Raw genomic sequence first — 142,540 nt, 5'->3', positions numbered from 1 at the left:
GATATTAAACCAATTATAAAATTGCGGACATATTGGGAGGCCCTTTCATAAAGTATTAACCACCTCTCCGATTGAATTAGAAGGGAACATTATGATTGGTTGGACAAACAAGGAAACCCCGAGGATTTTAAATAGATAAGTCCTGGGGTGTTTGAAGGAGTGTAGGCTCCAGAGCAATTAATCAAGGAGACCCTTAAAGGGAGGGAGGAGGGACTTTATCTCCCCTCCTCAAATTGTCCACAACATCTAACCAAACTTGTTCTGAGGGAGAAATTCCACCTAATAGTTCCAGAGTTTACCAGTTTTAGAGTTCAGAGGAACAACTGAAATAACAGATAAGTACTCCAGGCAAACAAGGACACAGGATGACAGTCACTCCAAGAAGACAGCTTTTAGTGGTGGGACCTCTGGCAACAAAGAAAAGAGCCAGCTATGAACTCAAGAGGGAGGCAACTCTAGCCATTGAGAACTGGGCTAACAAAGAGGCTAACAAAGGGCTCCCATGTAAGTGGAGACAGCCCCCATACCAGTGAAATCACAGATCTTTGGATGTGTTGAAGAATGTTTGCCCAGTTCTTCATACTTTGCAATGCATTTTCATATCCATTATGTCATGTCATCCTTACAACAATTCTGTGAAGTTGGCAGCATGGGAATATTGATCCCTGTTTTGCAGGGGAAGAAATAGGAACTTTGAAAATGGAAGTGATTTCCCCCCAAATCACACAGCTAGTAAAGTAACAGGGGATGAGACTCAAACTCGGGTTGTCTGGCTTCAAGTCCACATTGCCTCTCAGCAACAGTGACAGCCTTTGTCGGGCAGACAATCTTGTTAGGAAAGAGACCATTTCTAAGAATTGAGATATGTTTCTTCTGATTTGGTATAATCCAACGCCTTACATCGTCTTCAAATATGTAAAGGTTTGGCACGATGCATTGAGAGCAGACCTGGAAATCAAGGTAGGTTTGAGGCTGCCTCTGATGCAGATTTAAAAGCTGTGTGATCCCAGGCAAGTCGCTCCAACTTTCAGTGCCCCCAGACAACACTCCCCACAAAACAGAAGAGTAGATATGTATTAGTAGATGGAATTTCTGCACTTGGAATTGCCACCACCAGTGAAACCACAGGTCTGTACCAAAAAACACAAACACGTGCAAGAGGGATTGTACCAATCCAGTTTGGCCTCAGAGGGAAGAACCAGGGGCAGAAGATGGAAGTTACAGGGAGTCAGATTTTGGCTTAAGGTAAAGAAAAACTTCTTAACAATTAGAACTTCTCTCAAAGTAGAATGGACTGACTCAGTAGGTGGTATAAGTTCCCTATCACTGGAAGTATTCAAAGCGGAGGTAGAATGGACACTGGCCATTAAGATATTACAAGGAGAATTCCTGCTTGTAAGTAGTTTGGACCAGAATTCAGAGGTGTCAAACACAGCCTACTGGGCCACATTGTACCCCAAACATTAAAACGTAATTGGGAAATATTTAACCAAACAAATAAAAATATAATAGAGCATAGATAACGTTAATATGTGGTTTCCAGAGTCAATACATCGCCACAGGAATCCTTCTGTTCAGATTAGTGGCCCCTCTTTCTCTTTGAGCTTAATACCACTGGACTAGATAACTTCAAGTATTTCCAGGTTCATAATTTTTACTTCCTTTTCTCTCAGAAAAGATTTCTGCTGAGAATTCCATATCCACGTTATTAATGAGAAAACTATATGAAATGCGGGATGGTTTATTTTCATGTTTCATTTGGAGAAATGAATTAGGAGCAAGGCAATTTTCTTATACTAATCTCCCTTAGTTCTGCTCCTTACCCCTGACAGACCAGCTAGAAAACAAAACAGGGTCCCAATTATAGGATCCAGAGAAGTTAAGTGTTTGTCCAAGGTTATACAGGTGGGGTGGTAAGTGACAGAGTCAAGATAGAACCCAAGTGAGGGATTCGTTAAGGTCAGAAAGCATTGCCTTTTTTTCTTTCTCCTTCTCCTCAGTTTCTCCTCCCCCTGTAACTTTCAGAATGCGCGCGTGCGCACGCGCGCGCGCACACACACACACACACACACACACACACACACACACACACACACACACACACACACACACCTCAAGGCTCTTCTCATAGTTCATGGTCAAATACCTGGAGAGGATGTGTGTGTGTGTGTGTGTGTGTGTGTTTGGGTTCCAGGTATGAAGAATAAGGGTGGATGGTTGGAAAAGCCCAGAGAGATTCTGGCTGTAATTGCCTCTTCCTTGCATTGCCGGGGTTGCCTGGACAAGCTTAGGCAGACTGTCTCAATCTGACATCTTGTTTAGCTTTGATAATGCTACAGAGGGTCCAATTAAAGTGTTCCGTGCAGCCGCCCCAACACAAGCAAACATTGATTGCCTACTAATGTGTATTGAATTTTTGCTAAATAAGGCCCCAGGTACCTGGAGAGAGCTCAAGCGATTCACTGTCAAAGGCTCTTAATTCTTTTTGTATTGATTCTGCAGCTAATGACATAACCTTCTCCTCTAATTAACTGACTTCTGCATTAGGCTATTCCCACCCTCCCCCACTCCTGAGAAAGCTCCATTCATTCCCCAGCTGCAGGGCTGGGCTGGACTCTGACACCAAGAGACACATACAAGTGTTTCCAGCAGCACTCTTCCCTGAAACCGTGTCATCCCTAAGGAGAAGCCCAGTCCCTTAGGAACTTCCTCCCCCTCACTCTCTCCTTCTCCCCACCCCAACTCCCTACTTCCCTCATTCCCTGAGGTTGGGCCTCTTAGATCCAAACATTCTTGCCTCCCATCTATCCCTCCCAGGAGCAAAAGGGGGCCTTCCAGCGTCTGGGCAACTCATCATTGGAAGAGCTTTTAAATAGTGTCTAATTCGTGTGCTGCGAAGGGCTGTATGCTGTACGAGGAGGGTTACAGAGTTGGTCCCCAGAGCTAGAATTAGGAGCAACCAAAGTAGACGACCATGGTGGTCACTTAGGACACTCCCTACAAGTAGGAAAAAGTTGGGAGGAGAGGGGAGGAAGTGCTTTTTAAATGACTTTTTAAATAAATGCACATATTTTTAATGCCAGAAAATTCTGCTCTTCCTGGAAGGCAGGGATTTTTACTGATATAATAGCATCTATGTTTCCACAAAGGCTCAAAGCTTCTGGTGGGTGCACTTTTTCAAACCAGGAGGCACATTCTAGCTTTGTCCTACCTTTGCTGGTCCTGAGCTTGGGAAATTTATTAAAATACTCATGTGAGGCTCAGAGCCAATTATTCATTCATTAATTCATTTAAGGAATATGTTTTGAGCCCTCTTGTTCATTCATTCTTTCAATATCCATACTGAGTACCTACTATGTATTAGGCGCTGTCCCTGGTACTACAAGGAAAAGATGAACAAAACTTAGTCCCCGACAATAGTGGGACTATAGTGTGTCCAACTCTTCATGACCCCTATGAGCCATAGTACACCAGGCCCTTCTATGCCCCTGTATCTCTTGAAGTCTGTTCAAGTTCATGTTCATCGTTTGCATGACACTACCACCTCATCCTTTGCCATCCCCTTTTCCTTTTGCCTTCAATCTTTCCCCAAATCAGGGTCTTTTCCACTAAGTCCTGTCTTCTCATTATTTGGCCAATATATTTAACTCCAGCTTCAGTATTTGACCTTCCAGTAAATAATCTGAATTAATTTCTTTAAGCGTTGACTGATTTGATCTCCTTGCTATCTAAGGGACTCTCAAAAGTCTTCTCTAGCATCACAATTCAAAAGCGTCAATTCAGCAGTGCCCAGCTTTCCTTATAGACCAATTTTCACAGCCATACATCGCTACTGGAAAAACCATAACTTATATGCACCTTTGTTGGCAAGGTGATGTCTCTGCTTTTTAATATGTTCTTCAGACTTGTCATAGCTTTCCTTCCAAGGAACAAGCATCTTTTCATTTCGTGGTTGCAGTCACCATCTACACTGATCTTTGTTAACTTAGCATAAGTACCTCCATTTTGTGACTGTTATTCTGTAATAAGTTAAGGACTGGAGTGGTATAGTTTGGCAATGACATGTATGTTCCCCAAATTTGGTAAACAACCACTAATTATTTCTTTTTACATTCCAAATCTATAAATAACTTATAAACCACTCATTTAGGAAACTGAAGCATTGACTGATAGTTTCCTTTCATCATAAGCTTAGGTAATTGATCACTAATCAGAACTCACATGTAATGTGTAAATACCCTTAGCCAGAACCATAAAAATCCACCTGAGTCTTTGCAGCCATCAATTTGCTTTTGGTGGCCACCAGAACTGATTCCTACATTACCCAAATTCAGAGACTCAAGCATTGTGTTCACCCAAGAAGAGTACCAATTGACAAACACTTGTCAAAACACCACCTTGGTGAGACACACATCCTCCAGTTAGGAAGAGAGAGATCCTAGTCATGAGCACCTGCATGAGAGAATTTCTGGGACTCTTAGGAATCACGTTGGTGGTTTATTCCTAGAGGGGCTGATGTATGTATTGCTTGCATGCATTGATTAATAAAGTTTGATATTCATTGAGAAGTATAAGTCTAATTTGGTGTTTCCATTGCACTAGTTAGCATATGTAACATTAAATCAGTTTTACATATACCACACATAACATTTGATGACAAGAATGGGATGCTGTTAAAAGCATCCCATGTAGATAGAAAGGAGCTAGTGAAGACAGACTGAGGGTTCACTTCCAGTATTTCCTTTAAGATCCATGAGTCACTGATGAAGGCTGGGACCAGTTTTATCTACAACCATATTTCTGCGGATGAGGTAAGGTAAAGGTCAGCTTTGCTGATACCCCCACCTTCTCTGGAGAGAACAAGGGGTAAAATACCAAACCCTGTGCCTTAATGGCAGGAAACTCCTTCCTCTTTAGATTCATATGGTGCTGGTCAGAACTGGGACTAAGTCTCATGGCAGCTGTATCTCTGCTGATACCATCTGTCTCCCCTGGATAGAACAAAGGCTACTTTACTGGACCCCTTGTCTTAGCAAAAGGGAATCTGTCTCTCTCAGTGTCTTTGTCTCTGTGTCTCTGCGTGTGTGTGTCTATCTTTCTGTCTCTGTCTCTCTCTTTTTCTCTCCCCCTATCAAATCAATACAATTCCTTCATCTCTCTCCTTGAGATGGGATTCTGTTAAGATGCCCATAGAGGAAAGTAACTCTTATAATGCACTCAGGTGTAATATTACCAAGTATTAAGAGAAAATCTTTAAAAAGAGAATGTCATACTGGACCCATATGTCTTGGTGGCATACAGAAAAGGTGGGACTTTATAAGCAGCTACAACAAATTTACTGTGTACACTTGAACCCAATTTACTTTCTAGAAGATCTAGGAAGTACTTTGAGAGGCATGACTAGCCAAGTCAAGAATACTTAGTCCAGCAGTCAGAGGGCTCATGACTTTGATAAAATCAAAACCACTGGAACAAAAATTTTTAATTTACCCTTGCAGGATCTTGGGAATTTCCTACTTAAGAATTTAGGAGAAAATAATAGATTTGATTTTGTGGAGAAAAGTGTATCTTTTCCTTTAGAACTAGAAAACAAGCTAAGAAATTGTAAAAACAATGACCAGATGTTTTGAGTTTGATTAGAGGCATTATGCCAAGGGACTTTCAAACATAAGGAAGCCAGAACAGCAAGTAGAAGGCAAAGAAAGAATAGCAACCCATTTGATGGTGGCTGAAACAATTCACTGCCGGGGGATAGCAGGATATGAATGGCCCCTGGTGAGTCTTGTGTCCTTTAAAAAAACAAAATTTTAGATAGAGAGGAAATAACCACCAGCTCAGACACCAGAGTTTATACTGGGACAGAGCTGAGCCAAATTTAATAAGACTGTTCAAAAACCAGAAGACTTGAATGCCACTTGATTGTGAAGAGTCTATCAATCATAGAGAGGTTAAATGTTTGGGAATGATTAGTAAGGATAAAAGACTGACCCAAACTATCAAAACTATGGCAGCAAAAGGTAGAGGATTAGTGGAAGTCTAGTGGCCATGACATGGGTGAAGAACCAGCAAGAGATACCGAGTAGAAGTGGTCAGACAAATAGAAGGAGAACTAGAAGAAAGTAGTGTAATAAGAAACCAGGGAAGAGAGCATTCAGGAGGGCGTGATAATCACCAGTGTCAAATGTTTCGGAGAAGTAAAGAAGGATGAGCACTGAGAAAGGGCGTTAGATGCAGAAAAGGCTTTTGACGAAATCCAGCATTCATGTCTATTAAAAACTCTATAAATCACAGGAACAAATACATCTTTCCTTAATATAGTAAATAGCATTAATCTAAATCCAAGAGCAAATATATGCGACGGAGAAATTAGAGGCCTTTACATCAGGGAAAAACAAAGGCCCTTTATCTATTTAACATAGTGATAGAAATGCTAGTTATAACAGTAAGACAAAAAAGAGGGAAAAGCATAAACAAAGAGGAAATGAAATGGTTAATTTTTACAAATTTTTACAAGGCGCTTAGAGACTCCTAGAGGGTTGACTCAAAATTAATCGAACAATGACGTTAGCAAAGTTGTAGGATGTAAGATAAATCCATATAAATCATCAGCATTCCTATATGCAACCAACAAAATCTAGCAAGATCTAGTAAGACAAATTGCATCCAAAATAACTACAGAAGCTGTATTTTGTAATCTTTAATATTTTATTGATCTCCCTTTCTCTTTCTCTTTTTTGCATCTATGCACTAACTTGCCCTTCCTTGTAGTAAGTAAGTATAATTGTGCGAAACAAATCAACGCCTTGACTTTGCCCAAAAAATATTTGTCTCATTCTGCCTCTCTAAGCCGTCACCTCTCCGCCAAGGGGCAGGAAGCATGCTCAAGGACTTATTTGAACAAACAAGCGAACAATTTCCATAGCATGACAATAGGTAAGTTGCTATTGATTATTCACAATCACCGTACATTTGTCCACTGCCCTTTTGGGTGATCAGAAACTTTCATTCTTCTGAGACAACGGTATTCTATGATTCATGGTCACATAGCATTGCTGGAAGAATTTACTGGTGGTAAAAATGATCACATACTGATGCAAACTAATGTCTACGTATATGTATGCATGCTTAATATTAGAATATTACTGAGCCATAAGGAGGAGCAGATACAAAGAATTCATGAGCATACGCTTGGAGAAATACAAAATGAAGAAAGAAAGAATAATCCAAAGACCAAGGTACACAATGTCTAAAGCTTATTATGCACAAGGCACTGTGCTAGGGGTACAAAGAAAGGCAAAAACAACCCGTGCCCCCACAGAGTTCACAGGCTAATGGAGGAGACGCCTCCAACATGCAAACAAATAGAGCTGTATGACTTCCAGGGGCAGAGCCAAGATGGCGGCTGGAAAGCAGTGAGCTCCCCGCCGAGTCCCTCCAAAAACCTATAAAAAATGGCTCTGAACCAATTCTAGAACTGCAGAACCCACAACACAGCAGAGGGAAGCAGGGCTCCAGCCCAGGACAGCCTGAATGGTCTCTGGGTGAGGTCTATCCTGCATGGACCTGGGAGCAGAGCAGAGCCCAGCGCGAGCTGCTCGGACCAAACAGACCAGGAGCTAGGCGGAGCAGGCTCTAGCGCCCTGGAATCAGTGAGCTGCAGCAGTTACCAGACTTCTCAACCCACAAACACCAAAGACAGTGGAGAAGGTTAGTGGGAATAGCTCCAGGAGTGGAAGGAGTTCACAGCTGCCCGGGGGCAGAGGAGGTGGGGCAGCTACAGCTGCTGTTGCTTCTGGCCCCAGGCCCACCTGGTGGGAGGAATTAAGTGGCGGATCAGAGCAGGAGTGCACAGCCTGCTGAAGATCTAAGCCCAGTCCAGTTGGGGGTTCTTGGGGAAGGAGGAGTGCTGGTGTGGCAGAGCTAGCACACCGCCCCCCCAAACGTGGAACATAGAACTCTTTAGTCTACAAGCAGTCATACCCTGCTGAAAAACTCAAGGGTCAAGTTAGCTGGTTGGGAATATGGCCAGGCAGTGAAAACACACCCAGATTCAGTCTCAGACTTTGGATTCTTTCTTTGGTGACAAAGAAGACCAAAACATAAAGCCTAAAGAAGTCAACAAAGTGCAAGAGCCTACACAAAAAGCCTCCAAGAAAAACATGAACTGGTCTCAGGCCATAGAAGAGCTCAAAAAGGAGTTGGAAAAGCAAGTTAGAGAAGTAGAGGAAAAATTGGGAAGAGAAATGAGAAGGATGTGAGAAAACCATGAAAAACAAGTCAATGACTTGCTAAAGGAGACCCCAAAAAATACTGAAAAATACACTGAAGAAAGCAACACCTTAAAAAATAGACTAACTCAAATGGCAAAAGAGCTCCAAAAAGCCAATGAGGAGAAGAATGCCTTGAAAGGCAGAATTAGCCAAATGGAAAAGGAGGTCCAACGGACCACTGAAGAAAATACTACCTTAAAAATTAGATTGGAGCAAGTGGAAGCTAGTGACTTTATGAGAAATCAAGATATTATAAAACAGAACCAAAGGAATAAAAAAATGGAAGACTATGTGAAATATCTCATTGGAAAAACCACTGACCTGGAAAATAGATCCAGGAGAGATAATTTAAAAATTATTGGACTACCTGAAAGCCATGATCAAAAAAAGAGCCTAGATACCATCTTTCAAGAAATTATCAAGGAGAACTGCCCTGATATTCTAGAGCCACAGGGCAAAATAGAAATTGAAAGAATCCATCGATCGCCTCCTCAAATAGATCCCAAAAAGAAATCTCCTAGGAATATTGTTGCCAAATTCCAGAGCTCCCAGATCAAGGGGAAAATACTACAAGCAGCCAGAAAGAAACAATTTGAGTATTGTGGAAACCCAATCAGAATAACCCAAGATCTGGCAGCCTCTACATTAAGAGATCGAAGGGCTTGGAATACGATATTCCGGAGGTCAATGGAGCTAGGATTAAAACCTCGAATCACCTACCCAGCAAAACTGAGTATCATGCTCCAAGGCAAAATATGGATTTTCAATAAAATAGAGGACTTTCAAGCTTTCTCAGTGAAAAGACCAGAACTGAATAGAAAATTTGACTTTCGAACACAAGAATCAAGAGAAGCATGAAAAGGTAATCAAGAAACGGAAATTGCAAGGGACTTACTAAAGTTGAACTGTTTTGTTTACATTCCTCCATGGAAAGATGATGTGTATGATTCATGAGACCTCAGTATTAGGGTAGCTGAAGGGAATATGCATATATATATATATATGTATGTTTATGTATGTATATGTACATGTGTGTGTATGTATATATGTATATGTGTGTATATATATATATATATATAGAGAGAGAGAGAGAGAGAGAGAGAGAGAGAGAGAGAGAGGGCACAGGGTGAGGTGAAGATGAAGGGAAGATATCTAAAAGAAATAAAATCAAATTAAGGGATGAGTGTAACCAGAATGGCCTTTGTTTTCTTTGAATGACTCAGCTTACCTCATTGAGCCTCTGGACGCTGTGGCTTGCTCTTCCCAGGCAGGAAGCCCAGAGAGCATTCCAGGAAGCAGACAACTTCCTGTGTCATGGGGCTGGCTGAGGGGAGGTGTTAATGTCTACGCTAGGGGGAGGGGCCAAGTCAAGAACCAATCGGCACTGGTCATTCAGGCGGTGTTTGATGATGTCAAACACCCTATAAGAGGGGAGAGGACAGCTTGAAGAGCTCTCTTTCCTTTTCCGGTTGGTGTGGGAAGCAGCAGCAAGCAAGCGTGACTCTGGGCCAGCCCTTGTTCTCGGGCTGAGCCCAGATGTTGGTAACTATGAATTGTATTGGGTCTGTCTGTTGGTATTTGTAATTTGTTTGTATTTTGGTTTTGAGGTTCGGGGTGCTGGTTTGTTTTTCCCCCGAACTAAATGAATGTTTTGAACCTCAGGGTGCTGGTTTTTTCCCCTGAAGTAAGTCAATGAATCTGTATTTGGTATATCTCTTGATGCTTGTCCGTATGCTCCCCTGAACTAACTGAATGCTAACTGAATGCTGGTGTTTTTTCGCCTGAACTAAATGAACGTTGTCTGTATGCTAACTGAATGCTGGATTAAAGTAAGCTGGTCAACCCCTTCACCATGCTTTCCTTGTTTAAGCACATAAAAAGAACCTGTGCTTTCCCGGCAGCCTCCTGGGTGCCGACTGCGGGGGAGGGATCTTACGCCCCCATTGAAGCTGCTAGCTGGGTTGTTAAAACAATGAGAGAGGAATATATTGACAGAGGGAGATAGGGAGAGATAGAATGGGGTGGATTATCTCACATAAAGGTGGCAAGAGGAAGCAGTTCTGTGGGAGGAGGGGAGAGGGCAGGTGAGGGGGGAATGAGTGAACCTTGCTCTCATCAAATTTGGCCTGAGGGGGAATACCATACATACTCAATTGGGTGTCTTACCCCACAGGAAAGAAGAGGGAAGAAGATAAAAAAAAAAGGAGGGGATGGTGGAGGGGAGGGCAGATGGGGGTGGAGGTAATCCAAAACAAACACTTTGGAAAGGGGACAGGGTCAAGGGAGAAAATTCAATAAAGGGGGATGGGTTGGGAAGGAGCAAAATATAGTTAGTCTTTCACAACATGAGTATTGTGGAAGAGTTATACATAATGATACACATGTGGCCTATGTAGACTTGCTTGACTTCATAGGGAGGGTGGGTGGGAAGGGAAGAGGGGAGAGAATTTGGAACTCAAAGTTTTAAAAACAGATGTTCAAAAACCAAAAAAAAATAGTTTTTGCATGCAACTAGAAAATAAGATACACAGGCAATGGGGCATAGAAATTTATCTTGCCCTACAAGAAAGGAATGGAAAAGGGGATGGGAGGGGAGTGGGGTGACAGAAGGGAGGGCTGAATGGGGAACAGGGCAACCAGAATATGTGTCATCTTGGAGTGGGGGGGGAGGGTGAAAATGGGGAGAAAATTTGTAATTCAAACTCTTGTGAAAATCAATGCTGAAAACTAAATACGTTAAATAAATAAATTTAAAAAAATAAAAAAAATAAAAAAACAAATAGAGTTGTATTTGGAGTAAATTGGAGGTGATCTTACTTAGCAGAAAGGCAATGGGAGTAGGGAGCAAGGGGCAGTGGGAAGCAGGGAAGTCCTCTTGCAGAAGGAAGGATTTGAGCTGAGTTTTAAAGGAAGGCAGGAGGCAGAGGTGAAGAGGGAGAACATTCTAGGCATGGGAGACAGCAAGTGAAAAGGCAGAGTTGGGTGGTAGAGTGGCATGTGCAAAGATTATCCAGGAATCGAGTGTCACTGGAGGGAGTAAAGCCTAATGTATCCCAATCCCCAAAGCCCTTTGGTATGGGATTCTTTCCTTCTTGGTAGAGATCCACACAGATAGGAGGGGCAGGGTGGAGCAGAAAGATCTAATCTCAGACTCTTCCCACTCTTGAGTCTTTTTAGGTTCATCTTCTGGCATCCAACTTCAAGAGAGAAGATGGAAGATGCCAGCTCCTCTTCGGATTGCTGATGGGAGGGAAAGACTATAAGAAGAAGCCAGGTGGAGAGGAGCTGGCAGTTTCTATCATGTTCTTATCCACAACTTGCTCCACTAGGTACTCCAGGGAACTTCCCCTTGGATGAGATCAAAGACTGTCTCTCTTGCTTGAGCTAAGTCACCTGACTCCCAATGACAGAGCCCATTTGCTCTGTGTATTGTCTGGTATGTATTATCATATGTACACTCTCTCTGATTTCTGTTTTGCTACCAATTTAGATAAATGGGTTTCTATATCTGCTCTGTGTGATCATTGTGAAGCTGTCATCTGCTGGGAAGGAAATCAAGCCTTGGATATAAAGCTTGAAGTCTCCCTTTCCTCTTTTAGAAGTAACAGCCAAGAATTTATCTTGAGCTTAACTATCACATCCTCCAAACTAATAATATTTAAAGGAGAAGATCAATATAATTCTAGCCTGGTACCCTCCCCTCACTCTGAGGAGAGAAGAGTGGCTCCTCCCAGCAAGAATTAAAGTCTTTCTTGAAGAAGTGGGGGGGGGGGAGGAGGCTCTAGACAGGGATCTATTCTTGCCTCCCTGAGAACTACATAAAGACATACCATGTTACGTGTGGGGGATAGCTTCACTATGTGTCACAAAGGCTGGAAAGATAGGAAGGAAGCAACCTGTAATGGAATTTACTAGCCAGAGGATTTTCTATTTGATCCTGGAGGTAACAGTTTCTTGAATAGGAGGGTGATTTGGTCAGACCTACACTGTAAGAAGATAACTGTGATAGCCAAGCAGAAGATGGACTGGGATGGAGACAGATTTGTGGCAGGGAGTCCAGCCCACAGGCTACTGGAATAGTTTAGGCATGAGATGATGAACGTCTGCATCAGGGTGGTGGCTGTGTCAGAGGAGAGAAGGAGTGAATAGAAGAGATGTTTGGAAGGCAGAAACAACACATCTTGGCAACAGATTGGCTATGGGATGAAAGAATGAGCAGAGGATGACACCAGGTTGCAAGCATGAGTGACTGGAAGGATAGTGGTGACTTTGACAATGACAGGGAAGTGGGGGGAGGGTAGGACCTGGGAAAGGGGGGAAGATAATGAGTTCTGTTTTGGACATGCTGAGTTTCAGATATCTATGGGACATCCAAAACACATTTGGAGATGGGAGACTAGAAGTCAGCAGAAAGGTTAGGGCTAGATAAGTAGATCTGAGAATCATCTGCATAGAGATGATAATTGGCCCCATGGGAGCTAATGAGCTCACCGACTGAGAGGACATAGATGAAGAATAGAAGAGAGCCAAAGACAGAATCTTAGGGTGTGACCTGGATGAAGATCCAGAAAAGGAAACTGAGAACAAGCAGTCAAATAGGTAGGAGGAGAATCAGGAAGAAGGGAATTGTGAAAAAACTAGGGAGGAGAAGAGGCTCAGCAACAGTGTCAGACTGCAGAGAGGCCAAGAAGGATGGAGATCGCGATGAAGGGATCATTCATAAATGTGGTAGGAGCAGTCTTAGTTAAATGATAATGTCTGCATCCAGACTGCAGAGGGTTTAGGGGAGAATGAGAGAAGAGCAAATGGAGGCACCAATTGTGGCTGCTTCCTCAAAGAGTTTAACCATTAATCGGAAGGCCCTTGGGGGTGAGGACTATCTTTTGACTCTTTGGGTATCCCTAGTGCTTAGCACAGTGCCCGGCACACAGTAGGCACTTAATAAATGTCCACTGGTTATGGATAGATTAAAATATAGGATGACCCTAGTGGTGACGGATGGATCGAGGGAAGGCCCTTTGAATGCGGGGCAGACGTAGGTGTAGGCCAGAGGGAAGCAGACAGCGGACAAGGAGCTACTGAAGAGTAATGAGATGGTGGGGGTGATAGCAGAGTCGATCTGCTGGAGAAGATAGGGTAGGATGGGATGATTTGGGCATGAAGAAGGATTTGCCTTGGCAAGGAGAAGGCCATCTTTTCATGTGAGATAGCAATGAAGGAAGACACAGTCAGAGAAGGCATCTGAGGGATGCAAAACAAAGAAGAGTGAAGACGAGAAAGCTCTCATCGAAGAACTTCAATTTTTTCAGTCAAGTCTGAGGCGAGATTCTCAGCTGAGGGGATAAGGGAGAGAGTGCCATGGGGGATAAAATTGTTTGAACAATCACTGGGGTGAGTGGAATTGTGAAGGTTAATTAGGGAAGTGTAAAGGTTGCCTCGGCTGGTGAGGGCCTAGTTGACAACACTGAGAGACAATAAAATTGTGGTCAAATTTAATGGACAATATTATCAAAGTTAGAGCACACATCTTTCCTTTCTGTTAACAATCAGTAACACGGAAAGTGACTCACTCTATTTGTTGCAATCATACCATTCCAATTTTGCTTAGCAGCTTTCCAGGAAGATACTTTGGAGGTGGGAGGGACTAGGAGGGGAAAGAGGAGTTGTTTGTGTATTTGTTAATGTCCTGTCAGAACAAAATATGTTGATTATTTTTAAGTGAAAAAAAGGGGGCTTTTTTTCCACTCACAGAGAAACTTGAGGTTATTAAAAGAACTGCAAAATTCCCTGAATACTATCTAACCCACTCTCTTCCTTTGATTCTTTTATAGCCCAATTATTGTCCCACTGAAGTGTTGGTCCAAGACACCAATGTGATAGAAAAGCTCAGTGGACCGTCCATCCAGCAGCAAATCATAATGTGGACAATAGGCCTTCTTCTTTCACTTTTTTTTCCTTCATGGAAAGACAGGCCAAACTGAGGCAATTTTTGGATCTAATTTAGGAGGTTCTTACGAGGCTCAGCAGTGTCCCAGGCCTTGATTTAATTCATCACAATGTCATCTGCAGACTGTGGGGGAGTCTCCCTTCCACTTGGATTTTATGCTGATTTTCCTTCAAGACAGTGGCTAGGACATGTGGCGAGCATACATCTCTGTTTTATGCCTTGCTCAACATTAAAAAGCAGAGGGTCATTGAAAAGAGTATTTCTGTCGTATTGCTCAAGGACTTCTGTGTGATTTTAACATATGCACTAGAGATGGTTTTTGCTCCATGGAACAAAATGCTTTTTTGAAAATATCAGCAAACCGTAAGCACCGTGGGATCTTTCTTGGCTTTGTTGTATCTCTCAGTCAAGTTGGATGATAAAGATGTGCTCTGTGGCAGAATACTATTTGTGAAGGCCCAAAGTACCCTCTTGGTGAAGATTTGAGCCACAAAAGCAGCACAAAAGAGCTGATTAATGAGATGTCTGCGTAGAAGAGGAAATGGGCTGGTCAAGTAACAAGATAGACAGCCCATGTGCTTCACTGGCATCCACTCAACATCATGAAACCTAGTGGAAAGCTTCTCCCCCACGTCATAGATCCAGAGCTGGAAGGGATGTCAGAGGCTATCTACTCCAAATCCCCTCCTTTTACGATGAGGAACTTGGCCAAGGAGGCCAAGTGATTTATTCAATGTCATACAAACAGTAGACATCAAATGTAGAATTTGAACCCAGGTCCTTTTACCCAAGAGCCAATGATATATCCGCTGCACCACACCACGTCTAATACATTTGGGAAGATTTTCAGCAACCTAGATTCACCCAGAAAGGAATTAGGTAAAGCCCGGACTTAATCAGAAGATTCAATTAAGACAAACACCCCATTCTCCAAACATTTCTGTTAATGGAGTTTTTACTGTATTATTCATAACCCCTGACACACCCATTCAGTAAATTAACATTCCAGTGTGCAGAAGAGGATTGAGTGGAGTAATTTAGAAGAATTTTCTGCAGAATTAAGTCCAAATTCAAGGCCATCTATATTTCAGCCTCATCCCCCCACCCAAAAATATTTGTCTCCACTCCAGGCAGCTAACAATTATAATGACAACTGCCATTTGTATACCAGTTTAAGGCTTGCAAGGCATTTCCCACATGTTTTATCTCATCTAACCCACACAACAACCCTGTGAGTTGAGTTCCCTTGACTGAGAATACCTTCCCCACCTTTCTGTTGTCAAAATTCTGTCCATCCTTCAAAACGATCACGATAGCACATTTTGTCCCAAGCTGGAATTTGTTCCACTCCCCGAAATCTGCTGCTTAGAGTCTGGCTTGGAACACTGAGAGTGTGTGGCTTGGCCAAGATCCCAGGGCCAGTATGTGTCAGAGGCAGGATTTGAACCCGAGTCGTGCAGACTCATCAGTGGGCCTGCCATCCACTAAACCCATACTGCCTCTCAATATTAGCCTGCAAGTGTAGTAATCCTAAGCCCTTCACTGCGACCTCACAGGGTGGCTGGGAGGATGAAATGAAACGATTGCTGGTAGGGGGCTTTGTAAATTGTAAGGGCATTGCTTTATCTCCCTTCCCTCCTGGCCCCCATCCCACTCCTTGGAGCTCTTCCTAAGGCCAAGACTTCAGACAGCTCGTGGGCCCAAAGGAAATGAAGGAAGAATCTACTTCAAACAGTCATCTGAAAGAGACCGGGAAACCATACTCCACAGAGGATCTGGCATGGGCCAGATTCTTCTCTTGGCCTTGCTCAGTGTTGGCACAGCCTGGGTCCTCCTCCCTTCTCTCCCCATTCTTTTCATTCTCCCCCCAACGCACAGACACTACAGCCCACCCCCCGCCCTTCCCTAGGGAGACAATTCTCTTCTCCTCGCTTGGCTGAGTTCCTGACCGCTGTCTTCCTGGAAATCAGTCCCCTTAGGCATGTATCAACCCCCATCTTCTTGCCCACCAAATCCACAGATTGCCCCAGGCTCCCTCCCTCATGCATCCCCACCACCATCTGAGTCAGGCCTAGGAAGGAGCCCTACCCTGAGAGGGGGGAGCCCTACCCTGAGAGGGGGGAGCCCTGCCCTGAGAGGGGGGAACCATTGTGAATCGGAGGGTCTGTCCTGAAAGATTGGGAGACACAAGGAGGCTTTGTCGGGGAAAGTGGTTGGAAAGGTCCAGCAAAGACCCGCTCGAGGCAAAACTGAGGAACAGGGTAAAGTTTGTTTTCAGTGCTATTCACCAACTGACTTCTCTCTCCTATTTATTCTTTGTGCTTTGGAAGTTTACAACTTCATAACCAGAGGCTGTGAAATGTAATGACTATGGAGTGGGGGACAGCTCTGGCCTGAAGCCCCTGGAAACCCAGCCCATGCACTGGCCTCTTGGGGATAGGGGTCAGCCTGCTCTGGCATAGAGGGGAGGCATCTTCATAAAGAAGCCAGTGAAGACAGGGTCAGTGGAAGGAATGCCTTGGACTTCAGCAGACTGAAGAGACAGAGAGGGGTCAAGGCAGGATGGAACTGAGAGGGCTTGTTTGTCACTGTCTCCCCAGTAGGGGAACGATCCAGTTTTTTTGTTCCCCCATCATTAGGAACTCAGACACAGCTCCTGCTTCATCTTCTCCCTCACATACAATGACCTCGGCTCTTCTCTCCACTTTTGGATGCAGAGAAAACAGATGGAACCCTGGGCTAGGGGATGCCAAATATAATTCAGATGTTCAGCTACTGAAGGCTCTAGTCCCTGTCCTATTTCCCTAGGGGAGCCCTAGGGCCAGACAGCCTGAACAGCCAGGAACTTTTATGAGGTATTCTGGGTGGTCTGTCACACTCAAATGATCCCTAGGGAGGTGAGTGGATGCAGGGACAACCCAGCCCAATCTCTCCCCAAGACATCAAGAGGGTCTATCAGAAAACAAAGTCTTGTTTCCTTCCCCTTGTAGCTTGACTTGGTGGCTATTTGGCTAAAGAAAAAGAGGAGGCCCTGGGAGGACCATAGGATGCTAGGCCCAGACCTGGAAGGGACTTTAGAGGTCATCTAGTCCATCCCCCCTTTAACAGAATGAGGAACCTGAGGCCCAGGGTCATCAAAAATGACTTGCTGAAGGTCACAAAGCTAGTAATTGTCAGAGGCAAGATTTGAACCGTGTCTTGTGAGGCCAGAGCCCACGGATGGGAGAATCGGGTAGGAGACACACTTGATAGAGAAATACTGCCAGTCTTTAGTGTAAGGTCAGGAAGTGTAAAAGAGAAGGTGGAGTCAGGCTGCAAAAAAGACCTACAGAAGAGACTCCAAGTCAGTAGGGACTGATTTCTCTCCAAGGAAATTTGATTCAGCTCAACAAACACTAAGGAGCTACGTGCAAGACACTTCATAAGCCTGCAGACAAAAAAGCAAAACTTCTCACCTTCAAAGCGTTGGCAGAATATGATATGTAAGTGCAGCCCTTCCTACAAGCTGCCAGGGATCAAATACACAAAGTAATTTCAAGGGAAGAAGGCTAAGGATTAGGTCATTCCGAAATATTAGGAAAGGTCCCAGGTAGAAGCTGGTATCTGAATTGTGCTTTAAAAGAAACTAACAAATCTACAAGGTAGGGGCAGCTACCGGCCCTGAAGTCAGGAGGACCTGAGTTCAGATCCGGCCTCAGACGCACTTACTAGCTGTGTGACCTTGGGCAAGTCACTTAACCCCAATTGCCCTGCCTTCCCCGATCCAAAAAGACAAAGAGTCTACAAGGTGAAGGGAGGAATGTGGAAGATCATGATGTGGGAAAAAGGAACACATCTGTCCTGCTCCTGAACCCTGCCTGTGCATACATGCTCCCTAGAAGAGCCTCATTGAAAAACAGATCTCACGACCTTCCTATTAAAATCTCTCTTATCCACTTCCTGCTGAATTCTCAAGCTCTTCTCCTGTTCCCGGTGAGGCTCCCTAATTTTATCCCTAGGAGGATAAAAAAAAAAGACACGCTTGACATCACGGCACAGACCGGACTCCACCTCCTCCTATCCTCTGTTGCTGAAAGAAGCTCAGAAGAGATTCCTTCAAACCTAAGGAGGAGGGAAGCTAGGAGACAGAAAGGATGGAGCATTTCAGCTCTACCACTTTTCCTCCTACCAGTCCCTGTTGCTCCAGGCCTAGAAGGGCTATTTTAACCAATAGAAATTCTAAAGGAGCACAAACCCTCAACTTCTGACACTTCTGATACCTGGGTCCCAGTCTACGCAGTCTCAGAGCGCATCATCCCTTAGAAAAGCTTAATTTGTAGAGCAAAAATGGAGCTTTGAGAATCCTTAGATCCGAAGACTAGTGCTAATTGTCTCTTGGGCTGATCTGTTCATTCGCCTCTGCCTGGGGCCTGGGGCAGCCGCTCAGCCATACACAGGCCATTTGAGACTGGCTGCCTAATAGGGTGACATTTTTTTCTTAACACACACGCATTTTGTTCATTAAAAAAATCTTTCCTATGATTCCCTGAACTCTGCCTTAAAACGAAGAAAACCAATACGCTGGCCTATTTGCAGCATTCCATGGTCCTTTATGAAAAGGAGGAAAGGAAAGCTTCATCACCTGTTCTCTAGCATCGAGTTAGTTATTAAAGACCTACTAGAAGGTCCCTGAGGGCATTTTTCATCTTTGTATTCGAAGTGCCTAGAACAGTGCTTGCCCCCGCCCCTTCATAAATGCTTGTTGAATGAATTATGTTCATTCGAATTGTCTTTTCAGCTTGGTTTTCCTTCTTATTACTAGTCAGCGAGGATATTTTCTTATATAATTTCCAAATATTCCTACATTTGGCTATGCTTCTTCACTCTTTGTCTTTTTACTTGTCTTTCCAATCTTCTCTGAATCCTGCCCTTTGGTCATTTTCATAGGGCAACCCTATTCCATTACACTCACATTCCAGATTTGTTCTGCCATTCCCTCATTGATGGGCATCCTCTATGTTTCTAAGCTTCTTCTCTTTTTTTCAGCTTTTGCAAAGAAAGAAAGCGCTACTACGAACATTTGGATATATACGAGCTCTTCCCTTATGTTTTTGTCCTCCCTGGGTATATGCCCACTGCTGGTGAAAGGCCTGATCTCTGTTCTTTCCCCAGCATGCTGATCAATGACCTCTACCTCCCTGCTCCTTCTCCTCCCCCTCTGTTTTCTTCTTCATTCTTCCTTATTTATTAGCCAGCCTAATGGCCATAACTATGTGGGTGTGACTCGGTGGGCCCTCAAAGATGAAGTCCTGACTCTTCATTTCCCCACCACAGCTCTTGGCTCCTGGCCCGGGAAGTGGGAGCTGCTGGTTTGTTTACCAGGAATTTGGTACCACATAAGAGCAGAAATGAACAGCCGTCTATTAGTCTAATTTGAGCACTTAGCTGTGACTGTTCTGATCCCCTGGCCCAGGGCTAATGGAGAGAGACAGAGCAAATGGAGACTGGGTACAGGGAGTGAGGGAGACATAGGTGGAGGGGTTGGGAGGAGATGGGAGCTATCAGGGTTGAGCAGGTGATCCCTGGAGCCTATGGAGAAAGCAGTCACAAAGTGGGGGGGGGGGCAGTTCAGTGGGGACAGTGTGATGGTAAGAAAACTAGAGCCAAGAACCAGGTTTCTGGTCGTAGGTCTGCCATAATTAGCTAGGAGGCTTTAGGCAGTTTGTTTACCCTCCCATAATCTCCGTTTCCTTATCCTGAAAATGAGGCAGTTGGACTCCATGGTCCCTAAAGTCCCCTGCAGCTCTCCAATTCTCTGGGCTCTGATTTTCTGTGAAGGTAGGAGTGCTAGGGAGAGGCAGGAGAGCTTTCCTGGTCTTGCCTCTCTGGGCTTCTTCGTTGGATGGATATCCTTCCCAAGTGAACATCCTCCCAGCTCCTCTCTGCCAGACTGTCCTCCAGTCCCTTTTAGTATTCTGCTCCAAGTTCCCTTCTTAAAGGAAATCTTCCAGGATTTTTTTCTTTTCCTCACCAACTTCTCTACTCTGTACTTATCTGGTCCTCCTCGACATATTATTCCAGAAACATCCTCTTTCGTCTGGATGGGTGTTTTTTCTCCCCATCTGGACTCTGAAAGGGGAAGAAGCCAGATCTGTGTGAGGGCTGAGGTGAACGGCTAGAAGTGTGGACAGGGATTGGGAGCTGGGTAACAGATTCCAAGGTGAGCGAGAGGATGCCCAGGATTGGCTACAATGCTCAGAAGGCTGGAGATGGCTGAACCTTCCTCCTACGGGCATGGCAGGTTCACTGTAAAAAACCAAGGCAAAGAGGTGGAGAGGCAACCTAGGCAGGCATGGGGAGCAGTGAAAGAGGGGGGCCAGTTTTTCCAAGGAATTATGGAAATTGTGTTCTATTTAAATGTAAAGTGGACCATAAAATATGAAAAGAACCAGGTTTTAAACTGAAATATTTAATGAGTATATAATTGAGGGCGCAGGAATTAGGGTAGAGTAACATATCAGAGCAGGGTACTGGAGGACCCATTCAGGAACCTATAAATCATCTCTAAGAATCTGGGTGCCTGCTACAGGACAGTCCAGGCTGCCTCTTCTCCTTTCATTCTGATTAGGGGCCAAAGGTTAGACACAATGTGGGAATCTCATTTTGATTTTTTCTACCAGAGGCGATGAGAGGGAGTCTCCCACTGTGCCTGGCTAGAAATACAAAACTGACAAATTAGTACCCTAGGTTGCAAACTTTTTGAGGGCAGGACCAATGTTGTACATAGTAGGCATTTAATAAATGTTTGTTTTATGAATGAATGAAAAAATATTTTAAGTAGGGGGAGGGAGAGGGAGAATAGCCCTTGAGGGAAAGGGCCACAGACTAGGGAAAAGGAGAGAGAAACAGGGAGAGAATGTGGCTTAGTCAGTCAGGGGCTAATTCCCATTGCCAGGTAATCAGGGAAATACAGTCATCTAGCCCCCAGCCCCCTAAAGACATGACTTAGGGTAGAAGAGACAGAGGGTCCAAGGGAGCCCCTGTCAATGGAGGCCAACCTATCCGCTCAATATTTCCCCTTCTCTCCCATCCCTGAGGCTGTTGCCTCATCTGGAACCCAGGACCTCTGGCAGGGTGTGTCTTGGAGGAATGATCATAGAACCCCCTATCTGCTGTGGAAAGGACAGCCTCAGAGGGCTGCCCCAGTTCAGCCACCTTTGTCCCAAGAGGGCACTGGGAACAGCCCCTGCTAGTTGACAGATTTTTTTTTCCCTGTCAGGGCTCTTCTAGTGATTACTGACCATGGAAGGTTTGGGGCAGGGCACAGTCTTTTTTTTCACCCCTCCAGCTTCTCCCCTCTGCATTCTTAAAACAGCTCTGGCTGGGACTCTCAAGGAGGTGATATGCAAGGGGGAAGAGGGACCACAAGCAAAGTACCATTACAAGTGGCCAAGGACAGGGAGCAGGAGCAGAACCAAAGTCAGGGAGCTCAAGGAGATGGTGGGGACCCAGGGTTGCAGTCTTCCAGCCAGACCGTTACTCTGAGAAGAAAACATAATGGAGAGGCTGTGGTCAATGAGGAAGACCCTGTCTCATCACACTTTGACCTCATTACCAAGCTCCTCCCCTCTCCCATCTACCTCAGGAGGCCCTGCTCCCTCCCATCAAGCATCCCTTGGCCCCTACAAGAGGTTCCTCAGACACAGAGTTCTCTCCTTCCTGAGTATCAGAAAGCCCAGAAGGATCATACCCGCTCCCCAGGGAGGGGGCCCCGCCAAGTGATCTGGGGAAGATTCTACAATAAGAAGAAGAGGTCTGTACCTGGGATATAGCCACAGAATAAGAGGAACCCTTCAGGCCTTGAAAGTTGTCCTGAGAGGTGGTAGTGGGGAAGCTTTTGGAAAGCAGCGGGTGGTGAACTTGCATCTGAACTTCAATAGCCTTGGCTAGGGCATAGGAAAGAAGACAGAGAGACCTGAGAGGCGGAGAGGGGGATTATATCATAGGGTCATAAATCTAGACCTGGAAGTGAGCTTAGAGGCAATCGAGTCCAACAATTTCGTTTTATGGTTCAGGAAACCGAGTGCCAAGGTGGTAAGGGGTTTGCCCAAGATCCCCTAGGTATTAGAGATCAAAATCAGGATTTGGACCCAGGACCTCTGACTAGAGCACCAGTGTAAAAGGTGGGTCTGTGTTTGGGGGAGGGGGCTCCTTCAGCCCCCAGACATAAAGGTGAAGCCCTTAAGGGGCATCTGAATGTGGGGCAAGGAATGATATCACAAAAAATCACTGGATTTGGAGCCCTAAGATCTGAGTTTGAATCTCAGCTATGCTACTTACTCCTGGACAACCTTGGCCATGTTACTTCCCCTCAAGAATGAAAACTCCTTGAGGTCTGGACTATTTCATTCTTGTCCTGGTAATCACAGTGCTTTGCACATAGTAGGAACTTAATAAGTGTTTGTTGAAATGCTAATAAACATAATAAAATTAAACTGAATATTATGTAATTACAAGCACCAAGGTTGGTTCCCCTGGAAGAGTTGAGAAAAATGGCCATCATCTCCTCATTACAGAGGTGGGAGACCATGGGTATAGAACCTTGTCTCTATTACCAAACTCAGCTGATATGGTGGTTAGTTTTGCTGAACTTTTTGTCTTCGTTTTTGTCTCTTTATTCTTTGTTCCAAGGGATGGCTCACAGGGGAAGGAAGGAGGGAGGGATATAACTAGAAATGACATTGATATAAAAACAAAAGATAGTGATGAAAATTTTAGATTAAAAAAGATTCCACATGTTCTATTTTCCCTCTCTGGACCCTAGTTTCTTCCTTTGCAAAATGAGAGGTTCTATATATACATTGACCTATGGTTCCTTCTAGTTCTAATATTCTGACTCTCAAGTAACTTAGGATCAAACATTGAGTAAGAAAAAGGAAGTGGGAATCTATGGGAGGATTGGTAGTAGAGAGGGAAAATATATTCTTACAACATTCCAGATTTCAGGATCAAGAGAAACACTACAGAAGCCATCTTGCTCCTCCTCTTGTGTTTAGGCCAGATGTTTCATCTGTGTGGAGCCATCATCTACTTCACCACCACCTCTACCCTCCCCTCCCACCATTCCCACCCCTAGCCTCATTCACACTCCCCCAACACACACACATACATACATACACACACACACACACACACACACACACACACATGCACAAAACTCACTGAGGCAGGGATTTCTGGAGAAGGATTCCTGTATATGAATGCATTCTTCTAGTTGGTTCCCACTTCCCCGGCAGGAACAGCTCAAAGAAACATTAGCACTAAGGTTGCTGACGTAATTGGGGGTCATAACAGTACCTGTGCAGAAAGTTGGAGGCACAGGAAAATGATAAATGTTGGAGAAGATGTGGGAAACGCTAATGCATTGTTGGAGGAATTGTAAACCAATCTAACCATTCTGGAGAGCTATTTGGAACTATGCCTAAAGGGCTATAAAACTACATACCCTTTGATCCAGCAATACTGCTACTAGGTCTGTATCCCAAAGAGATCATAAAAAACAGAAAAGGACCCACATGTACATGTACAAAATATTTAAAGCAGAAAGGTGGTAGCCACCATCAGGGCACTTCTACCAACACCAGGCCTCCCCTGCCTGACCTGATGCCACCTTATCCTTGGTCTCATATGTTTCAACTTGTGAAGATCCTGAGCACCCACCACTCCCCAACCGCCTCCCCTCTAGGTACCCACTCTTGGTCTTACCAATCAAGCCCATATATGCCTTCAGGCACCGTTGGGGCTGTATTCCCACACAGGGCCCCAGAAGGTCTGTGTGACGGCAGTGCATCTGAAAATCAGCCAGGCGGGATCTGGAAAATGGGAGAGTTTGGGAGTTGAGAAGACCCAGGGAAAGTGGAGGGTGAGGGCTGAAAAAAGAAAGAGATCTCTCCCATCCCTAGTCTGAGTGAGAACTGAATTTGTAGAATCAAGCATCACCTTGAGGAGGAAAGCAGCAATGTTGAGGACAAGGAGAAGGGCTAAGAACAGGAACCTAGGGAAAAGGTAGAGGGTACCTCTATTCTTCAAGTTCTCATAGTGAATTCTTGGAATTTAGGGATCCAGGCCAAATTTATGCGTTACTCTCCTCCACAATCCCTGAAAATGCCAGAATGGTTTTTGGGAAAACCCCCTTAGGATGTAATACTGGTGTGGTTAGGGAGAATACCACCAGTGTCACCCCAAAAAATAGTAAAGAAAGGACATCTCTCCATCATTCAAGGCAATAGAGAGGCTGCAACAGGCACAGCCAACAGAAATCATTTTGTCTTTGGAGAGAGTGTATTCTAAGTGGTTTGCTTACATAGTTCCCTTTCTAATAACCTCTTGGTTGGTTCTGTTCCCTGAGTGAAGAGATACAGGAAAGCCAGACCAAGACCAAAGGTTTGCCACCACAGATAATCTATCAAAACTATATAAGCCACCATTAACCACAGGGACATGGGGGATCCATCTGCTAATATACTTCCCCTCTGGGCAAGTATCACTGATAAATGAAAACCACTTCCACTTCTTGGGAGGGAGAAGGAGAGGTTCTCCTCCTGCCCCATAAGGCCAGACCCACCTGCAGAGCAAGTCTTGAAGGCAGGTATTCCAAAGCACCAGACAGTTGAGGGGATCTCTGGTTGGAGAGGCACAGCTGGGGGCAATGGTGTTGCGCCGTCGTGCCCCACAGGCATCATCCCCATCATCACAAGGGCAGAATAGAAGTGCTTGGGCATATTTGTCTGCTACCTGCTCAAAGAAGACACGGAGCTCCTGCTGACACCTTAGGGGCTGACATCGAGCCACCGAGCAGACCTCCCCATAGGCCAGGCGCAACTTGTTACATCTGTCATTCAGGGTGCACAGAGTGGTGGACTTCAGGCAGAGATCAGGGCTGCTTTGGGACATGGAGCCTAGGAGAGAAGGGTGGCAACCCCCTACTATTCTTCTCCTGTAACAGGAAGCTGGACATGGGGTTGCAAACCACCCAGCATCCTCCTCCTCTCCTAAATATAGCCCTTAGCTCTCCCTACAGCCCACCCAGGGTCTAGAGCTTTGATAGGACCTGGAAGCTAGACTCTCTCTCAATCTACCTAGAACTCTGATCCCAAAAGAGCCTCTAGCTTTCCCTACAAGCCACCCAAAGTCTGGAACTCAAAACTACCCATAACCTTTGCTACAGTTCTCTTTGAGATATGAACACAAATGCAGCACCTAGCCCTTCCCACACTCTTCTGAGGCCTGAAGTTGGCCAGAATGTGACAAGAGACGTAATAAGAAATGGAAGCACCTGGAACCCAGGCCTCAGGTAGAGGCTCAGCCCAAACCATAGCCCTGTTCGGCTGTTTAGGCTATGTCTGAGCATCTCCAATTCTGTTCCCAACTCTAGCACACCTTTGCCCTAGTTGAAAGATCCAAATGCCATCAACATCCATTTCTGGAAAGCGCACCTCCTAGTCCTAGATTTAGTGATGGAAGTGACCTCAGAGGTCATCTAGTTCAGGACTTTCAGTCTATGGATGAGGAAAGTGAGGCTGAGAGAGCTAGGTGACTTAGCAAGGAGGAGCAGAGCTAAGATTCCTGCCAGGGTTTCCTGATCTCAAATCTAACTTTCTTTCTGTCTGCACCTGACTACTCCTAATTATTCTTCAATATTAGAAGGCAAGGGGGTTTAATGTGAATGTAACTAGATCTTGAATCAGAGAACCTGGATAGAAATTCATGCCTCTGATGCCTACTACCTGTGTGACCCTGGGCAGGTCACCTAATTTCCATGGACCTCAATTTCTCCATCAGTAAAAGATGAGGGGGTTGGACTAGATGTTCTCTAAGATCTCTTCCAGCTCCAGACTTATGAGTCATACAGGCATGGAGTCATATCTTTTTTACTAGCTTCTCCCCCCACCCCATTTTTAGAATATCCAAAAACATTTTCAAGTGTTTGGGAATATAGACCATTTCCAGGATGCCCAGGATGAGGATTAATTATCTCATTAATTTGAGAGCTGATGTCACACCTGCCATTTCCTTGGCTTCCCTGAACTATGTGGACCTGAGGGACAAATGGTTTAGTCTGCCTTCCTTGACAATTGTCGTTCTGTAATAACTGCACTGTGACCAAGACACACAGAATAACTCCATTTGCTATCCTGACAAATGCAAACAGCCCTTTGCTCTCCCTTGGCTGTAGAATTCTTTACGCTATAACCCAAGAATAAGGATTCTCCACCCTCCCCTGACATCCAGCTCAAACTCCCACCTCCCCAGCCTGGCCTGGCCCACAAACCTGACTCAAACGAGTCCAGATGATTAAATTTCCTGAATCTGCTGATCACAGTTTCCTTATATGGTGAGCCCCTCAAGTCATAGTAACCTAGAAAAAAAGAGATGAAAACATCAGAGACCCGTAGAGTAAACTACAGCAAGGAGGGAAATTAGATGAGGGACAGTGATGACAGCACATGCCGCAGATCCTCAAAAGAGAAAGCATAGAGCCCTACCCAGCCAGAGGGAGACTACAGGCACAGAATGACAACGAAGGGGCAGGCTGGGTTCTCTGGCCACGACATATTTATTTGATCTGCCCAGTGCCAGGAAACACTGTGTTTTTCCATGGAGAAAGCAATAGGAGAAAAGACATTATTTTTTTCTATGGAGGAAGAAATAGTCTGTCCTTCAGCCTCAGCTTCTAGAAGGAATCTAACTGGCTCTGAGGAAGGTATCCCATGATGAGGAAGAAGAAATGGTGTCTGACTTGGAGGAGGGAGAGGTGATGGAGATACGAGGTACTAGGATCTAAAAACAGACTGCTCTTATGCCCAAAGAGCTATAAAACTGTGCATACCCTTTGACCTAGCAATAGGGTTGTATCTCAAAGAGATCATAAAAATGGGAAAAGGACCCACATGTACAAAAATATTTATAGCAACTCTTTTTGTGGTGGCCAAGAACTGGAAATCGAGGGGATGCCCATCCATTGGGGAATGGTTGAATAAGTTGTGGTATGTGAATGTAATGGAATACTGTTGTGCTATAAGAAATGATGAGCAGGTGGACTTCAGAAAAACCTGGAAAGACTTATAAGAACTGATGCTGAGTGAAGTGAGCAGAACCAGGAGAAAGCATTGTATACAGTAACAGTCACAGTGTGAAATGACTGACTTTGATAGACTAACTCTTCTCAGCAACGTGAAGACAAAAGCCTCAAGACGGAAAATCCCATCTACATTCAGAAAAAGAAATACAGAGTCTGAATGCAGATCAAAGCAGACTATTTACTTTTTTGTTTTGTTTTTTTTTTATATTTTTCTTTCTCATGGTCACTCCCATTTGTTCTAATTCTTTCATACAACTTGAGTAATGTACAACTATGTTTAATAGAAATGTGTATGTAAAGCCTATATCAGATCGCATGCCATCTTGGAGATGGAGAGGAGAGGGAGGGGGAGAAAATTTTAAACTTACAGAAGTGAACGTTGAAAACTAAAAATAAATTAATAAAACAATTTTAAATTTAAAAAATAAAAACAGACTACTTTGTCTTGCAATTATATATCTATGCGCCCAAGTTGGGACAAGATGACCTATAAGCTACCTTTCAGCTCTAAATCTATGACCCTATGACATATGAGATGAATGAGAGGAAAGTTGGGCATGACCCAGCAGGGCACTGTGAGTGTCATTTCAGTATCTTTCAAAGAAGGGCCAGGTCCAGAGAGAAAGTAGCGGGTACCAGGAGAGAAAGTTGGGACACCCTGCCCCACCCCCATAAGCAAATGGGAAGGAGAGAGGGAAAGAAAGGATCTAATTCCAAAAGACATCTTTGGGGGTATATCCCTACCAAGAAACAGGGTGATTGTGATGGGGAAAGGGATCAGGGGAGGAGGGTCCCCCAAAGAACAAGAAGGAGAGGCTCCATTTTGCTTTTCTCCTGAATAGCTTTCCCCTTTGTGCGATCTTTGTCCTTCCACCTCCTGGTTAATGAGTGCCCAGCTCCCTGGGGCCTCTGCCGGGATGATGCCCGGGTACTCAGTCTGTCCCGCATCCTACTCTACTCGCTGATACTGACTTCTAAGTCAGTCTGTGACAGTGTATACTCTCTGCCTAAGAGCTTGGGGAAGAACCACTTCAGTAACCATCGGGTCAACCATAGTACACAGTAGGCATTCAGTTCACCGGAGTGATTCTCTAGGATCAGGAGAAACAGGAAAAGAGGGTAGTATATCAGGGATCCCATAAGAATAATTAAAGGCCTCCACGCAGTGCAGGCCCCTTTGGTCAACACAGTCTATCGTACCCTCGTTATCCTGCAGGATCGGGGAAAAGGCTCTGAATAGTCCCTGTCTCCGTCCTCACAGGAGACTCACCAAGGCCATAAGCAGTGTGGATGGTCCAGTAGATAGCCAGACAGGCGTTCTGATTCTTCATGCGCCAATCACACGTACAGCTGCCCAGAGAGCTATTCTGAAGCTGCTGCGCTGTCTCCAAGCAGCTCTCCCAGTTTTCAGGCTTCCGAGTTGCTGAGGCTAGAAAGCAGTTTTCCAAGTCAAGGAAGGAGGTACTGCAAGTGGAGTCAGTCAGGCACAGTTTTTTGGCATCGATGCAGTTGCTGGAAGACATGACATCCGTGGTCGGGAGGTCTCCTGCTTGGGGAGAGATGCCAGGTGAGGGCCGATAAGAGGTAGAGAAAAGAGCTGAGAGAACCAAACAGGCAGGGATGTGGGGAACACACTGGGTCATATAAAAATGACAGTTACAAGGAAAGAGAGCAGGTACCACAAGCTAAGCGGAGGAGGACCTGAATCAAGCACAGAGCCAGCATTATGAGAGATCCCCTGTCATAAAGGAAACACAGAGAGAACATTCCAAAGGGAATCAAGTCTAGGAACACTGCCATTCATCATGCCATTCATCATGGAGAATGTAAGCCTTAACAGGGCCATGCTTGGATCATGGTTAGCAACATCACAAACATGACGGGCAGAAAGAAAACCCTAGGTCTTTGGAGGGCTAAGTAGGTATACAGATTGGTGTCTCCAGCCCCCAAAACAGAAGGCTAGGTACCAGAGATGGGGTACCAAGTGCTGGTACAATTCTGATACTCCATAAGGTATACTTAAGATTGGAGGGGTAAACTCCACATCAACTCCCCCTCCCCACTCCCCTGCTATCCTCATTCCCATAGCTGGAGGGAAGGGGAGGAACCCAAATGTCATTTCCCCCTTACCCTTCCTGGGTCTTCTCAACATAAGGCAACAAAGGCTCTATTTGCTGAGACCCTCATACTACCTCAATAACCTCCTCACTTCAGGGTTCTTTCCACTATTCCAGGCCGCCTTTCTACAATTTAGTGGACACCCTCAAGCCTGTGACGTTGAGAGATCCCTGAAATTATATATACATATGTATATGTATACCTATACATACTAATTATCGGTGGAGCTGAGAATCGGTTCAACTATTCTGAAAAACAATTTGGAATTTTACCCAAAAAGTCACTCAACTGTACATATCCTTTTATCCAGTGATATCGGTATTAGATACATGCCCTAAGGATATCAAAGACAGAGGGTGAGTTCCCATTCATAGAAAAATATTTATAGCTCCACTTTTTTTTTTTTACCAGTAAAGAACAGAAAACAAAATCAGGGTCCATCAGTTAGGGAATAGCCGAACAAACCGTGGCGTATGAATGTAATAAAACATCATTTTCCTGTAAGAAATGAAGAGTATGAAGAGTTCAGAGAAATTTGAGAAGGCCTGAATGAACTGATATAGAATGAAAAAGGCAGAACCAGGAGAGCAATCTACATGATGACTACAATATGTAAAAGAAAATAATACTGAAAGACTTCAGAATGCTGATCACTGTAGACTAATCATTTTTTTCCACAGGAATGATGGTGAATTATACCTCCCACCTCTTAGCAGAGAAGAGGTGAAGCAAAGGCATAGAATGAGGCATACATTTTCAGATATGGCTAATGTGTATATTTGTTTTACTTGACTGTACTTATTTGTTACAAGGAAAGGCTCTACAAGGAGAAGGGAGAGTCAGTGGGAAGTGACAATGATGAAAGAGAGACAGAGACAGACAGACAGAGATACAGAGAGAGAGAATCAAGAAAAAAATCTTTTAAAAATAAAAATGTCTTGACTTGGGAGGAAAAAAAAAGTGAATCTATTCTCCAACTCTTCCTTGATTTACTGGTGATAAAGAAGCGGCTTCACTTTTGCTCTCAATCCTAACGTAGACCTTCATACCATTTGGGGCACAGGAGAATTGTCTGGGAAGGCAAATTAATGCGACAGTTGCCATTCCCTGGCACTGGTAATGGTGTCAAACAGTTTGGCTTGGTGGCCAGTATTTCCTGAATTTCTTCTGTTTCTGCCTTCATCAAAGCCAATGTCTTGTGGGCTAATGCTTCAGCGCAATTCTGGGAGACCTTGTTGGCAATCTTTCTTAGTCAAAAATCTCTGACCAGGTTCTAGAGAGCAAGGGGATTTGGGGATAGGAAGAGGCTTACCAGGAGCACAATGGACTCTAGTATCTCTTGGGGCCACCTGTTCTGTCTGTCTTTTCCCAGGGGGGAAGGTAATATCAATGGTCAGACTTGCAAAATGCTCATTCACTCACCAAAGAATGTTTAAACACTTATGGTGTGTGAGGCACTGTACTAGGCACAGTCAGGCATCACTGAGTTCTTCAAAGTTCGCAATGGGTAAGCAATGTCCCATTACCAAAGTTGGGTCAGCCATGCTGTCACCGGGAAAGCACCGGACTTAGCTGGGTTTGAATGCCAGCTCTGAGAGTCTCTAGGTGCCCTGCCATAGGTGACCTCCCCAGCCTGTTTGCATATCTATAAGATGAGGACTACAATATTTTCACTAACCGCCTCACAGGGTTGTTGTGAGAAAAGCGCTGTGTAAACCTGAAAGTGCTATACCATGGAAATGTGAGTTATTCCATTCCCAAATGCCATTTAGGATTTCTGTTCCTTAGTTGAGACTGCGGGTGCGGGTGGTTATGTCCTCCTTCCATGTGCTTAAACAAACAAACAAACAAACAAATCCCAGCAGGTTCCAGACTTGGAACACCCTTGACCTCTGACAAACTTGCTCACATCTAACCTCAATTCCTTTCGGTTAAGCTCCTTTTTGCTTTCCCATTCCTTACAGGGATGAAAGAATCGAGCCTCAAAGTGAGAGCGTGCCTCTGAACAAGCCCCCTCAGTGCTCAGCGATGTTGGTGTGCCTGGGCATAGGGAGGGCTTCAGACTGAGGGAGCCTGGGGTAAAGAGTGAATGCCACTGCCTAGCCTCTCAGATCTCTGCGTCTCAACAAAGGAAGAGAAACAGCGGTAAGCAACACTGGCCCCAGTTACGAAGTCATCCTTGGCATTCAGGCCGAGTATCCAGCCAGTCTCCCCAGGCTTCCTCTGCCTCCCACCACCTGCTGTCCAACGTCTTGGGCAAAGTTTCTCAGATCAACTTGGGCAGACCCTTCAAAACTGTCTGAGGCAGACGTTTACCCCAGGCTCTCAACTCCTACAGATGTCTGGGACAGAGAAACTGGCCAGTATCTTGGAGGACACTTGTGCCGGTAAGGAAGAGAGAGATCTTCCGATCCAGGAGCCTCCGCCGCACGGTCCACTCAGTACTCGCTACATAAGCACACACAAGACCCCATACATGCACACATGCATGCACACATACATGCACACATATACCAGGACATTTACCCTCCCACCTATACTCACCGGCTTGGAGTAGGGGAAGCAAACGCAGCAGCAACAAAGCGAAGGGAACGCGTAGGACGCCCCGCGGCATGGTGCTGCAGCCTGGTGTGTCTGGCCCCCGGACACTCCCCTCTCAGCCCCGGTGCGCCCGCCCAGCCCGGCCCAGCCCTGTCCAGTCCCGCCAGTGCGCTCCTTTCCGCTCCGAGTGGCTCTGAGGCGCCGCCTTAGCCTCCGCCCCATCCCCACCCTAAGCAGCGCCTACATACTAAGCCCCCGCACCTCCAACACGCATCCAAGAACTCCCATGTAGGAAGAAAAAAAAAAAAGACTAATACAAACCTTGCTCAGGAAATGGGTAGGACCTTGAGACTAGACGGCAAGGGGATGGGGAAGAGAAGTTTCTTGGGGGTGGGGTGTGCAGGGTGAAGAGGTTTAGGACCCGTCTTCTAAGGAAGGGAGTGAGGTGGGGAGGCAGGGGGATGGAGGACAAACTCCTTTGGTTCCAGGTCTATACCTTAGGGTTAGCGTTCACATGGTGGTTAAAAGAAGACAATCTCAAAGTCTCTGAAGAACTTTGGAATTGATTGTGACATGGGAGACATCGGACAGGACCACAGGCATGGCGTGCCCACATCAGAGGAGGTGCTGTGCCCTATGAGCAAAGCAGCATTGAAACAGCTCAAAGGATGCTCAGGTTTGGAGTATCCACTCCAACAGTTCACGTGGACTATTTGTGGCCGACCTGTGGTAGAGCATTGCGAGCTCCTGTTGGCCTGATCAGCCACAGTGGGACACATTAAATCTTGACTCAAGCATAGTGATGTCATTTTGGTCTTCTTGGAGAATGAAGGACAACACCATACCTTAGGCCCTAACTTAGGAAACTTTTTGTGGGGCTGGGGAGTTGGGGTAAGAGGTGGGGCAAAGAAGGAAGCTACCTGCTTGCTCCTAGAGAAGGGCTGTGACACTCAGATATCTGGGTGCCCCCTCCTGGAACCTACAGGCGAGCAGAGTTCAGAAATTATCCAAAGACCCAAGGGAAACACTTTCTTACTCTGCCGTATCAACCCAATCACCCAGAGAATACCCAAGATGAGCACTAGACAGGAAACAAAACAAAAAAATTGAAATACCAGCACCAAAACCAAAATAAAACCAACAAGCCACCATAAAAGCTCTTCTTGTTCGCAGCATACTCACAGCTATCATCCAATTTCATCTTTACAACCCTAAGAGATGGTATAGGATTAGTACCATTAATCTCATTTTGCAGCTGGAGAAACTGAGGCCTCCCAGAGGTGAAGTTACTTAGCTCATGCTACTTGATGGCTGGAGAGCTGGACTTAAAACCTAGTTCTCCTGACTTCCAGCCCAAAGCTCTTTCTTCCCCCACTAGTTTATAAGTGTATGCACCTGTACAAGCCCAGCTCCCTCTGCCCTATCAGACAGAATTTGGCATCTGGCCTATTATTCATTTGTGTGACCTAGAGAGGTCATCTGTTACCAAAGACCCCAACTGGAGGAAGCAGGGAGGCCAAGGTTACTGATGACGGCCTGGAAAGTTCTTCCTTATCTCTAACTTTCCTCTTTCACGATGCAATTTCAGCATTTCCTCTTGTTTAGTCCATAGTGAAGAGGGACTGAATGGCAGCCCTTGGACAACTTAATCATATGGTGTTTCTTGGCTCCATGGGGTTGGATGATGTGTCTTGGAGTAAAATCACTGGGTTATCAAGTTGCATTTTCCCCTTAAAGAATGCCATGAGAGATTGTGGAAAAATAAGCAGGGCTGCAGACAAGGAGAGAAGACTTTCCTTTTACCGGTGATAGAAGAGGGATTTTTTCCTAACCCCTATCTACTCCCCTTTTCCCCTCAGCCTCCTCTCCTTCACTACAGCAGCTGACTTGGCAGAGGGCCCAGGAGGGAGGGCATTGAGAGGCACTATATAAACCCTTGAGATTTATCAGCTGCTGTGGCTGAATCCTCCCATTTTGCAGTGGCCTCTGGGGGCATTTGCTGATGTAATCAGCCCGGAGAGAGAGAGAGCTATTCCAGGTGGGGGTGTAAATCACCCTTCATGAAGCCGAAAAGGAGACATGTGGCCCCAGATAAGGAGAAAGACTGACAGTGGCCTCCGTGTCCTTCCACCCCTCATTAGCCACTAGTTTCTAAGCTTTAATGCACTTTAAATGGAGTTTGTGCTTCATTTTATCTGTCTGCACTGCCAGCATTAAAGGGGACCTAATAAACATCTAGACTTCTCTCCTTTCATTCAAGAAGCGAGTGTCTATGGGTATAGAATGTTGCACAAGCTATCAAAGGTGGTTGTGTTAAAGTCTAAAAACAAAATAAAACAAAAAAAAACCACTTTGGTATAAGGCAAGATAAAGAGAGATATATTTTAAAATGAATTACATGAAAAGTTATCAATAAAGAAAAAAAGAAAAAACCCAGATGGCTTCCCAACCATTTGTCTTAATGCTGGCCCTAGGGTCTCTTACCTTTTTTTTTTGGCCAGTTCCCTTAGTTCACTCTAACCCTTTTCTACGTCCTCTCATCATTGAGACTTAGGGAAAGTCTCATAGGATGCCACCAACTCCTCTCTTGTGCGGCTAGAAACTCAGGAAAAAATTTCATTATAAAGAAAAAAAATGCCTGAGAGGTATAGGATGAGGACTAAGACTCGGAAAAGGTAGGGGTTAACTATGACTCCAATCTCTTACCCCTCCTTCACAAGTAAATCCAGGGGATAGAAGAATGAAGTGGAGAGAGACTTTTGTTCGATATGTCCCTAAAGTTTTAGCATCAGTGCTATTGACCTAGTCTAGAAATAAGTGTTGGGGGAAATGTTAGTCTGACCAGCTCAATGTCAAAGCTCTGCCTAACAAAGTTGAGGCTGGTCTTTCTGAGGCCCTTAGAATGCATGGGAAAATCTTTAGGGCCCTAGCAGTCATGAAATTTTGTGAGAAGTAACCAGGGCTATGGGCCGAAAGGGTAGATTATAGTAATAAACACTGCATCCGGCTAAGGCTACTATTCGCAGAACCCTCCCTTACTAGAAATCCTTTGTGACGTTGCCAGCAGTTATTCCCGCCCACCAAAGAAGGGGCCACATCCTTTGGATGCCCAACAGATAACATGTCATCCCTTCTATAGAAAGATGATGCTCTTAACCTATCATCAAAGGGGATAAGTTTGCGTTTGGGTCCCTTTTGTAAGCAGTACATATATTTATAAGATAACAGGTTGGGGATAAATTCGTGGCCAGGGAATACTGTTCACTGTGCAAAGCTAACTGATCCAGTGGGGAGACTTAGTACCACATGTAATCAACTGAGCTAATGAGTCATTGAGAGCTTAGCAGAAGCTTTGTAGCTCCAAATGGCTACGTGTTTCAAAGTCAAAAGGCTGTTCCGTGACTCTGTAGGTGGAAGATGCGGACCAGCAGCCACACTGTCACTCATGCCCATGCACCAAGGGGTGCTATCATTCCCACAGCTCCTTGATATCAACATACAGAATTCATTGTGCAGTATACTCACTGGGGGAGGGTTCAATCCAGGGCCTCAAATCAAATGCCAGACCTTCCAATCCTACTTCCTTGAAATGATTTGATTTTCTCATTTTCTTGTTAAACTACTCTAATTGTGCCCCAGGACCCCAAGAGGTAGAGCCAGCTGAGACTGCCGTGCCTTGCTGTTTGTCCGTCATTCTCGAAGAGGACCAGCGATGTCAGGAGGACGATGTCTTGACTTGCAAGGGAATCCTTTAACTGGAATGCAGAGATACGACAGACTCCTAGTCATGTGACTTTGGGCATACCCACAGAACCTCTCATTATTTGTAAAATGAGGGGAGCCCAAGGACAATGGGGTAAATTGGGAAGAGCACTGGACTGAGAGTTGGGGGACTTTAGTTCCGGTTCTTGGCTTGGGCAAGTTATAAACTTCGACTTATTTATTTCTAAGATTATAATAAGATCAAAAATACATGAAAGGGTGCTACATAAATATTATTATTGAGCGAGCTCCCTATTTGGTTATGTTTCTGTGATGATAGTATTGGCATCCACTTGAATGGGCTAATAAAACACTTTAAATACATTATCTCACTTGGTTCTCAGGGAAAGCCCGGGAAGCACGTATCACAGCCACTGCTGCCCTGTTACATAGGCGAGGAAATTGAGGCTCTGCGAAATTAAATGATTTGCGCAAGGGACACAGACAATAAACTGCAGAATTGAAATTCAAACCCAGAGTTTTCCTGACTTCAAGTTCACAACTCTAGCTTAATAAACTAGTTTTCATTTTTCAAGTCTGTTTAACTCAAAGAAAGCTGTTGGTCAACTGCCTCAATCTCTACAGATGTAGTTTCTATTGTGGCAAGAGACTTAGATTAGATTTATGGGAGAACTTTGAGACTATGAGATTAGTTGCGCTAGATGGAACAGATTATTAAAGAGGTGGTTGCGGTAATTACTTACATGGAAATTACTGGAAGAAATACAAAGATCTTTTTAGAATGGGCCGTCCGGTAGACACAGTTGTGTATAGTGACAGAAAAATGGAATAGATGGTTCTTTCCATTCCAGTAATTCACATTAGAGAACAGACTTTCAGCACCTCTTCTGACTACATTATTTCTGAGAGAGAAATAACGTAGGGAAGGTGGAATGAATGCTCCATTGTCCATTGTATTGAAGAGAAACCGTGATGACAATATTCCAAAATAAATTAGGTAATCTCATTTAAATGGTGCTAATAGGATGTGGTATTTGTTCATAATAAAGCCATCTGTTGTTAGCTTTGCTATATTTAAGTTTACTTTGCAGCTTGGGGGAAATGGTGGATTCATCAGTAACACACGTTTAGGTGGGCATAGGTCATGCCGTGTCATTTCTTCTTTTGTACGCATGATTTCCCTTACCTTGACTTTTAAGTGGGAGATAGTATGGTGTAGTGGAAAGAACGCTTAACTTGAGTTAAAATCCTGGCTTGTGACCTTGGACAAGTCTTTCTGGACCCAAGTTTCCACATCTGTAAAATAAAATATTGGACCAGACAACCTCTAAGATGCCACCTCAAAATCTATGACTCTGTGAACGTTAAAAAAATTTTTATCATGTCATCAACCAAAGGCCACTTTTCTTCTCTTTCTGGTATACACTGAGGCAGATCTCCCTGGTACCTGGGGGACTGTAGAGATTTATGAGCTTCACTTCACAAAGACAGGGGAGAGCTCAAGTATTGAGTTCTCTCTCTCTCTGTACACATACCCACACATATATATACACACATATACATATATATACACACGTATGTATGTATATTCAAGTATTTCAAGGGATTTAGTTTCCTTTAATCACATTTAAGCCAGAATTTGAGGCATCATGGCACAGTAGAAAAAGCACTGGTTCAGAAGTCAGAGGATCTGGGTTCAAATCTCCCTTTGGATTCCTTCTTCCTGATATGATCTTGGACAAGTCACATAACTTTCTTGGAATTCGATTTTTGCAAAATGAGAGGGATACCCTAAATGGCTTTTGAGGTCCCTTCCAGTTCCAGATCTATGATTCTATGGTCTGGGTTTGACAGGTTCTTTCTCTGTCTAACCAAAAGGAAACACTGTCCTAGGCTGAGGGCAGGGAGAAGCAGTTCTTCATACCCATATTCCCTTCTCTTGAACTCAAACTAACAAATCCAAAGTTAGTGCAGTGTTTGGCACCACAGCAACTCTATTCCTTCTACAGTAGCACCCCCAGTTTGTACCCAGCTGTACTGTAGCACATTTTATTAATTATGAGCCTACCATTACCGGGGTAATGTGGGCTTGGAGGGCTACTGGACCTTAGAGTCCATCTGAAATCTTCCCCCATTCCTACAGACTAGTTCCATTCAGGGCAGCGCCTTCACAAAGGCTTCCATGCCCCACCCCCAACTGAGGCCAGTCAGTTGATCCCCAGTGGTAATAATCACATCTGGAAAACCTACTTTGCTTGGTGCTAACATAGCACAAACTATAGGGATGTGTACTATTTCATAATGACATAGTTTAGGTGGAACTCACTTTACCCAATAAGAGTACTCCCACAAAATTATGTGTAAATCAAATTACAATTTATTTATACCAGAAAAAGTTTATTTAGAATTTTTCCGAGAGAATAACCCCCCACAACATTTGCTTTATGAATCTGAATTCTCATATAACAGGTTGACTTAAAAAGCATGCCACACTTGTATTGATGCTACCTTCCTGGGAAAGATGCCCACCATTTTGCCGAGAGGTAGCATCTTCATCCAAGGAGGTTTTAGGAGAGTGTCTACTGAGCCATTGGGTCAGGAATTGTTACGTAAAAGTGGAGTGCTTCCACTCTACATTTTAAGGACATGGTACTCTTTAGCCACTGAAGATCTTGCCAGGGCTATGAGGGGGCACACAAACATGAGGTGGTCGTTGTTTTCAACTGACACAGCTAGTGGGCAAGAGTTCACTTTCAAGACTTTTGGAGAGGGATTGGGAGGAGCCACTGACACAAAGTGTACCCCCTCTCCCTTTTTTTTTTTTTGGCAGCTAGGTAACACGGAGGTAGAAACCAGCTAACTTAGAATAGTGTAGTGGTGCCCTCTGCTGTAAGAAGTCCTTGTCACACTCCCTGTCTGAAAATGTGCTACAGTTCTGCAGCCAGTACACTACTCCCTTATCATCTGACTCCTTTTGATCAGCATCCTCACAAACCCCTCAAAAAAGAGGAGGAAAAACTGCTAATAAAAGCGTTAACATCCAAAATAGGAATTCCAGAGTTTAAGGAGAACAGGCAATTTTAACTCTAGACTCACCTCAATAATGCTTTCCTAATCTCTCGGTTCTTTTCCACATCCAATCAGTCGGTTGCTGGTATCCTTCAGACTTGTTCCCTAGCTCAGATTTTTTACCATCTCTCATCTGTACTATGGTAATCACCTGGATCCCTGCCTCACTTCCTTCCTTTCCAATTCCTCCTCCACTTTCCAAAGCAGTATTTAACCAAATGACTTTGCATGTGTTTTGTATTTACTTATTTGTATATACCTTGTGGTTCCCACCTACTGCCCACTCCTAAGAGAGTAGTTTCCTTAAGCAGAGACATTCATTTTTATCCATCTCTCTGGTTTCCAGCATACAGTTGGCATTTAATAAATCCTTGTCAAATTAGATTGAATCTCCAGTCCTGAGTCACCAGTGTTTTCTCCACAATCCCACAAGTAAATGTCATAAAGTCACAAAGTTTGATGGAATCTCAAAGTGCTGTCAATTCCCCCAATACAAGTAGGGCTTTGTTTGGAACACCCAAATGCGATACCCATTTTAAGATCTCTGGGGGGAAATGGCCTAAGTCACCTGAGCAAGGGATGGAAAATACCACCAGGAAGTGTTTTGTCTGCTTTCTAAAATTAATCAGCAAGATTCATGGTAAATACAATGGATGACACTGGTGCTACCTAAGATAAGAATAAATGAAATTCATATTAATCAGTAACACCAGAAGGGTCTTTATATATTTCAAGCCACTTTTTTGCATATTGTTCAATTGTTTTCAGGGATGTTTTTGTTCTTTGGTTTTGTTTTGCTGGGGCTTTTCGATGAAGATTGTTCTTGTGCTTCCTTTGGTTCTCCCTCATACATATGAACACTTTGGGCTTGACTGATGTCACCAGAATAGTAGCTCTGTTAAGCATGTTACAAAGTAGTTTATTTAGGTATGGCTTGGCCTATAGGGTATGTGAAGTCCTTTCTAACAGTTTGTGATTAACAAAAATTATCAAGAAATTTTTAAAACTTTTGATAAATTTCATTCCATTTTCTTTTGTTCTCTCTATAGTGATGTTCCAAATACACTGAACCCCATTGAAAAATATTATGAACTAGTCAACACAAACATTTCAATATACAAAGAACAGAAAAAAATTGTATAGAAAACTATGAACTTCTATTATGTAGTTTTAAGTATACATTAAATTTAACTAAATAGAACTCAAACTATCCTGCTTGTATTTACTTGACTTCTGCTGTTATTTTTTAAATGGTGGTAGTTTCATTAACACAACCTAATTCTCTTTTTAAAATATTTTATTTTACCCAAGTTACATGTAAAGACAATTTTTAACATTCGTTTAAAAAAATTGAATTCCAAGTTATCTCCCTCCCTTCCCTCCTCCCTGAGACAGTAAGCAATTTGATAAAGGTTATACATGGTCAATCATGCAAAACATATTACTACATCAGTCATGTTGTGAAAGAAGACAGACATCCAAAGGGAAAAAAATTCACAAAAAAAAATACAGAAGGTGAAAAATAGTATGGCTTTAATCTGCATTCAGACTCCATCAGTTCTTTCTCTGGAGGGGAATAGCAGTTTTTATCATGAGTCCTTTCACATTGTCTTGGATCATTGCGCTGCAGAGAATAGCCAAGGAATTTGCACTTGATCAGCATACAGTATTGCTGTTACTGTGTATAACGTTCACCTGGTTCTGTTCACTTCACTTTGCATCTGTTCATGTAATTCCAGGTTTTTCTGAAATCCATCTGCTCATTTCTTTTTTTTAATAGTATTTTATTTTTTCCAATTACATGTAAAGATAATTTTTAAAATAAAATTGTGAGTTCTAAATTTTCTCCCTCCCTCCCCTCCCCTAAGAGAGTAAGCAATTTGATACAGGTTATATATGTGCAATCATGTAAAATATGTTTCCATATTAGTCGTGTTGTGAAAGAAGAAAATTTGTAAAACAATTAGTTTGCAAAAGGAAAAAATCATGAAAAAAAGTAAGTGACAATAGTATGCTTCGATCTGCATACAGACTATCAGTTCTTTCTCTGGATGTGGAGAGCATTTTCCATCACGAGCCTTTTGGAATTGTCTTGGATCATTGTACTGCTGAGAAGAGCTAAGTCTATCAGAGTTGGTCACTTCTGTGTTGCTGTTACTATACACAATGTTCTCCTAGTTCTGTTCACTTCACTCCGCATCAGTTCATATAAATCTTCCCAGGTTTTTCTGAAATCCACTTGCTCATCATTTCTTCTAGAACAATAGTATTCCATTACATTCATATACTACAACTTGTTCAGTTATTCCCCAGTTGATGGGCATCCCCTCAATTTCCAATTCTTTGTCACCACAAAAAGAACCGCTATAAACATTTTTGTACAATTAGGTTTCCCCGCCCCCCTGCCTTTTTAATCTCTTTGGGATAGAGAGACCTAGTAGTGGTATTGCTGGATTAAAGGATGTGCACAATTTGATTGGCCCTTTGAGTATAGTCCCAAATTGCTCCCAACAATGGTAGTCAACCTAATTCTTGAAGCTCATTCTGCTGGGCCGTGACAAGAATTGGGAGGAGAGTTGTTTGGGAAGCTGAAATGACTCTCTGGGTATAGTCTAAGAAGAATGTGTCCAGTTAGGGGCATATCTGACTGTGAATTGTCAAGAACCCAAATCACAATGTTCTGAGGCTGCGTGGCAGGTGGAGAAGCACCTGGAGCACTCTGAATGAAGGTGGTCACACCGTGGTGGTTTCAAGTTCTTGCTGGGACGTCACAAGTCACAGGGTAGTTCTTAATTCACGTGGACTAACATGAAATAATCTGAGCCATTGTCATCCTGAAATGTTCGTTATCTCATTTTTAAAATGGGGAGAGCAGAAAAGAAAGAGAGGAAAATTCAGAAAGAAAGAATTTACTACCTCAAGCCTGACAAGAAATTCAAGCAGAGGAGATAAGCTGGCTGAAGGAGGTGAAGACATACAGTAGAGGAAAGAAAGGAAGGAGTCTCCCTGGTTACTGCAAACTTTGTAGCTCAAACAAGGAAGAATAGCCTTCAGGACACAGCCCGTAGAGAAGGCTCCTATTCTCACTGGAACACAAGTTGACTTGACTTTTGCAGTCAAGTCTTGGCTTGTTGAGTACTTTTTTGTAAACCATTAGTCTGGTTTTCCACAGAAGTCACTGCTTCCTCTCTGGGGGTCCACAGTGTGAGCCAGTGACTGCCACAAGAACAGCTCTTTCCTCAGCTTGAATTCCCATCCTTCATGAGACAAGCAATCTGTTCCCGGAGCTGCCGCTCCTCAGTCCATGCTTTGCTCTGGCTGCGGCACTTCAACAGCTCAGCTTTATGGTCCTGGTGATGCATTGGGCAATAGCTCTGGGGTTCACACAGTTCCTGGGGAAAAGTGGGAGAAAAAGAACAGGACTAAGTGACGATCCAGACTCCAGGGAAGAAGTCAGCTCCATGCTCCCAACTTTGGCCTCTAAGAGTTCTCCTACTTTTCAGTGCCAAACTCCAAGAAACAGTAGTCTAGGCTCACTTCTTCCATTTCTTTGTTGTTGTTCAGTCGTTCAAGTGGGTCTGACTCTTTGTGACCTCATGGACCATATTATCCATAGAGTTTTCTTGGCAAAGAGTGATTTGCCATTTCCTTCTCCAGGGGAGTAAGGCAAACAGAGGTTAAGTGATTTGTCCAGGGTCACATAGCTAGTGAGTGTCTGGAGCCAGATTTGAACTCAAGTCTTCCTTACTCTAGGCCCAGCCCTTTATCCACTGAGCCACCTAGCTTCCTCCTAGTTAGACAAAGGTTAAGTGACTTGCCCAAGCTCACACAGCTAGTAAGTGTCTGAGGCCAGATTTGAACCCAGGTCCTGACTCTAGGCCCAGTGCTCTATCCACTGAGCCACCTAGCTGCCCCATCTAGCTCCATTTCCTTACCACCCACTTATTTCTCAGACCCTTGCAATCTGGCTTCCAGTGAGTCTACAGTCACCAAGCTTATTAAGGATCTCTTGACCAAGAAATCTAATGGCTTTTTCCTCAATCCACATCCTTCTTGACCTTTCAGTTTTTCAACACCACCTCCTCTGTGCTGTGGCTTCTATGAAAATGCTTTCTCCCAGTCTTCTTCTTACCCATCTGAATGCTCCTTCTAAGTCTGCTTTGCTGTATTCCCCTTCCTATCAACACCAGCAAACCCCAAGGCTATCCTGGGCCCTCTTGTTTCCCTACACTCTCCCTGTGATGATCTCATCTACTACTATGAGTTCAATTATCATATCTATGCAGATAACTCTCAAATCTATACATCTAGAAAGTAAGAAAACCATTTGAACCAACAAATAAAACTAAGACCTGGTTTTATGAAAAAAAAAATCAGTGGTTAATTTGATTTAAAAAAAGAAAGAAGAAAACCAAATTACCAGCATCAAAAATGAAAAGGGTGAATTCACCACCAATGAAGAGGAAATTGAAGCAATAATTAGGAGTTATTTTGCCCAACTGCCTGCCAATAAATCTCACAATCTAAGCTAAGTGAAATGGATGAATATTTACAAAAATGTAAATTCTCCAGATTAACAGCAGAGGAAATAGTAAACAATCACATTTTAGAAAAAAAAAATTGAACAAGCCATCAATGAATTCCTTAAGAAAAAAAATTCTCAGGGCCAGATGGATTCATAAGTAAACTCTACCAAACATTTAAAGAACAATTAATTCCAATACCACATAAATTATTTGGGAAAATGGGTAAAGAAGGAGTCCTACTAAATTCCTTTTATGACACAAACATGATACTGATACCTAAACCAGGAAGAGCCAAAACAGAGAAAGAAAAATATAGACCAATTTCCCTAATGAATATTGATGCAAAAATTTTAAATAAGATACTTGCAAGGAGATTATAGCAATGTACCAGGATCATACACTATGATCAGGTGGAAATTATACCAGAAATGCAGGGCTGATTCAATATTAGGAAAACTATCAGCATAATTGACCATATCAATAACAAAACTAACAAATCATACGATTACCTTGATACATGCAGAAAAAAGCTTTTGACAAAATACAGCACCCATTCCTCTTAAAAACACTAGAGAGCATAGGAATAAATGGAGCTTTCCTTAAAATGAGTACCCACCTAAAACCATCAGCAAGCATTATCTGTAATGGGGATAAGCCAAACACATTTCCAATATGATCAGGGGTGAAACAAGGATGCCTATTATCACCACTATTATATCACTAGTGTACTAAAAATGTTAGCTATAGCAATAAGAGATGGAAAAGAAATTGAAAGAATCAGAATAGGCAATGAGGAAACAGTACCATCACTCTTTGCAGATGATATGACGGTATACTTAGAGAATCCTAGAGAATCAACTAAAGCAACTACTTGAAATAATGAACAACCTTACAAAAGTTGCAGAATATAAAATAAACCCACACAAATCATCAGCATTTCTATATATTACTAACAGAGCCCAGCAGTAAGAGACAGAAAAAGAAATTCCATTTAAGATAACTGTAGACAATATAAAATACTTGGGAGCCTACCTGTCAAGACAAACCCACAATTGAACACAACTACAAAATACTTTTCACACAAATAGAGTCAGATCTAAACATAGGGAGGTCAAGCCAATATAATAAAAATGACAATTCTACCTAAATTAATTTACTTATTCAGTGCCATACCAATTAAACTACTAAAAAGCTATTTTATAGAGGTAGAAGAAACAATAACAAAATTCATCTGGATGAACAAAAGATCAAGAATACCAAGGAAATTAATTTTTTAAAATGCAAAGGAACGCGCCCTAGCCATACCAGATCTCAAACTATATTATAAATTAGCAATCATCAAAACTATCTGGTACTGGCTAGCAAATAGAGTGGTGGATCAGTGGAATGGATTAAGTACAAAAGACAGAGTAGTAAGCAACCATAGTAATCTAGTGTTTGATAACCTAAAGACCCCAGCTTCTGGGACAAAAACTAATGGAAAATCTGAAGAACAGTATGGCAGAAACTAGGTATAGGCTAATTATACCAATTACCAAGATAAGGTCAAAATGCGTACATGCTTTAGACATAAAGGGTGATACCATAAGCAAATTAAGAGAGCAAGGAATAGTTTATCTGTCAGGTCCACGGAGAAGGGAAGAATTTTTGACCAAAGAAGAGATAGAGAGAATAACAAGATATAAAATGGATAATATTGATTATATTAAATTAAAATGGTTTTGCATAAACAAAACCAATGCAACCAAGATTAGAAGGAAAGTAAAAAGCTTGGAAATAATTTTTTATGGCAAGTGTCTCTGATAAAAAAGGCCTCATTTCTCAAATAAATAGAGAACTGGGTCAAATTTATTTGAATACAAGTCATTCCCTAATTGATAAATGGTCAAAGGATATGAACAGGCAGTTTTCAGATAAAGAAATCAAAGCTATCTATAGTCATATGAAAAAATGCTCTAAATCACTCTTGATTAGAGAAATGCAAATTAAAACAACTGTGAGGTACCAACTCACACCTATCCGATTGGCTGATGTGACAAAAAAGAATAGCTGTTGGAGAGGATGTAGGAAAATCAGGCCACTAATGCGCTCTTGGCAGAGTTGTGAACTGATCCAACCATTCTAGAGAGCAATTTGGAACTATGCCCAAAGAGCTACAAAACTGTAGTACCACTACTAGGTCTGTATCCCAAAGAGATTTTTTAAAAAGGGGAAGGGAGGACCTATATGTACAAAAATATGTGTAGCAGCTCTTTTTGTGGTGGCAAAAAATTGGAAATTGAGAGGATGCCCATCCATTGGGGAATGGCCGAACACGTTGTGGTATATGAATGCAACGGAATACTATTTTACTATAAGAAGTGATGAGCAGGCAGATTTCAGAAAAACCTGGAAAGACTTACATGAACTGATGCTGAGTGAGGGGAGCAGAGCCGGGAGAACGTTGCATATTGAAAAAGCAACATTGTGTTGGGCGATGATCAACTATGAATGACTCAGCCGTTCTCAGCAATATAATGATTCAAGACAATTCCAAAGGACTCATGATGGAAATGCCATCCACATCTAGAGAAAGAACTGTTGGAGCTGGAACGCAGATTGAAGCAGACTATTTCCACTTTATTTTATTCATGCTTTTTTCCTTTTGGTCATTTCTTCTTTCACGACATGACTCATATGGAAATGTTTTACATAATTGCACATATATAACATATCAAATTGCTTACCAACTTAGGGAGGGGGGAAGAAAGGGAGGGAGAAGAATTTGGAAGTCAAGTTTTTTTAAATAAACATTAAAAATTATCTTTACATGTAATTGGAAAAAATAAAATACTATTATAAAAAAATTCCTACATCTAGCCCTAATCTCTCTCCTCAACTAGCCTTGTTGTCAAAACATCAACTAAGCATCTACACCTGGAGATTCCATTAAAATTTCAAAATCTACGTGTCCAAAATATAATTCATAATCTTTACCCCTAAACCATTCCTCCAAACCTCCTTATTTCTGTTAGGGGCACCAGCATCTTCCCAGTCGCCCAAGTTCATAAGCTATATGCCAAGGCACTTTGCTAAGTGCTGGTGTTCAAGGCTTTCCAAAGTCCGGTTCCAGCCTCCTTCTCCACTCCTTTCTCACTCTGCTTCTCTTTACATATGCGCTCTTCATTCCTGCCAAACAGCGCCATCAGCTGTTTACTGAATGCCTCTATGAATTTGTCTAAGGCATTCCTTTGCTCCGAAGGTAGTCCCTCCTCTTCTCTGCCTCTGAACCTTTATCTCCAAGGCTTGGCATAGGTACTACCTTTTCCATGACATTCCTTCATCCCATTCACTAGTGTTCTCTTCCTTTTCAACCTACCAAGAATTTTTGGTATTTACATACCAAAAGGTAACTGTTTATCTTTTGGCCAGGAACCCTGAGGGTCTTCCCCTCCCAGTTTGATTTTTTCTTTTGAGTTTTGATTAGAGGGGCCATCCCTTGACTCACTTCTTAAAGAGGGCTATTCACCGAATTACCCCACTCAAAGTGAGAACCTGAAAAGACCTTAGCCTAAAAGGGCCAGGGTCTCCCAATGAATCCTGGGCTGTCTCCAGTCATCCTGGTGAATATCAGGCCGCTGGACCCAGATGGCTCTGGAGGAGAAAGTGAGGCTGGTGACCTTGCACTGCCCTCCCTCACTCAAATCAAAGTCAACTGCAAGTCATGTCATCATTTCCTCTTTGAGAAGGAAGGACAAACACAACAACCATGTATTATACTTACCTATGCAAATACTGTCCCTTGAGCTCCTGATTACAGGAACTATCTTTGTATTTCCAGTGCCTACCACATAGTCATTCGACAAATGTTTGCTGAACTGAACTGCTGACTAAGCTTAAGAGAAAGAGCAGACATACTTTAAGGACTGAGTATAGAGGCCCAAAGCTGGCACTCAATGAGGGACAGGAACTGGTTCCTTCTGTACCTAGGACCTTGCTTTGCTCCCATATGCTTTGTTCTCTTACCACATATTCCAGGAAGAAGTCTCTGTAGCCTCCCTTGAGGATGTAGAGCTCAGGGTAGTATAGTGCAGGATACTTGTTCAGAGCTCTGTCTTCTTCTCTTAGATAGCGGCACCTTCAAATGGAACCCCAGAGTCAGGATTGGGGGTTGTGTATCAAAGGGACTGAGGGGCAGCGATAGGCCAAGCTAGCTCTGAGCCAAGGTGGAGAGGGATTCAAAAATTTTCAGAACTTCCTTTCTCTGCTTCCCCACCCACTATGTGTCAGGGCTATAACCCCAGTTTTTTTACTCCTTGTTAAAACCCCCTCCTACCACTCAAGCAATAAAATCACCTTCTGTATTACTTTTCCTTATACTACTCACATGACAATGGAGTGAAAGCAATGGATTGATTGACTTCCAGGTAACTATTTGACATTTTTGGGTACCAGACCCTAAAGTCATGCTCTGTCTCACCCAGGGCCCCATTCTCACATTCGGGGACCCCTTTCTGAGGAGAATTCACAATGAAACACGACGACTCTTCTTCTCTGGGCACTGAAAGGGACAAGAGGCTTCTTCAGGAAGAAATGATGTAGTTCTTCCTGACTGTGCAGATTCAGAGCTCCCTGTAAAAGAGAAGAATCTAAGCAGCAGATTTCCTAAGACTCTACAGATAGTACAGACACTTAGAAACCCCAAGCCACCATTCTTGGGGTAATTAGGCCCACCTCACGTTACTGGGGCCATTGAATCAGCAAGTCTAATAACAGGAAGGGAAATCAAGGACAGGAATTGTATTAACCTCCCATGTAACAGAGAACAAAACTGGTCTCTAAATATTAAAGCAGCTGTTTAAAACTACAGTCTACCATGGCACCAAGACAGCATGAGGACTCAATTCTGAATACCCAGGACCCTGCGACATTTCTAAATATACGATCTCTGCCCTTCTCAACCTCACTGCTTCCTGCTGTGGAGCCTTCCCGCAGTACATGAGGTGGTCCTTCTTCCACATGTGCCCACTCAGTGCCCATCTCCTCCTCTGTGGATGCGTCCCCAAAGCCCTTACCTGGATATGACCTCCTTGATACTCATACGGATAGCGGCAATCAATAATATAAAACTTCTCAATCAGATCTTGCAGCTGCCCCCGCAGCAGAGCAGCTACCTGCAAAGGAGGGATAATGAATGAAGTGTTGGGCACTGGAGCTACTTTGAAGAAGGTACTCAGGCAGTGGCCTTTTAAGTGTGTGGTCCTGCCTTCTTACCGAGCGGTCCTGCCTTCTTACTGTGTATTCCAGAAGAAGTGCCAGTGGCCTCCTGAGAGGACAGTGACTTGTGCAGTTCAACAAGCAACAGTCCAGAGAGTGCAAGATCCCAAAACTGCCTGTCCTGAGGCAGGAAGCCAAGGAAGGGAAGAACAGGCCAGACTAGAGGCAACAACCCTCAGATACCTCAAAAAGTAAAATGGTTGGGGGAAAACCAGGCCAGTGATTTAGGGTGACAGTGACTCAGAACCTATACTTGTCTTTGAAAGGAAACAGAAAGGGGGGAGACAGCTTCCTTAGCCTCTGAAAGAGAGCATTTGAATTAGAGAATAGAACCCTCCAATTAGAGAATAACCTTCCAATCCAGTTTACTTGGCTAAAAAGACTGTTAGGAAGAACAAAGAAAGGCAAATGGGAAGTGAAGAACAGGATGAAGGCCTGTATAAACACTGGCCATCTCCAAAAACAAATTTACCGTCTCTGGGTTGATGTACTTCAGATCCTGATGCTTTCCTGTCACCGTTGGTAGCATGTAGACCTAGGAAAACCAAAAATGGAAGGGAAAACAAGTTTACCATGCTTCTCAAATGTGTGAAAAAAACAAACCTGTAGAATAAAAAATCCACTGACCTTTATACTTTTCCTTTCAAATTTCCCTCATGCCTCAATGGCTTCTGAAAACAATAGCTACCGGCCTTCCGTCTTTTCCCCAATTGTTCCATAGGGCATGCTTTCTCATAAGAAAAGCCCAGTGAGCCTGGCCTTTTCCTGGCACCTCAGGCTGCTCACTACCACAGGACCCTCACGCTATCAGCAGGGGACAAGTGAAGGACAAGGCATGTAGCACAGTCCCTCATACATAAGCCTGAAAGCTCTTCTCTCAGGGCAGAGAAGAAAATGTCCCATCTCGAAGTGGCTGAATGAAGACCAGGATGGGGATAGCCATACTCACCTTGGTGAAATCACCTATCAGTTGCCTCTGGTCAGAATTCTCCCCTAAGATCTGAATGGCATTAACATCACAGAGTGAAACTGTCTTCTTTAGTTCTGATTCCTGAAGATGGGAAAAAAAAAAGGCCCCTATTTCTAACCTCAGCAGACTTAGAACTTAGGTACATGACTTCTCGCAATCACTCTCCACTAAACCATTTAAGAGTGTGATGCTGGTTCCTCCTGGCTCCATGGACACAATCTAGTATGTCTTTCTCCAGCGGTACCTTACCAGTCGAAGATCTCTAACTGACTAGTAGACTTAGAAGGTAAGACTAGCGGGACTATAGTATTTCTAAGAATGCCATGCAAAAACTTATACTTAACACTGACATTTCCTACACTAGGATGTGATGAGAGAAACAGCAGGACAAACACAGGGAAAAGGAGATTATTATCCAAGTGTTACTGAACAGGAAGGGATGGAGTAAATGGATCAAGGCAATCCTTAGCCTATAAAGGCTGAGAGAATAATTAAATACAAGTTCTGGCTTTCTCAGATTCTCTGACACCAGACCAACACTTTTTGTTCCACGGCGTCTGTTTTCTGCCAGCTGTTTCAGTTGTCCAGTTTCCCTGGGGAATGGTATAGACAGCTTCTATTCATGGATACGTGCTCAGAAATGCCAAGTCCCCTGGGCGAGCACCATTCCAGCTCTCTCTGTAATGTGTCTTCCCCCAGCCTGCCCGGGATGCCATGAGTTTCCATCTCCACCTCAATCCATAGCCAACTCCTCCAGCACACTGCTTCTTAAAAGCCCATCCTTAAAGGAGAAAGAAAGGTCCAGACCAATTCCTTCATGTAACGCTGGGGTACTGACAATTAGAGGAGAAAGCATCGAACAGAGCTCAGGAAGACGATAAAAAGGAAAAAGGCAAGGCGACAAAACAGCAACGGAGGTGAGCAACGGAAGCCGGCTGCCACTTTCTGCTGAGTGACTTCTTTTGAGACACTTTCTCATGGTGATTTTTTTCGAGGGAGTGAGAAAGGAGGTCATTTTGCCTTCCCTTTCCTCTTCTAACTACATATCCAAACTAACTGTGGTGGGAAGAGGTGAGAAAAGGGAGGGAGATCACAAAAGTGAAAAACAAGCATATAAAGAACTTCGTAGACAAAGCAAAACAAAAAACCTTTGCATAACTTGGATATAAAGTTAAAGTCATCAAGGGGGCAGACACAAGGACTGCAATGTAACTGGAAAGAACAAAAACAAAGGAGAAACTCAACATTGTGTCATTAGAATGACCAAGCTCGCGTTCAAAAAAGAGATGAGAAATCATGTACCTGTGTACCTTTTGGGGGGGGCAACGGTGGGGACGAAGGGTGTGGATACTGCCTATAAAGTCAAATTCTGTCGATGAGCTGATGAGTTCTGTTGGGTAATGCTCACCTGCTCCCCTCCCCACCCCACCCGACTCCATCCCACCCCCTCTTTTTTTCTTTTAGGAGGAAATATATTTAGAAATGAAGATGCTATAAAAACAAAAGATAAAAACAGTTTAAAAAACTTAGAAATCATCAGAGAACGATTCTTTCACGAACATGGGAGCACTTGAACCAAATACTAGGATATCCGTGGTAGAAGGCAATTCTAAAAAGCATGTAGAACTCTTTATCAGGGAAACAGAACAAGAAGAAATGGTCACATTTCAGCATGTGAGCAAGAACTATGTTAGATACCACCGTGAACTGTCTATAAAAGTTTCTATCACTGTATTGGTCTGAGATCTAAGAATCACATACATAGACACTTATTTGGTGAGCATGTTTTTGGTACCATTCAATAAGCACTTGCTAAAAGCATCTACTACGTAAACAAGAAACCTTGCTAGATGTTAAGGATACAAAGAGATAAAGTTGGGGGGAAAATCAGTCCCTCCCCTCCCCTCCATTTTACTGGAGGTACTCAACATTTAAACAAATATATAAAAACAGTCTGAGGAAGAAACTGACCATATGACCTCTGGAGGTGTCTTTCAGTAGATTTAAAAGGGTTTCCATACCTAAATTCTACATTTTGCTGGCGCCTCTCTAAATAATTCCAGCTCTGCTTTAGAGAAGGTTAGAGTCCTGCTCCTTTCCCATGCACTCACCTAGCTAATTGTGATGTCCTGATCTAGGAGAGGACTAGACAACAGGACAGTTGCGCTGGAAGACAGGTAGATAGCCCCTGATTTCTGGGGAGGGGGAAGGAGTAGAGAATCATTAATAGAGGTTCAATTACTGTAAACAAAGGAATCATCTTACCAAGAATTTAGAATCACTTCAGTTACTAGTGAGATAATTCAAACAGTCGGCACATCTGTATCTAACACAAATTTGGTGTTTCATCGAAACTTCCCAGAGGTAAGGACCATATCGTCTGTGTGTTTGATTCAGCTGATTGGTGCATACTGTGAATGTTTCAAAATATTAACTGTTGGTGTCAGGGAAGTTAATGATTATCGTGCTGAGTTTTCATACTCTAAGAACAAGAAGCCAAGAATAAATGGACATCAGCAGACCGGCCACTTCCATAAACACACTGAAGCACTACCGCTGTAGTAGTTTTCTAATTTGTTTAAAAGGAAAGAAGCTATTTACCAGGACCTGGCAACTTGCTGCACCCAAAGTGAATGTGAGGTAATTTAAGAACGGCATTGTGGCCCTTTCGAGCCAACGAATAACTTGCCATTTCCCAGAAGCTGATGAGGAAAACTCTAAGAACCAGATGCTTCAGGCCGTACCACACGCCAATTTAACATCGGAAAAATAAATAATGGTTTTCATTTTTAAAGGAAAAACTGGATCTTTTCCAAACGTCTGATGGATCTTTTAAATACTAGAAAACCCAAAAGGTTTCAGGCCTTGGTAAGCCTGAATCCTACCTGGAGCTTTTAAAAGACCGTTTACTTGAATACTCTTATTTATATTGCAATGAGCTAAGCCCTGAGGTGTGGGGCCCATCATCCAGAAATGAGGCTCATATATTTTTGCACTAAAGACATTTTCTAATTCTTACAAGATCAGCACAGCCATTAGGTTGAGACAGCTGGTCTATCTACCCTGGACATTCCAGCTTCCCTCTTGGTGGGCGGTTCAAGAAAACTTTAAGAGTATTTAGACGTTGTTAACTTTACTGCTCAGCAGTGATCCAGTGATAAACAGGTGAGAGAGGTTATTGTCCTTTGGTCCACTTAACCAGAGATTTGATGTAACCTCACCTACCACCCTAATATAGGAACTCCACCCTCCCAACCATCAGCAGTAATTTCCAAGAAGTTTATAATTTATTAGACATGAGCTTGTTTCTTCTCTGCATCAAAAGGAGAAAATGGAGAATGAAAGACTTCTCACACTCTCTCTCACTTTAAACCACACTTTAGCATCTATAGCTGTTCATCTGTCACCTCAACTATGAATCTCTCCCTTTCATAACCAAACTCTTGGAAAAAGCCATATAAAAATAACTACAATAACGTAAATGAAAAGGATCCTAAGACAAAGTTAAATGCTGTATAACTGCAATGCAAGAAATATGAATATAAATGCAAGAAAATGAACCTCCTTCCTTTCCTTGAAAAGGTGAGCGACTACGGGTGTGGAATATTGCATATCCTGCGAGACATAGTCACAGTGTCAGTTTTGATGATTCTTTTTTTTCTTTGTTACAAGGTAAAATAAAAGGGAGTGAGAATGGCATATCTGAAAATGACTGTGATATAAAAACAAAACATGTCAATATTTAAATACTCATCGACTCCATTGCTTCAACTCCCATCCACTTCTCAACTTCTGTGTTTCAATCCCACCATTCAACTGAAACTGCTCTCTCCAAGGTTACCAAGGATCTCTCTTTTAAAAAAGGTTTTGTGTCTTCTGTTTTTTTACATACGCATAGTTTTCCCAAGTATTCCTCGGCCTCCCAGAAAGCCATCTCATATGACAAATAGCATTTTTTTCAAAATCAGCACATCCAGTCAATTCATGAAGAACTAAAACCATGTGCAACATCTATGGACTTCCCACCTCTTCAAAAGGATGGGCCTCGGTGTCTCTTCATTTGAGTCCTGCTTGATCTTTATAATTTTGCGACACTCCCTTTTTTACGTACGTGGTTGTTATTTGCACTTGCTGGATAATCAATGCTGTACTGTTTTCCTGGCTCTGCTTACTTCATTCTGTGTCAGTTCATATAGATCTTCCTCTGCTTCTCAGCATTCATCACACATCATTTTTTATAGGACAGCAATACTCCATTATATTCACGTGCCACAACTTGTTTAGCCATCCCCCCGTCGACGGACACGTGCTTTGTTTCCAATTCTTGGCTGTCACAAGAAGTACCGCTATAAGTATCTTGGCGTACATGAGGGCTTTCTTTGCATCAGCAGCTTCCTCGGAGTACAAGCCCGGGAATGGGACCTCGCTCAAAGAGTGTCGACGTCTTGGTCACTTTCGTCACTCTAAACCGCCTTCCAAAATGGCTGCACCAATTCGGTTCCGCCAACGCCACCTCCGTGCGCTTCTCATGCCGTGGCATTGACTGTCATTAACTGTCGCCATTTTTTGTCGTCTTTGCCAATTTGTGGGATGTCAAGTGAAATCTTAGGATTATTTAGATTTGAATTTCTCTCATTAGTGATCCGGAGCATTCTTTCATGTGGTTGCTGATACACTGCAATTCTTCTGAGAAGTGTTTGCTCCCATTCTTTGACTATTAAAGAATAGATATTGCTCCTATACTTTCGTTAACTGTTCATATATGTTAGATGCCCAACTTGTCAGAGAAGTTCATTACAGTTTTTTGTTTTTTTTTTACTATTTGACCACTTCCCTTATCCTAGATGCAAGGTTTGTCTGTGCAGAAGCTTTTAAGTTTCACATAAAAATCAGTTATCTATTTTATCTTGTTAACCTCCTCTACGTTTTATTTGGTTAAGAATCCATTTCCTTATTTTTGTATGTAATTGGAAAAAATAAGATATTAAAAAAAATTTTTTAAAAGAATCTATTCCTGACCCACAGCTGTGAGAAGCACATGATCTGTTTCTCTTTTTTATAATATGATCTTTAATATTAAGGTTGAATATCTATCTAGAATGCACTGCAGAATGTAGTGTAATATGCTGATCTAAGCCTAATTTCTGCCAGACTACCTTCCATTTTTTTCCAGAAGTTTTTATCAAATAGAGACTTCTTTCCTAGGTAATTTATGTTTTTCACTTTGTCATATACTTTTTATTAAGTTCCATTGTTTCTGATTCTTCTTTGTCTAGTCTGTTTCATTGATCTCCCTTCTCTCTATTTTTTAACCAAGACTAGATATTTTTGATGACTATTGCTTTATGAGATCTGGCAATGTTATTCCCCTTTCATCCCTACCTCTTTTCATCATTTCTTCAATATTCTAGATCTTTTGTTTTTCTAAATGAATTTTGTTATTATTTTTATCAAGTATCTCCTTGGTAATTTGATTGGTAGAGAGTTAAAAGTAGAAGCTGATTTTGGTCATAACCAATGATTTCTTAAGTACTAAAATTGTGACCTTTTCCCCAGTCCTCATCCTTCATGATCTCTCAGCAGGTTCTGCCACCGCTGACCAATTCTTTGTCCTTTCTCCTCTCTGCACTTCTATGAGTTTCTTCTTGCTCTCCTCCTACCTACTTGATCCTTCTCAGTCTCCTCTGATGAATCATATCTATCTCCTGCCCCCAAACTATAGATGTCCCCTGAGATTCTGTCCCTTTTTCTCTTTTTTCCTTTCTACTGTCTCCCTTGGTGGTAGCATCAGGTACCAGGGGTTCAGTTATTGTCAGTAGGCAGATGACTCACACATCTATATATTCAGACCTAATCTTTTTCCCAAATTCCAAACCTGCCCTGTGCACTGCCTATCATACATCTCCACCTTGATATCCCATCAAAATCTCAAACTCAATATGTCCAAAAAGGAACTTCATTCTATTCATCAAAACCCACTAAAATTTCATTTATTTCTGTTGAGAGTATTACCATTCTTCTAGTCACCCAGGTGTGCAACCTCAGTGTCATCCCTGACTCTCCTTCCCTCCGATTCACAAACACCAAATCCAATTAGCTGTCAAGTCTTGCCAATTCTACCTTTCGACATCTCCTTAGCCTGACATTTCAGGCCTTCACATCTCTAGTTTACCTTTCCAGACTCATTTCACATTACTTCTCTTCGTGCACTCTACTTTGCCATCAATTGTTGTTCTGTGACTCTTGCATTCCATCTCCCACCGCCACACCAAATTCTACCTATGCCTGGACCGTGCTCCTTGACTTCTTTCAGAATCCTCAAGTTCCTTCAAGACTCCATTCCAGTGCTACTCACTACTTAAAGCTTGTTGTGTTCTCTCCCCTTGTTATTGCTCTCTCCTTCTCAAATTAACTTGTGTTGATTCATTGTAGATCAAAGTAGAATTTAAGTTTCTTGAGAAAAAGAGCCATTTGAAATTTTGTCTCTGTACTTTTTGCCCCCAAAATTGGTACTTTGTGCTTTGGTAAGCACCTAATAAATGTGTGTTGAATTGAACTAAATTAGCCAGGATTTTCAATTAATCAGATGTTTCTCTTTACATTCCACTTTAAGGGAAAAGAAGCACAAGAAAATAAATTTTGGAGCTCACTCCCAAATATCTTCCAATTAGAGCTAGAAAACATACCAGAAAAAAATCCAGTGGGGAAATCCAAGGAAAAAAATCCAAGTGAGTCATTTCTTCCAGTCAAGGTAAGCATAAGGAGACAGATGGAAGGGTCCGTGGTCACTGGGGATGGGGTCTAATCCAGAAGACCACTGGCAGAGCACTACATAGCAGAGAGAGGCCGTGCATGAGAGAAAGAGGAGGTCCAAGACTCATACTGGGCACCCTGATCTCACGCAGGGTACAGATACACGTGCCAGCTAACAGCTCTGTCAGTCACTACCCACTTCAAAGTCACAGACCCAGAGCGATCTAAGGAGGGAACTTATGGCCAGAGGAGGCCTTCCTGAGCAGTGGCAGGCCCTGGGCTGCGTACTTAGAGAAGAGCACGTTCAGAAGCAAGTAGCAATGGTTCAGTGACTCAGGAGCAGAGCAGGGGACAGTTCCAACTTCTAACCCAGTCTGAAGCCTTCAGAAGAAGTAGGGCAAAAAACTCAGAGCAAAGGGAAGCCCACAGTTCTGTCACTCTGCACCTGCAAAGCCTCCCCCAACAGGGGCTAAGTTCAGCAGCTGTCCACTGTTGCTTAGATGCAAACCCAGGTCAAGAACTTGGAGAGTTCAGACCAGGGGAACAGTACACAGACTTCCTCCAGGATGAGACCACATTGGGAGCACTGGAAGCTTGCAGGGTCCCAGCTTCAGCAGTCCCTGAGAGCCTGAGATAATACAATACACAATAATCCAAAAAAGCAGCAACAGGACGGGCCCAGACATTCACTCCAGAAGTGCAGAAAGCCTGGCCTCATCATCAAGTTTGAAGTCTTCGAGTGGGATGGGAGAATGAGCCAACAGAAAAAGAATCCCATGATAATACCTGTTAAGGTGACAAGGACACTCAATACATAAATCGAGAAGAAGAAAATGACTCCAAAGTATGCATAAGTAAATCCTCAAAGGAAAAAAAAAACATTTGGGCACAAATTCAACTGCAATTTCTGGAAAATATGAAGCAAAACTTAAAAAAAAGTTTAAAACTTTTTTAAATGAAATGAGAGCACTAAAGAAAAACTTAGAAGAGAAATGATAACAATGGAAGAAAGTACTGGAAGGGAAATTAAGGGCTGTGGCACAAGAGGTATAAAATTTGCCCAAGAAACAAACTCCCTAAAAATTAGAATGGACCAAAAAGAAAGCAATGATTCCATGAGACAACAAACCATATTAAAACAAAATCAAAAGACCAAAAAAAAAAAAAAGAAAAAAGAAGAAAATATAAGGCCTCTCACTGTAAAAACAAAGGACCTAGAAAACAGATTGAGAATAAAATATAAGAATCATTAAACTATGTAAACACTATGCCCAAAAAAAGAGTGCAGACATCATACAGTAATACTAAATAAAAGTGTGCTTCATTTTTCTTTCTCCCCCTACTAACAGCCTTCAACTTATCATATGTTAATTAATCCAAACTTACTCCTAATGTTTCTACATTTTCAAAACACCAGATGTATCCATTATCAACAAATCCTAAAGAATGCTTACCCTTTAGGAAGGTCATTTTCAGCCCTCATCACTTATGCTCACCCTCTCCACTTCAGGCATAGTATTTTCCCACTGACTAACAAAATCAGAATAATTCGTACCTAAACTAGCCATGAAGAATATTCCAGATCACTCATTAAGAGTTAAGACATTGACCAGTATCTTACTTCTCTTTCCACCTTCTCCAGTTCCTAGTATAACACGTGATGCATAGCAGGTGCTTAATAAAAGATAATGAGCCAATACAGTTTTTGCTTCTTTTCATCTCAAGTGCATGACCTTCAGCTTTATCTTGCTATCCAAATGGCTACTGCTAGTACCACTGTCTACTTCTTCCCCAGACCTATTTCTACTTTTGTCAGACTTTTAACACCCTGGCTCACCTTTCTCTTCCCTACCCTGAACCTACTATGATCCCTAGTGACTTCCCAGCTGACCCCTCAGCTTCACAATCTCTTACCTTCTTTTACTCCGTCTATAAAGCTTCATCTCTATCTCCTATCAAAAAAAAATTGCTGCTGTTCTATCATGTCCAACCCTTCAGGAGGCCAGTGCCACCCACTAGCCTGGCACACTAGACCTTGTCATCACAGCACCACCACACTACTATGATCTCAAATTTGTTACATACTCTCTCTCTCTCTTCTCCCAACACCCCTTAAAAGCACTCTTTTCTACTCCCATGACAGCTTCCAATTATATGACCATTCCCACTTACTGGTTCTGTTAGCTCGCTTACAGGCATACCTTGGAGATATTTCAGGTTCTGTTCCAGACCGCCGCAATAAAGTGAGTCACACAAGTTTTTTGGTTTCCCAGCGCATATAAAAGTTATGTGTATACTATACTGTAGTCTATTAAGTGTGTGATGGCATTATGTCTTAAAAAAAACCCTAGTCTACATACCTTAATTAAAAAATACTTTATTGCTAAAAAAATGCTAGCCATCATCTGAGCTTTCCAGGAGTCATAATCTTTTTGCCTGATGCCGGTGGCTGCTGACTGATCGGAGTGGTGGCCTAGCTTCTGGCACATGTTGGGTTTTGACATGCCTTCGTCACTAAGCTTAATCTTTGCTAGTTTTTTATTTAAACTGAGAGATGTGTGACTCTTTCTTACCCTTAAACACTTAGAGGCCATTGTAAGGTTATTAATTGGCCTGATTTCAATACTGTTTTGTCTCAGGGAATAGAGACTGTGGGAGAGGGATAGAGGTGGGGGAACAGTCAGAACACGCACAACGTTTATTAAGTCTGCTGTGGTTCCTGACACCCCAGAACAATTACAGCAGTAACACCAAAGATCACTATAACAGATGTGACAATAGTGGAAGAGACTGAAATGTTTCAAGAATCACCCTACAAGGTCCTTTGTACCCTAAGAGATCACTTGATCTGTGACCTCAGAGACAGCGATGGATGGAGGCAGCCGTAAGCCTCCAATGAGCCAGGCCAAGAAAGCTGCAGGAATCGGAACCAGGAGCAGAGGAACAGCAACGGCCAAGCTATGGAGGGGCCACTATGTGGAGAAGGCAACCAGGATTCTGTTCTTAATTAGGACCAGTAAGTGCAGGGAGAGGGATGTGTGGGCAAACTCCAGGGCAGAACTAAAAGTCTGGAAGAGCACTTGGTCCCTGGCCCCTTCCTCCAGTGGGCCCTGCCTCCCTTAGTGACCTATACAGCTCTTCTGATTGACACTACCACCCTGGGGTGAAGTTCACCTTCGAGGCAGAGTTAACTCAGTGATGCCCAGAACAGGGGAAGTTCAGACCTCACAAACAAACCCAACATACCCAGACAAGGTTTCATCTGTCTTAACATTGTTAACAAGTGGTTAACTTTGTAAAACGAATCTTAAGTCCTTAAGGAAACAGAAGAAGGGTTCAACAGGGAATCCTCCTGGGCATAACCCCTCTATACATTCCGTTTCTTACTGCAATTCCTGCAGTAATGACAAATCAGAATGAGTAAGGCTAAGGATTTTCTCTGAGTCAGATGATATAGGTGAGTGCTCACAGATGTAAAGCTGGAAGGGGCCTCAGAGGCCATCTCATTCAAGCCCTTCCCTTTGTAGGTGAAAAAGGTGAGGCCCACAGAGGCTGACCAAGATTACAGACATAGTGAGGGAGAAGGCCAGGACTTGAACCCAGGTTCTCTAGCCCTCCTCTCACCGTACTTTCCAGAGAGTCTTTACCTTGGCTTCTTGCTCTTCCAGGAAAACCTCCACTAACTCAAGTGAAGTCTCCCCTGCACAGCCTTCCTCCTTGTCCTGATGCAGCGGGATCCTGGTAATGGGACTGCCTAGATCATTCATTTCCCCTTCTACAGAGTTTCTGCTGTCCTGTCAAGAAAAATGATATGGTAAGAAACCAACTGGCCCAGCCAGAGACCTAAAATCTGGAGCTCTATCCTGGGCTGGAACTAACACAAAGTTTGAATTCTGATGCAAAGGAAACATGAGAGAATAATAGTGAGGGAGTGACTTAATCTATCCCTTGGGAGAAAAGCAGCTTAAAAATAAAGTGAAATCACAATCTAGATCATTTCCCCATCTATGCGGCACTGTACATCACCTTTAACTTAAGGTTGAAGGGTCTTAGGTGGTTCTCTACTATTCTGGGTCCTTACTGATTCTGAGACATGATTCAAGCTGACGGCCTTGTTTCAGTAACGATGTGCTCTGTCTAATCTGTTTGCTCTATCAGCCTGGCCCACTCCCCACCCCCAACCCCCCCACTCCCAGTCCAGTTTGGAATAACTGAATGTAATGAGCCCAGGTCCTCCAGGAAGTACACTCCTTTGCAGATGGTCAAAGGGCCCAGAAGGCCAACACTCACCAGTAGAGAAAGAGGAGACAAGAGCGGTCTTCTAGATCTTTCCTGAAGCCTTAAGGACCTGAGTGTCGGGTATTCCAGAAAGCTGTTCTCCTGCACAAAGAAAAAGAGCTGGTGTTGAGCGGGGGAGAGTGAAAGAGAGGTTAGCAGGCTCCGCACCTGCTTCTCATTTGACTCTGTGATGGAATAAATTCTTCCTCCCCATCTTCCACAGCATCTTTTTGTTCTTTAGACAAAAAGTGATACGACGGGACGTGGGTGCATTTTAGAGGCTAATTTTATCATGACAGAATGACATACTCACAGGCTATAGAAAGGAAGGCTGCCTGGGAGGAGAAAGGAGAGAGTGAAATCAAGAACCTGCTGGAAAGAGGGAGCAAAAAGGAGCTATGAGAAAAGGATAAGGAAGTTTGAGGTCCAAGACATTGTCTTGGGAAAGGAAGCCCAGGGAAACTGAGGAAGGAGGTACTAGTTAAGACTTTCCGGGGAGCAAACAACTAGCTTAGAGTTCACATAGCTGTGGAAATGGTAAAATAGAGGCTTGTGCTTGGGGTCCCGGTAGAGAAGACACAGCTTGAAGTTAAAAAGTCAAATCTGCCTATTAGGCCACACCGAGCAGTGTCTGTGACTAGGCCAAACCGCTGTTAACCTGCTTTTCTGTAGAGGCTCACCAATTCCTCACCCTCCGGCTACAGAGTGCATTCTAAACAACTGACTGAACATGAGGTTCTGACCACCTGCTATTGAGGACCTGCAGCACCATGTGCAGAGGGAAAGGCCGCGAGTATAAATTTAAGAATTAAAAAGAAGACAGGGATAGGGACTAGCCCTGTTATTTCATTAACATAAGGAATTCACAGACGAGAAAACCCCCTCTACCAACGCAGGTCCATTTAAAGAGGGCTCAGAAGAAGCCCAGCCGACTCTTCATTTCCCATTGGCCACTTTCCTTGGATTTGACTCCACATCACCATGCCCCCACACCAGGAAACTTCTCCTCTTCCCACACACCCTACAGCTTTTGTAAGCTGTCTTCCCCTATTCAATTGTAAGCTCCTGGAGGGCTCCGACTATCTTTCCTTTTTCACGGTATCCACAGCTCAGCACAGGGCCTGGCATTTTAAGCACTTGGTAAGTGCTTTAAAAAGGTTTATTGTGTTGTATCACATTCAAGAATTGCCTGGAGCACTGGGGAGTCACACAGCCAGTATGTGTCAGAGACAGGACACAAAGAGAATCCCTTATATTTCCTTAGTTGGAAACAGGAAAGACTAGCAGCAAACAAAGGTGTCTTCTATTTGCTAGTATCCATCTCCAACCAAAGGGACCGGACCGGGGTGGTAAGTTCACCAGGCACTCCTCCATTCAGTGGCTCAGGCAGCACCACACTCACACAGACACTAATGGCAAGTGATTAGTGGCCCTCTCCTTCCCCAAAATGCTTGGAAAAAAGGGTACCCAGCAAAAACCCCAAACCACCCAGTTTGTGAGCAAACTGGCCGAGTCCCTACCCTGTTCACACTGAATACTTACATTTTCTTTGTCTGGAGAGGAGCTACCTGTTGCATCTGTCTTTTGGCAGAAGGAACCAAGAGCACTGGGAGTGCTGCACAGCAGCTGCGCCTGGAAGAGATCCAAACGGCAGCTTTCGAAGGATGCTGACCAACGTGCAGCATTTTAGAGCTGCGATCTGGATCTGGTTCGAGTGCCCAGGCCCCCATCTCCTCCAAGAAACAAACCTCATAAAAAGCCAATACTCACAGGGATGCATTTCCTCATATGCTGAGGATGGCCCCTGCAAAGGACAAATTAGACATCAGTCAATCCCCCCAAACCAATCTCCTCTTCTTTTATCATTTGGGAAACTCCAAAATGCTTCCTTTTCCTTCCACCCTCGGTACTCTGGACCTCACCTAGCCACTTCCTCGATGATCATCACCTGACACGGTAGTATTAGATGTGGTAACTGGGGGGTAAGACTGTTCTCAAGTATACTTTCCTGTCATTTCCTCGGCAAAACTATATGCATAGGTATGTCTCAACGATGAATCCATCTGAATCATTTTTTCCTTTTAAACTGGATCTGTTATTTCATTTTGGTGAGGAGACTTCCTCTTCCAAATCAGGTCACAAGCCGCTCAAGAGCTGTCTGGAGCAGGGATAGGTTAAGTGACTTGATCAAGGTCACACATGCATTTTATGTCAGGGGCAGAATCTGAATGTAGGTTTTCCTGACCACCTCTTACCTACTCATCTTATGCAAACAGAATTGGGCCGCTTGTAAAATGTTCACGTGTTTTCTTTCTTGTCTCTACATCATTTACCATCCGCTCCAATCTTATACTTGGCCTTTGCCTGGATCCTTCACATCTTAAGTCAGACTTGTCTATACTACAGTGTACTGAAAAACAGTACACAATTCACCTAAATAATTAAGTGGCAAGCTCTCAAGGGATCCAAACATATTGGTCCCTTTGCCCACTGCCCACTGGAGAAGCAGCCAAGTGAAATGTAAAGCTCACAGGACCAAGGGAGGTCAGAGACCTGAGAAATAATTTGGTCCGACCCCTAATTTTATAACTGAGAAAAATAAGGTCTAGACAAAGTTAAGTAAATTGCTCTAGGTCACGGGGACTATAAATAGCAGAGACAGGTTCTCGACCCAGATCCTTCTGAATTCAACTCCTCTGCTCTGGCCACGGTAATTACTTTGCATTTGGTGAGTACATGCACACTAAATGATAAGGGAAGGTCACCTGGAACATGCGGTAGCAAGGGGAAGGAAACTGATTTGCTGTTAAAATTTACACCAGATAATCCATATGCAAATTCGAATATAACGCTATCTTTCACATTCAAAGATGTTATGACACCAACGGCTATTTGCACCTATGAATAAAAAAGATCCGCAATCTTTTCCATACTGCAGATATGCTAAGATATCTTTCATTTTTTCGCATTCTTATGACATAAATGTTTTAATTATGTCCTGTTTCAGGAATGGGAAAACTTGAAGAGAAAAGCATTTAGGCCATAAAGCCCACCTACAATCTAAACTGAAAATTTCTTTATTTTACAAAATGCCTGAAAAAGGTAAAATCCAAGCCGTCCCATAGATAACTTGGCGTGATAAAGAAGCCTGAGGGTAGAGGTATTTAATCAGTCCCAGGACTAGTAACTTACATTTCAGCTTGCTGTACTTCCTGAGGTCCTGAGGAATCCAAGTTACCTGTAACCAGACAAGAAGAGCCAATGACCGGCTAGCAAAATCTTCTGGCTTGGTGTTTTCCAGCTGTTGTACTGAGACACATCAGCACATGACAAAGATGTCAACGGCATGTCACGACCAGCTTGTTTTGCTCATAACTCAAACTCTAGTGCCTACTTTCCTTGCCCACGTGCCACTCCCATCGTTAACCTGTGTCACTGATAATTCACCCTCTTGAGTGGGGACCAAACTAGGAGTCAGCCAAGAATAAGTGGCCTGTGACTGTTCAGAGGCAGCCCAATTCAAAACGACTAAATGGTCACCATTGCTAGGTTCTTTGTAGAGAGGCCTCCCCGCCGTGTCAGCACACCCATTATTTCCAAAGACTGACTTCCCCATTCGCTTTAAACACATCACAAAATGTGCGCTCCTCGACAGTAGGGAGTATCTTTTTCATACCAGTATTTCCAGCACCTAATATGCAGCCTGGCATGTGGCAGACTTTTGATAAAAGTTTAACGAATGAGCAATTTTCAACATTTATAAATTTCATCTAACACACTTCTCCCCCAACTAGACATTCCATGGTGAACTTGGAAATTTCTAAATGAGTCATCAAAAGAAAAAGCCTTATAAACATCTATGGATGTTTTCCACAGGAAGGAAGGGAAGCTATAGAATTCAGGAAATCTGATCAAATACTGGGATGAATGCTGAAGAAAATAATCTTCAGTCTAGAGCAGGGCTGTCCAAAATGCGGCCTGCGGTGCAATTTTATGCAGCCCCGCTGTGGGTTTTAATTTTCAAGAGCAAAAGAATAAAATAATAATTGGTATGGAACAAGTGTTAGATTTTTTAATTCCATCGCTAATAAATAATCTCATTGATGCTAATTTTCTTTGGTGTTTTTAAGCAGTATTACGGATGGAACATATCGCACAGCATTTTCAATCAATCTGTGGGATGTGTTCCGTCTAGAGGATGCAGACTAGCCAGTATGCACCTACCTTTACACTGTTGTGTTGTTGTTTTGCGTTTTTTCACCTGTCGTGTTGATGACACACCTTCCCCCACTTTCCATTAGTGTACTGTACTTTTTATTCTGGGTGCAGACCTTGAATAATTATTTTATTTTAATGTGGCCCTAAGATAACCTAAGGTTGGACAGCCCTCGTCTAGAGGACAGAGACCTTCCACAAATATCAAATTTTGGTTTTAAAAAAAAAGGCAGGGGGGCAGCTAGGTGACACAGTGAATAGAGCACCGGCCTTGGAGTCAGCAGGACCTGAGTTCAAATCTGCCCTCAGATACTTGACATTTACCAGCTGTGTGACCTTGAGCAAGTCACCTAACCCCTACTGCCTTGCCTTCCCCCCTCAAAAAAAGGGGGGGCATCCTCTTTGCTATTATCTCCTCGGTTCTTTAGAGACTAGAGTACTAAACCAAATCTCGCCTGGGTCACTGGCTTCCCACTATCAACCAATCAAGAAAAACTGGATTCTCTCCCTTGAGTTAGTGCCACAAGTATTAATTGTTATTACAATCTCTCCTTAGACACTGCTTTGAGCGTGTCAAAATATTTCAGAGGGCCTCCCTAATTCCCCTCAGATAAAATTTCTAATTTTTTTTTCCAAGCTCCTTTACCAACTTTTCCCATCCTCGTTCTTCTCTTCTGTCCTTAGATATAATTAAACCGTCCCTCCCACAGAAGCCTGTTTGCCTCTCTTCTTCCTTACCGGTTTCATCGAGGTCCGGCGATGGGGTGAGCGGGATGGCAGCCGTCTCCTCAATGCTAATGTTTGACAAGTCAAGGCGACGCTTTGGGGTTGCTCTGCTTTTATTAAAAAAGAAAAAAACCATGAAAATCCTTGTTAGGAAGGAACCTCCTCGAAGGCAGGGCCGGTGTCAAGGTCTTATTTTGTAACACTTCAAAGTGTCTCTGTGTATAGTGGATGTAGAGATGCTACATAAGAACCAGTTTGGTAAAATTAAAGAAAGAAGAGGATCTATTTACACAGAGATATTTATAGCCACACATTGGAAACTAAGGGACTGTCCTCGTAGGGAACGGTGAAACAAATTATTGTACGTGACTAGAATGGAATATTTCTATGCCATAAGAAATGATGAAATAGGCAACGTCAGAGGGAACCGCAAAGACTTTGATGAACAAAGGAAGAGCAAAGTGAGCAGAACTAGGAGAATAATTTATACGTTGATAACATTATAGGGGAAAGCTTTGAATGACATGAGAACTCTGATCAATGAAGATGAAACATGGCACTGACCTCCTGACAGACAAGTGATGAATTTAAAATACACAGAGAAAGACACACACATTTTTGGACATAGAAAATATGGGAATTTATTCCATTGAATTACGTATGATATGCAAGGAGAATGGAACGGAGATAAGAGAAACCAAAAGAAAGAATCAGGGTACTATGATACTTGATCTGCCCATCCCAGATGGGGATCATCCCATCTCCTCCTTCCCTTCCGTGGCCTTCATCGCCTCACACCTAGACTACTGCAACAGCCAATAGAAGATTGGTCATCCTGATCTCAACTCTCTCCTCCTCCCAGTCCATCTTCCACTCAGCTATCAAAGTGTCCAAGATGCAGGCCCGACCACGTCATCTCCCCATTCAATAAGCTGTAACGGTTCCTTATAACCTCCAGGATCAAATCTAAAAATTGTCTGTTTGGCTTATTAGCCCTTGTTAACCTTTCCAGTCTTCTTACACCTTACTACCCTCCACATACTCTGCAATCCATCCACACCGGTCTCCTTGCTATTCCTCCCACATGACGCTCCATCTCCCTACTTCATGCATTTTTTAATGGCCGTTTCTCATGCTTGGGACACTGTCCCTCTTCATCTCTGCCTCCTGGCTTCTCTGTGAAATCACCAAGAATTTACATTGTATATATCTTGTCTGTACATAGTTGTTTGCACGTTTTCTTCCCCGTTAGACTGTGAACTCCTGGACAGTAGGAACAGTTTTTACTTTTCATTGCATCTCCACTGATTAGCACGTTGCATGGCACTACAGGAACTTACTAAATAGCTGTTGATTTGATTTGAATATTGCAATAATCCAGGCCAGAGGCAATGAGATTCTGAACTAGAAGTCAGACGGTTTGGATTGAGAGAAAGGAGCAGATGAAAGTTGCTGCACAGGTAGGATCAACAAAACTTGGCACCTGAATGAATACAGGGGATGAGGGAGAGGATTCAGGAATGAGTGACTGCAAATATGAGAGCTATCTGGACCAACAAACGAACGCAAGAAATAGTAAAGGACAGTAGTACAAAATGGATTTACCCTGTTAAAGAGCTGAGGTTTCCAGAGTCAACAAGGAACTTGCTAGCTGGGGTCTTGGGAAGTTCTGAGTTAAAGGAAAAGGAAGCATCTTTCTCTAGAAGCAAGTTCAACTTCTCTCTATAGTTAGACCTGAAGCAGGATCTGAAGGGAGTCCCAGACATGGCCTCAAAAGAATCTTATCCTGGGAAAAAATGAGTCCCTGAAAATCAAAGAGAAAACACATCTCAAGTGGATATCCATATCACAAGTCATAACCCTCTTCTCCATGTATTCTCTTCACCCAAGTTACCTATCAAGAAGACAGCAACTACGCAGATCAACAGTGGAACCAAATGGAAAAGTTTCAATAGTGCCCAATTAGCAGAAGGCACGGGCAACATGCTGCCAGAGTGGAAAGATGGCTGGATTTGATGTCAGACGAGAGCCTGCCTCCTTCTACTCGTGCGACCTGTGGCCAAGTCCTTTCTCCTCTCTGAAGTTCAGTTTCCATATTGGTAAAATGAAAACAGTAACACCTGCCTTACTCCACAAGAGTCTTATGAAGAGTCTAACTTGCTACAGAATGAGAGCTGATGAGGAACAGAGACTGGAACAAAAGCAAATTCCCTGAATTTGGAATCAGAGGACCTACTATTTACTATCTGTTATTTACTATGCTTATGACCTTGGGCACAAGTCAGGTCCCTTCATGGAGCATCAGATTTCTCCTCTTTCAAAACAAATGGGTTGGTAAATGAAAGATTGTGTCCTTATAATTATCAAGTTTGGCCAAGAGATGAGAAAAAAAATACACCTCCCTCCGTTCTCAGAAGAGGTTGATGCTCTGGGCCAGCCCAGTGATTCAGGCTTAGAGTTAGAAGATAAAATCTAATCATAAAATACAATTAAAATGATTAAAAGCAAAAGTTAAAAAGGATACAGTTCCTAGGGTTTAAAAAAGATAGTAATCCACCCCACAACCTTCCACAAAAAAGAAAGCATAGGCCCTGAAGAATAGGAATTCCACTAAAAATCTTCCACATCAACTCCCCACTGGCTGGGCCTCAGGTGGCAAAGAAGCCAAACTAAAGATAATCCCCAGAACGGTTTCCCCAATTAGCTCGGCCTACATAAAACAGGTGCGGCTCATACCACAATAGACGACTGTTGGTGTAAGAATATTGAATACACACGCCGTCAGCCTTGATTGATACATTGGTTTTGTTCAACTGCATTCTATGAGCCCCCTCCCTGTCCTGTCCCTTGAGTTTCTACCTTCGCTTTCTCTGGGTGAAGTAGAACGTTACCGTCTTTACTATTGGAGACAAATGGCTACTACACGCTGTAATGTCAAAACACAGCTACGTATTTTCAAAGGTTGGAAGAAAAGTGGGTGATGTGAAGTAACCTCCACCAGGAGGTCATCTGCACAAATTATCAGAATCATCTGACCGAAAGTTTGACCGTTGACGCTTGTTCTTGTCCAGCTGCTTTGCTGCTATGCTATATTCTCTTACTGTTTAGCTCTCGAGGCTGCTCCTGGCCAGCAAAGCCACCTTTCCCTCTCCCTTGGTTCACTTTAGTTAGTACTTTTAGGACATTAGCCACGTGGATTTATTCATATGCATTGAACCCTAACGATATCTAGAAGACAGGTGTGTGATCCGGATTTAATAGATTGAGGTTTCCTACTCTGTAAAACGAGAGGACGGCACCGAGGGAGACCTGGCTAAACAAAGGAGTACATGGATATGTTACTGCCCCGTAAGAAACAATGAATTCGGAGCCTGAGTTCAGAGAAGCGTGACGTGTATGTGAACCCGTGTAGAATGAACGATACAAGCAGTACTAGGAAAACAACACACCCACAGTGACTATAACGATATCAACTTCAAGAAACAAAAACAGAAGATGAATATAATGACCTACTGGAGGACCGAGAAGATGCAGCTCCCCTTCTTCGCTCGCGTGGGTGAGGGGGCACAGGCTCGGAACGCTGCATCTATTATTGGATCATACGCAGAATTCACGTATTTATCGTCAGGAACTTGGCTTGCAGGTTTGTTATGGGGACGGCTGATATATTCGGAAACGGAGGTGACGATGAATGATAAAGGCTAACTAGGAAATGATAAAGCCAAACTGGGAGCGGACCGGACTAGATATTGACAAGATATTGACAAGAGCCGCTCACGCTCAGAGGGCGCTTCACGCCATGCCGTGTAATCCTGGGCCTCCTGCGAGGCAGGTAAGCAAGCATGGTTCCCGTTTAACGGGTGAGGGCACCGAGGTCTTCCCCCGGTAAAACCAGGGGATGGATCCCTTCGGTTCCGAAGCTACGATCGAGCCCGGGCAAACATACCTGTTTCCCCCGGGGGATGGGTGGATGTGGAGGGGGCAATGGTGCCGGTTACAAAAAGAAGAACAATTCCGGCAGGAGGTAGCAGACGACAGCGTGTGTTGGATCCGGGGCCCTGCTCCCCGGGCACCGCTAGGGTAGTACCGAGAGTTCTACACCGGGGCAGTCGGCCCAACAGCTCGCCACACCCAGAAAGTTCAAACCTTCCGCCTGCCCCCAGGTCTGCGCGCGGCGCCTCCCGACCAATCCCCGAGCGCCTCCGGGAAGTCCCGCCCCCAGGAGCCCCCTGACCAATCGCCGCGCGCCTTCCAGCCAATTCCTCCCCTCCCCCGCGCCCTTCAGCCAATCTTCCAATCTAATCGGAGATCCGCTCGCCATAGCGTCACCTGCCGCCAGGCAGGACCCAAACTCAAAGAGACGGGCGGGACTCCTGATTGGGCGCATCTTCCGAGCAAGCGCGAGTCGGCAGCGGATTGGCTACGAGGTTGCGGCGAAACACGGCCCAAACCCCGCTTTCCGGGGAAATCGGATACATGATTGGCTCGTGCTTTGGCCATTCATCCCGTCCGCCCGGACCTCGCCCTTCCCACGCCTTCCACCCCGGGAGATTTAAATCTCCACACCCCCTCCGCCCCCACCGCCTTACTTCTTTTGGGAATAATCAGGTGAGTGCAGGTGAGGGGTCTGGGTGGTTTTGTTTTCCCGCCTTCCTTTTCTCCTTATCTAACGCTCGGACTTCTCACCTTAGTGCTCGGCGAGGTGATGCGGTGAGATGGACAATCTGCCTTTGCAGCCTCAGGAATGGAGGAGAGAGAGGTGTGTATTGGGGGGTGCCGGCTCCCGGCTTCTTCCTTGGAAGGGAGCGGGGGAACGAAGCGCTTTTCCTGGCCTCTATCCAACGTCAGCCACATAGCCTGACCTCTCGTTTTTGCGCCTTTCTATGCACTAACCACGAACGGTATCGGGTAGGATTATCTCTGTTTGCGTCACCCTACCAGACTGTAGTTGAGGAAGAGATTGTGTCTTATCTGAACTCGATCTCCCCCAAGATCTGCATACAGTAGGTGCTTCATAAAAGTCTAATGTAAGTTCACTTGCTATTTATTTAACCTCCGAGGATTGTGGAGGGTGTGCTAGACATGTGGACACTGTCCAGGATCCAGATGAAGGCTGTGTCTCTTTGGGAAAAGCAGAGCACCCTCCTAGTCATTCTGATACCTTCTTTACTTACAGAGCCCATATTCCTCAAAAGAAGATGCTTGAGCTTGGGAATTCTTCCTCTGGAGTGAAGATGGTGAGTGTGGGAGTCAGCACGGAGCCCAGCCACAGAAGGTCCAGGTGAGTTAATGGAGTCTGGTAAGATGGGGTGAGACAGCCTTCGGTGCAACGAGATGTTTAAAACTATTTTACGTTTTTCATAGCCTGTAGGACATTTATTTCTCCACAGGCAGGAGGTGGAAACAGACGATATTGTTCTTCGAAGGAGGCAAAAGCAGATAGACTATGGGAAACGAACAGCCGGTTACCAGTGCTTCTTGCAGCAGATCCCTAAGTAAGAGCAGAGGGTTTGGGGATGGTAACACTTATCCCTGGAAGAATTGCAAACAATGTCTTTAACTATGAATAGTTACCTCTGACAATTCCTATTAGAATGCCTTAAGAAAAATTAGGCAGCCCATCACTTAATCTTGCTATTTTCTAAACATCTTTAAGCATCCGACATGGTCTATAATACTTGTTCTGATCTTGTCAATAGCTACCTTTTCTTCCTAGACATTCTCACTGCTTGCCTTTCTGCATCTTTATAAACGGTGTCTTCCATTTAAAAATGTTTATTAGGCTAATACATTCCTAGACTTACCATGTCTCTTCTCTCAGACTCTGAACATGAGTCAGTACAATGTTATTCGTCGGTAAGGGAAGGCATTTTAGAGGCATTCAACCGTGCAAGTAGAAAGAGTGGTGGATTTTGAGTCACAGGATTCTGGCCTTACTTACTCTAACTTGTGTGATCTTGTCTGCAAGTCATTTAATAAGCAAGTATTTATTAAATGCCTACTATATGTTAGGCAGAAATGAAACAGTACCTTCCCTCAAGGCACTTATGTTCTGAAGACAACATGTACACAAAAGTATACAAGGTAATTTTTTTTTTGGTGGAGGGAGCTGAGGGCATAAAGACTTCATGTAAAAGATGGCCTTTGAGCTTTACTTTGAAGGCAATGGTGAGGTGGGAGTGCATTCTAGGAGTGGGATATCGCTACTACTAAGGCCCAAAGCTCAGTCTTGGCTTTATCAGCTGTAAAATGAGGGAGTTGGGCTAAGCAGTCTCTGTGGTGTACCTTTCGGCTGTAAATCTGTGAGTCTGTGAACATTCTTCTAAAGTCAGTCTCTGCCACCTGCAAACAATTAATGAACTTTGTCCAACAATCCTGAAGAATTCTTTTTTCAATTAGGCTGGTTCTCAGTCGTGCCAATAACACAGGAGCACTGAGCCTCATTCATCGATTTATAGGCGTCTTTGACCATAGTTTAAGATGTTCGTTTTATCTCTAGGGCAGCACGGCAACCAGGACTTCACCCTCAAACACCCGACAAAAGCCGAAGGTACAGCCGACGTTCCTGGGATGCCCAGATCAGGCAATGGCGACGAGCCCTACACGCTTGGGACCCCCCCAGTCAGACGTTACTGTACAAGGAGAAGGATATGTGTTCTTCTTGTACCAGGCTACAGTGAGTTTGGGATTTGGGTTCTAAACCTTCTCTTCCCTTGGCAAGAGCTAGGATATAAGGGGAGAGAAAGGACCAGGGCCAAAGTTTCTTAATGGAGTAATTGTGATGATACCTGAACCCTAGACTAATCTGTCTTTTTCCTGCTCCCAGTTCTTTCAACAGCTAACTATATGCAAAGTGGGTCTGCATCGGTCCTAGTTTATTGTGCTTCTGTTTCTTCCCCTAATAAAGTACACTTTTGCTAGGCAGGGAGTGGAGAATCTTTCAGCCACCATGGATCCAGGGTCTTCAGATGACTTTTTGGAAAACTGGCTCAATGTTCTGACTCCCCTGTGGAATCTAGATCAAGACCAAATGAGAACCCAGGTAGGTTCCCCTGATAAGGTCCATAGGAATAATATCAAAGGAGTTGTCTTTCAGCGTGGGTATATTTCATAATGAATACGGCTGAACTAAGGCTGAGTTGGGGTGGGGGTTAGGGTGGTAAAGTAGGAACCGGAGCCACAAGCCAGTGGTGTATTGGGAGGAAAGCTTAAATATGGAAATTAAACAAGGGTGTCTCAACCAGAGCCCTAACTTTAGCCTCTGCCCCATAAAGTTACGTTCTCTACAAGCCTACAACCTTAAACTTTAGGAAGAATTGTCTGTTAATATTTCACAGTCTGATCTCTATCGGGGTTTTACTTTCTGTTGTAGAATGTTTGTGGTTATTCTCCAGGAGTGGGGAAAGGGGCATGATAGAGATCATAATGAGTGCTATTCTTCCCTCGAAGCTAGGCTACCTCTTTGAGAAAAATAGGGAGGATACTTGAAAATGGTCCCCTTCCCCTCTCTCTTTTCAGTCTGATGTGTTGGCTCTTACCACCTCACTTCCGTGTCTCCAGCTGGAAGCTCCCTGTCACTGGCTGTGCTGCTTGGGAGATGGAAGCCACCCACCACTTTAGGCTTTGGGGGGTGCTGAGAAGATAAGGCCTTTAGGAAGTTGGTTTCCAAAGGCCAGGGAGGCTGCTCGGCTCTCTGGGGCAAGACCATCATTGACCCTCGATGAAGAAAATCCCCCCTACTTAGCTTAGTGTCCTTCCTTACATTTTTTTCTTTCCTGTTCCTTCCGTTTTACAAACTTGCCAGCCTGCAGTAAGAAAAGCCTTCTCTATTAGCTCAAACTTGGATTCACTCCTCTGCCCCTTTGCCTCTCTGATGGCATGGCTGTGGAGCCACTTATTTACCTTGGCATTCTCAAGTCTCTGTCCCTGTTCTTTTCCTCTATTTTAGTTTCTTTCACCTAGGCCTTTCTTAAGTGGGGATGAGTTTTAGTCTTAACTTGCCCCGTTATTTCAGAGTCAAATCCTGTGGCTTTGGGGAAAGAACAGCCCTTTCCTCTCCCTGACCACTCCTGCTTTATGGACAAAGGTGGTCTTTGCCGGGTCTGACCTCTCCTACACAAAGAATGAAAAAAGGGGTTTGATGGAGAAGTCCTGCAGGCGCCTCCTCTCGGATACGTTGGGAGGGAGGGAAAAGGGGGCGAGGAAGAGCTGAGCTTATTATGATGTCATAATCACAACCCAATTACCTCATCCTGCTGTGACTGGAGGGGGAGGGGCAGGGGGAAGGGGGCGGCGGTGGAAGAAGAGAAGGGGCCCAGGCCCACTGAGTGTAATGGGCATGCAGGCGCGACTTCGGGAGCAAGAAGAAAGGGCTGGGGCTGGGGCTAAGGCCAAGGTCCTGGGATCCAGAGCGGGAATTCACTCCACCCCAGCCTCTCCTGCTGCCCGTGGTCCTGGAGTCCTTTCAAGCAGGCCCCAAGTCTGGCCAGCATTGGACTACATCTCCCATCTACCCCTGGGTCGCAGACGAGTCCACAGCGGCAGGGAAGAGGGGTTTTCCCCGGAGCGGCGGCGGTGTAGGGAGAGATAAAAAAACAAACACCGGGGTGCGAGGCTTGTTCTGCTAGAGGTCAGGGTCGGAGAAGAAGGCTCAGGCCGGCCGGAGCAGGAACAGCAGGGAGGGGGCCGGAGTTTGTTTACTTCTGCCTGTCCTCCCCACTGGCCCGAAGTTAGTTTAGTCCAGAGCTGGTCCCTTCCACCTTCCTCAACTCGGCGGGGGAACTTGGTGGGGAGCGAGACCCGTTTAAGGCGAGGTCCATCGGGGGGAGCAAGGGAAGCACCTTTTCCGCCACGGACTCTACTGTTTACCAACAGTTTCTTGGAGAAGGGGACAAAGCCCCGGATACTCTGGCCCTCTCGCGAGGCTTCGTGGCAGGTCCTGGGAGTGGGCAAGCTATCTCCCCCTCTCTGGCAGGGGCACGATTGGTTCGCTCCGGCGCTATTTAAGGGCGCCGTGGGGCGAGTGGCGAGCTCAGAGCTGCTTCGGCTGCGGCCCTGGGAAGGGGACCGAGCTGCGGTAGGTAGCGGGCGGGCGGGCGGGCGGGCCTTGGGGGCAGGTGGCGCTGGGCCCCGGGGCGGAGACCTCGGCCGCCCCTCCCTTCCTCCTTCCCTTCCCTCCAAGCCCCTCCCCACGGCCTGGCTTTGCAGGCTGCCCCTGGCGGGGAGCCCGGGACTGGTGGGGGAGGGGGCCGCTAGAGCGCTGTGTCCCCACACACCTCTCCCCCCCGCCCCCCAAACTCTTTCTCGGGCCTGGGTCCCAGGCCAGAAAGCTGGCGTTAGGGGGCGGGTAGCGGCTCCTCTGACGTCATCCGCCCCCACCCCCACAGGGTCATAGGTCACCTCATGCCCCGCCCGTGGGTAAAGACGGTGGCAACCCGGGGATGGGGGGGGCGGGTAGTGTATAGTCTAATTGTGGGTGAAGGAGAGGGGGTGGGCAGCACTCATCACACCCACCCCAGAGCACCAGGGCCCTAGAGAAGGGAAAACTCCCCCACCACCCCCGCCGTTTTTTATTCAGACTAACCCCAAGCTTGGGGGAGAAGGCCTGGGGTCCCCAGAAAATCTCCCGCCGGCCTGTCCCACTGAACTAAGTAGATGTACCCCCAAGGGAGACTTGTGCTCTTCAGCTCCGACACTGTTTCTCAGACCCCAGATCGATCGGTGGTCCCTTAGATCTTTCGGGAGTGGGGGAATGTCAGTGCCTCATTTGGGGAGAGGACAGGAAAGTGAGGGGGAGAGGGTTGGGCCAGATGCCTCCTCCCAGGAGGGCTTCGCTCCTTGCCAGTTGTTAGACTGAGAAGTTTTCACTTGTTAGTGTGGGTTCGGGTCTTTCTTTATTCTGCAGAGTTAGAAGATGAAGGTGATGAAGGAGCCAAGAGGAAGCCTTCTAACGCCTTAGGTTTGACTGCCTAGATGAGGGAGGCAGGCCCTCTGGAAGCCAGATTGCCTTCTTTTGTATTTTGGTTCAGTTCTTTCAGGTTCTCTATCCCTCCCATCTCCTCCCCACTCTTTTAAGAAGTGTTGGGCCCAAAATAACAGTTAATGTGATAGGTAGTAATTGGATTGTTGCAATGACTTGTATATGACCACATGCCAGCAATTAAAATGCAGAAAATATGAAATCATCCTCTTCATTTGATTCTACAAAGAAAAGACTAGCAATTTACTCTGGCCCAAATCTTAAGAGCCTGGAAATGAGTCCCTAGTATCTGAATGCAACTAGGTACCCTTTGCCATTGATGGATCTCCAAAAAGGCAGCTTTAAGAAAGCAAGAGCAAGTAGTGTGATACAGCTTGAGTTTTAACTTCTATAGCAAGGGCATGTATAGGGGGAGCAGCTGAGGAGAAATCTCAGTTTAGAGGATTTCTGTAGTGCTTTTTTTTTTTTCCTGAAGAGCACAGAGAACTTTACTGGTGTCTCAGGAAATTCCTGTCTTTCCGTGGATTAGGGAGTATTCTCCCCATTTTACAGAAGGAAAAAGTCACAGAATAACTTGCTCCCAAGGTCACACACAAAGCAGAGCTTGTCATATACAAACAGCACCCTTTTAGACCTCTGTGAGTACACAGGCCCAAGTGAATGAATGAGTGAATGGTGTCCAGCCAGAAAGGTAGAACAGATTGCCTTCTGCATCCTAATGATGTCATCACTCCCAGCATCCCTAGGCTTTGTGGTGCATTGAACAGGAAGAGTGAGAGATGATACCCTGCTGGACTCCTCTGAAATGATTTCTTGGATTTATGTAGTGTGTTATTTCACAGAGCTCAAATTGCTTTTATCCCTTATCTTAGTTACTAGTGTACTATTATTTCTCCCTCATTTTAATTATGAAGAAACTGAGGCCCATGGAGAGACGTATGTTATTTGCCCAAGGTTCATATAGCAAGTAAGGTTGGAATTGGTATTAAAACCTAGGTACCCCTTAACTTCCATTAAAGTAAGTTATGTATTCTAGAGGATTATATTGCCCTCTAGGTCATTCCTAAAGTTGGATGAACAACCCATTGAAAGACTAGGTTAACATCTCTTCTTCAGTCCAGAAAAGTCCCACGGATGATGTGGGTTCGGAGTCTGCTGTTAAATCCATGTAGTAGTGTTCCTTTGAGCTCTTATCAGGAAGTTGCTTCACTCTCAGTATGTATGGTATAGCCTTTGAACCACAGCAGCCCTGAAATTTGGCAGAATGAAGTCATATAGATCTGTAGGCTTTAAGTATGATTGGAATTATTCTGCTTGCCAGTTTTTTGGCTTTTCATTCAAAATTTTTAGGAAGCACTTAGCAAACATAATCATTCTGTCAGGGACAGCAATAACTTCTTAGTAACTCAGATTGAATGCAGTGCAAAATTCCACACATTTTATTCCACTTCTCTGCGGTTTAGGCATGTTAGAAAAGAACACTTCTCTTGTTAGGAACTACAGGTGAAGTTTCTTGGCCATTAGCTTAATTGTCCTTGAAAGAAAACATTCAAACTTCCCATCTGACTGAGCAAACTTGAACTTTGGGCATAGGTTTAACCAGTGTGACCCATGAGCAGTTGGCACCCCACTCGGGTCTCATGTTACTTTTTGTACAACCTGAATGTATTATTTTTTATCATTTGTTATACTTTTATAGTTCACCTCCTTTTTACAAAACTGTAAGTTCCTTGAGGGTAGGAAATTGTTTTGTCTAAACTTTGTATTTCCTCCAGCAACCTCTAGAGGCACCCAGTAGGTCCGTTATGTATTTGTTGATTTGAACGTTGAAGAGACCAAGATGGAAATAGCCACTTGGGTGCCCAGTTCTTTCCCAAAGTAGACATTGATTAAAATGACTCTTGGCTGTGTTTAGGCTGCAGCCTACTGACGAAAGCAAGCTTAGTTAACTTAGATGGGAACATAATAGGCCAGAAGTACATATCCTCTAATATTGGTGGTAGGGAGCTTGGTCCTTGTGTACCTTGCAGATTTCAGCAGGCATGAATCGAGTGGGAAATCCCGGTGATGCTAGAACGGTGATGGAGTGGCAGAAGGTGACTCCGAAGTGAGGTGGTTAAAGGTCACAAAAGACAAAGGAGACGTTCCACTTCTCCTCTCAAGTTCTGGGTCTTGGGGAGAATCATGATAACTTTGATAACTGAGCAACTACAGAAGCAGAGTTTGGAAGAATTGAAATGCACGTGCTTCAGGATCAGTCTGGTAAAAACTAAAAGTTTCCCTCCACATGACCCATTAGGCTTTCCTGATATCTTATTCATCACTTCATGCTGCATGCTTCCAGTCTCTGTATTGAAAGAGCCCATAGAAGATTATCTAGAAGAAAACTAGCCTAGGAAGGGAGACATTAAGGAGAGGGAAATGCTGTAACCATGTAGTTGGGGGTGAGTTTTCGTTAGATTGTGGGGAACTCTCTTGCTTGTTTTGACTGAGTTGAGGGAAGGAGTAAATTACTTTGTGGGGGGGGGAATGGTCTGGTTCAATATCCAGATTCCTCTGTATCATGTGAAATTTTCTTGAGCCATATAGGCTAGCTGGGATCTTAGACAGAGATTTTTCAGTGTGTCTTGACTTCTTGTTCTGCTTTCTTTAATTAAAGCCTTTGCCTGATCATCCTGATGTCTCTACCTGTGGGGACCCTTTCCAGCTTGTTTCCGGTAAGATCAAGAGTGATTTTTTGATATGTTGTCACACATGTCATGTTTTTGCATGGTTTTCTACATGGAGTAACTGACTAGTGTGGAGAAGGGGCGCCTTCGGCCTTGAGGCCCTACATGTGGTCCTCTAGGCCCTCGAGTGTGGCCCTTTGTCTGAATCTACACTTCACAGAACAAATCTCCTTAGTAAAAAGATTTGTTGGACTCCGTCCAAAGGCCGAACCCAAGGACCTAGAAGGCCGAAGGTTCCCCACCCCTGGACTAGACTGAGTTAGAGAGGTGTAGACTCCTTTCTGACATTGTTTGAGCCTGCCCACACACCCTGAAGGGCCCAGGGAGTTCAACAAGTATTTGCTTTCTGTTTGTTTGCCTACTGGCGTGCCTAGAAGGACGTGAAGAGCTTTGCCCCACTCTGCAGAGCTGGTTCGTTGAGGTTTTTTGGGTCCTTTTTCCTGAATGATATGGCCAGAGAAGCAAAGAAAATACCACCAGAAAGCATTCCCAGAGGATTTCTACTCCTCGAGGCTAGGGACTGCCTCGTTGTGGGTTGGCATCCCTTGTTCAGCAGAGTGTGTTGGTACTAGATTTGCCCGGTGCTTGTTGGTTTGAATTGAATCCTGTTTTCTGCTAGCAGTGACCTTGTAGAGATAGGTGCCCTAGAAAAAGAACTCATGGGCTGACCATACTAAAGGGGACCAGCTGTGCTTAGCATCCAAGGCAGATATTTTCCAAGGAGAGGGGCTGTTGGAGCAGGTTTTGTCCACCTTTGTTCCAACTCTGCAGCTGGTATCCTTGGAAGGAACAATAGAGAGAAGTATAGAGTATGCTGTGTAACTACTTTTGAAAGACAAGGGGGAGTTAGGGGAGAGATCAGAAATGTTCGCGTAGACCGAGTTCATTCTGGGGGATGATGTAGCAGTCGTGGGATTTCCCTGGTTTGGGAGAATAGGAGGAATGATTTAAAATCTAGTTTTCTTTTTTGTTTTGTTTCGTTTTGTTTTGTAAAATCTGGTTTTTTTAATGTCTTCCAGAAGGTGCTTCCTGGAGGGGCCTGCCCCCGTGTCCCTGTGCCGGGCTCAAGGACAGCCTTAGTCTCAGCTATCACCACTCTAGTCTGAGTTTGCACTTCAAACCTCCAAGCCGGGGAGGCTCCCCACAGGAGAAACCCCTCTGCCAGGGCCTTTCCCCAGAGTCTACAGGCTCAGAGAAAGTTCCTGTCCCTCCTGCCCCTCCATCCAAGAGGCATTGTCGCTCTCTCTCAGTACCTGTGGACCTGTCTCGATGGCAGCCTGTGTGGCGGCCTGTTCCTTCCAAGTTGTGGACTCCTATCAAGCGTCAAGGCAGTAATGGAGGAGTGGGTGGGCCACTGGTACCGCATCAGAGCCCCCCCAAACGGGTCTCCAGCCTCAGGTTCCTCCAAGCCCCGAGTGCCTCTCTTCAGTGTGTCAAGGCCAACAGATCCTGCAGTCCACCTTTCTTCAGTTTGGCCCTGACCCATCATGATTCCCCAAGACCCTGTGCTGCATCCCCTCCCAGTGGATCATGGGAGAGTGATCATGAGCCCCTATCCCCTTTCCCTCCGCAGCGCCGCTTCTCCTTGTCCCCCATCCTCATCCCACAGGCAGGCCGGTTCCTGCCCTCTGCCCGGAGTTCCCCCTCCTCCTCCCCAGAGCTGACCTGGCGACCCCATGGTCTTCCCCGAAGCCGATCGCAGCCTTGTGACCTGGATGCACGAAAGGGTGGGGTCAAACGGCGCCATGATGATGACCCCAGGCGTCTTCGACCCTCACTGGACTTCGATAAGATGAATCAGGTGGGGCTGACGGGATGAGGGAGCTTGGGGGAATCTACTCTGCTCCCACCCTTGAGTCAGCCCCCCCTCCCCAAAGCAGCAAAAGAGAGCTCCGAGGCAGGGGCTCCCTAAGATCCTCCTCTAAGTTCTTTCTGTCCCAGGAGTTTGGCAAAACCCAGGGCAAATTAAACCACTGAGATAAGTGCCTGAAGTGGATCATTTTGGTATACCTTCCTTCTTTGCCTCCTCCCGCCAACCCTTCCTACTCCCCTTTCCCAGCTTGCACCAAGAATGTTGGTGGTAAAAGAACCAAAATCCGTAATTTTCCCCCATATTCCCAAGGTTTTAGCACTTGCACCTTGCAGCTTTTCTCTCAAGTGGAAGAAAAAAAGGAAAGCTCTCCCTAGGGCTTTTCATAGCAGCAGTTGAAATAAGACTGAGCATTAGGACACCTGAAACAAGTCTATGAGTGAGCAGTTTGGTATAGATAGGTTTGACACATAGGCTCTTTATGCACCATTAAAGATATCTGAGACTTAGAGCCTTTCATCTACTCCAGTTTGGGGAGGGGGTGGCTTAGGAGCAGGAAAATGAAAGATCCTGAGTAGCTGGGCTCTTTGCGCATTAGAGCAGAAGACTGATGACTTGGACTCACGCTCTGGGATTCCCTAGGTTGGGAGGTAGGGACAGGGCAATGTTGTCTTTGTATGCTTAACCTTTGTTGTTTGTTTGACAGAAACCGTATTCAGGAGGTCTCTGTCTCATAGATACAGCCCAGGAAGGCAACAGCATCTCCCCACCGTGGTTCATGGCCTGTAGCCCTGCGCCCCTCTCTGCCTCCTGCAGCCCCCTTGGCGGCTACTCCCAGGTTCTGAGTGAAAGTGAAGAGGAAGAAGAGGGGACCAGGAGGTGGGGCCGATCCATTTTTACCAAGCGGACACTCTGCCAGCAGGACTTTGGGGACCTGGACTTGAATCTGATTGAGGAAAACTAGAGCTGAGAAGCTGCTTCTTGGGGGGAAAGCAAACTTCATGTCTACTAACAAGTGATGAGGCCTCCAGGCCAGAGACTAAACCTGGGAACTGGGGTGAGTTGAGGGCTCCAGTTCTGGGCAGCTGGGAAACAGCACGCACCACGAAGCTCCACAGTACAGACCCAACAGCTCAATGAGAGGAGCTGAGTTTGGTGGTGGGAGAGCAAGGGGTCAGATGGTACAGAGCTCAACTTCTGTTGAAAGTCTTTAGCTAAAATCTGAGAAGAGCTACCGTGTGTGATATCAAGAGGGCAGTGAGATGAAGTCTAGAGGAAGGCTTTGTGGTCCCATGTTTCTGTGTGGGGATGTTCACAAACTTCTTTGACTTGAGGGATCTGTCAGGTCTTAGAATTTGGCCAAGATGTCAGATGATCTGTGTGTAAGGTTGGGAGTGTGAAGGTGTTTGTGTGAGCAGTCCCAGGGAAAATGTGGCTGGCCCACCTTGGAGTATCAAGTGGTATCAGGTGGTATATAAGATCCCAAATTTTAATGAAAAATTAGGGGAAAATCTCTAAATGGGAGAAATGAGGACCCTGATCAGGGCACCCTCCTTCCAATTCCATTCTTTCCTAACTGGTCATGTGCTGGTATATGGTCAACTTTTCCTCTGGTTCACCATGTTTCTATTTTGGGTGGAAGCTTGTTCTTTTGAGGGGGGGCTGCCATAAAGTTGGGGACTCACAGAGATGTCCCATATAGGACATCTGGATTGTCCTAAAATGTGCTATTAGCCTCCCAACTCTGGGATAGTACCAGCTGTTGGGGGGAAGTATATACAACCCAGTTTGGTCAAAGCCAATCTTTTGATCCCCATCAGAATGGTCTTAGTATTCTGCTCCCCAGCCCTTCATTGTACATCACAACTGGTAAATGTGGGGGAGGGATGTTGAAGAGGGACAGTGGCTATGATAACCCTGCATGTTCATTTCTCCCTTTATCTCTGCTTAAAGAAAGGTGTCTGTCATAGATGCCTTTTCTCTCTGACCTTCCCCCACCCTCCAACCTACCCCTTTCATTAGTCTGGGAGAGGGAAGCTTGGGAAGGCACCCCTTCCTGTTCCAGATCAGATTCATCGGCCTACATCTCCACCACGAAGTGATGAGCGCAGCAGCAGGAGGAGTGACAGCAGGTCCCAGCTGGCTTGGGTGAGCTCACCACATCACAAACATTTAAAAGCAGATGGGGAAGGAGGGAAGAGGGAGGGGGTCATTGTTAGACCCAAGCCTAGCCTGACCCCGAGAGGGAGTCGGTATTGACTATGTGGGATTACACTAAAATCCAGCTAGGAAATGGTATTGTTTCTAATTAGCCCTGAGAGATAGCAGGGAGGTTGGGACTCACTGAGGGAATTAATTGGCTATAGATTTTGAAGCAAAACCTGTGAGAAACAGCTGGGATTTTTGTTTGTTTCTTTGTTTTGTGTTATTTTCTATCCAGTGACCTGAGCCAGAGTGTCAGGCCCTGTTGGTAGTGGTGAGGCTTTTAAGGGCTATGCTGGTGACAGTGGGTATCACCTTTCTCTACTGCTGTACCCGCTACCACAGTTGCTAAGTAGGAAGTTTGTCCAGTATTTGGCTGGATCTGATACAGGACCCTGCCTTTCCTGTTATAGGCATGGGGGGATGTCTCTTTCCTCTTTCAGTTACTAGGCTGTCCTAGGGGTCTTTCTAGGTCCTCATCTCTGGAGGCTTCATATGGGTTTGAACCTGCCATTTCTTCTGCTTCTCACATTCCCATAATAGAAACACCAGTGAAAGATGCTGACTCTTGGGATCTGAGGGATCCTATAGTAGGTGCTAAAAGGGCCTTGCTGAGCTGGGCATGACTCCTAAGGTTCTTTCCCGTCTATCTCTTCACCATCCATACCTGATTTCATCTCCACCTGACCGTTTCTCCTTTCTTAAGTCTGTCCTGACTGTAGATGGGGGTGTAAGCCTGATAAAGACTGGGAAATACAATACTGGAAATTGTCAGTCCTTTGTTTCTCTCCCTCCTGCTTTTCTCCTTCAGGTCAAAATTTCTTCTAGCCTAGGCTTCTACTATTTTCAGCGTCATATCCCTATCTCACTACCTAGGGAGTGCTTTTCTTCTATTGATGACGTCTGCTTAATCATCTGAGGTCTCCTCTGATAGGAGATAACAGCTAGTGAAGTAGGAGGGTGGATTTGCACCCTTGACTTGGCTCTCTTCTTGCCTTAGGGGGTGTATTCAATTGGGGGAGAAGCCCATAGGTACAATACCATTTAAAATTGAAAAGCTTGAAAGTGTCTTTATGAAATCCACTGGCACTGCTGCCTTGCCCCAGGACAAGTCTTTGAAAGAGCAGGTGGATTTTGCTTTACTAAATGTATTCCTGAAAAATTTTGTGTAACCGGGATCCAAATATTTTAAATACACTAAAGGAAGCTCATCATTTTAAAGCATCCTGAAGCCAGTTTTTTGTCAAAGAAAAATCTCCTCTCTAATTGATCTTATTTTGTAAATGTAGATTTTTCACATATTGGGTTTGGCTGACATAGAGGGGTACCCTTGTACCTGTCTTATAGTGGGCATGTTGGGCAAAAGTCTCCATCTGTGATGTGTTGGGTTGTTTGGCTGACCCATGGGTGAGTATTTCTCTGTGATCGAAACTGCTGTAAGACCGGTGCTTTCATCCTCCTCAATCCTCCTGTCCCCTGGTGACTGCCCAGCAGCAGCCCCTGCTGCCGTGTACACTTCCACCTGCTGCCAAAGCCCCTGTGCTAATGGGATTCAAACCCACACGACAAAAGAAAATTTTGGTAACTTTGTTTTATATTAAAAGAAAAAAAGTCTGTGTGTATTAAACATGAGGTCCTGCCTCTGTGGCTGTGTTTGAAAAAATAAAGTTTTATTAGAATAAGTTTTTCCCAGGCAACCCTCTTGGGCTGCAGTGTCTTTGTCCCTTCCCAGTTTCTCCCTCTTCTTCCTCAGTAATAGAGAAAAGATGTTTTGTATTTTATGTATAACGATACTGCTCCTTTTCTGTCCTCAGAACCTTCCATAACTTCAGACCCTACCAGAGATAAATTGTTTGTACCTTTCAGCCCCAGGCTTTGCTTTTCCAAGAGGCTTTGTCTTTTGTCCATCTTGGTATATAGCTCCTCCCTCGGTTTTCTTACCTTTTCGCCTCGTCTTTCCCGTTGCCATGCCTGGCTCCTAGCTGGTGGAGATGAATGTTTCCTTACCCCATAAGGATTGTTTGATTGGGGGGTTGCCCTCTATTCAGGAACAAGCACTATAATTAACACTCATTTCTTTCCTTTTTGAGAGTGTTACTTGATAACAGTGAAATCTCAGGGCAGTGGAGAAATTATCATTAAAAAACCAAAAGTACAGGTAGAGGTACAAAAGTACAAATGGGGACATTGATTTTGAAAATGACTAGGCTACTTGTCCCATATGAAATGAAGACAGTTCTTCTCTCTGCCATAGTAAGGGTATTTAACCCCTTAATTCCTCAATTTGTAGTGTTTGTTGAAGAAGACTTAGTGATCCTCTGGTGCAGAGTCCCACTGGGCTGTTAGCCTTTAGTTCCTGGCTCTGTTCCCAACTTTTCAAGCCCCAAGAGTCAAGTTTTGCTTAGCCTTTACCCTGGGTTCCAGTTCTGAATTGGTGGTACTTCTATCAAGAATAGGAGTGGTTAATTATTAAATATCTCTAAGGATAGATAGGATTCCTTGGACTACTTCAGACGATACCCTTTGCAACTGGTGACATCTCATCAGAGAAAGAAAATGGAGTTGCAAAGAGTAACCATCAGTAAAAGCAGAAAATGGCATGCAGCCGACTGCCAGGCTTGCCATGGCAGGACAACATCTAAGAAATAAGCTAGGCTGGACTGCGACAGGAGCCTCTGCTTGGATTTTTTTTTTTAACCTCTCTAGCCCACCTGTTTCATGAGAGTGTTAACGAAGAGGGTTAGATGGTAACAGAAGGGTATGAGGACAAAAACTGAGCAGCGTACTGAATCTTCTTCTACAAAGGATCATTTCAGGTTGAAGGGTTGGTTGGGTTCCCTGACCAGAGAAGTAAGGACAATGTTATATTTTTAGGCATTTGTTCCAATAACACTTAACTAATTCAGCTACTAATAAGTACTCATCCTGTTTTGGTGAAAGTTTGAGGACACAATTGTTTTCCATGTTTCTCCTTTCACTACTGAATTAGAGAATAATTTCTCTCATTTATTTAGCAATATTTCTGGTTATAGTGTATAAAGGTCGCATCCCATTTCCACTACCAACATCCTCCCTCTGGTAATTAGAGCACTATGTGGAAAGTGGCTCCAAGACTATTAATGTTAGCCAGAAGGCCAGTGGCCCCAGTGAGCTAAAGGAAGACACCTTGCAAGCCTCTAGGCCAGGAATCGGGGGAACTCTCAGCCCTGGTGTTGCCGGAAAAGACACGTTGGCCTAGAGAAAAAACACACTCAAGTGTGTGGGTCAGTCAGAAGAGGGAGAGGTGCAGCGAGAAGAGGCCGAGAGGCAGAAAAGGAGCCACTTGAGTTTGTGCGTGTTCCAGAGTCATAGTCTGCAAGCCTAGAATCTGTAAAGAAAGAGAACTGGGGCTCAGGGGGCAGGTCAGATCTAAGGACACCAATGGCCAGGCTAACTCGGGAATCCTAGAATACATGGCAGTACTTGGCGGAACCCAGCGGTGTAAGAAATTACCCTCCTACCCTCCCACCCTCCCTCCCTCCCTCCCTCGGAACACTGAGGAGCAGCTTTGGTCATTTGATACTTGTATCTATTCTCTGGTAGGTTTTCTTTTGGATACAACTGGCCTCTTGTAAATTACCGCATCTGCCTTTAAACCCTTCATGTACGTGGCCATTGCTTTACTTGGGACTTCTGAAGCAGGCACCCCTGCAGTGGCCATTGGGGTCCTCAGTTCAGGTAGCAAACTGACTTGACAGAATTTCCCGTGCCCCGCCCCCCCAGCACACTGACCAAATCACTCCCCAGGCGGCATCAGCCTGCTGCGCTTTATTACTAAGCTGGCCTTGCGTGACAAAGGGAGCCATGAGTCGAACACGTGTCATCAGGGTCTTCCATGTCGGCCCCACCACGTTGGTTTGAAGAGGGTTTTAGCAGAAACTCACGAGTACGCAACAAAAGAGATGCTTAACTGGGCCGCTGGCTTATTCCCAGGATGTTTGTAAACAAGGAAAGGAGAAAGTGCTAGGGAATGTGCCAAAATGGGCAACAGAGTGCTCAAGAAGGCTGGATTGGCCACGGGCCAGGGCTAAGGGAAACAGTCACGTTCCAAGGTTCAGTGGCCAATGGGAAAAAAGAGTTTAGGCCGTATGGGCCTCAGACCAATGGGAAAGGAAGAATTCGATACCATGTGCTTTGCAAACCAATGAGAAGAGAGAGATTGCATCTGTGAACCAATGGGAAGAAAGTAACTACTTACGGGCCAATAGGCAGAAAGGGATCGAACCTTGGGTCTGCAGGGTGAGAAGCCAAGGGGTTTGGGGGCTTGACCCTATTTATACTGGACAGGACCACTATCCGTACGGATCCTGCCCAAGTTAAAAATCTTTAGTCTCCAATCCAAAGAGGATGACCCCAAGGAGTAGGGAACCCCCTGATTGGGGAACCACGACTCCTGCCTCTAGTGCCTTCGTAGAGGGCGCTGTTTATCAGAGGCCAGAGTAGGGGGCAGGAGAAAAAGGACACCCCACCCACCCGGCGTGCAGTTCCCCTCCCGACCGCAGGAGGCGCTGCAGCGGCGGGGGAGACGGGGTGGGGCGCTGCGAGGGGCCCCGGGCTGCGGCCCCGCTCCGGACCGCGGGGGGCGCTGTGAGGAGCCCGGGGCTGCGGCTCCGCTCCCGGCCGCGGGGGGCGCTGCGCGGCGGCGGTGGTTGGTGGTGGCTTGGGGGTGGGGGGGAGGGGGGTAGGGGGTGCGGAGGCCTCGCGGGCGGATCGGGCTCTCGGCGGCGGCAGCTTCTGGGCTCGGGGCGGCGGTGGGAGCGGCGGGTCCGGCCGGCCCTGGTCATGGCGGACGCGGCGGCCTCCCCGGTGGGGAAGCGGCTGCTGCTTCTGTTTGCGGATGCGGCGGCGGCCTCGGCCCAGGCACCGGCGGCGGCGGCGGCGGCGGCAGCAGCAGAGAGCGGGGATCCGGGGCCTGCGCTGCGCACTCGGGCCTGGAGGGCCGGGACCGTGCGGGCCATGAGCGGGGCGGTGCCCCAGGATCTGGCGGTGAGTGGCGGGCACGCTGGGAACGCGAGGCCGGGGCTGCGGGGCCTGCGGCGGCCCGGGGAGCGAGGGGGCGGCTCCTGCCCTCTCCTCGCCGGTAGGGACCTCCGCGAAGGGGCCCCGGGGCCGCAGGAAGGGGCGAGCCCCCCCGGAGCGCCCCCCATTTCCTCTCGGGAGACGCGCCGGGGACCGGGAGCTGCAGCTTTCCAGCCATCAGGCCCCGCCTCCTGGGCGACCCCTTTCCCGACGCCCCCCTCTCCCCAAACACGCCTTCCCAACAGTCCCCCGGAATCCTTCCCCCCAACCCCGGGGCCTTACCGGGCCCGCGGGCCCCGGCCGACAGTGGGCGCCCCCGGAGCCGCGGCTCCTTCCCTGCCGGCAGCTCCCCCCGGGAGGGCTCGCAGCTCGGGCTCCCTTCTCCCGCGCCCCCTTCCAGGAGTCCCGCACCCCATCGGCCGCCCTCGGCCGGCCCCTGAGCCCGGGCGGCGTGCGGAACGGGGCGCGGGGCGCGGGGCTGGGCTGGGCTGGTCCCGGAGGAGGCCCGCAGCTCCCGCAGCGTTCCCGGGGGGTGACAGCGGCCGGGGCCCGGCCGCCGCTCGGGGCTCCCGCCTTTCCTCCGGGGCCCGTTGGCTCGCCGGGTCCCCCAGTTTCCTGCTTCTGGAGCCAGCTCCCGCCCGCCCCGGGAGAGGTTCTGGGATTTGTGTTTTGGTTTCAACTTTGCGTTTGGCCCCCGCAGTCTGGGGAGACATGGGCGGGGGGGGGGCGGGGGGGTCGCGGTCCAAGTTAGCGGCGTCCGAGCTTGGCCGCCGCGAGCTCCTGGGCCAGGGTGGTCAAGGGGCGGCCAGCCCTTGCCCTGGAGCGTCCGCAGGCCTGCGGGTCCTCCTCCTCCGGGCTGGCCGGAGCTTCTCTTTTGTGGGGTTGGCGTGTGCAGTGGGGGGGTGGGGGGGTGCTTTGAAAGTTTCGCCCTCTGGAGCGGTTTGCACCTGCCTGTATTTACCGGCAGTTACTCGGAAACATCGCCCTGATTTTTGAAGTTGGGAGTGCTAGCGTTAGGAAGCCTGTCTGCTCTGTTTGGAGGCGGGAAGGTGTAGACGTCGGTCGTTGTGCGGGGTTATTGGGTTCTAGCTCTTTGGTAATCCTGGCGGTCTTTTACAAACTCAGCCTTGGTGCGTTGTGGGTTGTTGTTAGGCGACTAGACCCGGGGCTGTGAAGGGCACAGTGAGGGATGGAGGGAATGCGGAAGGCAGTTTGCAGGGAGGGAAATCGGGTCCAAGTGGAGTTGGTATTCCCCGCACCCTGCACGTGAAACTAGGGCTGCAGTCAAGGTTTGGGGCTCCTTTAAGATCTTGGAAACGGATTGGGCCGCATCTCTTCGGCCTGATTCTTGCTTACCAATGTAGGAAATGAATTAGGTTAGCCGTGTTTTTTACCTTGAAGTCACGGTCTTTAGGTAAGCGCTTTCACGTCTCCCGAGGGAGTTAGGTGTTCGAAGCCTAGCGCCTGTTCATTCAGGAGGAGGCACGTAGACCTTGTTCCACAGAGTAAAGTTGCAGTAACTGTAGAAACTGGAGGGAGCGCTTGGGAACTTCCCTGTAACCCGGCAGTGGGGCTCTGCAGGAAATCAAAACAAGTTGTGCTGTTTTAAAAGCTCATAAAAATGAACTTGTGGGAATTTTGACTAGCTTGCAAAATGTTTCTTGCTCTTCCACCCTTAACCGTTGTTGTGGTAATAATTTGGTTCAGTGTGTATCTGTAATTTGAAGATGTATAGAAGCCGACCTGTACGTCGGTATTTTCCATTTTGATTAAATTTCTTGTTCATCCACCATCCTAGCTCTTGTAGGCCTTAGGCTTGTGGGCCTTTCTAATTTGCATGGCCGTTGTACAACACAGTGTAGTAAACATATCACACTGTAGTAAACATATCCATCCACCAATCACAAGTGCTCTTCATGTACTCATGGGTGGAGTTTGTAGATAGCAGGCCGATGATTGGGCACACGTTCTTTCTGTTATTTTTAAGATGTTTTCAGGCATTCATAGTTTTGTGTAAAGCATAGCAGAGCTCCCCTATTTAGTATGAATAATTGAGGGTTGACTGAACAAGCTTCTGGAGTGATTCAAAACATTCCTCTTCACTTTAGGCACAAATGATAGTGTAAATTTCTAAATACACTTTGATGCTGAAATTGCCCGGAAGTTAATGCTCCTCCATCAAATCCATAGTGGCAAAACACCGTGGAAGTTTACAATCTTCTAGAGATGGAAAGTGGATATATGAAAACCTGTGTCTTTTGTCTTAGAAATTTAAATCTAAGTTTATCTGGAGCCACATAGAGTTGTTAGGCACTCAGGTACCCGTACCTTGTGCCATTCCGGCTTTGTTTTGTTTTTAAAGGCCAGTTTCTATCCGATCAGATGCTGCTCTTGAACAGCTAACTAGAGTTTGTAGAATAGCATTGTGTCGACTTTCCTTTCTCTTCTATTCATTTCAGGTTTGTTCAGTATCTCTTCCTATGCTCATACTTTGTCACATAGTAGGTACTCAGTAAATGGTTGTTAAGTGAGTGAATAAATCGTAACTTCCTCATTTTCCTTAGAATATTCTTGATTAACCGATCTTCCCCTGGCATCTTTTCCAAATGAGAGATGCTCACTCTTCACAAATCTTTCATAGGCTGGGCCTCCTTACTTTCTGCTTCACTAAGTGTCTCTTTCCTGTCATGGATTTCCTTCCCTGAGAACAGGGTTTTACCAATCTTGCCGTTCCTGTTTTTTTCCTCAGCGACCATCTTAACTTCCACCTCAGCGTGACTACTAGAAGGTAATGTGTCAGTTTCATTCGTCAGTAGCACCCTGAACAACAGCTGGGGTGGGCTCCTTGAGGCTTTTCTTGCCAGAAGGGCTGGGGGCCGTAGCACCTGCCACTGCTTCTCAGTTTTCACTTGCCTTTGACAGGTTGGTGTGTTTCAGGACTCCAAAATGCCTTTGCTTCTTGAGAGGGGAAGTCATTCTGTCTACAGTATTGCAGACTGTGAGAAGCTTACTTTTAGCCCTTCACCTGGGAGCAGTCATGATCTTAATGATAAAATCGTAAGAGACTGGTTTATAAACCCAAATGCCATTTTATTAATTTGTAGTGGAAGCTATGCTTAGCCTGAGAACTGGGTTAGATAGTCTACACAAACTGTGTACTCCCTGCCCACTACCTGGAGATTAAGCCGACTCCAGAGAGCAAATTAAAAATTAAAAGGTTGAATATGTAGCCAAAAAACACAAAAACTTCAGTTGGTAAACATTTATTAGATGACAGCTACGTGCCAAGAACTGTGCTAAACGAAAGAGATATAAATATGAAAAAGCAGCCCTTGTCCTTAAAGAGTTTACAATTGGTGGGGAGGGGGGAAAGGAGAGACTACCCAGAAAAGGAAGCTGAAAAGGCTAGAAGGAGAAGGAAAAGAATGTGATAGAATCCAGTCCAAACAGACAAGTGGGAAACAGGGAGAGATGGCTGGACTGGGAGATCTCTTTAAATGAAAGCTTTGAGATGAGTTCTTTTCTGTCCAGCTCTGCCATCAGAGGGGCAGAGGGTACCAATGAGAGGTGAGGATCCAGGCTGATGCAGCCTAGTAGAATGATTATTTCCTGTTGATGGGTTTCCTGGAGGCATGACAGGGTCCAGTTCAGACCAGTGCAGCTGAATTGGAAATGAAGAAAAAAGGGATGTCACCAAAAAGACGTTGAGGTCAAGCTCATACATAGCCTATTGTGTTATCTTTTTCTAGTTAAACTGTATTTCTGCCTAAAAGATATCAATTACATTTATTTGGTACTTTTTAAAACCTAGGCTTTCTGCTCTTTCAGGGTATACAAATGCAAAGCAACCAGTCCCTGCCCTCAGGGACCTTACATTCTTGTGTGGGAAGACTGCTCTTAAAGGGGAACTGAAAAGAGTTGGGGGGGTGGGGGGGGACAGGGTTTGGGCTTTCTTTGGAGCTGTGGTCAGGAAGTGAGGTGGAAGCTTCTTAACTGGGGTAGATGAGGCAAAAGGTCACTTGTCAGGAGTCCTGAGGTGGGGGGTAGATGTGTTGGCCTGGGTGTAGACTTTGTGGTTTGAAGCTGGTGGCAGGAAGTAAACCAGGAACAGTATTGTACTGACAGAGCTTGGATGATACGAAAGACATACTAACCCATATTATTTGACATCACTTGCTTCTTATCTTTTACTCCTTGCCTTGGCACTTAAAGCCCATTGTAACCTGGCTGCAGCCTACCATCCAGACTTTTAAGTTATTCCTCTACATTCTATCCAAACTGGCCTACTCTTTGTTTCCTGAACCTGGCATTCAATCTCTTGCCATTCTGTCCTTTCCTTCCCCCAAGTTTGAAATGTACTGCTTCATTCAGGGCTTAGCTCTTCCACCTCCTCAAATTTCTTGGTAGTTATTTATCTGTATATAGGTTCCTTCCTATTGCAAACTCCTTGGGGGCAGGGGTTGTATTGATTTTTTTTTTTATTTGTATCCCTAGCTCCTAGCCTGACTCCTTGTCAGTAGTAGGCAGTTAAATGCTGATTGATTGATTGAAATTCTGATGCCTTTGTCCTGGTTTTCTTTAAAAAATAAGGCTTTGAGTTAACCCTCTTCTACAGTATTGTTCTACAGGAAAATGTGTTCTAGATTCCGAGCAAGACCAACTTAATATTTTTGGAGGACAACCCATTCATAAATTGGTTTAACCTGTAGGGGGTAATTCCAATTTGGATGTCCAGCAGCATTTCCACTCTGCAGCCTACCTTTCAGTGATTGGCTTCACGGAATTTACAATCAGAGTGTTTCTTCTGGATTTATCTAGTGACGGTGGAATCATGCTGGTAATTTATTTGTCTTGAGACTACCAAAGTCGTATTCTGTCGGGCCCTCTTGAACTGTTTTTCTGGATCAGGGCTGCTAGAGAATTGCGGATCTCGGTGAGCAGCGACTCTGCTTATTTGTTTAAAATAAATAACTACTTGTGTTCTCCATTTCCACTCTGAAATTTTATAACCTTGCCTCAAGACTCTAACGTGGCTGTCGCCATCACCTAAGAATCCACTTCTTGAACTGTCTGATGGATCATCTATACTTTCTTCATCCTAATTGATACATTTGGAGTCATGAATGGAAAGTCCTCCTGGGTGTGTGTCACTGGCAGGGAACAGCTTCAACTCCCTTTGGGAGTTTCCTCCATCATCTTCTTTTGGGATTTTGTTTTTAAATTAATTTAGCCTAGGATGTAAAACTTCTCTAATAGACAATTTTTATACTGTTTTGGGGACATGTAAGATTTACCTTTAAATACCTCCTCGTAATACCGTCAGATCCTCAAATGGATTTGTGATTACGAGATGTGGGTATTGCTTCCAGGTACGCATATTGCAGCCCACTCCAAGTCTGGCCGTAAGCTTGCCATGGAGATAATTCAAAAGTACTTGTATCCTCCTGATATAGTAGGAATGCCAGCACAGCACAGATATCCAGCAGTATCAGTTATAAGAACCTAGCTTGTCACATGACCAGCCCATCCCGGGGTTTTGCTCATCCTTTTTTTTTTAATGATGTCCTTTAAACCTTAGCTCCGTTGGAATTCCTGACTCACAGAACTACCAAAGTTTATTTTGTTCTCCTGTGTTAAGTTCCTACTTATTTTGGTGAGCCAAGAAAAGGGAAAGGTTTGACAATTCTAGTGACTAATCTCAAGTGAGTTAATGGTTTGCTGTTTGAAGTTGGGCAGATAGCCTCTTTCTGTTGGGGGTGAGGGGAGCAGGAGAGAAATGGAGGAGGGGAGGAGGAGAAAGGCTCTATCTTATGTCTTCTCGGGAAGCTGGGGGAAAATACAAACTAGAATAACCTATGCGAGTCTTTGGAATAGTTCAGAAAAGGATTAAGTGTTAATTGCAGGTATTTTATTTTACATACATGCAGGTTATCTGTGAGGTACCTAAACTCTTTAATTTTAAAAGTCACTCTGTTCAGGAATGTTTGAGCTAAGTTTCTATAGGAGGAGCCATGAGAAGAGCGAAAGGGAGGAATGTCTACAAAAGTATAGGTTCTCCCAGAGGTCCCTTCCAGCCCCTGATACTATGATGCTGTGAAACAATTGATTCTTCCCCAACATCATCTCAGTTTGCTACAGTTTTGCCGGATGGATATTTTGGAAGACTCCCATTTTGTTATAAAATGTAGAGCAGATGGGGAAGGAAAGTTGTTATTAGTGATATCTCAAATGAGAATAAGCCTTGTGAAAGCTAGAACCAAACATTGCTCTGACTTGATCAAGTCACTTTGGAAGGCCTGTATTTTTTTACCTCCTCTCTGGAGAATTTATGAAAATTCACTATTTCAGAACTGTCTTTTTCCTTATTTGATTTTAAAACTCCTAAGCCATATCACTCTGGAAGGAATCTTTTAAAGAAAAGCAAAAAGTGACACTGCTATATCTCTGTTCTCTTAGGATAACTCATCCTCTGGTTCCCAAGTCCCAGTTGTAGCTCACGGTTGTCGCCTTTTCCCGTCTTTGAGAAACAGTGATATTTTTCAACTATGTCAGACCATTTTTTAAAATTACGTTCTGTTTATAACTTATTTTCCTTTCAGTGTTCTATGGGTTGATCCGTATACCATCACCTGTTTTGTCTTCGTTTTTACTATTGGCTAACCTGTGATCCGACTACTACCAGTTATCTTGTGTGTAAAACTTTTCCGACCTTAACTCATTTCTAAAACTTTTATTTCCGGATAAAAATTAAGCTCAGTGTTAGATATCAGTCTTCAGCAGGTATTTATCAATTCATCAAAAACACTCTACACTTTTATTCCAATCATTAATCTTTAAGAAAATAGATGCTTTTTGTTTTTATATCACATTCATTTTTTAAAATTTCTTTTAATTCTAAACCTTAGAAACTAAATAAAATGAGTGTTTCCATATGCATAGAACAGAAAAAGAAGATTGGTCATATGTGAAACTGGGAGTCTATCATATATACAGCTTGCTTTTTTTTCTTAAAATATGTAATAAACTCAGCACATAATTTCCAAAACCATCCTGCTTGTGATGTTTCCTAGTTTCTTCATGCCTCGATGGCCCTGACTTCTTTTTTTCCTCCTTTTTCTGGTTTCCCGCACACACACACACACACACACACACACACACCCCTTTTGAAACCTTATAACAAATATGCTTAGTCAAGCAAAACAAATTTCCACATGGGCTGAAATTTCCACATACAGCTGAAAATGTATGTCTTGTTTTGTGCTTTATCGTCCTTCCTCTGGAATCCTGGTTAGACATTGCATTAATCAGAGTTCTTCAGTCTTTCAAAGTTTTCTTTTCTTTGCGCCTTACAGTCGTTGCTGTCACAAACTTTTCCCGGCTCTGTTCACTCTGCATTAGTTCCTAGAGGTCTTCCTAATGTTCTCTGAAATGGTTCCTCTCATCATTTCTTACACCACTCCCCAGTTGATGGCACGCCTTGAACTTGAGGTTCTTTGCCCCTCCATGAAGCCGCTGCAAGTGGCTTTTGTCAGTGTCAGTTCTTTTCCTCTTTCCTTCATCTCCAGGGAGGGAGGGGGTTTCTCTGAGTTTAAGGGACAAACAAACAGTTGGTGATTTGGGGGTTTGAAAGGTAGTAGTTGCAGAATGACTCTGCCAACAGGACATGAGTGCCCCTATTTTGCCACAGTCCCTTCAGCAATTCTCATTTTCACTTTGTCTTTCCCGGTGTGATGCATACGAAGTAGAAGCTGGAGTTGCTTTAGTTTGCCTTTCTCTCATCATTACTACCGTGGAGTGTTTTCATACGGTCATTCACAACTCGAATTTCTTTCTTTGAAAACTTCGAATCCTTTGCTCATTTATTTATTGGGAATGGTTCTTGTTTGAACACATTTTAATCAGTTTCTTGTACATCTTGGATATGAGACCATTATCTGATCACTTAGTGCTTAGTTGCAAGAAAATAGGCCGACTCAGCCATCAATCTTTATATTCGCAGTAGTCAGGGAAGTTAGGTGACTCACTGTATCCTAGCTCTTCCTTAGAATTATTGTAAAGCGCTTCAGAGTACCTAAAAGTTTATCTTTTAGATTATTGTTTTCAATTCCCAAGATTAACCATAATAAAATATTATATTCCCATGTATGCAGGTTTCGATTTATTCATTTTTATTTTTACTTAGATTTTAGCATGAGTTTTAGGTGAGTATATTAGTGTTAAAAAGGCATTATGGTATAGTGCAGGGGTGGGGGACCTGCAGGCTCGAGGCCATGTGGGGCCCTCTAGGGCCTCAAGTTTGGCCCTTTGACTGAATCCAAACTTCACAGAACAAATCCCCTTAATAAAAGGATTTGTTCTGTAAAACTTGGACTCAGTCAAAGGACCTCATCCAAGGACCTAGAAGGCCACATGTGGCCTCGAGGCCCAGCGTTCCCTACCTCTGGTGGGATAGAGAGCTGGCCTCAAAGCCAGGAAGCCTGGGATTCCGATCTCACCTCTGACACCTACTGGCTGTGTGACCTTAATCTCCCCAAACATTGAGATTTTGGATTATGGGTTTCAGAGAATCAGTTGCTTAACCAGCAAGCATTTATTAAGTGCCTACTGTGAGCCTGTGTGATCGTATGAGATAACATCTATAATATGCTTAGTACAGTGCCTTCTTCAAAGTACTTGATAAATGATTGTGCTTTCCCCTTCCTGAGTGCTGGGCACATAAAGAAAAAACAAAAAACAGTTCTCTTCCCCAAGCAAACCTACATTCTAATGGGAGTGGGGCAACAACCTGAGTACAAAAATCAGAAAATACAAGGTAAGTACAGGAAGAGAGCCAGCAACTGTGGGGAGATCAGGAAATGCCTCCTGGAGTAAGTGGAAGTTAAGCTGAGTGTTAAAGGAGCTGGGGATTCTAAAAGTTAGAGCTTTCCAGGTACTAGCTAGTAGAAAGGCACTAAGGAAAGATGGAGCATCTTATGTGCGGAATAGCCAGTAGGCCGGTGTGGCTGGATCATAGGGTGCTTAAGGGAAGTAGAATGGAAAGGTAGGAAGAGGCCAGGAGTGAGGAGATCTAACTGTCAAACAAAGGACTTTGTATTTGATCCTGGAGGTAATAGGAAGCCGCCTGAGTTTATTGATTGGGGGTATGGGGAGGGGGTAACATGATCAGACTTGGGCTTTAGGAAAATCACCTTGGCAGCTGTGTGGAGGATAGATTGAAGTAGGCACTCAGACCATTTAGAAGGTTATTGGAAGAGTCCAGACAAAAAGAGAGGAATTCTAAACTGGGCGGGAGGGAGGTGGTTGTGTGACTATAGAGAAATGATTGAGTTCTAAAGAAGTTTTAGAGAAAGTTTACCAGATTTGGCAGCTGATTGGATCAAAGAGTCAAGAATAACAGTGACGGTGGAGGTGCAAAAGTGAGTGACAAGGGGCCGGTGCCTTTGCAGGATAGAAGTTTAGAAGAGGGGAGCGATTTTGGGGGGGGAATGATCTGAGTTTGGGATGCTTATGTTTGTCTTGTCCTTCAGAAAATCCTTTGACAGCAGGGTCCAATGAGGATGGGTAGTTGTTCGGTCTTTATTTATTTTTATATATCGAAAGGCCTGCTTCAGTGACATGCTAGTCCCACCAGAAAATAAACACCCACGAGCCTTCCCCTGCCCCCCCACCAAGGTAACACGGTTAAGTTAACCAGCCAACTCATACTTTTTTAACCTCCCTTCCACGGAGGTGTGCTTCATCCAGTATGTACTTGTAGTTCAAACCACAGCCACCAAGAGGCCTGGTGGTTCCTGCTGCCTTTGTATTGGAGGTCAGAAAGCTCAACCACTGCCACCCACTGAAGTAAAAGATGGCCAGCAGTCAAAATAGACTTTTTGGTCTCAATTCTCTTCTGCCTCAAACAGTCCTTTTCTCTCTGCTTCTGACCATACCCACCCTTTGCCTCTCTGGTAGCCACAAGGCTTTAATCTTTTAAGTTCTAGATTTACACCATGGCCCCCATGTACATATACCGCATATAGTTTTTTTTTTTATTTAAATGTAAAAAATACTACTCTGTCTGGTGAAGGGAGGATAATTGGCAAGAAGTTTCCTTTTCTGTTTTCTGAAGTTGAGCAGTCCACATCGGTTCACATAGCCTGCAAACTGTCTTTTGGCTGTTGCCCTCTCTAGGCCAGTGATAATATAAAGAAGTCCATACAATTAGGGAGACAAAGGGCTTGTTTTCCTGTCTACCTAAGCTGAGACCACCACCCCTTACTAAATCTTACCTTACAGCCTCATGAATTTAACATTCTCCCCCTCTCCCCCGCCAAAACCTCAGTAAATCCCTCCCTCTACCTACCTCAACCCCCAATTTCAAATACTTACTCTTTTTTTTCCTCCTGGAAGCCACAATTTTCTGCTAATGTACGAACCTGATTAGGTGAAAGCAGTGCTTATGTTTCTTCAACCCCTTTCCCCACTAACACTATTCCTTCATATTCAAAGTCATCAGTAATGGGAAAAGAGAGACGAAAAACATCCCCTAACCCTGCTCCCTTGGACACACACACACACACACACACACACACACACACGGAGTTATCAGTAGGCACCCAAAAAAAGGTATTTTATGCCCTGAGTTACATCTAGTAGGGAAATTGGGAATGGGGAGAGGTGAAGTGGAAGAAGGGGCCTACAAAAGGTATCTGTAGGTCTTGGAGTATGTGGAGAATGAGATAAGGAACCAAAAGGGACTGCCTTGCCATGGGGGAGGGATTGGAGGCTGTGAGAAGGAAGGGTAGAACATGGGGACAGATGGAATGTGAGAGGAGGCTTTGGTCATCTAGAAGAATGTCAGCATTTTGGGTGAAGGAAGTAGAACCAGTGTAGAGAATGGTGAGGAGGGCGTCCTAAAGGAGTGAGTCATGGGTTTTAAAGACATTGAGGAAGTTTGAGGGAACATCAGCACGTAAGCCAAAGAGGGGAGGAGAAGGACAGTCAGCCAACCAGCTGCCCAGCTCCTTGAGAAAGGATGGAGAATGAACTGGGTAGAAAATGTAATTGGCCCAATTCAAAGGAAGGCAGGTAACTAAATTATAAGGAAGTCTCAGAGTGACAGCAGGAAGCAGAAAGTCTTTCAACTCCTTCTCTAGGACCATTGTGGAGGAGGATTTGAGTGAAGGTGCAGCTGGAGAGGATGGCCTGGGATGCACGGATGGAAGGAAGGGGAGAGAACGAGGTCCAGAATGAAGGAATGGGAATTCCAGAGGGACCAGGAAAGAGCAGGGTTGGAGTTGGACAAAGCAGAAGAGGGTCGAGAAGGATGGAATGAGAGTTAGGCATAGTCTGCTGCTAGGTGTCCTGTGACTGACTAATAGAGGGAGAGTGTTAGCCAGAGGCGTCAGCAGGGGCCAGGCTCCTTGAGAACCGGGACCATCTATCATTTTCCTTTTGTTCCCTTTCAGTGGCTTAGTAAATAGTTACTGAATGAACCCAACTGCTGTTCTTCCCACTCCCTAATTTGGATTGATTTTTTGGCCCCAGAATGACTACATGAATTGGAAGGAGGAATCTGTGCCCACAGCGTGCAACACACTTTACAGAATATTGGGAAACTTGAACTTTGCACGTGTCACTTCATCGTTCAGACAACTTTTAGTAACGTCTAGCAACAAATAGTCTATTGAGAATTTCCTATGTGTTTGGCTGCTGAATAGATGGTGTTTTACATTAATTCCACATCTGTACAGATCCCTCTTAGGGACTTTGTGACTTGTGTGGTTGGGAGCCAGAACCAAAAGCAGATGGGGCGGGAGCGTGCTCTTCAGAGTAGCTTCTCGTGTAGTAATTTCCAGTTAACAGCGTTTTAAGAAAGTGAAAGAGTCTCCTCAGGGAAGAAGGGAAAGCCTTACTGTGACTAAAGCATCCCTTGGCCAGCAGAGTATCATCAAAAATGGCAAGGGCAGTTACTGTTGTTCGTTATTATTAATTCACACGTCCCTCTTGTAAACCGTTTTCAGCATAGGTGCACAGAGAGTGTTGAGACGCCCTGTAATCTTGCCATAGAATCCAAAAAGGGATTAGCAGCTAAAACCTTAACTTCATTTTCATATGTTATGACTCCCCTGAGATCACATAACAATACATTAAAATTGTTTATTGGCTTCGAGACCTAATGAGAAGGAAGAAATTCTTGTGTAGGCCCTGTGGTTGTCGGTGTCTGTGCTTCTGTTTCTTAAGTGATCAAATGGGCCTGGAAGCCAGCCTTCTGTCTCATTAAACTGTGCTCAGTAACTCTTAAAATGATTTCTAAAGTAATTTTAAAAGAACTTAGTTTTGGTCTTTAGTCATTTGCTGAGCACGAGGGGTTTGTAGGAGTATGTTGTAAAATGAAGAAATTCCAAAATAGAGCTTCTCAATCCTTTCTTGGATTCTCTGGCAGATATTTGTGGAATTCGACGGCTGCGACTGGAAGCAACACTCCTGGGTGAAAGTGCACGCCCAAGAGGTTATCGTGCTGCTGCTAGAAGGCTCATTGGTCTGGGCTCCTCGGAAGGACCCGTTTCTCCTCCAGGGGACCAGGGTCTCGATCGCACAGTGGCCAGCCCTGGTGAGTATAGTGGGTAGCACCAGATTGAACCTTCTGCCTTTGGAGTTTGATTTGCAAGTTCTGTTTGTAGTAGGTATGTGATAGGATAATCACTGTGAGGTTTTGATTAACAGCTCTACTTTTTGAGAATCAATCTGCATAATTTAGATAATTTTCTGCAGGACAAAACAAACACAGATAAGAAATGTTTTCTCAGATGTGCTCTGGAAGTTTTTATATCTTAAAATATTTAGTTACTTTTTATCTCTGGGGAATTTTGTCATCTTCAATACACTCTCATAGAAGATTTTTGAAATGGGTATCTTATCCTTGAAGATGTTTTAAATTATCAAAAATTTGCCCTTATAAGGCATCTCCTAGAGAACTAACCTCAGAGCCAGTAAGAAGTGGGTTCAAATGCTGCCTCTGGCACTTCTAGGCTCTGTGACCCTGGACAGGGCCTGATTTAACTCCTCAGTGCCTCAGACAATTCTCTACTCCAGGCAAGTTTGGGAAACTGAGAAGGTGCAGACTGCCTTGGTAGCCGTTTCCTCTCCTGGGAGTTGCCCTTATCAGCTAAATTACCGGTCTAGTCCTTTTCCCTATCTCTAAGGTAGGATATAATAAACAGAATTTAATTCTAAAGGTAAGTACCTTTTTCTTACTTATTCTGTATCAAAAACATTAGGTGAAAAGTGGCAACAACTAAAAGAAAATTAAATTGTTTATGGTTTAAATTTAAATTCATGAAAAAAAACTGGACCTTAAACTTTTAGTGACCCGTTGTCAATGTAAGATATATTTTCACTTGCTAGAACAATTTTTCTTTCTTTTTTGTTTGTTTTGGGAGTGGTATTAAATGTGTTCTTTTATAAAATTTTATTTAAAAGTGTCCTTAACAAGGCAGAAATAAAATTGTCCTGTTGGTTTTTAAGACCCCCTTCTGCATTTCTTTTCTGTATATTGTATGGATTTTGTTTTTGTTATAGTAGTCATCTTTATTTCCATAGCTGCTGTGGATATTATGTATGTTGGTGTGGGTTTTCTCAGTTCCGCTTTCTTCACTCTGCATTACTTCTATTTTCCCATACTTCTCTGTATTCTTCCTACTCAATATTTCTTATGACCCAGTAATATTCCATTACATTCATAAACCATAATTTGTTTAGCTTCCTCTTTTGTTAGAGCATTGGATGATGTCTACGGTCAGTTTACTTTTGAAAAATTATTATGCACATATGCACATACATTTTTAAGGACCTTACACAATTTACACAATGTTTGTCAAATTAAAGAATGATTAATTTTTGGAACCCCCTCAGATTTCAGGAACACTATCCACAGGTCTTAAATCTGAATCTGTTTTCGCTCAATCCTACCTGGCGTGAAGTCCCTCTCTGAGTCCCTTAGAAATCATAGAGAATTTCAGAATTTTTGCATTTTGACCTTAAATTAACTTTACTACATAGCGTTGCCTTGCTTATGATGCTGATCCAAAAAAACGGGGGGGCAAAAGAAAGGGAAGGTTATTTGAGGGATTTGGTGCTGAGTTAGGAATCATTTTGCAGGGTTTTGGGCTTTAAATTGTCAATCAACTTTATTGACTATAAAGTGGTGACAAAGTTTATAAAAAAATGGAAGTTTTGGGGTCTGTCCAGGTAAGAATTTGACCACGATATGCTTCCAGATATTTAATCTACTTCTTCTCTGCTTCACAGACCTTCACTCCATTAGTGGACAAATTGGGTTTGGGTTCTGTGGTTCCAGTGGAATTTCTTCTGGATCGAGATCTCCGATTCTTGTCAGATGCTACTGGATTACGCCTATTCCAGGTACTTGAACTTTGGCCTAGAGCCTAGTAACTATTCCTGTTATCATTTCCTTGACTAATATATAGATATTCAATCGATCAATAAACATTTCCACAAGCATTTGCTAAATGTCTGCTGTAAACATTGAGGAGGTATTGTAGAGAAGACTGAAGAAAAAATACAGTCCTTGCCCTCATAGAACTTACATTAAGAATGTATGGGAATTTTTCTACTTGCCTTCAGCTTTAAACTTTGTACTTCTTTGAAATATTCTTCTGGACCAGCTGCTTTGCTGCTCTGTAAAGTACGCTTTGATGATCATACCTCTCCACTTTTCGTATCCTCTTGTTCTGAAAACTTAAAGCTTCCAAAAGTGAATAGAGGGCATTGTGGCTAGAGAAACCGATCAACAAGAGATACCGTTAAAAATCCGTCTGATGGAAAAGATGGTGGAAAGCATAAGAGGTACTAAGTGACCGACAACTAACTTAATTATGCTTGAGAGCCTAAACAGCCACTAAAAGAGTCTGTTTTCATTTGGGGTTTAGGCAGGAATTGGCAGATTGCCTTTGGTAGGCACAGTATGTCCCTGAAGTCTGCTATGACTAAGTGGAGCCCCTGTCAACTGACCCCCAGTACAGCAGCCTGGCACTTTGCTACGCTGTTTGCCCAAGAGAGTGGCCAATAAGAAGGGCGGACGAAGGCCCTTGCTTCCAGCAAGTTCAAGGACAAGGGACATGCAGAGAGTACCCTGTGTTCGTGTTTTTGATAGGTGAAGATAGATGAAGATAGGCTGCTCCCCTGGATAGGAGAGAAAGTGACGGGTTGGGAGGAATGCTTCTCTATTCTCCAGCTTGTCAGAGAGACCAAAGTATTTCTGAAAATAATGGATGAAGTACGCTGAAGAAGAAAAAGTTGTAAAGAAGCAGAGGCATTTCACTGTCAGGAGGCTGCTGTCGTTTATCCCTCATTCTCCCAAGAGGAAGCTGATGCCACGACTTGCAAATGAATTGAATTTAAGCGAGGGTGCGCTGTGCGGAGTCACCACCCTCGCTTTCTCCTCCAGAGCCATGTGGGTCCAGTGGCAAGATATGGATCAGGACGACTGGAGGTGGCCCCCATCTCAGGAGGCTGGGAGAATAACGGAGGAAGAACAGGAAGAAGTACCACTGAACACTTAAAATAAAGCCTGTTATGGGATAGGTCTTGGCAGGGAGCTTGATTATCTCAGAAGGAAAAAATGAGTTTGGAGTTAGAAGATCTGGTGAATATCGGCTCTGCTCGTTATCACCTTTCTGACTTTTTAAGTACCTACTATGTGCTAGGCACTGAGGACAGGATAAAAGGCAAAAGAGTCCCTGCTCTCAAGGAGCTCACGATCTAGTGTTGGAGACAGAGAAACAAATATGTACAAACAAGCTGTATACAGGCTAAATAGGAAATGATTAAGGAAGGTGCTAAATTAAGAGGAGTTGGAAAAGGCATCCTATAGAAGATAGGATTTAATCAGAACTTAAGAGGAAGCCAGGAAAGGCAGTAGGCAGATAAGAGGAGGGAGAACATGCCGGGCATGGGGGACAGCTGGGGAAAGTGCCCAGAGCCGAGGAGAGTCTTGTTTGTGAAACAGGCAGAAAACCAGCGTCAGTGGATTGAAGAGTATGTGGCAGGAAGTGATATACATAGAAGAAGACTGGGAAAGGAGGAGCGAGACTAAGTTTTGCAGGCCTTTGAACACTAAATAAGATTTTTATATTTGATTCTGGAGACAATAGGTAGCCATTGGAGTTTATTGAGTAGAGGGGTGACGTGAGCAGCCCAGAATTTTAGGAAAGTCACTTTAGTGGCTGAATGGAGGATGGATTGGGGTGGGGAGAGACTTGAAGCAGGCAGCCCCAGCAGCGGCTGCTGCAGAAATCTAGGCATGAGGTGGAGAGGGCCTGCACTAGGGTGGTGGCAGTGTCAGAGGAGAGGAGGGCGAGTATTTGAGAGAAGTTGCAAAGGTAGGTAATCAATAAACCTTGACAGCAGATTAGATATGGGGTGGGGAGGTTGAGACATGGTAAGGAGCTGAGAGTAACTGCTACGTTATGAGCCTGAGGAACTGGGAGGATGGTGTTGCCCTCTATAGTAAGAAGCAGGGGATATCTACTGGACATCCACTTTGAGGCGTCTGAAAGGCAGCTGGAGATGCAAGACAAGTCAACCCTTCTGAGTCTCAGTTTCTCTGCCTGTAAAATGAGGGGAATTGGACCAGATCATGGCTTCTTAAACTTTTCCCACTCGAGGCTCTCAGCACTTCTTAAATTGTGGGTCTCGACCCCATATGGAGCTGCGACCCACAGTTTAAGAAGTGCTGGGCTAGATGACCTCTAAAGTTCTTATCATCCCCTGGTTTTAATGCTTTCCTCTCCACATTACTTTATATTTATTTTATTTATCTACATATATGTTATTTACTCCTTAACAATAAAAGCTCCATGAGGGCAGGGACAATTTAATTTTTGTGTTTGTGTTCCCAGCACCTCCAAAGTCCTACTCAGGTGCTTACCATGGTTTCAAAGTGACTGAATTCTCAAAGTCTTGGCCAACAAAGTGTAAGGGCTGGCAAGTTCTGACATGCTGAAAAGGCTTCAAGTGTGGCCTTCGAAACAGTTTTGAGAACCAAATTCCTAAGTATGAAGAAGCACGTTACCAATAGGCCAGTCAATGAGTGAGGGAGAGTTTTTTTTTTACAATGACAGCCCACAAAATGAAGAAAAGTACACAATGACCCTGAGTCCTGGAAGGCTCCTTCTACTTGTGCAGCGGTTGTTACACAGCACATAACAAAGTCAGCGTTGTGATCCTGTGCTAGCAGTACTTGATCCTAGCGGTCTTGACATTCTCAACACAGATGAAACCAGAAGAAGGACAAGTTCCGCTGACTGGAAGACTGACCCACAGGTGCTTCTTGTAGTCTGCCTTGAAGACAGGAATTGGTGGGGATGGGTTTTATCGTACACCCGAAGGTAACAGGAAACAGTATTTTCTTGGGATATTTGGTCGTCGTGTATTGCAGTACCGATGATAGACGTTTGTGTAAAGATCTCCATAGAAAAAATTGGAACCCATTCACTGACATCAATTGCTGAGAGTGAAGAGAGAGCTAAATACTATGAAAAACTTGTTAAGAGTAAGACTTGTCAAGTTAAATCGGTCTACACACTTATGCTTTGAGTATCAGAGTGAAAAGGTAGGAAATATGTGGGAAAGTGTGATGGTTCGAGAAGGAGGAATGAAAGAGGACAAAGATTTGATTATCACACAAAAGCTTCACACCTTTATATCATGAACATTTTTATTGGAAGAAAAAAATGGTAAGTACGGAAAATGTTGAGTACCAAAAGCAAAGGAAATCAATTATATTTTAATAAACAAGAAAACACATGTTACTGATGTGGGAGCTATCTCTGAATTAACTCTCTAGAGACTTTTGACTCATCCCATCACTAAGATTAGAGTTTAAGAGAGAAAGAGAGAGAAACAAGAATGAGGGAAAAGCTGTAGAAATAACTTAATACTAATCTCTTTAAACAAATGGTTCATCACTAAAATTGGAAATGAACAGCATATATTACATCAATCCATATTATAATAATTTTGTACAGAAGTTTAACAAACACAAGTCAGTTGCCACAAAAACGCCTAGAAAGCACCTTAGTCACATCTGGCTTCTTTTCCAGATAGATAGAGATGACTGCCAAAGGCAGTACCAGGTTAGAATATAAACTTCTTTGTAAAATTTTATGAAGAAAACGGATGGATAATCATGAGCATATCATCTAATAATATGCAAAGGGGTACAATGGAGGACAGAACTAGCCTAAAGAAGGCTTGGCAGGTCATTCAACTAAGCAAAGTCATGCCAGAGTCATGTAAGGGTAAAAATGGGAGCATAACAAAACAGGTGGAAAAGGTTTGTAAAAATCATAACAAATACTACCACATTTGGACCCTAACATTATAGTCCCGTATGTGCTAATAGGGGAGGTATAAATGGCACTTGGAAAACAGCCCCGTTGGATTAACTATATATAGAAAGTAGCTGTGCTGGAGGTGACATAATTGTGAGACACTGGTATCTGAGGGGGAAGAAGATATCAAAGCCATGGGAAAAAATCTCAGACCTTATTAATACTGAAAAAAATTGGTACTGTCCCCTGTGTGCCTTCTTCCTTGTCTGCTCAGAATCTTTATGAGAGCCACACAAGCTGTGGACGTTGTCGGAGAGGACGTTAGTGAAGAACAGGCAGGCTTTCACAAGCAATATTCAGTAGTGGACCACATCTTTACTATTTCATAATTGACTGAAAGATGTGGAATATTAGATCTCACTTTGCTTATTTGTTGATTGCCAAAAAGTATTTGAGTAGATAATGTAAAATGTCAATAGGCATGTCTCACGTGTCAGAGTCATTCAGGATTGACGATACCCTCCTATCATAAACATCAGAAAAGGCATCAGAGAGGGAGATGTGTGCGGTGGAGGAGATTCAGCACAGAGTCCAAACGGAAGGACTTCTTGTAGATGGTGCAGTCATCCAGATCATCCCCTTTGCAGATGACGTTGTACTCACTGCATCGAGCCCCAGAACATTTTGGAATGTCCTAGAAAATACCAGTAATCACTTACAAGAGTTTGGCCTCACCACACAGGAAAAACTAAGTGGATTTAGGATGTCTGTTGCCCAGATAACAACATGTATTTGCATAGACAAGTTGGGTCCAGAGTTGAATAAGAGGAGGGAAGTAGTCTGGATTACCTTCTGAAAATGGCAGGACTGTTTAATGACCCTAAGCTCCCACAGTGGCAAAGGTCTTTCCTTTTAATACCAGTATTAAAGATAGTGTATACAGAGGTTGTACACGTAACCAATGAGGAACTTCCAAAGAACAGGAGTAAAAAGTGCCATGTTGAAGGAAAAGGATGACAGGTGGACAGCCCGAGTGCTCTACTGGTAGCCCAGAGATCTCAGGAGAAAGCAAGGAGGACCTCCAAGACTCTCAGTGGCTAACATGGAACACTGCGGAGAATCATATAGGATGGTCAGACATATATAGATTGTGATTTCTATCATTAGAGGAAATATCCGAATCAGTCAGATGACAGGTCTGTTTGAGTATCCCCAGCACCTGGCAGGTACATAGTTGATAATTAATAAATGAATGTTGAATTGTATTCTGTGATCCTACAAACTTCTTGTTTTCCATGAAATGATGGGGATCTACAGATGCCAGCGGGAGAGAGAGGATTTGGGAATGATCAGAGAAAAATGAGACAAATAAAAGTGATTGTGTGATTCCCTGCTTAGGGGTATTGAGGCAGCCATTGTGAACCCAACATGAACAATTGAGAGGTCTGCTGTCTTCTGGGGGGCATGTATTGGAGACCTGACAGAGAGCTTCAAAGAGATTTGTCAGACCTGGAGACCCCTGCCTACTCCTGGTGAATTGTGTAGAGACAAATTGAAACAACGTAGTGAAGTGAAAGAGAACTGGACTTGGAGAAAGAGGAGCTGTCTACCTGTCTTCAAAACCCCTCTCCTACATAGTACCTCCGTCTGTGACCTTGCGGGGGTCAGCTTCTCCTGATCTGTAAGATGAGAGGGTTGGACTGTGTGATCTAGAATGCCTCTTCTTATTCCTGAATCCTCTGATAACCACCAGAAGGAATATAGAAAAGTATTACTAGGGATTATGAATTGTTAGGCAGAAAATTGAAGAACTTAGGGGACATAGTTAACGTTTCATCAGTGCTGCCAGCTAAAGGCAGGGGCTTCAGAAGAAAAAGACAGATTTAGGAAATGAATAGCTAAATATCATAAAATGTAGTTTGGATTCTGAACCATAGCTTAAAATAGAGGAATAATGGGCTTTTGGCTAGGGATACAGGACACTCGACTAGGACCAGTAAAAAATATATTTGTCTGGAAACTTACAAATCTTATGAAGAGGGCTTTAAGCTGAGAGTGGAGGAAAAAGATAAAGGGAATTAGGGAAGAGGACTATTGGCATATATTCCTTATTAGTTATATCAAAAATTAATGTGTCTTGTTGACATTAGGCTGGGCAGGCAAATGTTCTAGTATTCAAAAAGGAAAAAGGTGGAGTCCTTGACTTCACTTCCTGGCAAAGTTCTAAGACACTGCCTTTGTTCTAAAAATCCAGTTTGTGAGCGTTTGCAATCAGGGGCCATGATTCCTAAAAGTCAGTATTGTTTTGTCAAGAACAGGTAATGCCACTAGTCTCACTTCCTCTTTAAGTCAGGATGATTAGTGTGTAGTGATGCAGCAGCCAGGTGTTTGACAGTCTCGGCTCCTTGTAGACAAGATGAACAGATGCATCACTTCTCTACTCAGAAAATTCTGGTGGTTCATTGCCTTTGTGATCCAGCGTAGACTCCTATTTGTCTTTGTATCCCCAGTTCTTAGCACTTTATAATGGTTGGTTGACTAGGTTGGCATAGTTAGGTGCATTCTGGACAGGTTAAATGAGTAGCACTTCAAAGTATGAGGGCTCATCGAGGTCAGCTTGGAGAGAACTTTCTGGTGGAGTGTTTGGCTGTGCGCTTACCAGCCTCTTTATCAATGGCTTGGATAATGGCACATCTGGAATCCTTATCAGATATGTAAATTTCTCCAAACTAGGCTGGTTAGCGTATATGAAAAGTCACAGGAATCCAAAAAGATACTGACAGGCTAGGATGATGGGCCAAGTGTTAGGAGATGAAACTTAGGTGATAAATGAGTTTGAAGAATCAGTTGAAAAAGTGTGAAATGAAGGAGTTCTTATGAAAAAGATTCTGGAATGAAGTATACTGCAGAGTTGATGAGAGTGTGATATGGCAGCCAAAAAAAAGTTAATGTAATCTTTGGCCACATTAAGAGGGGTGTAGTGCAAGGAAAGTGTAGGCCTGGTCTGCTCTGCCCTAGTCAAAATATTCTGTTCTGTTCTGGAGATTACATTTTAGTCAGGGTATTTTCAAGCTAAAAAGATGATGTGAGGAAGGGAAACCATGCAGCATGCAGATGATTTGAAAGAGCTGGACCTTCTTTAACTTGGAAAAGAGAAGACCTAATGGGCAGACACACTAGCCATCTTCCAAGTATTTGAAGGGCTGTCATAAGGAAAAGATGTTGGACTTGCTTCACACGGTCCCAGAGGGCAGAACTCCCCCTGGGCCTTGCAGATTTAGGCTTGGTGTTAACAGACACAACTCTGATAACTAGAGCTGTACAGAGGTGAAATGGGATGCCTGAGAAAGTAGTGGCTTCCTCTTCCCTGGAAGCTCGATGATTTTTTTTATTGGGGATGATGCAGAAGAGATCTCTGTTCAGGTACACATCAGACCAGATGACGTCTGAGCTCTTTTCCAGCTGTTGAAATTCTGTAATTTGTGATTCTGTGATTTTGAGCCACAACTACTATAGTAACTTCTGTGGTAAGCGTAGCCCTAAAGTGTCTGCCATGCCTTGGGATGACTGTGGTCCATGCCATACCTCTCAGAGTTTCAGGGGACTCAGGGCTATCCAGCAGTGAGGAGAAGGTTCAAATAGGAGTTTGGAGAAAAAGACTAAAGAGAGTAGATGATTGGGATTATACTCTGGCTAATGCAGTATTTATTTTAGTTTTTTTGGATAAAGCTTTCTGAAAGTTAGAGATGAGGTCTTCTCTATAGAGATTCTCTCCTCACTCCAAAACTTTGAGAATTATGGTGGTATAGTAGAAAAAGAACTCGATCAAGTCTGAAAAGGACCTGGGTTTAAATTCCACTGGTGTTGCTTACTGCCAGCTGGACAAATCATTTAACTTCCCTGGGCTGCAAAATGAGGATGTTGGACTAGATCAGGGTTCTTAAGCTGAGGCCCACTTACCCACTATGGATAGATTTCAGAAGGTCCATGAGCTTTGGATGGGAAAAAAAAAATTACATCTTTGTTTCAGTATAATTGGCTTCTTTTGTTGTCCTAATCCTTTGTATTTTAAAAACATTCTCCTGAGAAGGGGACCGTGGGCTAAACTGGAGTGCCCTCTAAGCACTAGCACCAAGAGCCTAAATCTAGAAACAAGGCTGCTCAGGAGGCTAATGGTGTTCTGTTCTCACTAACTAGATGCTATTGCTTTCAACTCTCATGTTTGGTGTCTTTTTCCACTTATTTTTGGCAGTTGGGAACAGAGAGCCAGAACCAGATTCTTCTAGAACATGCTGCATTGAGAGATACAGTTAATGCTTTGATCAGTGACCAAAAGCTCCAGGAGATATTCAGTCGAGGTAAGAACAGGTAGTCTGCTGTGCCTGAGCTACTTAGAGCAAGCCTATGGCCAGTGTTGATGATGGTGAAATTGTGTACCGTGTTCTTGTCCTGACTAAAATAACCCGAGTATTGGGACAGCTAGGTGGCGCAGTGAGGAGAGCACCGGCCCTGGAGTCAGGAGGACCTGAGTTCAAGTCTGGCCTCAGACACTTGACACACTTACCAGCTGTGTGACCTTGGACAAGTCACTTAATCCCAATTGCCTTGCCTCCCCACCCCCCCCCCCACCCCCTGCCCAAAAAAAGAATCTCAAAAAAAAATACCCTGTGTTGTCCAGTTTGTCAGTCACTGCTTGACAGTAAAGACGTATGACTGTGGGATTAAATAAAACTTCCCCTGCGTGTGATATCTCACGAGAGATTAAAAAGCCCAGTTCTCTTCCCCTGGCCCCGCAGCATACTCAGGTTTCCCATAGTGATCTGGGTTGGGGGCTGGCTGTTGCTTGGCTTATTTTCCCTCTTCTGCCACTTTCTGAGCCTTGTAATCATTTAGATTTAATGGCATAGAATGCCCAAATAGGGCTGTGACTCTGTCTCCAGAGGAAGTCTAAGCAGGAAAATTGACCTGCTGGTAGGATGAAGGGGGGAGAGAAAAGAGTGAAGGGGACAGGCTGTGAGAGAGGGAGACAGAGAGAGAGGGTGTCTGTGTGTGTGTTTAGGGGGCAGGGCACACATGAACCAGCCAGCCAGCTGGGTTCAGCAGGGATAGCCTTTGTATATCAGAGACAGTTGTTCGTAGCATGGGAGGACCAGCTGAATGAGGAAAGCCGCTCTTACTTGCTGGTGGAATAGCGCTACCCTCTCCTAGGAAGAAAGATGTTAAGCTGATCCAACACTTACTAGTGTAGAAGCTGTAGCTCTTTGGCCTGCATTGAGCTTTCCACCCACTGTTTTTGAAAGAGAAGGTGATCTATCATTCCCAAGCACAATTGTTTATTCGGCTTATTAACTTTCCTTTTTTAAAACCTTATGTATATGTTGGATGTCTCACTAAATATCAAAGTAACTTAATTTTTTAAATAATTTTTCTTTTCCCATAACGAGAGAAAGTAAATCTAAGGGTTTAGGAGGGTCTGAGGAGTTCCCAAGTAAATGACAGAATTATGGGAGATTTGGGGAGGAGCAATATTAAGGAACTGGACAGAACCATCAACTTATTCTTTTGACATTGTCTTTTCCTTTAGGTGCTCCCTTATCTTTTAGATCCGGGCTGTCCAAAATGCAGCCTGCCTCCAAGCATAGAAATTTACATAAATGCTTTAGTAAAGGAAGCAGAGGTACCGCAGAGCTCTCACTAAAATGGTAAATCAGAATATATTGTCTGTTGTTTCAATAAAAACCTAGGGTTGGACAGCCCTGTTTCAGATGGCTGAATATGGTTGGATCTGTCTTTCCTAATTTCTAACTTCCACATGGAAACTGACAGCACAAATATCAGTGCCGTGCACGATCCTCTTCCTTTGGTTACCCTGGTGAGATGGAGCTGATGCTGGGCCTTTCATCACTGATGCTGACTGATTTCACCTCTAGGTCCCTATAGTGTCCAAGGCCAGAGAGTCAAAGTGTACCAGCCAGAAGGTGAAGAAGGTTGGGTTTGCGGTGTTGTAAGCCGTCAAGACTCCATCACTCGTCTTATGGAGGTGTCTTTATCGGAGGTAGGAACCTTGGGCTCTTTAGTTTGCATCTTCTTATGTAAGGTACCATTGTGTCTCAAATTCACAGCTATAGTTTAAGAATAGAAAGCAACTGTGAATTTAAAAAAAAGATGTCTTGTTTTTCTTTTGAATTGGGAATGGGAATGGAAAGGAGAGAAAATAAAATGCTTACTAACTAAAAAAAGGAGGGGAGAAGTGGAGACTAGGAAGCAACTATGGATTTCTGAGGTTCTTGAAATGTACCCTGCCCATAGAACTCAGGAAACAGTTTTCAGCAAAATAGATGGACTGAGAAAGTTAGTCTAGACGCAGTAATAAAATGGTTTATGATCAAGAAGTGGATGAAAAGATTCCTTAGAAAATAAATGCATATAATGTAACATCTCTGAATTGGTTTCATAACTTTACTTTTGCAGGCGTGTTTAAGGCAAGCAGCAGGGGCTGTATATGATTGGTTTCAGAAGCATTTCCACTCTTCTGGTCTCAATAATATATAGAATGAAGAAGAGTTTGATAGTATAGAAGGAGAAAATGTCGTTCTGAGAAAGTAACAAGGATATTGAATTAATTGGTTTGTGTCATGTATTTCTTTTGGCTGATAAAGTTTAAATATCTATCTTAAATATCTTTCTTTCTTGTGTTACTTGCCATCCTGCTCCAACCTCTCATCAACTCTAAAAAATGTCAGAGTGGTGAGATCAAATCAGTGGATCCCAGACTGATACATGTGATGTTGATGGACAACTCTGCTTCTCAGAATGAGGTACGGTAATGCACGGAGTCTCTGGGAGTAAGGCAAGTGGGGTCTTGGCTTTATCATGTAATCCATACTTACTCTGCATACTAAAGGAAATATTGAGTATTAATTACGTGTACCTACACACACACACACACACAAACACACACATACACACACACACACTCTCTCTCTCTCTCTCTCTCTCTCTCTCTCTCTCTCTCTCTCTCCCCCCCCCCCTCCCCCTCCCTCCCTCTCCCTCTCCCCCTCCCCATGGCACCTTTAACAGTAGTTCTACTTTCTGGTTCTGTTAAGGTGAGGATGAATAAGAGGGGATGCTGTTATTTTATATATTCCATAGTGAGCATTTCCAATCCCAGTCCTATCACCAGTCACTCTCAGATTCATAACCGAAAGGCCAAACTCCTGCATTCTTAGATATTATATCTAGACTCATAGGTTGGAAAGATGCGCTGGACCGCATTATTGTAGTGGGCAGTATAACATGGAATCATTAATGAATTAAAGAGAAACTGCATCTTACTTGTTGCTCCGTTGATGGGCTCCAAAGGGGATGTGAAAGCTCACGATAGCATTTTACTGTTGCGGTATGCGGCGCTCGCTGAGTTACTCAGAATTGCTGCCACTAATACAGTTTGTATATTATAGATCAGGGCTTGTGTTGGCTAAACTGAATGTGGAATTCCTTCAAGTTAAAGCCAGTAGCTTTTCAGTATCATTTCCGCAGCTCTTTAATGATGTCGCTGCCTGAGTTCTTTCTGCTACGAAAGCCCATCCTTCATGACGCTCTCTAGGCATCATCTTTGTCTTGATCGACTGCTCTCAGGGCTGGACCAAAAGAACAAGGGGCGTCCACAACTGGAAGATTTGTTATCCTTTAGTATGAAACTTCTGAGAGAGAGATCTTTGAGTGCCCTGGTATGATGAGAATAATGAAGAAGATAACAGAGCGCCCAATGTATGGGACTGGCAGTAAGGATCAGAACAGAGAAGGAGAAAGGATATTACCAGTTAAATAACACAGGAATAAAAATAAGGATACGGACCCAAGACCAATATTTAAATGAATTGGAATAAAATGAGATGCCTTAAGACTCAGAAGAGAGCTAGGGTTAATCATTGTCATCGTTAGCCGATATGGCCGACATTCAGAATTAAGGAAACGCTTGTGCGCATGGCAGCACTTCACCTGGCAGGGCACCTCGCCGTGCTCTACACACAGTCCTGAGAAGAATCACTGGTTCGGAATGGGATGCTGAGGCCAAGAAAATCCCAAGTTGTAGACAGTCCACAAAGATCATCCAAGACTGTCTAATGGCTAACATGAATTCACGGAAAACCATCTGGATCTCTGGGCACCTTTTATTTTTTTAATCTAAAGTTTATTTATTTTTAGTTTTCAACGTAAGTTTTAAATTTTCTCCACTTTCCCAAGATGGCATGCAATCTGATACAGGCTCTACATATACATTCCTATTAAACATATTTTCACATTAGTCATGTTGTATAGAAGAATTAGAATAAATGGGAGTAACCACGAGAAAGAAGAACATAAAATAAAATAAGAAAGTCGCCTGCTTCGCTCTGCACTCAGACTCCATATTTTTCTGGATGTGGATGGCATTTTCTATCATGTCCTTGCTTTGCTGAGAAGAGCCGAGTCTGTCAAAGTCAGTCATTGCCCAGCTATGACTGTTACTGCGTACAGCCGTCTCCTGGTTCTGCTCACTTCACTCAGCATCAGTTCTTATAAGTCTTTCCAGGTTTTCCCGAAGTCTGCCTGCTCATCATTTCTTGTGGAACAATGGTATTGTGTTACGTGAATATACCACAGCTTGTTCAGCCGTTCCTCAACTGATGGGCGTCCCCTCAATTTCCAGGTCTTGGCCACCACAAAAAGAGCTGCTATAAGTACTTTTGTACGTGTGGGTCCTTTTCCCATTTTTATGTTCTCTTTGGGATGCAGCCCTAGAAGTGGTATTGCTGGGTCAGAGGGCATGCACATTTTTATAGCTCTTTGGGCATAGTTCCAGATTGTTCTCCAGAATGGTTGGATCAGTTCACAACTCCACCAACAATGAATTAGTGTTCCAATTTTCCCCCATGTTCTCCAACATTTATCATTTTCCTGTTTTGTCATGTTAGCCAATCTGACAGGTGTTAGGTAGTACCTCAGAGTGGTTTTGATTTGCATTTCTCTAATCAATAGTGATTTAGAGCAGGGCTGTCCAAAATAGAAATTTACATAAATGCTTTAGTAAAGGAAGCCAAGCTACCACAGAGCTCTCACTAAAATGGCAGATCAAAATATATTATCTATTGTTTCAATAAAAACCTAAGGTTGGACAGCCCTGATTTAGAGCATTTTTCATATGATTATAGATAGTTTTAATTTCTTCCTCTGAAAACTGCCTTTTCTTATTCTTTGACCATTTATCAGTTGGGGAATGACTTGTACTCTTGTAAATTTGACCCAGTTCTCTGTGTAGTTTAGAGATGAGGCCTTTATCAGAGACACTAGTTGTAAAAATTCTTTCCCAGTTTTCTGTGTCCTTCCTAATCTTGGTTGCATTGGCTTTGTTTGCGTAAAAACTATTCAATTAATGTAATCAAAATTATCCATTTTACATTTCATAATGTTCTCTATCTCTTGTTTAAGTCATAAATTCTTCCATTCTCCATAAATCTGGCAGATAAACTATTCCTTGCTCCCCTAATTTGTTTAGAGTATCTGCCTTTATATCTAAATCCCGTTTGGACTTTATTTTGGTATACGGTGTCAGATGTTGGTCTGTGCCCAGTTTCTGCCATACTCTTTTCCAGTTTTCCCAGCAGTTTTTGTCAAGTAGTGTGTTCTTATCCCAGAAGCTGGGGTCTTTGGGTAGATTGCGATAGTCATTGACTCTGTGTGTGTGTGTGTGTGTGTGTGTGTGTGTGTGTGTATTTATATTATGTATCTAACTTATTCCACTGATCCGACACTCTATTTCTTAGCCAGTACCAAGTAGTTTTGTGTTTTTTATTTGCAGGAGAGGGGCAGGTAAGTGTGTCAAGTGTCTGAGGCTGGATTTGAACTCAGGTCCTCCTGACTCCAGGGCCGGTGTTCTACTCACTGCGCCACCTAGCTGCTCCAGTACCAAGTAGTTTTGATGGCTGGTACAGCTAGGCCACCTTCCCTAGCACTTCTTTTCGTTAATTCCCTTGATATTCTAAACGTTTTGTTGTTATTTTCTCGAGCTCTATAAAATAATTTTTGGTAGTTTGATTGGTATGGCACTGAATAAGTAAATTAATTTGGGTAGAATTGTCATTTTATTATATTAGCTCAGCCTACCCACGAGCAACTGAGGTTTTTCCGTTTATTTGGATCTGACTTTATTTGTGTGACAAGTGTTTTGTTAATTGTGTTCATCTAGGCCCTGGGCTTGCCTTGGCAGGCAGACTTCCCAGGTAGTTTATAGTGTCTACAGTAACTTTAAATGGGATTTCTCTTTCTATCTCTTGCTGTGGGGCTTTGTTAGCAATACATAGAATGCCGGTGATTTATGCGGGTTTATTTTATGTCCTGTAACTTTGCCAAAGTTGTTCATTATTTCAAGTAGTTTTTCACTTGATTCTCTAGGATTCTCTAAGCCCACCGTCGTATCACCTGCAAAGAGTGACAGCTCAGTCCCTTCTTTGCCTATCCCGATTCCTTCGGTTTCTTTTTCTTCTCTTCTTGCTAACGCTAACATTTCTAGTACCGTACTGAATAACGGGGTGATCACGGACATCTTTGTTTCACCCCCGATCTTATCCTTGTGACATATAATGGACACCCTTTAAAGATATTCTTCAGAATTGTTCCTCTTCCATCTAGCCTCACCAACGATACCTAACTTAATTTCTTGGGCTCTGACATCATTAATACTGAAGTGTAATAATAGATCTGCCTGTGGAAACTGGTAGTTTGCACTGCTTTCCTCTCTTCAAGCCTATTCTCTTGTGAAATAGAAAGTTGGGAAATTGTCAGTAAAGCTCCCTAGCGCATATTTAGCCAAGTAGTCTAAATTATAAGAATAATAAATGCATACACTTGAAATTTTAGAAACCACGTAGGTATGCGAGCCACATCTCCGCAAAATAGTATTTTTTTTCCATGGGAGATGACATGGTCAGCTTTAAGATAAAGTGACCTTCCTTGTTTATTGTTGTTTCTACTTATTACACATATTGGTGACATGTTGTCAGAGCAAATGGTAGTGTTTTTGTTTGTTTATATGTCAGAAACAGATACACAGTGATTTTTTTTTCTTTAAAGGGCCCCCAAATCCCTTATCCTGGCTAGATTGAGCACTGTCATTTTATGCTAGAACATTCTAGGACGTGAGAGCCTGTATATTTTGAAGCTTTGGGGGTCTCCCACACGGCCTGGGCCATACAGATAGTCTTTTGGAATGGCAGCAGATGAGCCACCGTTAGAGCAATGTGGGGCTTTTATAAAGGGGAAGGGTGTGCTGGAAGTAGAATAGAGGAGGGCCATAATAGGTTAAAATAGCCGACTAAAAAGAAATATATGTTAAAGCTGAAATGAGAACTTAAACATCTTTGTTTCTTTGTTTATTGCTTTATTTCTTTCTGAAAACAAAAGCTAAATGGTTTATGATTTTAACAAGACAGAAGTTTCTTTTTAATAAAAGTTTTCTGAATTTCGCATTTATAGGGAGGCACATTAAAAGCGGTAAAGCCCTCTAAAGGAAAGAAGAAAAGAGAGAGCGTAGAGGGGAAAGATGGACGAAGGAGGAAAAGTGCTTCGGACTCTGGGTGTGACCCTGCGACAAAGAAATTAAAAGGAGAGAGGAGCGAAGTGGACGGTAACGGCAGCGATGGGAGTGAGGCAAGTCGAGGGCCCTGGAAAGGGAGTGCCGGCGGAGAGCCAGGGCTGGATCAAAGGGCCAAGCAGCTGCCTCCATTTGTTTCCCAGATCAATCGAAACATTCGATTTGCCACATACACCAAAGAGAACGGCAGGACTCTGGTGGTTCAGGATGAGCCTCTCGGGGGGGACATACCTGTACCTTTCACTCCATATTCTTCAGCCCCAGCTCAGTCACCTTTGGTCACAGAGGTGGGTGGAGCAGGAAACAAGGAGGCTGGAAAATCACTGGATCTAGGTGCTCAGAGTCTGGCAGTTTCTACAGCCATGGTCACGCCCACCAGCTCCACGCCAACCACCGTGAGGATCTCTGACACTGGCCTTTCAGCAATGACCCTGCAGGAGAAGCAGAAAGTCAGCTGGCCTCAGGCTCAGGGAGAGGTGAGTAACTGAAAGTTGGGGCAGGCGCTTTACAGCTGCTCTTCATTTTTGATATCTTCTGTGGTTCACACATTAGAGTCAGCCCAACTGCCATAGGAAACTAGAATTTCTAAGATACTGTAGACAGGGTGTTTAATGCGTCACGAGGTGCCATTGCCCTCTCTTGGCCAGTGCATCTAGTTTAATGACTTTGTCAGTTCTAATCAAAAACAGATTATGCAGCCTGGTTCAGTGACGGGCTGAGGTATTTCCAGTGGGGTATCTTTTTAAATCCAATCATCCCTTTGGTTCATGTAACAGTCGCAGCCTTCACTAGGCTTGTAAAAGGTGAGGTTAATGAATTACAGCGTTGGTAGTAGCGAACACTATAATCAAAGCTTTGTGGAGGCTACCATTACCATCCTCTGTTTTCAGTTCATAATGTTCTAATAAATTTTTCCTAAAGGCTGAGATTTTTCCATAATTGGGTTCATCAAAAATTCTTTCTCCAAGTTTTTCACATTTCAGGTGATTTCTTTGGAAAAATTAACAGGATTAGTCATGACAAACAGCCACCTCACATATTCTCAATCTAATTTTGGTTGCTAAAATGTAAATTCAGTTTCATCGAGATTAAAATAAGCAGAGTTCTCATACAGTTTAAAAGCTGGGGGGGTTGTGTTTACCACTGTAGTGTGTGCTAGTGTCTTTTTTTAATGGCTACTAGCTCACAACTTAAAAGAGAAAATGTGTGCCAAGTACTGTACCTAATAGATAGAGTTGTGATCCGTACTTTCAGGGATCTTGCATCCTTAAAGATATAAAGATTATGAGATACAGGTAAAAACATAATAGGTATCTTAGCAGATACTTGTCAAGTTTATGGTAAAAAAAAAAAAAGAGAGAGAAACTTTTAAAAATAATATATACATTTCACCTGACTATTCATCAGGATGAAGGCTTGCTTCTTCCCTGGTAATCTCTTGGTGTTGAGGTGTCTAATAGAAGAGGAAAGGGGGACTCCAAGTGAAGATCTTACACAGATCATTGTTCTTTCTGAGGGGGTGACATGCACAAGTGTAGTGATGCCTCTCTGTTCTCAGCTGTGAGCCAGTTGGGGTTCTCTAGGGAACCCCAAACGAGGATTTTATGTTGTCACTTCCATCATGTTCCAATCATTCCATTGTTTGGACTCATTTAAAGTAGATTTTAACCTAAGGTGATGTTGCTCCGAATAGGCCGTTAAGGAAAAATAGGCCAAGCTTTACATGTTAAGCCCAAAGAACCACAAAATTCTTTAGAAGCCGAATAGGTAAAAACATATGTTAGAAAACATTTTCTAGTCAGGCTGTTGAAATTTCTGGGACTGTTTCTGTCATTTTGCTGATATTTCAGCCTGGGTCTCCTATGGGAATATAATTTAAAATACAGGAAATGATGCCTTCTTTATAATGCCAGATTCCAAAATGGGGACGTCTGGCCACTGGGAAACTCCATGCCCTAAATACCAAGTCCAAATGTGATTTTTCATCACTCATCCTGTGAGCGGATTTGGAATTACTTGAAGGAAAGTAGAAAACTTTGTGAACTATATGCCCTTTTTTCCATTTCGATTAAAAAGCATAACTTTAATGTTTGAAACCTCTGCTGCTTGTTCTTTTTAACTTGAGTGATGTAGGCATCAAAGAGCACGACTAAACCTGATCAGTAAACCAGCGAGGAGCTGGGAGCACCCGAGACAGGCTTAGCTTCTCCTCTGTGACAGTCTTAGTATAGCGGGGTCAGCAAACAGGAAGAGGGAAAAGAAAAAAAATTAAATGAGTGGGAGCGATTATTGGGGAGTGATTGAGGAGAGATAGCCAGCATGATCGCTGTGGAATGTGCAAATTATCCACAGACTGTATGCACATATCTGATGGGCCCTCTGATCTGTACCATAAGTGGTCCTCAAAAAAATCCTAACGTCCTTGGCCTGGATTATTCCCCTGCTCTGAGACGTGAAGCAGGAGAAACCCTGATTGACCTCTAAGAAAACCACTAATATTAATCACTGATTAACCAACAAATGGTGATTAAAAGAAAAGAGAAGGGCAGCATGGAGTGGGAAGTGTTAGATTTGGGGTCAGAACTTGAGTCCTAGATCCTTTGCGGTCAAGGGCAAGTCACTTGATGTCTCTAGGCCTCAGCTTCCTCTGTAAAATGAGGGGTTTGGGATAGATGACCTTTGTGGCCCCTTCCAACTTTAAATCATATGCTACGACCAACTGTCCAATTGGTCAAACAAGATAATATTTGTAAAAAGCACTTAGGTCAGCGCCTGGCACATAGTAGGCACTATATAAATATTTATTCCCTTCCTTTCCCCCCTTGTCGGGAATGATATAGAGATTTCTCTCCAGGTGTAGGTTAGACTAAATGGACTTTTAGGGTCCTTTCAGCACTGAGACTCTGTGTTTCCCTGTAAAATTGGGAGGAGTTTGTATCTCCCCTAAACCCTATACCCTACCCCCTCCCCAAAGTCCTTAAGACTTCATTATTTTTTTCAGGCTAACAGCAATACATTTACTGGGATTGGATCATTACAAAATTTTATTATTAACTATGATTATCAAAATAATTATAAAGCACATTTTGTGATTTTAAAAAGAATCCTTTCTCTGTGTCATCTGATTTCCAAAATGGTCCTGTTTTTTGTTTCTAGCTTTTTTCACCTGTAAGGCATAGTTTCAAATGCAAAATCACAAATCACAAAGATGCGATATATATTTTCTCATGTCTTACGTATCATGATTAACATTTTTCGTACCACAGGGTTGTTTTTTTCATATGCAAGATACCAGTGGTTGGTTTTCTTTTTAAATTAAGTATATATTAGTCATACATCTATAAACAATTTTTTTTTCAAAATAAATGAGAGATAGCTCAAGCAGCTTCTAATGTAATTTAGAGTGTTTCTGGACTTGAGGTCCCAATATGTACTAATAGGGGCGGGCTTAGGATTAAAGAGCATTCACTGTACTTCCAATGAATAAAATATAATACTTTTCCATAGCACAGAATTTCTTTGCAGAACTAAGCTCACCTCCCACCAGGACGGTTTAGCAGTTTACAGTAAACTTTCTCTTCTCCAGCAGTCTCTTAAAACAATTGCATTGGGTTAGTATGGCATGGACTACTAGATATGTATGCTTCAGGTTAATAGCTGATAATCACATGGGAGTAGTAAGGAAGAACCCTGTTTCCAAAAGGACTCCATAGTAGAATTACTCACTTTTGAATACCATACAGGGGATCACAAAAGTCTTAAGCTTCATGTTTTTCTGCATCAGCGATGGAGGGAAGGCTGCAGAATGAATTATGTTCTTCCGGTTAACTTCATTAAATAAACCATTCATATGCTTTTTTTTTTTTTTTTTTAGTAAAATTTTATTTTTTTTATCTGTATTTCCCAGTTTCCCTGTCTCCTACCCAAAGAGCCATGACTCTATAAATAAAAAAGAGGGGAAAATTATTTCAGGAAAATTGATCAACACATCAGAAACCTGATGCTTATATGCAGTGTTCTATGCCTGTGGACCCTAACTTCTGTAAAGAAGCCAGGAGGAGTGAGGTGGGAAGGAGAATTTCTCCTGCTTCATCTTTAGGGACAAGCTTATGTCATTATAATTTTTTGCCTTTCATTTTAAATTGTCTTGTTCTTAATATTTGGCGTGCGTGTTGTTTTCCTTTGCTCTGTATTGTTCATCTCAGTCTTCCTACACTTCTCCGTATTCAGCATTTTCAGTCAATAACCAGGCACTATGCTAAGCATTGTGGACATAAAAGGAAAGCAGAAACAGCCCCTCCCCTCAAGGAGATTACATTTTGATGGGGGAGAATAGATGTATTTAAATTTCTTAAAGGTCAGCAACATTCCATTATATTTATGTGCCACAACTTGTTTAATCATTCCCTGGTTGGTGGGCATCTACTTTGTTTCCAGTTTTTTTATGGTAAGTGTTACTATAAATATTTTGGTGTGGATGGCTCCTTTTTGCCATTGAACTTCTTCAGGTGTACGCAGGATCTCTGGATAAAACTTTACATCCATTTTAGTCACTTCCTTGGAATAACCCCACGTTGCTTTCCAGAATGGTTGGACTACTTCACAGCTGTACCAACAAAGCATCGGCATCTCTGTTTTTCTGTATCTCCTCTAACATTGATTATTCCCATCTTGCCTCATCTTTGGCAGTTGGCTAACATCCCTACACTTTTATTTGGTGCCTCATGTGACCAACATACTGTGGCTGCTCCTCTATGGAGTTGTGGTGATGGAGAGTAAGAGAGTATTTGAATCATGGGATTCACTGATGAAAAATATGAATGGTACTATCTCCCAGGCCTGAGAAAGAAACTAAGGTTTGGGTGGGTTATAATAAACAACTCTTTAAAAAGTCACTAAATAATGGTTCCCTCCTGTTTCAGAATTCCAGAAACTCCCTCTTGGCTTCTTCTGGATTTGGAGCATCTCTCTCAAGTTCATCCCAGTCTTTGGCTTTTGGAAGTGTTAGAGCCCAGTCCAATGGGGTCTTGGCTACAGAGAGCAAGCCTTTGGGGTTTTCTTTTGCCTCCAATTCTGCTGCAGAAACCCAGAAAGATTCTGATCTCTCAAAGAACTTGTTTTTTCAGTGCATGTCACAGACTTTGCCCTCAAGTAACTACTTCACAGCTATTTCAGAAAGTTTGTCGGATGAGTCCTCTGGTCGGGACTCATTCAGACAGAGTTTAGAGAGCCTGAGCTCTGGGCTTTGTAAAGGCAAACACACCCTGGCAGCAGATACGAAGGCTGGCAGTGCTCTGGACCGGAAGATGCCTGCGGAGTCCATGCCTACCCTCACTCCAGCCTTCCCCAGGAGCCTCTTGAATACCCGAGTCCCAGAGAATCATGAAAATCTATTTTTGCAGCCCCCTAAGTTGTCCCGTGAAGAGCCATCCAACCCTTTCCTGGCATTTGTAGAGAAAGCTGATCTCAGTCCTTTCAGCAGTTTTACATCTCAGACAGCAGGTGGCTCCACTGGAGCACTCAAGGCAGCTTCTGGCTGGCCAGAGTCTCTGGTCTCTGCAGATTCAGCATCCTTAGCAAAGAAGAAATCTCTCTTCATCACAACTGATTCTTCCAAGCTAGCCTCCAGTGCACCCAGCTCAGCTGTGCCTCCTAGTGTCCCAAGCCTCTCTGCCATGGGAAATGGCCGCTCTAGTTCACCCACCAGCACTCTTTCACAACCTATTGAGATGCCCACCCTCTCCTCCAGCCCAACGGAGGAAAAGCCATCGGTCGGGCCTGGGCAACAGGACAATCCCCTTCTGAAAACCTTCACTAATGTCTTTGGCAGGCACCCAACTGGCTTTCTCTCCTCGACAGAGTTTTTACAGGAGAACAAAGCTCCGTTTGAAGCCGTAAAAAGGTTCTCACTGGACGAGCGGAGCATGACATCTAAACAGGACTCAGATTCCAGCACCAATAGTGACCTGTCAGACCTGAGTGACTCTGAGGAGCAGCTGCAAGCCAAGGCTGGGTTGAAGGGAATCCCGGAGCACCTAATGGGAAAGCTGGGCCCCGAGCGAAACGCTGAACTGTTATTGGGGAAAGGAAGAGGGAAGCAGGCCCCTAAAGGCCGACCGAGAACAGCCCCTCTGAAAGGTGATGGTGCTGAGCCAAGCTGAGCTACCAGGGTATACACAGGATTGATTTTCTGTGCCCTGGCACATTCCTTCAGTTATAAGGATCCTTGATTCAGAGCTTTATGCCCTGGTAGCACAGAGAATCTGAGGGGAATGGTCTGTAATCTAGGTCATTCCTTTGTCTCGGGGTGAGATCTCATCTAAGCCATAACAGTTAATGATTTGTCTCTCCTGTTCTTAACATCCAGAAAAGGAAATCCTGCAGTCTTTCTTGCCAATAGTCCTTATAAATGCTGTTTCAGTGATTTTTTTTTTGAATCAGGAAGTGTTTCTTCATCTTCCAGCATTCTTGCTTCAGATTGAGCCCACCTTCCCTTGTTTTATCTTTAGCAAAGGTGGAGACTAGTCGGTTACCATTCTCCACGTGAAAGGGATATTAGCTGTACATACAGTTTGCACGTTATGCTGGGGCCTTTAATCACAGTGGTAAGGTTATCGACTTAGTGTCTGAGTACTTTCACATCATTCCGACTTGGGTAAAAGGCAAGGTCAAATAGTGGGTAGAGAGCCAGCTTTCAAGTTAGTCCTTTGTAAGTAGACATGAAGAGAATTAAACCACCCCTCATCTCTGCTTCCTTGTTCAAGGCATTAGGACCCTTGGCCCTGGAAAGAAAACATTCTTGTGATCTGTAGTTCTGATCGAGAATGGCATAAAGTTGTTTTTTTAACGACACAAAGTGAAGAGGGACGGTTCACCTGGGAAGAATACACGTTATTAATGGGGGGAAAGTATTCTTTTGAAGTTCATGAGGTTTAAAACATTGATAGCATGGATTGATCGGGATCAGCTAGCACAAGCTCTTACTTAGATGCCTAAGGTAAGTGGCAAGTGCAAGCAGTCTCTTGGAGTCCCTGGTCTCTTGCATTCATCCCATCGTTGGGGTGGAACAGCCAATATGGTACAGAATTAGCCAGGATAACCCCTTTCCCAAACTGTCTGCTGCCCTCAGTTTCTAGCTGCTGTGTCCTTTCTCTCTCCTTTACCTCTGAGTGAGCAAATTGGAAAGAAAGCAGACAGGTAAGTTAAGCTTTTTCAGTAAGACTAAGTGAGTAGTAAAAAGTCAGCAATAAGCCGGGTGAGGGACTATGAGAACTAGTAGCTGTCTTGGCAAAGAGAAAATTGAGTGAAGTCCTTTGAGAATAGCGTAGTTGCCAGTCAAATCCTAGCTCTTGTTTCAGGCTATTTTGGCTAGTGTTGATGTTTTTTGTTTATTTTCCCTCTCTCTCTCCCACCACAGTTGGCCAGTCTGTGCTAAAAGACATGAGCAAGGTGAGAAAGCTCAAACAGTCAGGAGAGCCTTTCCTCCAAGATGGATCCTGCATTAATGTAGCCCCTCACCTGCATAAGTGCCGGGAGTGCCGCCTGGAGCGATACCGAAAGTTTAAGGAGCAAGAACAGGATGATTCCACTGTGGCCTGCCGATTCTTTCACTTCCGGAGGTGCCAAGAATCGTCCATTTTTGTCTGGATACCTTCCCCCAACACACACGCGCACTTCCCCCACCCCCAAAAGGCTCTACCTACTATTCTCAGTTCCTGAGATTGTCAACACAAACAACCTGTCCTGCTTCTCCCCTGCCTACACGTTAAAGTTTACTGAGCACTCTTTCAGTTTGATCTTGTAAACAGTGCTGTACAGAGAGATTGCAAGTAGTACGGTTTTACAGATAAGGAAATTAAGGCTTATGAGGAGGGTACTTGGCCAAGCTCATACCACGAGTATGTGCCAGTAAGAGCCAAAACCTGATGCCGAGATGGTTCACCGTTCTTTCTATCACAGCATATTGCCCGGTGAAGAAATTAGCTGCCCCTGAATCTCGGATCTCGGTGTAAACATCTCCAAAAAGTTATTTAATTCTGTAAACTGGAAGTTCCAGTAAAATGGATCAGCCGAGATTCTGTGATCGAATGACGGGCAGAGGGTGGAGGAATCCTCCTCTCAACTGGGGTGTGTCCCTTCAGAGCTATGGCTTTTTTGGGTTGTGGACACCTTTGACAGTCTGGTGGCGCTTGCAGCCTCCTCCTAATTGGAAGAAATGCGAAATTTCAGTTAGAGGTTAGTGCAGGTGCCAGTCTGCGCTGGTTTGTTGTGCCAAATGAAATCATGGGTCCAGCCCCCTCCCATTAGGTTTGGGTGCCTTTGGTTCTTTCTCTGTGGTAGTGACAGTTGTAAGAGTTCAAAAGGTAGATTCTCTTGAACTCTGGAGTATTCTCAGTTTTTAACGCAGGCCTATTAAAATGGGATAATGAATATCTTTGGCACTTCAATTCTGTCATGGTACTGCATCACCCAGGCATAACTTAGCTGTTGCATTGTTATAAGCTTACCTTTGGAGGATTGAAGCCGTAACGTTTGTGAGCTTTAGCCTTCAGCCTCCGGCTCAGTTTAGTTTCCCCATTAGCATTGTTAAGTTAAGGAGAATGAGTCTGTCCCATATTCCTGGTCTGCTGCTGTGCCTTCGTCCTTTTTCCAATCTCCAGAGTAACTTGACTTGTGATTGAGAAAGGAAGGCTGTGGGGTATATTCAGCACATGTAAATATGCCACTGAACCACAGAGAACTGACACTAGGCCTTGGAAAGATCCCATGCCTTTACCAAATGATAGCCATTCCTCTTAGATACATAACTTCACCACCGCTCAAGAAACAGTAGAGAAGCTGCTTATCTCCTCCATTTTCCCATTACCCTGTTGCCTTTGTTACAGAGAAAACAGAGGAGTTGAAGCACTCAAAGGGAACATTGTTTTAAATAAAGGAGCTCGTAGAAGTTCTTGCAGTCATTTATAAAAAGCTCAAGAACCCTAAAAATTGTTCCTAGCCTTTCTCATTTTCAGAGATAATGCATGTCAGAGTGGGGAGCATCAGCAGCCTAAGGGATAGGACCAGTGCTTTAGGTCAAATTTTCAAATTCAGTGAGAATTTTCACTTGCCCTCAGCCTTATTTCTTTAAGCCCGAACTGATTTCAGACCCTGGAATTGCATGCATGAGCTGATTTGCGTGGCCGCCGTGCTTTTGACCAGGCTTTGTTCCTTTACAGGCTTATCTTCACTCGGAAAGGCATCCTCCGTGTAGAAGGGTTTTTAAGTCCACAGCAAAGTGACCCAGAAGCCATGAACCTGTGGATTCCCTCTTCCTCCCTTGCAGAAGGAATAGATCTGGAGACCTCAAAATATATACTGGCCAATGTCGGGGACCAGTTTTGCCAGCTTGTTATGTCAGAAAAGGAGGCCATGATGATGGTAGAGCCACACCGTAAGTCTTGCCTTTCTGTAGTTCATACTGCCTGTTTCTTTTACTTAAATGGAGTTATATTTTGTTTCCTTCCCTCTTTTGGACTGAAATAATCACTATTAGACTGTAGGAAAATTGTCCCCTTTATTGCTAAGACTTCTTATAGCAGTCTTTCTAACTGAGGAGCTAAACTAAATTCAAAAATTTTGTTTTAAGGCCTCTGGAGATTGATAGACCCAGTGCATTCTCTCCCCCCAATTTGGATGCTAATAAACTAATTTTACTCTCTACGTTTTGTTTTATTTGAACAAGAAGATGGTGTTCTGTTGTTTTTCCTTATTTAAAGCGCTCCTTAGTACCAAGGCATATCAGTCGACTTGTGATTCTTCCATTCTGAGTGGAACTTGGGAATTTGTTATGTGGTCGTGTGCGCAAGATGCCACATCTTATTTTCAGAGCAACGTAAAGTTTACTTTGGAACAACACTATGACCTCTCCTTGCCTCATTGAAGAAAGGCTTCTTGATTATCAGTCCTCAAAAGTTCCAGTGCCTTTATACCCCTTTATTCTTTTATCTTGGCATGATCATAAACATTTGAAACCTATTCTTTTGCAGATTTTTTTTTATACAATCTGTTTAGAAGCATTTTTTCAAACTTAGTGTACCTTTTGTGTCTCCCAGGATACTAATTTTATGGATTGGTGGAGTTTTTACCCTGAAAACACTAGATAGATAGGTCTGAAGAGTCGCTGCTGTTTATTGGGTTAGCAACTATAAATTACTTTCCTCTTGATCTTCTCCAGAAAAAGTGGCATGGAAACGAGCAGTACGTGGTGTCAGAGAAATGTGCGACGTATGTGAAACAACCCTCTTCAACATCCATTGGGTTTGTCGAAAATGTGGATTTGGGGTCTGTCTGGACTGTTACCGACTTAGGAAGAGTCGTCCACGCAGTGGTAAGTGGTTTTTTCCCTATCTTGTTCAAAAGAGAACCCAGGGAAATTCTGCTGGAATCTGTTCAAGGGGTGAAATGAGTCGAGGTTTCAGGGCTAAGGATTGGGGGGACATTAGCTAAACTCACCAGCTTATTCACATCACAGGATCATAGAATCAGACCCCAGAGGGACCTTACAAACCATTCGTGCTAACCCTTTCGTTTTAGACATGAGGGAAACCATCTCAGAGAATGAGGAGGAGACTTGTCTGAGGTCATAGTGGTGGTATGTGGACAACCTGGGATGAAACTTGTATCCACTCCATAGCCAGCATTCTTTCTAGAATAATTTTTTACCAGTTTTCACCTATTGGGAAAACCTTTACCAAAACCAAAAAACGTGTCCTTCCTATGCTTTTCATTCTTGGTTGCCTCAGCACAGACATTCTTGGTCTTCACACCTGCTTCCCTGGTTTCTTCAGTATTGCCTGGTTGCACAGACATGTGGATACATTCTTTTTAGAGAAACTCTGAAAATCTTAAGGGAATAAGTAATGACTTGGGATATCATAGGTCCATGGTAGGAAACATACCCAAAGAAAAAATAAATAAAGGCTCTTCCCATTTCAGAGACAGAGGAGATTGGTGATGAAGAGGTTTTCTCTTGGTTGAAGTGTGCAAAGGGGCAGTCACATGAACCGGAGAATCTTATGCCCACACAAATCATCCCTGGCACAGGTAAGTCCTAGACTGCACTCTGCTTGGTGAGGGGGATGGCTCAGGTCCTTTGGGTAGATACACAAATCTTAAAAAATTTGAGTTTAAAAAAATGGGCATAGAACCTTAATAATGACACCGGCCTTAAGCCTTCTGTACTGATTATTTTTTGTACATAATAGTATTTGCTTTCCAGTTACACATAAAGATAGTTTTCAGCATTCATCTTTGTAAGATTTTGAGTTCCAAATTTTTCTCCCACCTTCCCTTCTCTCCCCCATCCCCAAGACAGCAAGCAATGTAATATAGGTTAATGCATTGTGCTGATTTTTTGAAACTTGGAAGTCCATCCTTGCTTGTTTAGGAAAAATGTAACTGAAAATGTAGTACTTTCATTGTGTCATATGAAGGGTCATGAGAGAAGTTTAATTTGGGAGTTTCCTCTATCAGATCTGTATGTCTAAGCTTATATTTTAAAATGTACGTGCTATAAATGAAAGTGAATCCAGAGGACTACTACCTGCATTTCCTTTCGCTTCAGAACTTAGATGCCATTTAGACGATGATCTCAGTGCACCCTAAATACTTGTCAAATTTTGGAATAGTAATACTCTAGCTGAGTCAGTAATTAATTTTCTAAAATTTTCAGCTCGACATCTGTCCTTTGTCTAAAGATCACTAGCCCATGGAGAATTCCCTAAAGTTCCCCTCCCTGCCCTATCTTTCAAATGTTTTCCAGGCAAATTATACTTTGTTTTCTTTTCAGCTCTTTACAACATTGGAGATATGGTACATGCAGCCCGGGGCAAGTGGGGTATTAAAGCCAACTGCCCTTGCATTAGTCGTCAGAATAAATCTGTGTTGAGACCTGCTGTCACGAATGGGATTTCACAGGTAAGCAAGGGAGGAAGCTGCTTAGAGATTAACTCTAGACTATGTCAGTTGAGGCAGGCGCTGTGGAGTGCCCAGAGCTTGGTCAGGCACCAAAGGTTCCAAGGTCATCCACCGCATCCTGGGCCATTGTCTTAGGGAGAGAGAGTGAGGCTGATGACTTTGTGCCACCCTGCCTCACTTAAATCCAGTTCATGAGTAAGTCAGGATGTCACCCATGATGTCACTGGTCCTCTATAAAAAAAATGGACAAAGAACAAGTTATATGCGTTCCAAAGCAACTATGGAATATAATTGTTTGTTGAGGCTATGTCTGAGGTAACCTAACTTGGCCCCTCTTGTCCCCATACCTCCCCCTGAGGTTATCGGAGACTCATCTAGAAACAGACCCAAAAGTTGTTCCAGCTCATCTACCAGGAGCCAGCAAATGCTTTAGAGATTTCCCAGTGACTTCCTGGTTTCCCTCCCTTCATTTGTGCTCAGTTTTGATACAGGTGGAGTATTAAAACACCTTTGACTTAGAGTCCAAGTCTTTGTATGTTCACAGTGTAGAAAAGATATTTAAACTCCATTAGTCCGTTCAGCCGTACACAAGCAAAACATACACCGTCTGTGGCATCATCATCTTCAAGCCTGGTGACAGAGACTGATTCATTTGTTTGGAATTGTCTTACTGCACACTCTATTCCCAGCAATCCTGGTGTGATCAAAGTTAAAAAAATCCTAAAGTTGATTAATTTTATCTCAGAATCCTTTCAGGATGAAGAATACAGCCAGTAATGAAAGCATAGGAATTGAAAATGCAGGGGGGAAGAGTAGGTAGGTAGAAAGAAAGTAGGGCATGAAGTTGTCCACAGAAATGTTTACATTTTGACTAGGGTTGAATTATTAGGACAGATGATATGAAAAATGCAGTGCATTTTTAAATTAGTCTAAAACAATTGTGGTATACTAGCTACACTATTTTAGGTACCCTTCTGTGTTACTGTGTGCAATTCACCTGTTTTTCTTTCCCAAGTACTTTGTTTTAAATACAGTTGATGACTATATATGTTTCAGCTTCCCAGTATAAATCCCAGTGCTTCCTCTTCTGGAAGTGAAACTCCCTTCTCCAGTGGAGGAGGTACAACAGGGCTGACGACACCAGAGTCTGACCTTATACCCAAACCTGACACTGTGGACAGCAGGGGTGAGGAGGCACTGAAAACAGACGCATCAAGTAGCAGTAGTGAGACAAAGACCGGCAGGCCACTCTGCCCCGAAACAACACCTCCCTCCTCTGCTCTGCACTGGCTGGCAGACTTAGCCACACAGAAAGCAAAGGAAGAAACAAAAGGTAGGTGAATCAGATTCAATCCAAAGGTGAGGAGCAAAGGTCATGGCGCATTTGCCCGAAAGCGTCAGTTGAGTGCAGGAATTGAATTGCGTGTGCCTGGTCATACAGAACAATGTAGTCTTGTCTAACTTCTCTCCAGGAAGATGTCATGGCACAAGGAGGAGGGCAGAGGCCTAGGGAAAAATGTAAAATGAGAGATGAGTGACCCAGCAGCGAATGCAAAGAGATTGGGGTGAAAAGAGAGAGAAAAAAAGGAAATGGGAAAAACAGGAAGTGAGATGGAAGAGAGAACAGCGATAAAACGGCACTGCCTGTGCTCACTGGTGGTTGTCCCTTAAACGTACAGTATAATCTTTCCCTCCCTGACAGGTGGTAGATTGAAAAGCCCTTATTCTTGTCTGCTTCTCCCATTGTCACTCTGTCGTCACTCTGTGTCATAACATTTCAGAAATTCACTTTCCCTCTGTTTCTTTCATTATGTTGCCTTCGCTTACCTCCTTCTTACGATTCTTTTCTTACAGAAGCTGGATCCCTGAGATCAGTACTCAATAAGGAGTCTCATTCTCCCTTTGGGCTGGATTCATTCAACTCTACAGCAAAGGTTTCTCCATTAACTCCAAAGCTCTTTAATAGCCTGCTGCTGGGTCCTGCTGCCTCAAACAACAAAACAGAAGGCTCTAGCCTTCGAGACCTCCTACATTCTGGACCCGGAAAGCTTCCCCAGGCCTCCTTGGACACCAGCATACCTTTCCCTCCAGTCTTCTCTGCGTCTTCAGCGGTGGGTATCCTCTCCATGATGTCAGCCATTGAATCTGGTTTTTTATTTTTGTTTGTTTTCAGATTTAGCATTGCAGTGTTCACCACTTCTTGAACAGAAAAGAAAGCAGCATGCTCTCATGTCAGGCATCTGGAATCAACCTGGCTGTTGTAGTCACCTTAATTCTTTTGTCTTTTAGTGCTGTTTGCACTGACGTCGTTATATTCATCGGACATAGCGTTCTTTTAGATCTGCTTTCTTCCTCTGCATCAGTTCATACAAGTCCTGCCATATTTCTTTGAATCCTTCATATCCTTCAGTGCATTCAGACACCCCAATAACCCTTGGATTCCGTGAAAGGACCATTTTTGTGTAGGTCTCTAGACTGAAAGCCATACTGACAGGCTCCTTCTGTGCTGTTGAAGCTTTGTGAAAGTGCCAGATTCTGTTGAATAATGTCTAAAATGCAGCGAGGCATTATCTCATTGATTTTGCTAGGGAAGAATAGAGCAGGATGGAACACTCCCTTCTCAATAGTAAAATTATGTAGCACTGCAAAAAGGGTAAAGCAGGAGTCGATGAGTCTGACTTGGGCTATCGGATAGTCTTTTGACTGGATAGGGAAGCTGTTTCTAAAGGAGAATTAGGCTCAAGATAGAGGTGTTTTTGATGGCTTCTCTAATGTCTACAACACATACATACACAGGTTTATTACCATTATATTCTCTTAACTCTCAAAATGACTTCTTGGGTCTTTTATAGACTGACTGTGCCTCTGGGGGAAAGGTAGAATGATGAGATGAGTAGAAAACATCCAATGCTTCTTAATACTCCCCCCATTCGATAAAGGGATGTTTTAAGAACCTACATAGAATAAGGCTAGCTGGGTCAGTGACTGTTTTTCTGTGTTAGTTTGAGTCCTTTGACTATCTCTTTTGCTTATGATTGTGAAACTAAATATAGATGTTGGGCTTCTGTCTCTCAGGGGGTGAAGAACAAGGCCAGTCTTCCCAACTTCCTTGACCACATCATTGCCTCAGTGGTAGAAAATAAAAAAACTTCTGATGCTGCAAAACGGGCCAGTAACCTCACCGACACCCAAAAAGAGGTGAAGGAGATGGTGATGGGACTGAATGTGCTGGACCCACATACCTCCCACTCATGGCTCTGTGATGGGAGGCTCCTGTGTCTCCATGACCCCAGCAACAAAAACAACTGGAAGATCTTTCGGGAGTGTTGGAAGCAAGGCCAGGTCAGTGTGAGCCTTGGGCCCACGGAAAACGTGGCCAGCTGGTTGTGGTTTGGGCCTGGCTGCTATTCCAGAGAATATCCAGTCTGTTTACCATATCTCAGGGAAATACTAGTGGGATTGAGAAAAGGTGGAGGGAGAGGGAGCCAGTGATAAAACAACCAGATTCTTGTAGGTAGTATTGCTTTTGGAGAAACTTTGATTACTACAAGCTCTGTGACACTCTTGAGTTCTGGAAAAGACCGTGGAAATTTTTGTGAAATTAGTGATCTGGCTTGGATATTGTCTTTGGAAAAGAAAGCATGTGGGAAGAGGGGAGGTGCAGAGTATGACACTTTACCAGGGAAATATTTCTTGGCTATACCAAGTATATGTTAAAACAGTCATTTATTTATACGTGTTTCAGATGCATAAAGCAGGGAAAGGGTGTGGGACTTCTGGAGTTACCCTTTACAAATAGGGAATGTTGCCAGAAGTTGATTGGGTTGGCGTTTGGCCTCCCACCTTTCTTTGGTATAGCAGTAGGTATCCAGAGCAACAGAAGCGATTTATCTGATTGGACCCGTGGGGTGGAGGAAAAGGTGATAATAGAGTGGAGGCAGTGCCTCGAAGCCTCCGATCACACAATAGAGATGTCAAGCTAAAGAACTCAGGAGGAGGAGGAAGAAATGTTACCAAGGATCCTCATTCCTGTTCCTCCTCAGCCCCAGGGGTTCACAGTGTTTTCCATGACCCTGCTGATCAAGGTATTTCTTTTCCACAGCCCGTCCTTGTTTCTGGGGTGCATAAGAAGCTCAAATCTGAACTTTGGAAGCCAGAAGCATTTAGTCAAGAATTTGGAGACCAGGATGTGGACCTAGTGAATTGTAGGAACTGCGCTATCATTTCTGATGTGAAAGTGCGTGACTTCTGGGATGGTTTCGAAATCATATGCAGTAAGTGGCTTTGAGGTCATATCCACTAAGTGCAGCCTGGGAAGAAAGCCAGCTCTCTGTCTTCCCAGTATTGCTCTTCAGCACAGCATGCCCCTGTAGAAACAGCCACAGAGGTCACTGAAGCATGGTGGGAAAATCTTGTCCTTGGGACTAGCCGCAACAGAAGCTCATCCAATGGAATAAATTCTTAGCCCTCAGTTTGTGGTCCAGCAAGTTTTGTTGTCACTGGCAAACAGTGGAGCCCCTTTTAGCCAGATGTGTATTGATCTCTGAAGCTGTGGGCAGGGGAAAAGTTATATATCTAGTCTACTATGGGGGACAGAACTGAAAATAAAAAAGCTAGTCTTCTCTGAGGTTGAGCATCAGGAGATTTCCCATCATAGTTTAGTGAGCCAGGACTAGTAAATGACTACTTTGTCTCTCACAGAACGGCTGAGGTCAGAAGATGGGCAACCAATGGTACTGAAGCTCAAAGACTGGCCTCCGGGGGAGGATTTCCGAGACATGATGCCTACAAGGTTAGCAAACTAAACCAAGCTAGGGGTCTGTCATGAGAGAAATAGTTATAAGGGATTAAGTTTTGAACATCACCAGAACACTGGCTACTAGGGTATGAATTCGACTTCCCATCGGTTTTGTTTGAGCAAATGTCCCCACCTGTGAGATCCTAGCTCCTTGAAGTATTAAAGTAAGTCAGCGGGACTTTAACTTAGTGGGCTTTTCTTCTGTAGCACAGTATGTCCTCTCCTCTCTCTTGCTCTTCTTTAGGTTTGAGGATCTTATGGAGAACCTCCCTCTACCAGAGTACACCAAGCGAGATGGAAGGCTGAATTTGGCTTCTAGACTGCCCAGCTATTTTGTACGGCCTGATTTGGGTCCCAAGATGTACAATGCCTATGGTATGAGGGGATAGACCCAGGGATGCCCTCTCCGACTCCTGTCATTAACAGCTAAAGAATGACTTGTGGGCAGTGAGGAGCCAGGAAGCATGTCTGGCCAGGAGCCAGTGTAGCAAGTGACTTTTTATTTATGGCAGTAATCTGGATATTACTGACAGGGTTTGGTTTTGTTTTTTTATTTTTTTCATAGCGATGCATGAACTTATATTTGTTCCCCCGGCAGGTGGAAAGTACCCTTTTAGAATTTCATATATATTAAATTCAAAAGACAATATTTTCTTATCTGTAAAATTGAAATTGTCATACGTAAAACACCTATTTGGTTTTTAAGTTGGAAAACACTATATAAATGTGAGTTGTTATTGTTAAAGAAATATGACTCAATTGTATGAAGAAGTTTGGATGGCAAGATACCCAGCGTGTCAGGGAATCCTAGTAATGGACGTCACAGGGGGAGGGAGGGAGGTCTTTGTAGATGTCACTGAGCCCAACCTTATTATCTTCTTAGCGTTAGATGGGAAAAGCGTGGTAGGAGGTTTGTTGTTTTTTTTTTGGTATGATTTGTTTTGTTTTGGTGGAAGCTGGTGGTTTAGGCAAAGAATTGGTTTGGAGCACTTACTGTGTTAGTGCTGTCTGTCCACTGTGTTAACCTGGTTAGGCGTAATTGCTGAAACGGACTGGAAAAGTTTGCAAGACAATAATTTCCTTGGAAACAATCTTCAAACAGAACCTCATTACCCATATGAAGCCATCCTAACACATGTTCTTGGCAAAGAATTTGTCTGGATTACTTAGAGTATCGGCTCTTCATCCTGATTTTCTTTTACCTTCAGGTTTAATCACTGCCGAAGACAGAAGAGTTGGTACAACAAACTTGCACTTAGATGTGTCTGATGCAGTTAATGTGATGGTGTACGTTGGGATCCCCATTGGGGAGGGAGCTCACGATGAAGGTAACATCCCCAAGACACATTCATTGACATACTGTCCTACGTTGCTTCAAGGTTGTAGCAAGTAGGGGCTGATTGGTGGCCCAGTAGAGAGGGCACTAGGCCTGCAAGCAGGAAGTCTGGAGTTCCAGTCCAGCTTTAGTCCCCTGGGCGAGTCGCTCAACATCTCTGTGCCTCAGTTTCCTCGTCTGTAAAATGGGGGTGGTAAGAGGACTTAACTCCGAGGGCTGTGGGAAGGACCAAATGACATCATGATTGTACAGTGTGTGGCGCATAGTGAACCCTACATGCGGTAACTGTTGTTATCATAATTAGCTATCATTATCAAGTTATTAATGATAGGAAACCTCTGATATCCCTTCCCTTGTTTTAAATCCCTGAGAATGTATAGATTATCGAGTGCACCCCCTCCAGCGCCACCGCGTCAGGATACAGACTTGAGACTAGATGAAAGCAGTGGCAGGCACCAGAACACCTTCCCAGTGGGGGGAGGGGCAGGGGGTCGGAACTGTCTTCCTTAAGAAGAGAGAAAGGGTCTGTCAGTGGGAGGTTTGACTTGTTCTCCCTAAAGGCTTGGTGATGGACTGCTTGGCATTGTGGTCCTCTGATCTTCTGATTTATCTTCTAAAGTTCTCCAGAAAGAAATTGAACTTGTGATTTTGCAGTCAGTGGGCTTCACTTTTTTTAGTCTGTGGCAAACAACTGACTGGGTCCGGCTGGCGGAAATCTCTTTACGATTTCTGTTTGCCCTTTCAGAGGTGCTGAAGACTATCGATGAGGGGGATGCCGATGAGGTGACGAAACAGCGGATTCATGAAGGGAATGAGAAGCCTGGAGCATTATGGCATATCTATGCAGCTAAAGATGCTGAGAAGATCCGGGAACTTCTCCGAAAGGTGGGGAGGTGTCTGCCAGCCCCTTTTCACATTCACAGAAAACGCTGAACTGAGCCTTTGGAACATGGCCTGGATTAGCCCTGCCGCTCACCTAGGATTTCTCAGGATATTAATCTTTTTGTGAACCTAATGTCTTGACATTTGTATTGTTGGCTCTGTCCCCTGACTGCTGCAACATATACATACTTTAAAATGCTTATGTTCTAGGCAGAGGTTGCTTCTTTGTGCCTTGTATTAAATGTCCACTTGACCTAAATTCCTGCCCACAAGATGTGGCAGAGTACTTTTTAGCCCAGGATTGTCTTAAACGCTGCTTCAGAATGTCAGGTGGCTCTGTAGGATGTGATTTCTGCCACTTTATGGCCCATCCACGTTTTTCTTTGTTGTCTGGCATTAGGTCGGAGAAGAGCAAGGTCAAGAAAATCCTCCAGATCATGACCCAATCCATGACCAAAGCTGGTACCTGGACCAGACCCTTCGTAAACGTCTCTATGAGGAGTACGGCGTTCAAGGCTGGGCGATTGTGCAGTTTCTGGGCGATGCTGTCTTTATACCTGCAGGAGCCCCTCACCAAGTAGGTGTAATGTTTTCTAGGCAGGAAAACATGGAATTTGAGGTAGTTGAAACCACACTGTCCTTTGACCATTGAAAATCTAAGAGGTTGAGCTCTGTAATATCTCTAACTCAACGGACACTCTGTAGCAGCTGTATTCTCTCTAGAAACCAGTTTCACCCACTGCTGCTTGTACTGTTCCAGTATAAAGAAGTCACCACTCTGTTTCTTGCGTGGTAAGGCAAGAGGTGAAGTGGCTAATGTTAGAACATTCCATTTCTCGCTGTGTGTTTCAATGCCTGTTACTTTCCCCGTACTTTTCTCAGGTTCATAATCTGTACAGTTGCATAAAAGTGGCAGAAGATTTTGTATCTCCTGAACACGTAAAGCACTGTTTCCGCTTGACCCAGGAGTTCAGACATCTGTCCAACACCCACACAAATCATGAGGACAAACTGCAGGTGATTATGAGTCCACACAGACGCACTTCCCATTTTCTGGGAGAACCCATAGAGGAATGTTCCAGGGGAGACTCTGGACTTTGGAAAGTTGTTGTCCTAGATCTGTCGAAACCACATTGCTCCAAGACTTTGTTTTTAGAGAGTACACTTACTTTTTCAGCCTAGTATCTTTTCGGGTATAGTTAGCCTTCACTCTACCTTAGGAGGCATTCTTGGTGCTAATAACTGTCTGAAATCTAGCTGCACCAACCAAATGGAAAGAGCATTTTACCAGATGGAGTGGGAGGGATCTTGCCTTGTGGAAAATGGGCCTCCTTGAAAACAGATTTTTTTTTTTAGGTATAAAATCCTCCAAGCCCTGACTATGAAAAAAAAGCCATGGTTAATCTCAGTGTCATCATTCAGGTGGCTCTTGAAGTGTGGCCATCCAAGAGATCCATCAGAAAATGGATCCTCAGGCACAGAGTTCCTGCTTCTCCCTTTAGAGCTCCAACTTCCTTGCCCGGCATTGGGTTCGGCATTGATTTGGTTTGTGTTGCCATATTTCTCGAGGCATCTAGGCAGCACATTGGGAGCCCTGGGCCTGGGATCAGAAGGATCTGAGTTCAAGTCCAGCTTCAGACACTAGCTGTCTGACCCTGGGCAAGTCACTTAACCCTGTTTGCCTCAGTTTCCTCATTTGTAAAATGAGCTGGAGAAATGGCAAACCACTCTAGTATCTTTGCCAAGAAAACCCCACATGTTGTCTTAAAGAGTCAGACATGACTGGGAAACTACCCAACTGAATTTCTTTTATCCTTCATGCCCTCCTTAAAATCTGAAATTAAAAGGTCAGAATTGTGGTACCTACAAGTGCATCTAGCTTTTCTCACATACAAATAATAAAGAATAAGGAAGTAAAATAGCTCTGGACTAGAAGCTCTTCCCCTGCCTACCAGACTGGCTTCACTTGCCTGTGGCTCGGTCACCACCAAAGTTCACCATCAGGTGGAGGTATCTTATTTGTTTGGAAATGAAGTCACCTTCAGCTCCGTGTTTTAAGAGAGTTCATTCTGATGCTGGGATCTCGTTCTGGAATGTCCCTTTAGATATTCTTGATAATGTTTCAGTTGGGGGGGCCGCAGGAGGGCTGGAATTTGAAAGGTATCTCGGTGGTATGTGGAACGACTAACAAGATGCTGTTACAGTTGGAGCACGGCACTCATTAGTCTTCACAGGGATAGGCAGGGACTGACTCTGTCCTTTTGATCTCCTAGGTGAAGAATATCATTTACCACGCAGTGAAGGATGCTGTTGGCACACTGAAGGCTCATGAATCCAAACTGGCGAGGTCTTAGTTGTGGCTAGTTTCCAAACCCTTGTGAAGCAGGCCTTTCACTCACAGTACTTACAGGGAACGGGCAAGGGTCTCTGCTGGAGCAGGGACCCCCTCACTGGGAGCCAGTGCGGTCAGTATTACAAACTCTCCAGCCACTGTTTTCTACGCTGCCTCAAACACTGATGGTTGAAACGGGAAAGTCGCACTGTTACACACACAATTCCAGACTTCAAGCCGAGGGTGCCACATCCCCCATCCTGCGGCCTTTTGGGAATCCAGATCACCTAAACACCACTGGGTTTTCCTGCATATTCTTGTGATTAGAGAGTCAAAACCAAGAATGTGGGCACTTTTTTCTCCTTTTTTTTCCTTTTCTTTCCTCATACCTAGTTAGTTGGGAATATGTTTGGAGGTGGGGGGATCTGATAGCAGGTACAGTAGGTGGCATTTGCCGAAGCGTGACCCATAGAAGCCTGACAGCATATCTCTGCGTGTGACCTTTTGTGTGACCCAGCCTGAGGAAGAGGGGTGAAGCTGTCCCCATACTCCCTCCCTTGTACACCGTAGACTTGCAGAACCCAGGGAGAACCCACTGCTTTTCCCAGGAGGCTCCAGGAATAGGAGAATTGTGTATTTAGTGAAAAACTAGGTTTGTAGTGAAACAGTTACTATTTCATGAAAGTAGATATTTTTAGAATTTTTGAAATACCACAACTGTTTTCCTGGATTATGAGGAAAGGCACATTACATTTAGTCTTCCTTTCAGTAAAATCTTTGAAGAGAAATGGTTTTTAGGAGTTAAATGTCCATGATAGCACAAAATGAGCCAAAGCAGAGCTCAAAAGAATTGGCTTTTTAGGGTTTCTTTCCTTTCTCCTCCTCCCATCCCAGCAGTCTCTACAGAGAGGGAACAGTCAACCAAGAATGAACTTGTGTCATGTCTGTGAGCTGTGGTGTGTGTGTCCCTGCACTGGTGACTCCGGGAGCCATTCCGCCTGTTACCAGCGTTCCCTTGGGACTCAGAATACAAAGAAAATTTAATTTCCAACATCAGGTTTTTGTCCAGAAATATTTCCAACGAAACTTTACAGCTCAGTGGAGTTTTATTCAGATTTCAATGTCAGCATTTGAAAGTGATGGATTTCATTGTCCCATGATAAGTACATCGGGAAGTGTATCTACCTTCTTTTCAGCTGTACTGTAGTGCCCCCTGCAGGCTTGTTTATATGTTCACAGTTACTTCATTTTTTAAAAAATAAAAGTCATTTACTGTAGAATACTTTTAATTTCATTTTCTGTATTTTCATTTTGTGAAGGGCTGGCTGGGGTTTCCATGTTCTTATTAAAATATAACAAATTTCTGTGGAGTGGACTAGCTTCTTATCCCCTGAACCCAGACCAGACTTTGGTTGCCGTTCTAGGTTAGGTCCCCTTTGGCTCTCTGGGCCTAGTACGCACCAGGAAGCTCACTGTGGCTTGGCCGCTTTTAGCCGGCGGCTTGGCCGGAGCGAGGCCAGATGCTCTTTTTCTAGTTTCTTTGGCATTTTATCCAAACGTAGTGAGAACTTCTAAGGGTAGGGTTTTTGTGCAGCTGGGGCAGAGGGCCCAGACCCCAGGCCAGATTGTAAACAACCGTGTTCTTTGCTTCTTACAAACGCTGCCTGGTGAACTCCCTGATCGCTCTAAGCCAGGCTGTGAAGCTCTGCAGTCTCCACCTTCTCTAAGAAAAGAGAGTCCGGTCGTACTTTTCCTAGTTAAACCCACGTTTGAAAATGGTGCGTTTGACAGACAAAAGCGGGAAATACTTTTCTGTGTGACTGTAAAGAAGCCCCCCAGCCGACCTTGGGGAAGAAGGGACCAGTACGAACCTTGATGCTTTGTGACCAGAGAGTGGAGTGAGAAAGGCAGGAAAATAGGTAGAAAAAGGCTTTATGAAGAGGGAGGTTTACTGGAGGGAGGGAGGGAGGGGTCATCGGGCTATCTCTCGGAAGGCCCTGAGGTACCAATTCGAGAGCATCTGAGACTCCAAGTGAACCTTTGGTTTGGGAGGTCGTGGAGATGGACAACGCTTAAACTCGGTGCTTTGAAGAGCAGGGCGGCAAGCTTGGGTGATGATGGAGGGCACCCGGGGGTGCAGGGACCCTTGGAGACGCACCACCTTTTTATAAAGACAAGAGGACCGGGAAGGACGAAGAAATCTGACAGTGTTACACCGGTGGGATCACCAGTGGTGCCAACGTGGTGCAGATGGGAAATAGAATGGAACCTGGCATTGTGCCGCTCGGGCCAAGGTTAGCGCCAGAGCCGGCCTACATCTTGGCTATAAATGTCTCAGTAATTGGGGCTGCCCCGTGGGAGCCGAGCCGCCGCAGCTCCCGGCCCCGCTCCTCCCTGCCCCGCTCCGCCACCCGCCTGCCCGAACCATGGCCTGACTCCTAGCCGGGACCTATCCCTCCGTCCCAGAATGTGCCCCTTGGGTTCCTTGGTGCCCGATCCCCGGCGTGGTCAGTGTTACACCCGCACACCCCGGGGGTACCTATGCGCGCAGGGGTCACGAACTGATGGGCCATAGGGTCATTGCTTCAGAAGTGGAGGGACTCGCGCAGGGTCACACGGGGCGTCCATGCCGGAGCGAAGCTCGAACCCAGACCCGGGAACCCCCACGCCCTTTTCCCGGACAAAGCTAGGTGTTTGGGGGTGCGACGGGGCCTGGCACGTAGTAGGTGTTTAATGAACGCTTGCTGCTGTCCTGGGGAGGTGGGGTACCGAGCATTCGGGCCCCGTACGTTTTCTGGGTGGCTGTGGCCCCACGGGGGGGAGGGGCGGGGATTTAGGCCGGAGCTTCTAGAGAGAGGAGAGGGGGCAGGGATGGAGAAAAGATGACTCCGAGGTCCGCAGATGGCCCCGGGCCGGGAAAGGAAGGGAGTCCGGAGTGACCGGACCAGAAACAGAGAGGGGCCCCGGGCTGGGCCGAGGTGGGGGTGATCCCGACGCTGGAAGGCCGCGGAGAGGGCGGCTCGGCCCGCACTGGGCTGGACCGGGCGGAGCAGGTGCGGGGAGGGGGAGGGGGGAGGGAAGGGGGAGGGGCGGCCGACGGCAGCGGCCTCCCCTTTAAGAGCCGCCGCCGCCCGCAGGCCCCGCGGTTGCTGCAGGAACCTCCCCTTTAACGGCCGCCGCTGCCCCGCTCGCCCTCTCGGGCTCCTCCATCCTCCGGCCCGGGGCCTCGGCCCGCGGACCCAGGCGCTCTCGGGGCGCACACCTGGCCGGGCCCAGCCATGGTGTCCTGGATCATCTCCCGCCTGGTGGTGTGAGTAGGGGCGGGGCGGGGGCGGAGGAGGGATGCGGGGTGGGGGGGGGGTAATTGGGGCAGGTGCGGCAGGGAGGCCGAGGAGGGGGCCCTTCAGGGATGACCGAGCCCTTCTCTTCCCGGGGTCCTCCACTTGGCCGAGGAGGCCCGGAGCATCTGCGCCCCCTCCCACGCCGGCCCCTCCCCCACGGCTCATCCCCACCGGGATGGAGCGTCCCCGGGGGCCGCGCCGCCTCTGGGCCATCCGATGGGGCACCCCGAACCACCCCCTCCCCCCCCCGAGCATCCCCCCAGCATCCCCGGGGGCCGCGCCATCTCTGGGCCCCTCTGATGGGGCTCCCCGAACCCCCGCCCCGAGCATCCCTGGGGGCCGCGCCGCCTCTGGGCCCCTCTGATGGGGCACCCCGAACCACCCCCCCCCGAGCATCCCCCCAGCATCCCCGGGCTCCGCGCCGCCTCTGGGCCATCCGATGGGGCACCCCGAACCACCCCCTCCCCCCCCGAGCATCCCCCCAGCATCCCCGGGGGCCGCGCCATCTCTGGGCCCCTCTGATGGGGCTCCCCGAACCCCCGCCCCGAGCATCCCCGCCGCCGGCCTTGCCCCCCCGCCTCCGTCTCTCCGGGCTGGGGTCGGTGCCGTTAGATGGGTGGAGACCCCCCCCCC

The 142,540-nt window shown here is 44.3% G+C and overlaps 4 protein-coding genes across 5 annotated transcripts; 2 read left to right on the top strand and 2 right to left on the bottom strand.

Annotated features, from left to right (window-relative positions):
• Positions 1–21,635: 21,635 nt before the first annotated feature.
• GFRA3 (GDNF family receptor alpha 3) lies at positions 21,636–32,069 on the bottom strand. The gene is made up of 8 exons (XM_036752375.1): positions 32,000–32,069; positions 28,608–28,883; positions 26,528–26,614; positions 24,821–25,154; positions 23,962–24,068; positions 23,419–23,553; positions 22,018–22,142; positions 21,636–21,737 (listed from the first exon to the last, which is right to left on the bottom strand). The coding sequence occupies exons 1-8, from the start codon at positions 32,067–32,069 to the stop codon at positions 21,636–21,638; spliced, it is 1,236 nt and encodes a 411-aa protein (XP_036608270.1).
• A 9,719-nt stretch (positions 32,070–41,788) lies between these two features.
• On the bottom strand, positions 41,789–69,490 carry CDC25C (cell division cycle 25C). Its single transcript, XM_036752024.1, has 15 exons — positions 69,459–69,490; positions 69,026–69,098; positions 67,118–67,316; positions 65,525–65,619; positions 63,764–63,809; positions 62,342–62,375; positions 62,114–62,203; positions 60,584–60,673; positions 59,941–60,087; positions 49,520–49,621; positions 49,043–49,105; positions 48,369–48,467; positions 47,792–47,925; positions 47,320–47,431; positions 41,789–42,180 (listed from the first exon to the last, which is right to left on the bottom strand). Exons 3-15 carry the CDS (start codon positions 67,276–67,278, stop codon positions 42,028–42,030), a joined length of 1,326 nt encoding a protein of 441 aa, XP_036607919.1. The 5' UTR covers positions 67,279–67,316; positions 69,026–69,098; positions 69,459–69,490; the 3' UTR covers positions 41,789–42,027.
• A 5,034-nt stretch (positions 69,491–74,524) lies between these two features.
• Positions 74,525–83,919, top strand: FAM53C (family with sequence similarity 53 member C). Of its 2 annotated transcripts, XM_036751525.1 has the most exons (5): positions 74,525–74,588; positions 77,522–77,753; positions 78,151–78,208; positions 79,240–80,021; positions 80,737–83,919. In XM_036751525.1, exons 2-5 carry the CDS (start codon positions 77,676–77,678, stop codon positions 80,992–80,994), a joined length of 1,176 nt encoding a protein of 391 aa, XP_036607420.1. In that variant the 5' UTR covers positions 74,525–74,588; positions 77,522–77,675; the 3' UTR covers positions 80,995–83,919. The 2 variants fall into 2 exon arrangements, with proteins under 2 accessions (XP_036607420.1, XP_036607421.1); XM_036751526.1 differs by lacking the exon at positions 74,525–74,588 and having other exon boundaries at positions 75,180–77,753; positions 80,768–80,974.
• Positions 83,920–86,972: 3,053 nt separating this feature from the next.
• Positions 86,973–139,855, top strand: KDM3B (lysine demethylase 3B). The gene is made up of 24 exons (XM_036749133.1): positions 86,973–87,257; positions 99,718–99,885; positions 101,583–101,696; positions 109,881–109,986; positions 111,559–111,683; positions 112,372–112,446; positions 117,143–117,736; positions 122,183–123,398; positions 124,678–124,879; positions 126,479–126,693; positions 127,477–127,629; positions 128,238–128,345; positions 129,091–129,218; positions 130,275–130,551; positions 131,073–131,329; positions 132,294–132,560; positions 133,321–133,492; positions 133,920–134,010; positions 134,261–134,391; positions 135,225–135,344; positions 136,098–136,237; positions 136,635–136,811; positions 137,117–137,251; positions 138,508–139,855. Exons 1-24 carry the CDS (start codon positions 87,054–87,056, stop codon positions 138,586–138,588), a joined length of 5,256 nt encoding a protein of 1,751 aa, XP_036605028.1. The 5' UTR covers positions 86,973–87,053; the 3' UTR covers positions 138,589–139,855.
• The last annotated feature ends 2,685 nt before the right edge of the window (positions 139,856–142,540 follow it).

The sequence above is a fragment of the Trichosurus vulpecula genome, chromosome 3 (assembly GCF_011100635.1).
Source record: "Trichosurus vulpecula isolate mTriVul1 chromosome 3, mTriVul1.pri, whole genome shotgun sequence".
In the NCBI taxonomy this organism is placed as follows: Eukaryota; Metazoa; Chordata; class Mammalia; order Diprotodontia; family Phalangeridae; genus Trichosurus; species Trichosurus vulpecula.
Note: the sequence above shows the minus strand (reverse complement) of the source record. Positions and strands in the feature narration are given on the sequence as shown.

Bases quoted from the DNA above. Each gene is read 5' to 3' on its own strand.
- GFRA3 (XM_036752375.1), bottom strand. From the start codon at position 32,069: ATGCCGCGGGGCGTCCTACGCGTTCCCTTCGCTTTGTTGCTGCTGCGT. The intron at 25,155-26,527 runs GTTTGTGGGCCA...CTTCTCTCCTAG, and splicing joins TCTGGACTCGTTTGAGTCAG to GCTCCATGTCCCAAAGCAGC. The intron at 21,738-22,017 runs GTACAGACCTCT...TTTTCTTCTCAG, and splicing joins ATTCTGTGGCTATATCCCAG to AGTAACGGTCTGGCTGGAAG.
- KDM3B (XM_036749133.1), top strand. From the start codon at position 87,054: ATGGCGGACGCGGCGGCCTCCCCGGTGGGGAAGCGGCTGCTGCTTCTG. The intron at 101,697-109,880 runs GTACTTGAACTT...TATTTTTGGCAG, and splicing joins CTGGATTACGCCTATTCCAG to TTGGGAACAGAGAGCCAGAA. The intron at 136,812-137,116 runs GTAGGTGTAATG...TACTTTTCTCAG, and splicing joins CTGCAGGAGCCCCTCACCAA to GTTCATAATCTGTACAGTTG.
- CDC25C (XM_036752024.1), bottom strand. From the start codon at position 67,278: ATGTCTGGGACTCCCTTCAGATCCTGCTTCAGGTCTAACTATAGAGAG. The intron at 62,204-62,341 runs GTGAGTATTGGC...GATCTCTTCCAG, and splicing joins ATATGAGGAAATGCATCCCT to GCGCAGCTGCTGTGCAGCAC. The intron at 49,106-49,519 runs GTGAGTATGGCT...TGGTTTTCCTAG, and splicing joins TGATAGGTGATTTCACCAAG to GTCTACATGCTACCAACGGT.
- FAM53C (XM_036751525.1), top strand. From the start codon at position 77,676: ATGATAACTTTGATAACTGAGCAACTACAGAAGCAGAGTTTGGAAGAA. The intron at 77,754-78,150 runs GTAAAAACTAAA...CTTTAATTAAAG, and splicing joins CGTGCTTCAGGATCAGTCTG to CCTTTGCCTGATCATCCTGA. The intron at 80,022-80,736 runs GTGGGGCTGACG...TTTGTTTGACAG, and splicing joins ACTTCGATAAGATGAATCAG to AAACCGTATTCAGGAGGTCT.